General features: G+C 31.3%; 17 protein-coding genes and 1 pseudogene across 22 annotated transcripts in view; 7 read left to right on the plus strand and 11 right to left on the minus strand.

Annotated features, from left to right (window-relative positions):
• The first annotated feature begins 6,748 nt into the window (after positions 1-6,748).
• Positions 6,749-10,178, plus strand: LOC108321800 (serine/threonine-protein kinase AFC3). 2 transcript variants are annotated; one of them, XM_017553659.2, is made up of 12 exons: positions 6,749-6,979; positions 7,067-7,193; positions 7,401-7,427; positions 7,516-7,669; positions 7,776-7,824; positions 8,226-8,340; positions 8,511-8,602; positions 8,688-8,835; positions 9,312-9,376; positions 9,466-9,563; positions 9,668-9,773; positions 9,870-10,178. In XM_017553659.2, the coding sequence occupies exons 1-12, from the start codon at positions 6,911-6,913 to the stop codon at positions 10,005-10,007; spliced, it is 1,188 nt and encodes a 395-aa protein (XP_017409148.2). In that variant the 5' UTR covers positions 6,749-6,910; the 3' UTR covers positions 10,008-10,178. The 2 variants fall into 2 exon arrangements, with proteins under 2 accessions (XP_017409148.2, XP_052732813.1); XM_052876853.1 differs by lacking the exons at positions 6,749-6,979; positions 8,226-8,340 and having other exon boundaries at positions 7,072-7,193; positions 7,401-7,669.
• Positions 10,179-11,018: 840 nt separating this feature from the next.
• LOC108321773 (putative pentatricopeptide repeat-containing protein At3g15130) lies at positions 11,019-13,570 on the minus strand. Its single transcript, XM_017553624.2, has one exon. The coding sequence runs from the start codon at positions 13,415-13,417 to the stop codon at positions 11,360-11,362; it is 2,058 nt and encodes a 685-aa protein (XP_017409113.1). The 5' UTR covers positions 13,418-13,570; the 3' UTR covers positions 11,019-11,359.
• LOC108321801 (pentatricopeptide repeat-containing protein At2g20540) lies at positions 13,420-15,060 on the plus strand. Its single transcript, XM_017553660.1, has one exon. It carries the CDS (start codon positions 13,420-13,422, stop codon positions 15,058-15,060), a length of 1,641 nt encoding a protein of 546 aa, XP_017409149.1.
• A 496-nt stretch (positions 15,061-15,556) lies between these two features.
• LOC108321816 (tRNA (guanine-N(7)-)-methyltransferase) lies at positions 15,557-17,942 on the minus strand. The gene is made up of 2 exons (XM_017553683.2): positions 17,814-17,942; positions 15,557-16,717 (listed from the first exon to the last, which is right to left on the minus strand). The coding sequence occupies exon 2, from the start codon at positions 16,700-16,702 to the stop codon at positions 15,935-15,937; it is 768 nt and encodes a 255-aa protein (XP_017409172.2). The 5' UTR covers positions 16,703-16,717; positions 17,814-17,942; the 3' UTR covers positions 15,557-15,934.
• Positions 17,943-33,638: 15,696 nt separating this feature from the next.
• LOC108321802 (protein CUP-SHAPED COTYLEDON 2) lies at positions 33,639-35,978 on the plus strand. Of its 2 annotated transcripts, none has more exons than XM_052876687.1 (4): positions 33,639-33,857; positions 34,061-34,274; positions 34,725-34,996; positions 35,153-35,978. In XM_052876687.1, the coding sequence occupies exons 1-4, from the start codon at positions 33,852-33,854 to the stop codon at positions 35,714-35,716; spliced, it is 1,056 nt and encodes a 351-aa protein (XP_052732647.1). In that variant the 5' UTR covers positions 33,639-33,851; the 3' UTR covers positions 35,717-35,978. The 2 variants fall into 2 exon arrangements, with proteins under 2 accessions (XP_052732647.1, XP_052732646.1); XM_052876686.1 differs by having other exon boundaries at positions 33,642-33,857; positions 35,150-35,978.
• A 9,857-nt stretch (positions 35,979-45,835) lies between these two features.
• On the minus strand, positions 45,836-55,655 carry LOC108321842 (uncharacterized). Of its 3 annotated transcripts, none has more exons than XM_052877148.1 (15): positions 55,329-55,655; positions 54,734-54,861; positions 54,444-54,515; positions 54,252-54,365; positions 53,190-53,258; positions 53,032-53,088; positions 51,385-51,438; positions 51,239-51,301; positions 51,019-51,081; positions 50,572-50,736; positions 50,338-50,493; positions 48,573-48,653; positions 48,426-48,487; positions 48,177-48,312; positions 45,836-46,178 (listed from the first exon to the last, which is right to left on the minus strand). In XM_052877148.1, exons 1-14 carry the CDS (start codon positions 55,642-55,644, stop codon positions 48,222-48,224), a joined length of 1,491 nt encoding a protein of 496 aa, XP_052733108.1. In that variant the 5' UTR covers positions 55,645-55,655; the 3' UTR covers positions 45,836-46,178; positions 48,177-48,221. The 3 variants fall into 3 exon arrangements, with proteins under 3 accessions (XP_052733108.1, XP_052733107.1, XP_052733106.1); XM_052877147.1 differs by having other exon boundaries at positions 48,220-48,312; positions 55,329-55,654; XM_052877146.1 differs by having other exon boundaries at positions 48,216-48,312; positions 55,329-55,654.
• A 5,553-nt stretch (positions 55,656-61,208) lies between these two features.
• Positions 61,209-62,401, plus strand: LOC108321803 (uncharacterized protein At2g39790, mitochondrial-like; annotated as a pseudogene).
• A 2,238-nt stretch (positions 62,402-64,639) lies between these two features.
• LOC108321834 (calmodulin-like protein 2) lies at positions 64,640-65,437 on the plus strand. The gene has a single exon (XM_017553704.2). It carries the CDS (start codon positions 64,718-64,720, stop codon positions 65,234-65,236), a length of 519 nt encoding a protein of 172 aa, XP_017409193.1. The 5' UTR covers positions 64,640-64,717; the 3' UTR covers positions 65,237-65,437.
• Positions 65,438-68,094: 2,657 nt separating this feature from the next.
• LOC108321857 (basic leucine zipper 9) lies at positions 68,095-72,763 on the minus strand. 2 transcript variants are annotated; one of them, XM_017553744.2, is made up of 7 exons: positions 72,516-72,763; positions 71,207-71,353; positions 69,736-69,862; positions 69,278-69,419; positions 68,998-69,073; positions 68,793-68,918; positions 68,095-68,690 (listed from the first exon to the last, which is right to left on the minus strand). In XM_017553744.2, exons 3-7 carry the CDS (start codon positions 69,854-69,856, stop codon positions 68,391-68,393), a joined length of 765 nt encoding a protein of 254 aa, XP_017409233.1. In that variant the 5' UTR covers positions 69,857-69,862; positions 71,207-71,353; positions 72,516-72,763; the 3' UTR covers positions 68,095-68,390. The 2 variants fall into 2 exon arrangements, with proteins under 2 accessions (XP_017409233.1, XP_017409232.1); XM_017553743.2 differs by lacking the exon at positions 71,207-71,353 and having other exon boundaries at positions 68,205-68,690.
• A 7,067-nt stretch (positions 72,764-79,830) lies between these two features.
• Positions 79,831-82,923, minus strand: LOC108321845 (26S proteasome non-ATPase regulatory subunit 11 homolog). Its single transcript, XM_017553721.2, has 2 exons — positions 82,739-82,923; positions 79,831-81,327 (listed from the first exon to the last, which is right to left on the minus strand). The coding sequence occupies exon 2, from the start codon at positions 81,320-81,322 to the stop codon at positions 80,054-80,056; it is 1,269 nt and encodes a 422-aa protein (XP_017409210.1). The 5' UTR covers positions 81,323-81,327; positions 82,739-82,923; the 3' UTR covers positions 79,831-80,053.
• A 2,167-nt stretch (positions 82,924-85,090) lies between these two features.
• On the minus strand, positions 85,091-87,193 carry LOC108321827 (uncharacterized). Its single transcript, XM_017553696.2, has 2 exons — positions 86,915-87,193; positions 85,091-85,778 (listed from the first exon to the last, which is right to left on the minus strand). Exons 1-2 carry the CDS (start codon positions 87,080-87,082, stop codon positions 85,251-85,253), a joined length of 696 nt encoding a protein of 231 aa, XP_017409185.1. The 5' UTR covers positions 87,083-87,193; the 3' UTR covers positions 85,091-85,250.
• Positions 87,194-99,855: 12,662 nt separating this feature from the next.
• LOC108331267 (auxin-responsive protein SAUR72) lies at positions 99,856-100,780 on the plus strand. The gene has a single exon (XM_017565916.2). The coding sequence runs from the start codon at positions 99,984-99,986 to the stop codon at positions 100,500-100,502; it is 519 nt and encodes a 172-aa protein (XP_017421405.1). The 5' UTR covers positions 99,856-99,983; the 3' UTR covers positions 100,503-100,780.
• A 4,322-nt stretch (positions 100,781-105,102) lies between these two features.
• On the minus strand, positions 105,103-105,984 carry LOC108331237 (uncharacterized). Its single transcript, XM_017565884.2, has 3 exons — positions 105,789-105,984; positions 105,572-105,709; positions 105,103-105,468 (listed from the first exon to the last, which is right to left on the minus strand). Exons 1-3 carry the CDS (start codon positions 105,915-105,917, stop codon positions 105,391-105,393), a joined length of 345 nt encoding a protein of 114 aa, XP_017421373.1. The 5' UTR covers positions 105,918-105,984; the 3' UTR covers positions 105,103-105,390.
• Positions 105,985-112,688: 6,704 nt separating this feature from the next.
• Positions 112,689-113,609, plus strand: LOC108330911 (oleosin Ara h 15.0101). The gene has a single exon (XM_017565507.2). It carries the CDS (start codon positions 112,767-112,769, stop codon positions 113,271-113,273), a length of 507 nt encoding a protein of 168 aa, XP_017420996.1. The 5' UTR covers positions 112,689-112,766; the 3' UTR covers positions 113,274-113,609.
• A 561-nt stretch (positions 113,610-114,170) lies between these two features.
• On the minus strand, positions 114,171-116,888 carry LOC108318838 (AIG2-like protein D). Its single transcript, XM_052876254.1, has 5 exons — positions 116,664-116,888; positions 116,444-116,516; positions 115,763-115,855; positions 115,526-115,609; positions 114,171-114,473 (listed from the first exon to the last, which is right to left on the minus strand). Exons 1-5 carry the CDS (start codon positions 116,795-116,797, stop codon positions 114,330-114,332), a joined length of 528 nt encoding a protein of 175 aa, XP_052732214.1. The 5' UTR covers positions 116,798-116,888; the 3' UTR covers positions 114,171-114,329.
• Positions 116,889-118,317: 1,429 nt separating this feature from the next.
• Positions 118,318-122,077, minus strand: LOC108329972 (proteasome subunit beta type-6). The gene is made up of 8 exons (XM_017564397.2): positions 121,849-122,077; positions 121,594-121,670; positions 120,945-121,000; positions 120,744-120,816; positions 119,583-119,694; positions 119,092-119,165; positions 118,797-118,871; positions 118,318-118,628 (listed from the first exon to the last, which is right to left on the minus strand). The coding sequence occupies exons 1-8, from the start codon at positions 121,955-121,957 to the stop codon at positions 118,503-118,505; spliced, it is 702 nt and encodes a 233-aa protein (XP_017419886.1). The 5' UTR covers positions 121,958-122,077; the 3' UTR covers positions 118,318-118,502.
• A 10,303-nt stretch (positions 122,078-132,380) lies between these two features.
• LOC108330026 (gamma-glutamylcyclotransferase 2-1) lies at positions 132,381-134,944 on the minus strand. Its single transcript, XM_017564470.2, has 9 exons — positions 134,530-134,944; positions 134,178-134,291; positions 134,004-134,080; positions 133,866-133,922; positions 133,572-133,628; positions 133,433-133,473; positions 133,126-133,197; positions 132,932-133,011; positions 132,381-132,837 (listed from the first exon to the last, which is right to left on the minus strand). Exons 2-9 carry the CDS (start codon positions 134,284-134,286, stop codon positions 132,668-132,670), a joined length of 663 nt encoding a protein of 220 aa, XP_017419959.1. The 5' UTR covers positions 134,287-134,291; positions 134,530-134,944; the 3' UTR covers positions 132,381-132,667.
• An 8,094-nt stretch (positions 134,945-143,038) lies between these two features.
• The window catches only part of LOC108331325 (uncharacterized), a 1,851-nt gene continuing 1,135 nt past the window's right edge, over positions 143,039-143,754 (minus strand). Inside the window, exons 3-4 of the mRNA XM_017565980.2 lie at positions 143,442-143,700; positions 143,039-143,241 (exon numbers count right to left, since the gene is read on the minus strand). Coding sequence (XP_017421469.1) covers positions 143,111-143,241; positions 143,442-143,700 — 390 coding nt within the window. The 3' untranslated portion in view covers positions 143,039-143,110. The remainder of the gene's footprint in view (positions 143,242-143,441; positions 143,701-143,754) is intronic.

Raw genomic sequence — 143,754 nt, forward strand, 5'->3', positions numbered from 1 at the left:
ATTATTGACTTAGTGAATATTGTGTTAGTCTGTTACTGCTAATAGCAATGTGTGTGAGAATACAGAGTTATGGTAGAGGGAATGAGACGTATGAATTGTAAAATGAAGAAAATGTATTTCATTTAAAAAAACTAAAGTGAGAATGGTACAGTCTGGTATATATGTAAAAGGCAAAGTGGAATTGGTCAAATCTACATGACCGTTATTACAGTTGCAATTTAAACTACTCAACACACCCCTCCTAAAGTGAAACTGTTGAAAGATCTAATTCCAAGGTGTTCTCTCAATTTCTGAAATCTGTTTTGGCGAAGTGCTTTGGTAAAAATATCAGCAGCTTGATCCTCAGTTGGGCAATGTAGAAGATCAAGTTTCTTCTTATCAACTTGCTCTCTCAAGTAATGATACCGTGTTTCTATGTGTTTGCTGCGTCCATGTGCCACAGGATTTCTGGCAAGGCTGATTGAAGATTTGTTGTCTATCATGAGCTTCACTGGTTTGCAATAGTTGATCATCAGTTCATCAAGCATCGCTTCAATCCAAGCACACTGACATGCGGTTTCTGAAGCAGCTACATATTCGGCCTCGCATGAAGACAGTGCAACAATGTTTTGCTTCTTCGAGCACCAACTAAATGTAGCTTCCATGAACTTGAGTACATATCCGAAAGTGCTTTTTCTGTCAAGCTGATCTCCAGACCAATCAGAGTCACTCCATGCTTCCAGAACTTCATTCATTTCATTGTGTTTCTTTGGATAAAATAGACCATAATCTGTTGTTCCCTTTAGGTATCTTAATATGTGTTTGGCAGCACTGAGATGTGATTGTCTCGGATCTCCCATATACCTGCTAATCAATCCAACACCGTAAGAAATATCAGGTCTACTGTTGCATACATACCTGAGTGAGCCCACGATCTGCTTATACAAGGTTGCGTCAACTCTTTCATCCTCTGCTTGCAGTGTCAGTTTTGTGTTGGCCATTATGGGTGTACATGTGCTGTTGCAATTCTCCATGCCAAACCGCTTCAAAATATCACTTACATACTTCTTTTGATGCACTAGGATTCCACCATCTACACGTGAAAATTCCAGCCCAAGAAAATAACCTAGACTTCCGAGATCAGTCATCTCAAAGTCTTCTTTCATCCTAGCTTTGAACTCATTGATTTCTTCTTCATTATTACCTGTTATTAATAGATCATCTACATACAAACAGATTAATACAATGCCATTGTTACTAACCTGTTTTGAGTAGACTCCAAACTCAACCCTGCATTTCTTGAATCCATTTTTTATCAGCCAGGAGTTAATGTGTGTGTTCCAGGCTCGTGGTGCTTGTCTTAGCCCATATAACGCCTTGTTGAGTTTGAACACTTTAGCTTCTTCACCCTTTTTGACAAATCCAGGAGGCTGTGTCACATATACTTCCTCTTCCAACGGGCCATTTAAGAAGGCTGACGTCACGTCCATCTGACTGATTTCCCAGCCTTTTGCATTTGCTATAGCTACCACAAGCCTTACGGTCTCTAACCTTGCTACTGGTGCAAATACGTCTGTAAAATCCACTCCAGGCTTTTGGAGAAAGCCTTTCGCAACTAATCTCGCTTTTAGCTTGGATATGCTTCCATCTGGTTTTAGTTTAGTTTTGAATACCCATTTGACTTCTATCCGATGCTTGTGTCTAGGCAGTTATGTCATCGTCCATGTGTCGTTCTTCTCAATTGCCTTTAATTCTTCTACCATAGCTTCCTTCCATTTCTCTTCTCTGATAGCTTGTTCCCAAGAAAGTATCTCTGTATCAACAAGAAAGGCATCATGAAAAATCTCACCTGTTTCTGTAATCTCTCTATCAGTATAGACCTCATGATTCATTAATCTTGTGGAAGGAAATCTGGTACGTTGTGATTTCCTGATGTTGTCAACTTCTTCATTTGTAGCCATCTGATCACCAGCCTCAGGTCTCTTATCTTCTAACCAGTTGGGAACTATTCTGTTAGAACTTGAAGTTGAATCCAATTCCTGCCAATTATAGGTTGCTGATTCATCAACAATAACATCCCTACTGATTACAATCACCTTTTTTTTCGGGTTGTACATCCTGTAGGCACCTGTGTTGTGATATCCAACTAGTATTAAAGCTTCACTCTTGTCTTCTAATTTTCTTCTCTTCTCATCTGGAATGTGCTTATGACAGATTGATCCAAATATTCTCAGATGTTTTATTGATGGCTTGACTCCAGTCCATGCCTCTTCAGGAGTAGAGTCTATCAAAGCCGTGGTTGGGCACCTATTCAACAAGTAGGCTGCTGTAACAACAGCTTCTCCCCAGAGATTGTGTGGTAGATTCTTTCCTTTCAGCAAGCATCTTGTCATCTCAACTAGAGTTCTGTTTCTCCTTTCGGCTAAACCATTGTGCTGTGGGGTGTAGGGTGCTGTGACTTCATGATTAATTCCCTTTCCTTCACAAAACTTGTTCATCTCGCCTGAGTTGAATTCTCCACCTCCATCAGTCCGAAGTATCTTGACTTGTAGGGCAGATTGTCGCTCAACAAATGCACAGAATTTAACAAAATATGAGTAAACTTTCTTTTTTTCTTTTAGCAAATATACCCATAATTTTCTTGTCCATTCATCAACAGAAAGGAGAAAATATTTATTACCTTCATATGTAGTTGTCTCGAATAGACCACAAACATCTGCATGCACGATTTCAAGCGGCTGTTTGGCACGTTTTGGAGCAGATTTCCCGAACCTTGACCTGGTTTGTTTGCCCAGAATGCACTCTTCACACAGTTTCTCTGGAACAGTAATCAGAGGAATTCCTTTTACTAAATCTTTGCTGTTTAACAGGCTTAAACTTCTAAAGTTTAAGTGCCCTAGCCTGTAGTGCCATTTCCAACTTTCATCTTCAATACTCATAGATGATAAGCATTGTATGGTAGAAGCATTTAGATTGACCTTGAAGGTTCTGTTCTTAGCAATTGGAGCCTTGATTATTAGGCGATCTTTTTTATCAAACACTTCTATTGAATTGTCACGCATGATCATGGAGTAACCTTTCTCAAGAAGCTGTCCAAGGCTCAATAAGTTGCTCTTCATACTGGGAACAAATAGCACTTCATCCATATAGGCAGTCTCTCCATTCTTGCATGTGAGCAAGACTTTTCCCACTCCTTCTACCATCACCATGCTGTCATCTGCAAACCTTATCTTGCTTTTCTTACTTGAATCTAATTCAACCAGCCAATCTCTTCTTCCAGTCATATGGTTGGAGCATCCCGTGTCAAGATACCAACTTTGATCATTCTCCACATGTTCTTGATTGTAGTTTGTCAACATAACGCGTCTTTCTTTTATCTTTGCATCTGCATGTTGTCTCTCACCTGCATGTGACACAAATTTAATACATTCATTATGTGTACCTGATTGACAACAGCTGTCCTTTATTTCTCCACTGTCTGTCAAACGTGTCGTGTTGTCCATGGGTAACGTGTAATCCACATTCTTCCAGCACATGTCCTTTGACATCGAATCTTTGTCCATTTTTCTAATTTCACTTGCAACACCCATTAATACCACTAATTCTGATTCACAGTCATGGGCATCCTGTGCCAGATTTGCAGTATCATCACTTTTACCCTTCGTGGTTGATTCGTTGTGCCAGCAATCATAAGAATAGTGACCATACTTCTTGCAAACGTAACATTGTATGTTCCGTTTATCTGTGCCTTTCCTGCCTCTACCTCTCGGACATCTACCACCTCTGCTACCTCCATCTTCTCCGTTTTCTTCATCATTCTGTTCTGAGTATGTCGTATTTCTTCCTTCATTTCGTCCACCTCTACCTCTCGATCTTCCTCGGCCTCTACCTCGGTTCTTGTAGTTTTTCTTCGTTCTTGCTTGAAGAGCTTGCTCCGTTGCTTGTATCGCAGCTGCTTTCTCAGCATTCTTTCTTTCAAGCAGTCTCTGTTCATGTGCGACGAGTGAATTCTGTAATTCTTCTATTTTCAACGAGTCGAGGTCTTTACACTCTTCAATGGTGATTACAATGTGATCATACTGCGGGGTTAAAGTACGCAAAACTTTTTCAATTAATTTTCTATCCTTAACAATTTTTCCGCAGGCCCTCGTATCATTGATGAGATTCTGGATTCTGCCCATGTATTCTATCACGGTTTCTTCCGTCCCCATGCCCAGAAGTTCATATTGACGCTGTAACGCTTGTAGTCGCACCTTTTTTACTTTTCCCGTATTCCCATAACCTTCTTGGAGAATATCCCAGGCTTCCTTGGCAGTGGACGCTTTAGAGATCTTTTGAAAAATGGTTGGAGAAACGCATTGATGAAGAAGCATTCTGGCTTTGCAATCCAGGCGACGTTCTTCCTTTTGAAGTTTCTTCACTGCTGCTGTATCGTCTTCTTTCATTTCTTTAACTCCCTGTTTCATGACTTCATCAACCTCTTGATACCCTAGAATCGCCTCCATCTTAACGCACCAGTCATCATAGTCTTTTCCATCGAAAACTGGAAGATTGTTGTGAACCATGTTTGCCATCGCACCACTCTTTGATCGTCACCAAAGATTCTGCGAATGTCCCGAATCGAAACGAAAGCTTTGAATACCACTGTTAGTCTGTTACTGCTAATAGCAATGTGTGTGAGAATACAGAGTTATGGTAGAGGGAATGAGACGTATGAATTGTAAAATGAAGAAACTGTATTTCATTTAAAAAAACTAAAGTGAGAATGATACATTCTGGTATATATGTAAAAGGCAAAGTGGAATTGGTCAAATCTACATGACCGTTATTACAGTTGCAATTTAAACTACTCAACATATTGTAGTTAAAGGCCAACATAAAAACTCAGTTCCTATTCATAAAACCAACTATCCAACATCAATTCACACGACTCTATCCAAACATCTCATTCGAATCTCTCAAATGGCTTAAACAACAACATACATTTAAGCATTGCTTTCAGAAGACATATTGAATAAACTCATAAGACTTTACACCTATTATGCTTATTATCAATCCTCCTTATTAAACATTCTCTTTCTCAAATCATGACAAGGTTGTTAACTTCACTAGTTCCCTTGATATGGTTCTCTTTCGTATCAAATTGTCTTCCTTGTGGAGCTTCATTCAACTCTGACCACCTAATTATCTTCATTTATATGAGTAAGATACTAGTAGAGTTATGGGATAGTCTCACATAACAAATCTCCTTCAAGACACCTTGACTCACCTAAAATTAACATTTTTTCTTGAAAATAACTAATTTGATTACTAATATCATACAATGTTTCAGATACATTCATACATTAAAAAACATATTACAATCAAACCACAATTACAAAGAGTGCAAGGTTACAAAAGAGTTATATAGCAAATTTAAAATCAAATCAATTAAGAAAAACTTTTCACAAAATTGCTACCCAACGAAATGTTGTCATCGTCTAACATCACCAAGTTAGTATATAATCTTTGCGCCCAACCTAACTTAATTACTGTCCAACAGAAAAATCCTTAAAACTTATACCAACAATTTTCGTAGTAACACATGCTTAACTTGTGATTAGTGGTAATTGTAACAAAAACTTAAAATAGACATTTTAAAATGTTTCTTCTAATTCATAATTTGATATATAAATTTTACCATAAATTTAACGAAAAACTTAGATTATTTTAAAAAAATTTAAAGTTAGATTGAACTAAATAAAATTAAAAAATTTAATTATTTTTTATAAAATTTAGAGAAAAAAAAGGACTTTAACCTGGCTATATAATAACAAATGAACACACAGTTTTGCAATTAATAAATACTTAGAAGAGGGAAAAGTAAAACAGGGATGAAGTTTCTTCCTGTTTTTACTTTTAATTATATTCATTTATTAATTTTAATTATTTAATTTAATTTTTGTTAACACGTTACCACCAGAGTTAAATTAAACTATAAATAATAAAATTCATTATCAGCCATCTAACTTATAATATGTAAAAGATAATAAAATTTAACAATGAACTGATGTAGATTTTCATCACTCCGCGTAAAGGGTAGCACGAGGTGGTGACACCATTAGAACAAACGAGGTGGTGTCAAAAACAGCTCAAATTGAAGGAGGTAAACTTTAATAAAATTATATACAGTATATTAAAAATATTATAGTAAATTGTTTATATTAAAACCTGATAGTAAATTTTTCATATATTTTACATTTAAATAAACTCATGCAACATGCTATTACACCTATATTTAAATCAATGATTTAATTATAAATAACGTTGAAGTTTTAGGTAGTTAAGTTTTATTGTCTAATCAAATTAATTATAAAATATTAAAACTATAAGTCCTTGTTTTGATAAAGTAACATTTTGAACTGGATTACTTTTCATATTCCACCTAATGATTTTCATATAAATTATCTACAACGTGTCTTTATTTTTTAGTTTTTACAAAGCAACTTTATTTTGAAGTTTTTGTCATGAACATGTTAATAACTTTACATTAAAATCAAATTTTATTTTATTTTCAATAGTGCCAACAAAATAATTTTAAAATTTTAGAAAAAGTATATGAATTATTATAATAATACGATATTATTTTAAAATTTATCTACTTTAGAATTTTAATTATTTATATTATTACGGCAATTATATTATTAATTTGAAAACGAAGGTAAACGCTGTCGTTTAACTCTGGCGCAACTCAATTTATAAAGAAAAAAAAGAAAAAACTGAACCCTAAGGCCTATTAGTTTTGCAATCTAGCTGAACGGGGATTTCCTCTGTGCAACTGCATTTTCTTCCCCTTTCCACAGCAGCGATTTAGAGTTTAAATCATAGAGATTTAATCTTTTTTGTTCGCAGATATGTTCGATTATTAATTCGTTCCTTCGAAAATAATCACATGGAAAGGGAACGTACGCGGAAACGCCCTCGTCTCGCATGGGACGTAGCCCCTCCCACAGTGCCCGAGGTAGGGTTCTTTCAATTTCCCAATTCGGGTTGGATTAGGGTTTCGTATTCAAGTGTATATGCTCAGCTCTTACATTGTTCAATGTAGCCTCAACTGGCTCTGCCGGTACCTGGTGACGAAGGAATTGAAAGAAAGCACGCTTCACCTCCAAGAAGGGACGACGATCGCGAAGGACATTATGTCTTCAATCTTGGCGAAAATCTCACTCCTAGATGTAATTCTTTTAGTGCTAAGGATTTCTAGTAATTTAATTGTCCTATTTAGATGAATTTGAAAAATCAGATTAATTCAGGTTAAAATTTTAATTTTATTTATCTTGTAAAAAAAAGCAAATATTAATCTGTTGGATTTTGTCATAACTAATGCAATACTGGTGGGTTTTCTTTTTGTGCTAATATATTTTTTTTTCATTTTTAAACAGATAAAATCCTCGGCAAGATGGGTGAAGGTTAGCGGTCAAGTGTCCTCTCAATACAAAAGATTTTAATTTTTTTGTCACTGTGCTTGTGTCATTCAGCATGTTGCTAGTGCTGTAGGCACATTTGGTCGGGTATTGGAATGTTGGGACCGCCAAAGTAGAGAATATGTGGCTGTCAAGGTGGTTAGAAGCATACGGAAATATCGAGATGCAGCCATGCTCGAGGTTGACGTGCTTCAACATCTAGCAAAGAACGATAGAGGAAACTCACGGTATGAATCCTAAGGAGTAAACTGGATACTAGAATTTGTTTATTGCTCATTGCTTATCCTAACAGGGGATGATTAGTATTTATTTCATTCTGTATACTATTTGCAGATGTGTGCAGATCCGAAATTGGTTTGATTACAGAAATCACATATGCATTGTAAGTATGCTTATTGTATTTCTTTTAAAAATTTCATTTCCTTGATTTACTACATTCAAAAAGTTTATTTTGAGAAAATTGATGGAGTAGGAGATGCTTTATTACTTTTAAGAGGTGGGGATGAGGAGGGGTTAATTTTTTGAGAATGGATGGAATGCTTGAAATTTTAAATTAATCTGGATTTAGTTTTTTTTTCTCTAGTGCTATGTGCATGCCTCTTTGTTCTCTGGTCTTCTTGTTCTTTGGGAAGGATAAGTGATTGATCCTCATTCATCTTGCAAATGAATGAATGTTAAGTTCTTCACCTATAGTGTTTTCATTTATGTCCGTGTGGGCTTTATTCATGGATTTGATAACTGAGCAGAAACATTCCTTTCAATGCATTTTAATGGTGTTATCAGGTCTTTGAGAAGCTTGGACCAAGCTTATTTGATTTTCTAAAGAGAAATAAATACTGCCCATTCCCTGTGGATCTTGTTCGGGAATTTGGACGACAGCTTTTGGAATCTGTAGCATGTCTGTGGATTATTCTTGGCCTTCAGTTTATTTCTCTTGTTTCATTCCTAAGTCTCTTGCTTACTTATCAAACCATGGCTTCCCTTGGCCTGCTTTCTTTTTCCAGGGATACAGTGTATCTTAGTTGTGTCGGCTTACTTTAACTTTTTCTTATTCTTTATCATATTCAGATATGCATGAACTACGCCTAATCCACACTGATCTGAAGCCAGAAAATATTCTTCTGGTTTCTTCTGAATATGTAAAGCTACCTAGCTATAAGGTATTTGACATTTTTGGATGGAAACTTAATAATGTTTGTAGACTCAGTTATAATATATTTAAGGAAAATAATTGGATTGGTACAGAGAGTTTCCTCAGATGAAACGCAGTTCAGGTGCTTGCCCAAGTCTAGTGCTATTAAGCTGATTGATTTTGGTAGTACTGCATATGATAATCAGAATCATAGCTCCATTGTTTCTACAAGGCATTACAGAGCCCCTGAGATTATTCTAGGTAATGTTGAAATGTTGTCAATTTGTACGTTTTCAAACTTCCAGGGGAAACATTGTTTGTAACTTTATATTATCCTGAACTTTTTGTTCACCGTATTGGCTGGCAAATCCTCTGCACTGTAGTAAAATACTTTTACAGTGTTTCTCTCATTATTTTGCATGCTTTATGATGTATTGTCTTGCACTAACTTTTGGTACCCCTTGTTTCACGTGTACATTGGATAATTTTCTACCTTGTCCTTAAGTGGACTGCTTGTTTGGATCTTTTCTGAGGTAGATGGTGTGAGGTATGATAAAAAAATCTGGAGGGCCAAATCTAGTCGTGATCTGATGTAATGAGGTCATCAGAGACTGCTATATGGGTTATTCACATGATTGAGTATTGTCTGACCAAATAAAATTAGACTGCCGGAAACTGTAGCATATAATGTGTTCTTGTTAATGTATTCTCACTGGCATCTTTAATTATAATTGCAGGTCTAGGCTGGTCATATCCATGTGATCTGTGGAGTGTTGGATGTATTCTTATTGAACTATGCACGGTTTGTTTTCCATCTATCAATATATATTAGGTGTGACTTGTATCTGGAACAACTAGTCTCAGGGTCTAAATGTGTGGAACTTTTGTCAGGGTGAGGCGTTGTTTCAGACTCATGAAAACTTGGAGCATCTGGCAATGATGGAAAGAGTTTTGGGACCTATTCCAGAGCCCATGATTCGAAGGTCCAAGTAAGTTGCGAATTTATAGATTTTTTTTCTTAAATTTCCCTTTCCGTGAATGTCTGTGAAAACAAAAGGCGGAACCATTTACACATAACGACTTCAATACGTAGTAAGGGCGCAGAAAAGTATTTCAAGCGTGGATCAAGACTAAGATGGCCTGAAGGAGCTATTTCCAGAGAGAGCATCAATGCAGTAAAGAAGCTTGGTCATCTGAAGGTTTGTTATGTTTTCTACTGCCTGCCTTATCAGATTCCGGGTTGAATCTTCAATTAATTAGTTGGTTGTAATGACCTATAATTATTCTTAATGTAGGATATTGTATCTCGAAGTGTGGACTCTTCAAGGTCCTCTTTAACTGACTTGTTACATGGGTTATTGTCATATGACCCAACCAAACGGTTAACCGCTCTTCAAGCGCTCGATCATCCCTTCTTTAGGAATCCAACCTGAGAAAAGCATATTAGGAATCCAACTTGAGAAGCATGTTTGGGAATGACTTCCATGGTAGAGATTGTCAGTTGCACAGGCTATAACTTTGAATGTATCTTATTTATTTATTAGTTATAGCAATGGTTCAATCGTGGTTAAAATGTACTTTAATTTTATCCTTCTTTGTTTTCACCGTCATATTTTAAAATTAGGATTAAATCTTAATTGTTTTTTTTTTTTTAAATTTTCAAACCCACTTTATGTGCAGTGTGAAAACTCTACCAGCATAAGTATAAACCCACCTCAGCTTAAGTATAAACCTAATCAGGTGGGTAACGCAAATTTGTTGTGCGTTGAAGTATGCGAAAATGAGCAGGCCAAAGCCTTCCGGGAAGGGAATGAATTCAGTATCGAAATAACGAGTGTTTGTTTTGATTGGACGACAAATCTGTCACATTCAGATTTCGAGTGATGATTTGGTTTTAAAGATTTTAACCTTAAATTTTATAATTTGTATGATTTTTCTAAATGTAGATAATTTTTATTCATAACTATAAAAAGAAGATTTTGTTTTAGTATTATTATTATTATTATTATTTATTTAAACAAGTGTTTGTAATATGATTTCTATCCGTTTTCATCCCTCTATCATATTCAAAACTAGAAAATAAACAAAAGAAAGGCCAACCATACTTTTAGGAATCTCAATTACAGAATAAAGAAAATGAAATTTGATGGTAAAGTACGAAGCTAAATTACAAAATAAAAAAATTTCTTATGGTAAAAGAACATAAAATAAGAGATGACTCCCTTACAAAATTCCTTTATAATCTCGCCTTTCACACATTTCATGTTGAATTTACAAACGACACAATATGAACGAACCTCCCTTTCCTCTACTTAGTCGTTTATATATAACTCATTAACCTTATGTAACTACTCAATATAATAAGGGTAGTAAGTAACTCCCCTTCTTTCTAATAGTCACTTGTAATTGGACATAACAGTGACAATTGAAGGATGGTGGCATTATTGACTTATTCAACATAGAATTCAGACTAGATTGATCCAAATTACACTATCAATATTTTTCAATGATGTAACAATTCCAAATTAATTTTCAGAAGAAATTAAATTTTCATCCCTACTTATTTCATCGACATATTTTCTATCAGTGAAGATGACCGTAATTTTTGCGTCTACTATTATTTTATTATTTTTAAAAGTTCAAGAAATCATCTGATTGTATTTTTATTCTGTTTTATGTTTCCATTTTAGGGAATAGAAGTGCAAGAACTTCAGTTTGCTGCAATATATGCCAATAGGGCGAGAGCCAGAAGTTGATTCAATTTGGTTATAATTCTTGTATCATTTCACCAGTAATCTCCACATGAACAGAAGCCGTTCTCAAATCTGTGAAACCTATTTGCATCTCTCACCACAAAAACAATCTTCAAAACCTTTGACAAACCCTTGATGAATGCATGACAATCCCCACAAACCCTCAAGTTCTTGAAAATCCTAATCACCCTTTCTACTTTCAGTCCCCGTCTAACCAAAACCAACCCAATAGCCAATTTCTCGCTATGAACCCTCAAACTTTCTACTTTTGACTCCTCTTCAACATCATGCAAGGAAAAATTTACACCATGAACATACCCCATTTCATCCTTTACCCTCTTCTCCACTTCTTTCAATACTTCATGAATTTCCCCTATGAGTGGATGCATGCCATCTCCATTATAAAAAATATGAATTTCCTTGTCTATCTCCACCCAACTGCGTCCTGCTTCTTTCTTCAATCCCTTTCTCTTCGCGGTTTCTCTAAGTTTCTCACTCTCTTTCCAATACCCTCCAGCAGCATACATGTTTGAAAAAATGACATAGTTGGCTGGATGATTACCATCCAATCTCATAAGTATTTCTCCCACTTGTTTCCCCATTTCCACATCTGCATGCATTCTACAAGCACTAAGAAGTGTTTGCCATATGCCCACATTTGGCTTTAGGGGCATTTTCTCAATGAGATCCTTTGCATCCTTTAAGAGTCCACCTCGTCCAAGGAGATCAACCATGCAAGCATAATGCTCTACTTGAGGTTTGATTTGCTGGTTGTTACATAAACTAGAGAAGTATTTTTTACCTTCTTTGATGAGTCCAGAATGGCTGCAAGCTGTGAGAACAGCTAAGTAAGTCACACTATCAGGTTCTATTCCGTTCACTTGCATTTGGTTAAACAGTTCAATTGCCTTGTTCCCAATACCGTGTTTCCCATAACCAGTGATCATAACGGTCCATGAAACCACATTTCTTGCTAGCATCTCTCTGAAAAGTGCATCTGCCTCATCTATTAGTCCGCATTTCATGTACATATCCAGCACTGAATTAGCCACAGACATTTCCAATAAACCATACGGCACTTTTATGGCATAACCATGCATTTGCTTCCCTTGCTCTGCAAGAGCAAAATCAGCAAATACTCCTATGAGACTCGAGAGTACAAATCCATCCATTCTATGTCTGCTCTCTCTCAACTCCCTAAACAAGTCCATTGCTTCTGCCAAATTATCTTCTTGTGCATAACCAAGAATTAGTGTGCTCCAAGACATCACACTCTTCTCTTCACTTCGATGGAACACCCTCCTAGCTTCAGCCATGCGCCTGCATTTAACATACAGATCAACCAAAGCACCTGCAACAGCTGATTCAGCCAAGTAAGGAAATCCATGTCTGATTAACGCAGCATGGATTTGCATTCCTTCTCCCACTGCACCAGCACAATTACACGCCTTCAACGAGCTTGAATATGTATATCCATCTGGAACTTCCCCATTCACTTGCATTTCCCGAAATAGACTCAAAGCCTCTCCACCATTGCCATCGTTGCAGTACCCAGCAATCATTACATTCCAACTTATAACATTTCTCTCTGTCAGAGTGTTGAACACTTGCGCTGCCTCCCTAACCATCCCACACTTGGAATACATGTCCATCGTAGAATTGCCCACAACAGGTACCCAATCAAAATTAGATTTTGCACAAAAGCCATGTATCTGCATCCCATTCTGAGCGATTCCCAAAATCCCAGATGCTTTAAGACTCGTGGATAGTGTGAATTCATTTGGCCTAACATCTGAACGACCCATTTTAGAAAACAAAAGCAAAGAGGCTCTGGCATCACCATTTTGCAGATATCCACACATTAAAGCCGTCCAAGACACTACATTTCTCTGAGACATTCGAACAAACACCGAACAAGCCAAATCCATGGTACCACATTTTGAGTACATATCTATAAGATCATTGTTCAAAACCAGATCAAGTCTAAACCCTAGTTTCTCCACAACCCCATGTGCTTGCTTTCCCTGACCAAGCAAACGACGCTTCGAACACTTGTTCAGAATCTTACTCAATAGTCGACCCTCGCTCATCGATGGGAGTAAGAGAATTAGAAAACCGTTTTGTCGCAACCCTGAGAACCTGCTCGAAAATCGCGGAACTGAAGAAGCTTCACGCTCACATCGTGAAGTTATCACTGTCACAGAGCAACTTTTTGGCCACCAAAATGTTGGATCTGTGCGACAACTTGGGTCACGTGGATTACGCGACCTTGATATTCCAAAACCTAGAGGACCCAAACGTGTTCTCTTACAACGCAATAATCAGAACCTGCACTCATAATCACAAATATTCTCTAGCAATTTATGTTTTCAAAGAAATGCTGAGACATGCAACGAAATCAGCACTGCCAGACAAATTCACGATCCCTTTTGTGATAAAGTCGTGTGCAGGCATTCCGTGTCGTCGTCTCGGGCAGCAAGTTCACGCGCAAGTGTGCAAGTTTGGACCCAAGTCGCACGCAATAACAGATAACGCGCTGATTGATATGTACACGAAGTCTGGCGATTTGAAAGGTGCATACCAAGTGTTTGAGGAAATGACTGAGAGAGACGCAGTTTCGTGGAATAGTTTAATCTCGGGGCACGCGAGGCTGGGGCAGATGAAGAGTGCGAGGGAAGCGTTTAATGAAATGCCTTGTAGGACAATCGTGTCTTGGACGACTATGATTAATGGGTATACCAAAGCAGGGTGTTCTGTGGATGCGTTAGAGATTTTTCGCGGGATGCAAGTGGTGGGTATTGAGCCTGATGAGATAAGTGTTATATCTGTTCTGCCGGCGTGTGCACAGCTTGGGGCTCTTGAAGTTGGGAAGTGGATTCACAAATACTCGGAGAAAAGTGGGTTTTTGAAGAAGACTGCGGTGTGCAATGCACTGATTGAAATGTATGCTAAATGTGGCTGCATTGATGAAGCTTTGGAGTTGTTTTATCAGATGGTTGGGAAGGATGTGATTTGTTGGAGTACCATGATTGGGGGACTGGCGAATCATGGAAAAGGGTATGAAGCAATTCGAGTTTTTGAAGATATGCAGAATGCAGGAGTGGCTCCTAATGGGGTAACATTTGTTGGTGTTTTGTCAGCTTGTGTTCATGCAGGGCTGTGGAAGGAGGGGTTGAGATATTTTGATGTTATGAGGGTGGATCACCATTTAGAGCCAGAGATTGAGCACTATGGTTGCCTAGTTGATCTTCTAGGACGCTGGGGACGGCTTCATGAGGCTCTTGACACAATAATGAAGATGCCAATGCAACCAGACTCCAGGATATGGAACACTTTGTTGAGCTCTTGCAGGATTCATCGCAATCTTGAGATTGCTGTTGTTGCCATGGAACAGCTTTTGGAGCTTGAGCCTGAAGAGTCTGGAAACTATGTGTTGCTTGCTAACATATATGCAGAACTTGGGAAGTGGGAAGGTGTTTCAAATGTTAGGAAACTCATCAGAAGCAAGAGGATAAAGAAAACACCGGGGAGTAGCTTGATTGAGGTTAATAATATAGTTCAGGAATTTGTATCCGGTGACGATACAAAGCCCTTTTCACAAGATGTTTTCACGATCCTAGAAGGGCTGACTTTACACCAAACTACAGCCAGTGACTTCATGGAGTTTGTGGAAGAAGATGCAGGCCAAGGCCAACTTTACAGAAAATTACCACTTTTTAATCAATTTCTATAATAAATTATTTATTCAGTTCTCTTAAAATACTTGTCATTGATTTTCATTCCTCGAAAATATTATATTAGTGTTTCGAGTCCTAATATTTGTTTTATAATAATAGATTAGTTATATCTATTTTATAAAATTTTGAAACTTTTTTAGATTAAACATGTTTGTGTTAGATTTTTATCCAGATTGCAAAGAAAAATATTACATGAAATTTTAATAAAATTATTTCATGTGTTTGGCAAAGTAACCTTTTTAATAGTTTTCATCTTAGAGATACATATATTAGAGTTTTTAAAATAATATAGTTAAAAAAAATTATATTTTACCAAAGTAACAATAAAAAGCTTTTACAGATATATTTTTTGAAACTTTTTTGTTCAACACATAATTAATTAAGGTTATATAATACTACAGATATTCAATTTTGAAGAAAAAAAAGGATAAATGTTTTACCCAAATTAAAATTTCCCAATTTTAGAATAACTCAACATATTTAATCATAAAATAATTTAATTTGATATTTGTATTTTTGTTCCAATTTAGTAAGATAACACACCCAAATCGAATTTAATTTACCCGAGAATTTCAGAAGGCGTTCAATTTGCAGAAGGGATGACCCATATTGGTGGCAAATTTGAACGAACCAAAACTGTCACTGTGACAAAATCAAATGGTTCAGTCACGAACTACAACACTCCTGTTTAATATCGCATAAGTTCAGTTAAATAAAAATGAAAATACGCAGACACATTCGTATAAAAGATGGTAAAGGCCATGTGATCCTTGTGAAGCCCACTTTATACCACTAACGCAGCAATTTCAATCATGTTGCAAGCTTTTTTTTCACTTCCAATAGCAGCACACTAGGTTAGGCAGCAGAAGTTTAGGATGTTTGATCGGATGGCACAATACGTCTGAATACAGCCTGGAAAGTTTGTCCCCCATTTCTAGCTACCTTTTGGCCTTCTTCAGTTGCAGAGTTCAAGAGCTTAACAACTGGATCTGCCTCAAGTTCTTTCTTAGTCAGGGCTTCGAACATAGGATGATTCTCCAGACAAGACTTCATCCAGTCTCCGAGCTCTTCTACATCGGTTATTGTATATATAATTCCACCAACCTCAAGAACATAAGCATACTCATCTAGCAAGAACGGACTTATAACTCTGCGGCGATGATTCTTCTCTTTAAAATGAGGATCAGGAAACAAGAAAAACATCTTTGAGAGCTGTCCTTTCCCAAAGTAATTGGGAATGTATTTCATGGAGTTAGTTCGCACCACAGAAACGTTTTGGTATTGACCTGGATTTGCTACCCTTAAAGATGAAATTCGTTCCTTGACATACTCAGTAACTTTATCCCTAAGTTCCATTCCAATCATCAATGTTTCTGGGAACAGAGTTGAAAGGCTTATGAGCAGCCCTCCAAAACCACAACCAACATCAGCAAATTGAATCCTTTTGGAACTATCAGCTTGACCAGCCGAGGGAAAGAGCTGAGGGTAATGGAGGGAATAATCAACATGGCTGGGTGATATTGACACAGGGAAGTGAGAGTCACTCAGTGGATTGCTGTGTGCTCGTGCACGATAGAAGCGCTTTCGAGGCAATCCAGTTGACTTGCTGATAGTTGGATTTACTTCGTTCTTGGACATGTCTATTTATTCAAACTGCAGCATGCTAAAAGTCAGAATCTTCGGAATAAAGAAGATATGCTGATGAGTGGTAATCTACTTGTAAAGCTCTTAATATCAAGATTGAAGAGTAAAATCAAGAAACTAATTTCGCCCAACCTACTAAACTGAGAAACCTGTAAACCTTGAAGTGTGCCACATGTTTCATTATCTTCATTTATAATTTGTCCTTTTAAATATTATCAGATTCACAGCAAGGTTTGTTGGATAATTTCAGTGGCAAGAACGAAACTTGGTAACAAGTTGCCAACTAAACTTATTATCTCATTAGCAATCAAGAAGGCAACTACAGAAAAAAAGAAGAAAGAAACACGGATCCCCTCTCGGTGCAATTTCTATCAAAAGTTGAAATCATATTGGCCACGGAAGGAATATCCCCATTATTACAAGTTAATTTCCAATTGAAGTGTGGACTGAATAAGAATTGATAAGAGATGTCAGAATTCCGACTAGAACATGAACACAACATTGTTTTCCAGAAAGAATGCAGTAACATGTAAACTTGCTTTGAGGAGGCTTGAACAGTGATAATTAAGACAACAAATTTACCACGAACAGATAGATGTAGATGGTCAACATTCCTTAACTCCCGAACTTACAAAGAAACCATGGGTTGGTTCAAATGATATTCCCAAATCCCATGTTATTATTATTTGATTATCAGTAAAAAAAGAATTTGGATAACTGCATCAACAAACTTCGAATAATCTAAATGTATTTTTATATTTCCCACCCACAGGGTAGCAAATCATTCACACAACATGAATACAATGTTGTTGATTTTTTAAATATATAAAAACTAAACGACAGTGTTTGGGAAACCACAGAAATTTGTGGTTTAGGTATTATGGTGAACACCTAGCGTGCAAACCAATTTGAATGACATTCCAGAGACAAAACAATGCATACAAGATTCGCAAATCAAACACCAACTCCAACCTATGTTAAACTTGAAAGACGAAGAAAAAAAAACCGTAACTGATTGGCTACAGAGAACAATTCACAATCTCATAAACATAAAAATCATCAAAAGAAACAAAAAAAAAAACAAGTTCGGGATTAATAAGATTACCTAATAGATATTTCAGGAGAAAACTTTCAAATTCTTCGAAACTGAATCTGAACGCAGTGATTTTGCTGAGCCTCTGCAAGTAGCGGTTTTAGTAGCAACCAAACGAAAAAGAAATCGAAATGGAGGGAACTATGTTTACGCTCGTTACAATATGGACCGTTCTCATTGGGCTCAAGCCTGCTAAAAACAAGCCCAAAATAGAATAAAATAATGGCAGTTACTCCCTCCACCACCTCCGAATGCTCCTTACACCACCCCATACCAATTTTAACCTTCTCTAAAACGGATGTCAACATCCGTTTCACCTTCAACGGATGTTGACATCCGTCTATTCACATATTTTATATTTTAATTTTTTGTTTTTATATAAAAAAAAATAATAATCTTCAACGGATGTGGCGAGATCCGTTAACGGATTGCCACATCCGTTTTAATAAAAAATTTTAAAAGTATTTTGATTATTATTTAAATAATAATATATAAATTAAATTAATAATAATTATTTTATTAAATAAAATAAAATTAATTCATAAAAGATTAAGTAATAATTTTAAATTAATTAAATAATATTTATATATTAATTTAAAAACTTAAAAAAACTAAAAACTTAAAAAAAAAAAATCTTCAACGGATGTGGCGAGATCCGTTAACGGATTGCCACATCTGTTTCAATAAAAAATTTTAAAAGTATTTTGATTATTATTTAAATAATAATATATAAATTAAATTAATAATAATTATTTTATTAAATAAAATAAAATTAATATAAATAATTAAGTAATAATTTTAAATTAATTAAATAATATTTATATATTAATTTAAAATATAATAAATTAAAAACTAAAAATTTAAAAAGAAAAAACTTCATGAATTGCCCACATCTATTTTAATAAATTTTTAAAAACTATTTTATTATTTAAATAATAATACATAAATTAAATTAATAATAATTATTTTATTAAATAAAATAAAATTAATTTATAATTAATTAAATAATAATTTTAAAAAAATTAAATAATATTTATATATTAATTTAAAATATAATATAATAAAAAACTAAAAACTTTAAAAAGAAAAAAATTTTACAGATGTGGTAACATCGGTATCCATTTTAATAAAATTTTAAAAGTATTTTAATTATTATTTAAAATAATAATATATAAATTAAATTATAATAATTATTTTATTAAATAAAATAAAATTAATTTATAAATAGTTAAGTAATAATTTTTAAAAAAATTAAATAATATTTATATATTAATTTAAAAACTTAAAAAATCTAAAAATTTAAAAAAAAAAACTAAACGGATGTGCGGATGTCCCACATCCGTTGAAGAATTTTTTCTTCAACGGATGTCGACGTCCGTTCAAGGAAAAAGGAGGGGTGTAGGAGATTTTAAGATATAAAGGATAATTTTGGAATTTAAAAAAAGTGTGGTGGTACAAGAAACAATATGTGGTGGTGTAGGGAGTAACACCCTAAAATAATTATCCAAAAATATGAAACTTATTTTTATTCTAACACTTGAATGAATTTGATAAAGAGTGATTGAATGAATTTGAAGGTAATTTTTTTCTGTTTATTTGAATAAATTTGGAGCTAAGTAAGAGTGAATTTGGAAGTAAAATTTGTGAAAATTAGTGTAGGATTTGATTGATGTTACAGATTAAAAAAATTTATTGCTAAATTCACTCTCAATTACTTCCAAATCCACTCAAATAAAGAATAAAGAATTTACCTTCAAATTCTCTCAAATTCATTCAATCATTCTTTTCTGAATCCATTCGAATGCTAAACTTTTTCCAATGGATTATAGAAAGAGGGCATGCATCCGATTTACTTTTCTTACAATAATACTGCTTGCATGCATAAAAATAAAATATTGGAAAACTCGAAAATTGTAATATTTGTTTTTCTTTTCTATAATTCATTTATTTATATTAAAAAAGTTAAAATGAATGGATTGGTTGAGACATTTTAACCAATAAATGGATGATCATTCATCTATTTTTCAATCACTCAATTTTTAACTTTATAAAATATATTAGTTTATTCGAGTTTCTAAATGAATTTGCTTTATGAAGCAAGTATTATTTAAAAAGTAAAAGTATCTCACCGTATCATTACTTATTATCGATTTATTACACTATAATTATCTAAGTTTATTATCCTTCGAAAACGTGTGTACACACAAATGTGAAATATGATTTTCATCAGAGTTGAAAGCTTTATAGGTTGCTGATACCGAGAAACATATTTCTGCAAGTTCAGACTCACATAAATGTTGGATTTGTATTCTAGCTAGTTTAATGATCATAACTTCATAAGTAATATTTCTCAACCTCTTATAAATGATGAATAGCAGAAAATTCCAACAACATGTCTTCGTGTATGCAAGAGTCGTGCACCTTAAACATGCGTGTTATATGCGAAAAAACAAACAAGTGGTTTAGATACATCTGTCACTGTACTGCTTTATTTATGTTCTAGAGCCTCTTAATTTGACCTCTTTCGTCAACGGTAGCTCACTTATGATGTAAACTCAGAAAACCTACCATGGTTAGCATTGAATTATTTAGCACTAACAAAAATGTAAACCATATACCAACATTTTGTTATCTGCCAAACGTATTATATATAAGTTTTTCATCGGTATGTATATATCATTACTGTGTATAAATTGATTTTCTGCTGGAGTATTTAAAAGTTGGAAATTCAAACAAAAACAATTTCTTGTAAAGTGATCAATATAACTCTAAGTGATTATTGCCATGTGTTGAATAAAACAAAAATGGTGGAAAGCTTTGTCTGCCACCAACCAAAAGCACCACTCACTCATTGCTAATCTTCCGTAAAATGCTCCAAGCCACAACCTTCATTTTTGGACTCTTGCACTTTCACAACTTCTTAAATTAAGAAGCTAAGGCAGCAGCAGTTTGAAGAACCACCGAGAATGAATTCAGAGTGAAGAATGAACACAGAGAGAAGGAGTGAGAGAGAGAAGTGAAGCGTGTGAGAGAGAAAAATAGAGAGAGTCTATTTTGTGAGTGTGTGATACAGGGAGAGTCTTGTATACCATCCGAGAGGGTGAGATTTATTGAGAGATCCTCAGAGAGTGAGAGAAACACTGTAATCCTACTTTCATAGTGGAGATATTTTTCTGGACTAGGTCCCGTGGGTTTTTTTCCGAGAGGATTTTCCACGTTAAAATTTCAGGTGTTATTTTTCTCTACGCTTTCATTTTACGCTTCCGCACAGTGCCCATTTTGGGATTCACAGAGGAGGGAACAAGTACCGCTGTTTCCCAACAGTGGTATCAGAGCTACCGGTTCGAAAAGTCACGGTCCTGTGAAACTCAAGATGGAAGGAGACATGTTCAAGCTAACTGCGGATAATTATTCCTACTGGAAGCCGATGATGGAAGATCATCTATACTGCAAGGATTTGTATGAGCCGATCACAAATTCGGAAATTCCGGAAGGGAAGGCCGAAAAAGACTGGGAGATTCTGAATCGTAAAACAGTGGCTATGATTCGGAAATACATCGACAGAAGTCTCTTTGAGCATGTATCGACTTATACCAATGCGTATGAGTTATGGACAAAGCTTGAATCAATGATTCAAAAGAAGACTCCCAGGAACAAAGCTCACCTAGTCAGACGACTCGTAAAGTTGGAGTACACTGACGACCAGAATATGATCGAGCACCTCAACACCTTCAAAGGTATTGTGAATCAATTAATGAAGGCGGATATGAAGATTGATGACGAGCTACAAGCTTTTCTACTCCTTAGTTCTCTACCGGAGAGTTGGGACACGTTGGTGGTCACTCTCAGTAACTCAGCACCAGATGGAAAGCTCAGTCTGGATAACATCACAGATAGTTTACTGAATGAAGAATCCAGAAGGAAAGAAGGGGGATCGAGTAGTCACTCAGAAGCCAATGTTGTTGAGAATAGAGGAAGGAGTGAAAACAGAAGCAAAGGAAAACGTGAAAAGTCACGAGGAAGATTCAAGTCTCGTTCCAAAGGTCTGACATGCTTTTATTGTGGAAAAGATGGTCACAAGAAGCCAGAATGTAGATTCCTGAAGAGAGATCAGAAGAATGGAACTGTACACCCTGATGTGGTAGATCCCAAAAAGAAGTTGGAGGAAAAGACTACAACAGCGGTGGTATCAAATGATGAGAATGTGTTCCTTATCACTGAGGTAAACTATCTAAATATTGCTTTTGATGATTGCACTTGGATAGTAGATACCGGAGCATCTTTCCATGTTACTCCTCATGAGGGATTCTTCTCATCCTATCAAAAAGGAGATTTTGGAACAGTGAAGATGGAAAATCATGTCACAAGCAAAATTGTGGGCATAGGAGAAGTGACTTTGACAACTGAAAATGGAAACAAACTTGTGTTGAAGGAGGTAAGACATGTACCAGAAATGCGTCTAAACCTTATCTCAGTCGGTAAGCTAGATGATGCTGGAATGAACAACCAGTTTGGAGATGGAAAATGGAAACTTAGCCGAGGAAGCATGATTGTTGCTCGTGGCAAAAAGGAAGGCTCTTTGTACGTCATGCAAGGAAAGATATGCAAAGGAGAGACAAATGTTGCTCAAGAAGAAAGTAAGGAGTTGTGGCACAAAAGACTGGGCCACATGAGCGAGAAAGGACTAGAGATCCTTGCGAAAGATCATCTCCAGAGTATAAAAGGACAACCACTTGAAGTATGTGAAGACTGCCTAGCAGGTAAACAACGTAGAGTGTCCTTCCGTAGATCTGAAAATGGAAGAAGAAAAGAGCATATTTTGGATCTTGTACACTCAGATGTTTGTTCAACATCTGAAAAATCCCTTGGTGGTGCTCAATATTTTGTTACCTTCATTGATGACCACTCTAGAAGATTGTGGGTCTATCCATTGAAAAGAAAAGATGAAGTTCTACGAATCTTCAAGGAGTTTCACGCCTCTGTTGAACGTGAAACTGGTAGAAAGTTGAAATGCTTGAGAAGTGATAACGGTGGAGAGTACAGAGGTCCATTCGAGCACTATTGCAAGACTCATGGGATGAGACATGAGAAAGTACCTCCCAAAACACCTCAAATGAATGGTGTGGCTGAAAGATTCAACAGAACGATTGCCGAGAAGGTCAGAAGCATGTTGTCTCACGCAAAACTTCCCAAGACATTCTGGGGGGAGGCAGTGCTAACAGCAACTCAATTGATCAACTTATCACCATCAAGACCATTGAATGGTAAGATCCCAGAAGAAGTATGGTCCGGTAAAAAGGCCTCATATCGCAACTTGAAAGTCTTCGGATGTAAGGCATCAGTTCACATTCCGAAAGATGAAAGAGCAAAGCTCGATGCTAAGGCGAAAGAGTGCATATACCTTGGTTCTCCAAGAGATGAATTTGGTTTCAGATTATGGGATCCTGCAAACAGAAAGATTGTTCGAAGCAGAGATGTGGTGTTCTTTGAAGATCAGACAATCCAAGACATCAAGAAAGTGGAGAAACCAACACTTAAGCTGATAAGTGATCAAAGCCCTATTGTGATGAACAACTTAGGGGGAGAGACTCATCAAGCCGAACCAGAGTTACAACTTGATGAAATGGCTGAAGAAGCAGATCAACCTAATCTGACGGAAGAAGATCAACCAATTGAGGATGCTCCTCAAGAACCCCAATTGAGACGATCAACAAGGCAGAAGCAACCGTCAAGAAGGTATTTTTCAGATGAATATGTTAATTTTACTGATGAAGGTGAACCTCAAAGCTTTGTAGAAGCAATGGAGACGGAAGACAAAGGCAAATGGTTGCAAGCCATGGAAGAAGAGATGCAATCCTTAAAGGAAAATGAGACTTATGATTTGGTAGAACTACCAAAAGAAAGGAGAGCATTGCAGAACAAATGGGTGTTCAAGCTCAAGAATGAAGAGAACAACCCAAGCCCAAGGTACAAAGCACGAATTGTCGTGAAGGGATGCAACCAGAAAAAAGGAATAGACTTTGATGAAATATTCTCACCAGTAGTGAAGATGACATCCATTAGAGCAATTCTCGGTCTGGCAGCAACACTAGACCTAGAGATTGAACAACTGGACGTCAAGACAGCATTCTTACATGGAGACTTAGAGGAAGAAATTTACATGAAGCAACCAGAGGGTTTTGAAGAACCGGGCAAAGAACACTTGGTGTGTCGTCTGAAGAAAAGTCTCTATGGTCTGAAGCAAGCTCCAAGACAATGGTACAAGAAATTCGATTCCTTCATGATTCAACATAATTTCAAGAAGACCTCCGCAGACCATTGTGTGTTTGTGAAGCATTATGAAAATGGTGAGTCCATCATACTTCTCTTGTATGTTGATGATATGTTGATTGTAGGGAAGGACAAAATTAAAATAGCTGCTCTCAAGAAGGCATTGAGCAAGTCTTTTGCCATGAAAGACCTGGGTGCAGTAAAGAAGATACTTGGAATGAAAATCTCTAGAGATCGTTCTAGAAGAATGTTATGGATATCTCAAGAAGATTATATTGAGAAGATTCTCAAAAGATTCAACATGCACAATGCCAAATCTGCTCGTGTTCCAATTGCTGGACATTTCAAACTTAGCAAGTCGCAATGTCCAAAGAATGAAGAAGAAAAAGAAGAAATGAGCAAGGTACCCTACTCTTCTGCCGTGGGTAGCCTTATGTATGCAATGGTTTGTACAAGGCCAGATATTGGCTATGCTGTAGGAGTTGTGAGCAGATTCCTGTCAAATCCAGGAAAGGAGCATTGGGAAGCTGTTAAGTGGATACTAAGGTATCTAAGAGGATCTGCCAAAAGAAGCTTGTGTTTTGGCAATGGAAATCTAAAGCTAATCGGATATTCAGACTCAGACATGGCTGGAGATGTTGATTCAAGGAAGTCAACATCAGGTTATCTGATTACTTTTGCAGGGGGAGCTGTTTCTTGGCAGTCAAAACTACAAAAATGTGTGACATTGTCTACTGCTGAAGCAGAGTATGTAGCGGTGACTGAAGCCTCTAAAGAGATGCTATGGATGAAGAATTTCCTAAGTGAATTAGGACATGATCAAGATGATTATGTGGTGAATTGTGATAATCAAAGCACCATTCATCTAACCAAGAACCCCATGTTCCATTCACGCTCGAAGCATATCGACGTGCGGTATCATTGGATACGAGAAGCGCTGGATGAGAAGAAATTGAAGATAGAGAAAATCCATACAGACTTGAATTGGTCCGATATGATGACTAAGTCAATACCAATCAAGAAGGTTGAAGATTGTTGTCAAGGTGCTGGTGTCGTGGTACCTTCCAACTAAGTCAAGATACGAAGACGGGATGGAAGCCCCATTTTTGTTTTATGGGGGAGTTTTGTTGAATAAAACAAAAATGGTGGAAAGCTTTGTCTGCCACCAACCAAAAGCACCACTCACTCATTGCTAATCTTCCGTAAAATGCTCCAAGCCACAACCTTCATTTTTGGACTCTTGCACTTTCACAACTTCTTAAATTAAGAAGCTAAGGCAGCAACAGTTTGAAGAACCACCGAGAATGAATTCAGAGTGAAGAATGAACACAGAGAGAAGGAGTGAGAGAGAGAAGTGAAGCGTGTGAGAGAGAAAAATAGAGAGAGTCTATTTTGTGAGTGTGTGATACAGGGAGAGTCTTGTATACCATCCGAGAGGGTGAGATTTATTGAGAGATCCTCAGAGAGTGAGAGAAACACTGTAATCCTACTTTCATAGTGGAGATATTTTTCTGGACTAGGTCCCGTGGGTTTTTTTCCGAGAAGATTTTCCACGTTAAAATTTCAGGTGTTATTTTTCTCTACGCTTTCATTTTACGCTTCCGCACAGTGCCCATTTTGGGATTCACAGAGGAGGGAACAAGTACCGCTGTTTCCCAACACCATGAATGTCCTGCTTCAAATTATTATGTGTTGCTGATTTCTTCAACATTAATTGATTTAATGAAGAAGGTTGATTAATCATGATAGAAGCAGATGTCGTAGTTATGTCACTCATTCAAGATTCTAGAATATAGATAGACAAGAACCAGATAACGGATAGAAAAGGCAGCCTACTTGTGCTTCACTTAAGCTAACATATATAGATACATCACTATTTTGAAAACTATAGAATATGGATATTGCATGTGCTTCACCTAAATAACAGACAACCATGTCTTTAAGCTTCAAATATACTCTATTCTAATGAAAATGGAGGTTATTATATATGGTTTTATACCCTTTTTTTTTTCAGTTCATATATACTTATATATTTCGAGTTTTAAACATCAAAACGATACAACAGAAGTGTGTTCTTTGTATAAGGGAATCCAACAGTGTTCATCATCTGGTGTGTTGTGGTTCTTAGTTCAGCGCTTATGAACTAAGTTTCCTAAAATAAAAAGTATTGTTTGGAGTTGAAACTTTAGTAATAGGTTTTTGTTTCCAACATGTTGTTGGAAGGTTCACAAGGTTAATTTACACTACAAAATTAATTTAGAATATATAAGTGGATATAAATTTTAGATTATAAATTAGTTTTGTTTGATGAACATATTATTGTTCTACGTTATATAATACTATCGATTAATGTTTAGTTCTACATAGACTAATGTTAAAACTAATTTAAAACATATAAATGGGGGCATATCTATCAATATTTAATCTCTTGTAATGCCAATTTATATATATATATATATATATATATATATATATATATATATATATATATATAACTGGTAGAAGCTTTATATTATAAATTCTAAATTAAGTTTAAAATTCATTTATTAATATTGAGATTTTTTTCATATTTGTAAAAATTGGTGTTTGTGTAGTTTATGAAACTGACAACATTTTCATCATAAATCTTACTTCTTTATTGTTTGAATGATTAGTTATGCTGGTATGTGATTTTAGCATCAACCAATATCCATGGCTGAACAATTTGAAACAATGCAAGAGATGGTCAAAACCATACACATCATACTAATGGCATTTTGAGGGAATAGATAACTTGCAACTCAATCATGGTGAATGTTCATCGCCAATCCCCTTATCAACACCTTTTAAGAGTCACCTTGAAGAAGTTTTCTCCCATCAAAATCCAAGCTTCAACCAAACTTTTGCTATAGACTTCCACAACAACCACGTTAACTTCTAAAGGGACAATGAACAACATAACATTATTGAGCAAAACCATGAATGTCAAAGTAATGAAGAACCAGAAAACTAGCATAGAATCAAAACAAAGGTGAAAACTAATTTGTAGGACTGCTTCATTTTATTTTTAAGGAGACAAACACATAATTGTATAAGAACTTTTGACAACTGTGGTGGTTGACTGTCACACTAATAAGTCTCACTGTAAAGGATTCATGTATCTAGTCAATTGTATAAAAAAAATGTATTATATTTTTAGAAATATTTATGATATATTATTTTTATTTCAAGAAAATTATATCTTAAAAGATAAGTATATATACTAAATTTGATCTCCGAATACATGCCCACGTGCAAACAATGTTTTAATTAACAATCTGACTGTCTTGAGAAGAAACACAATAAAACTAATTAACAATGTCAATGAGTTTGTATACTCACATATTTATTTACTTTGGGTATTATTATTGATAATTATTTTTGAGAATTTTTATTTAAAAAATGAAATTGAATTTGGACCAAATTTATTATTGAAAAATACTGAAAACTCTTTTTCATGTAAAGTCTTAAAATTAATAAAATGTCTAAGTTTTTTTTTATCAGCAAAACTATTGATTAATATTATTTGTTAATTAATATTGAAACTCAGAATAAAAAATAAAAAATTCAGAACAAATTTTTTTTATCTGCAAAAAATAAAAAATTCAGAATAAAAAACAAAAAAAAATTATTTGTTTATTATATAGAAACTCAGAATGAAAAAAACTTATCTGCAAAACCATTTGATTAATAGAAACTAAGAATGAAAAATATATTCCTAACTTACTTGTTAACTTGACATTTTAATATGATGTAAATTGTTATATTTTCTAACAGAAGAAAAATCTTCATTTGTTTTGGTTATTTGTCAAGTATTGGAATATTGCAGAAAAAATCTGATATATAGGGTATTTTACTTCTGTAATCTAGGACCCTTTGCAAATGGAAGTGACAATTAATATATGACTCATGTAAACTGATACATATTGCACTTAATTATAACCATTGAGAAGTTGTGGACAGCCATACTCGGCTCTGTCATGAATTGGATTACACCAGAATCACATTGCTGTCTAAAATTAATGAACTACCTTTTTTTATCCATTTTTTCTGTAACTAAAAACTAAGGTAATAAGATCTTTCACATATCTGTTTTTAACACTTGATCAATTTCTCTCGTGGGTCAATCCATTGGTTCAAATACCAAATCTAATAGAAAAGAACTTGGTAAATACTTTTTTTTTCTGCCAGAAATCTTCATCAGAATGCATAGGCATTATTATTATCAGTATACATGTGTTTATTGTACAATGAAAGCTCCTGTTAACAAGATGAGTGATAATTGTTAGTATATCACTGGATTTGTTCAGTAATTGTTAGTATATCAGTGGATTCATAATGAAATTGATTTTTACTGTACTCAATCAAATACCAATTATATTGGATATAATAAGTACTTTTCATACCATTTTCCCATCAATTAATGAGCTTATGCATCTTGCAAGGACTTTGTCAAGGCTAATGGTTAAGTGTGGTTGACGTGCATCTGTCACGAAAGAGGAAGAAGTAAAGAAGAACCCTAACTCTAAATGTGTAACAGGCCTGTTACTTGTCAAGCACTTCAAAATAAAAATTAATCAACAAATGTAAAAACCACGACCAATAAGTCATTTCATACTTAAAATAATACTAATCAAGCTATCTTATTAGTTTAATACATCAATCAGATACATAATTGATGTGGTAGAAATAGTTACAGGTTGCAGGAAAAGTAAAATAAGGATGATGACTTACTTTGTGATTTTTGTTTCCAAAGAGGATACAATATAATATATATATATATATATATATATATATATATATATATATATATATATATATATATATATATATATATATATATATATATATATATATATATATATATATATATATTCAAAAGGTAGTTGTTTAATGTTTATGAATAAAACAAAGTAATGAATAAACAAAGGGTAGTTGTTTGGACAGAAAGGCTTAAATAATTTAACCTAGAGGAATATAATGCATAAAAGAAACTGTAAAACTGCTAGAAACTGCGTTACCAAGTCTTTGTCCTCTCCACGTTTCCTTTCTTATAGATGATCATAATAACACTTTGCATTCGTAGAACCCAATACCTTTAGAATTTTAGCTTAGATGCTGCTGCACTTTTCTTGTGTAAATTATGAACTGATATATGTTTGAGATTAATTTAACTCAATAACTCTTAAATTTTGCACAAGGAAGTTTAATTAATCTTGTTTGATCATAACTTACCTCACTAAGATCAAGAGTATGGGTTTGAGAAACTTATATGAGATTTTGAATCTAAGGTTTTTTTTGACGTATATAGACAAAAAAGAAAGGTTTTTTACTTATATGGACAAATATTTTGGAAATTACACATTTAGGCAAGTTGTGAGGGTCTAAACGACTTCACATGAAGAAGTCGTGTCCTTCCTATTGTTTATAAAATTTCTTTAAAGGTTTTAATTTCCTTTTACACTAAATTAATGATCATTTAAATTTGTTTTCTCTCTAAAACAATAATGTAATCAACATTGTCAAACATATATTCATAAAGTATGTCAATGTCAAAAAAACTCTAATTTAACACTAAAACCCTCTGACTACCAGAGAGTTTTTAGTCATTTACACAGCAGGTAATCGATTATAACCCTGCTCTAAACGATTATCGGAGAGTTTTTAACTATTTACATTGCTGGTAATCGATTACAACCCACTGTAATCGATTACTAGAGAATTTTTGGCTATATAAAATGAAGTTGTGCCCCTTGCACAACTTCAGTACATTGTAATCGATTACAAGGCGTGATAATTGATTATCAAATCCTAAAATCGTTTTTGGAGTGCACGACTTCACCTGTAACCCTAAAATTGTCTGGAACTCCTACGACTTGTCTAAATGTTTAATTTTCAAAAATTTTGTTTATATCTTTCATTTTTGCCTACGTAAAGAAAAACCTGAATCTGACCATGCTGTAAAAAACAAAATGTGAAGATACAGTCATGTGTATATATCTGTACAAGCCTTATCATAAGTTCTGTGATCAAACATTTTCTCCAAATAAAATTGAAAAATGGTTTCTTTCAATTATTATAATACTAATGAGACACGTAAATTAAGAATTGAACAGCACAGAAAAGAGGTGTGTGTGTGTTCATACTTACGGTGTAGGCAAATCCTTATCCTCGTGTCAATTCCATGCCTTTCTGATTGTCACACATCATAATTATATCAAATCACACCGATTGATATTCAAGTAAAAATTTTCTTCCACAATTCAGACTATGGCCAAATCATATGTTATATATTAATGTCACTGGAAAAGTTTGAGTACATAAGATAAATATACGTGGCATTATAAATTTCAATATAACTCATTAGTTAAATCCCACATCACTCTTCGCACACAGAAACCAACTACTGTCACCCACGAATTCCAATTATTTTCTGAATTTGAATCTTCGATGAAAAGATTAGTGTTGATCTTTTCAGAACAGGTAAACAAGATGGAGACAGTAAAACTAAATTATTTGAAGTGAATGATAAGTAATCAACTGGGTGTGATATTTGGATATAACATTGTATGAACTCTGAAACACAGTTATCGATTCATAATTCAATGCTAAAACCGTGAATCTTTCCAATATCATAACTACCTACCTTTGAAAAAACATCTACAATTAAAAGACGACAAATAATTCACAGCCCTTCCGACAAGTGAAACTACGTATGAAACAAGCAAGGCAACTTTCTCATTTGAAGACAAGATTAGTTATAATTACCCTACTGTAAGTGAAATCTCTCTCTTTGTATCAGACTTATAATAATAAAGTACAAATTGAACCCTAAACTGGGTGTCTGTTTCACATTCCTTATAGTTTTAGGGTTTATCCTTTCATCCATTTACGTACATATTCCGTATCTGCAACATATGTATATTTCTGCTACGCAATGACAAAAGTAGTTTCCCCCAACCAATACGAAATTAACTTGACAATAGGCTTTCCTTGTTTCTAAGAATTATCGTGAGTGCAATTAAATATAGATCACTTTATATACATTTAACATATTTGTAATTCAACTTCTGCATGTAAAACTCATTATATGATCAGTTATAAAACATTATTAATTAGGGTTTTGCTGTTGCCTCTTTATGGAATCTTAATCTAATTTTTATATTTAATTTAATTTTTATATAGAATTATATAAACAAGATTAAAATGTATAAGGTGAAATTAAAAAAGCTTTCCATATATATAGAGAGAGAGACTGAATTAAGAACATATACTAAAGATTAAATCGATAAAGTTTTACCAACATAAGAACATGATTTGATACAATTTTACATATAAAAGCTAAATTATAATTAAGAATATGTGATACGATCAACAACTAAATTATATAGACGGGGTTAATCTTAAATATTATAAAGTTTCTTAATATATTTTCTTTATCGGCAAGAAAAGTATATTCAAAACAGAAATATTGGGTTTTCCCAACCCTTTTACAGACAATATTTATTTTCTTAAGGTATTGATAAAGATAGAAAAAAGAGTTTAATAAGAAATTTAGGGAGTATTCCAATAGTTTCTTGATCGTTTATGATATGTTTTATGATTTCTTTATTTTAAAATTTTTAGAAAGTCATTGCTCATATCAAGAAGTTGAAGGTGGGGATGGAATATATATGTAAATGCTTTAAGAATAACACTTTTAAAAAGATGAAGAATTTTACTTGAATCTTCCCTCAGTATTTTCCACTGTAAATAACCTACCAAGACCCAGGTGGTCATTGACTCATCGTGTAACATGTATTTACGTACAAGTCTGTCCCAGATATACACTTCCATTTCCAATTGGTTGTAACTTCCTCAAATTTTTCAAACTAATTAATTAAATCTACCACAAGGACAAAAACTGGGAAAATAAAACCATAATCATTAAGAAACGGTCAAGCCACGGATCTTTATACCATCTAGCACTTCCCTTCAAGCTTTACCCTTCGTAATAATTAAGTGTAATGTTTTATACGATAAATTTTCTGATCATTTATCTGTCTAAAGACCTAATAACTCTTCTTTCTTCAATCAAGAAAAGCTAGATAGATTATAATTTGCTTCAAAAAACATGAAAAATCGCCCTTTTATTTCGGCATGATGATGCAGAAGGGGAAGACCTTAGTCAACTGCTACATATGCAGCAGAACATGACATGATATACGAGAAAGATCATCTTGCTTTATGTTGTAGCCTAGTGTTTGCTAATTAATAATAAATACCTAAAAGAGAAAAGTAAATTGATATTAATATTATATAATATAGCAGGAGTGTTTTACAATTTGAGGAGAGTCAGGGAACGTCAATATATAAAGCCAAAAGGGTTTCGTTTCCCAGGATCCTAGCGCGATATGCTTTTAGCACAAGCAAAATTAACACAAATTGATTAATTGAAATTTGATTAATAATTATAGTTTATGAGAAACACATTTTCTTCATGAGCTGGGTGATTATCATCTTAACTAACATTTATATTGGGATCATTAAGTGAGTTTGTGTTTCCGTCAAATGCATGTAATTAGTGTAGTTAATGAGAATGAGAAATGGCATGTGGAAAATGAAGGGATAAATGGAAGGAGAAAGGACAGGGATTTCTGGAAAATGGTGAGGGAGAAGAGAAACGGTGTTCCATGAAATACGTAATACGCAATTAATTTATATATAATATGCAGAGTTTGGTTCATGTTGTCTTTGTCTTTGGTATTCCTCGTGCATTTTGACTTTTTCATTGTTCTTATTTGTATACAACCTGCGATCTTCTAGAACGTGGCTCGACCCTGTTGGTCGCTGCAAATCATTCTCAGAAAGTAGGGACCACCACGTCACGTGTGCATGATTAATTACTCCCATGCATCGCCTCTCAAATCAATATGCCTTATCAAAGTGTCTACCAACAATATGAAATTCAAAATTCCTTTTTTATTATAAGTATTATTTTTAAAAATTTTAATTTATGATAAGTATGCCAAGCAAATAATTAGATAATTGAAAATATGCTAATCAACAATCAGCACTACTACTACTTTAAATTTATAATTAAATACAAACATTTTGCTCAAAATATATGCATTGAAATCTCATCAATTATTATCTCCTTTTCACATGTACATTATTTTTCAATTGCCAATATCTTAAAACAACTACTCCTTTAATAGATATTATGATATTTTAAAATATATCAATTAATAGATAATGTTAATTACTTCTTATATACTCAACTTAAAGTGTGATTATATAAATAAACCTTCATTAGTATTTTTTTTTCACATTATATATACTATTCTTTTACAGTGTAAATCATCACCAGTTTCACACATATTTATTATCTTTATTTATCTCCATTAGGTATTGCACCTTATAAAATTATCTTTGTAAAAGCAGTCAGCAAAGAAAAGTATTAGTGGTGAGGTCAAGATTGTCATTATTTTAATTGAAGTCGTAATATCCTTCTTGGTATTTACAGCTACTGCACTATCTGCAACTTGAAGGTGAAGACCAAAATTTGGTGAAAGCTTCAGAAACACACTCTCCACGTTTTTCTTCCTTACCTTTTTCTACTTAAATTCCCTACTCTTCATTCATGGTGATTAGTAGAAACCTCTCTCCCCTTATTCATCTCTTTTATCCTTTTTGCAGTATCCCTTAAGTTATTGTTTCGTTTCCAACTGAACCATATAACTTGTATAAAGCATCAAAACCTGATTCAAGGACTTTCTCTCCATGCAAGTAAGTAACTGCTTAACTTATTGATCTAACAGTTCCTAATTTTCAAAGTCTTTGTGATTTATTCTTATTCAAAGGGTATGCTATAACTCTTCTTGGGTAGTGGAATCGTATAACACACAGCTTTTCATTGAACTTTCTTCAAGTTTCTGCAAAGCTTTTTCCTGTCATGTGTATCATATCATGTCACTCTTTGTGTGGTACAGAAGGAAAAGGAAGCCATTATCAAGGAGGGAAAGGATATAGAAATGGAAGGAACTCATGCAAAAGAGGAAACCCTACCACCAGGATTTCGATTTCATCCTACAGATGAAGAACTTGTTACTTGCTATCTCCTAAATAAGATATCGGATTCTAATTTCACAGGCAGAGCAATAACTGATGTAGATCTCAACAAAAGTGAGCCATGGGAGCTTCCAGGTACATATGTTTTGTTATCTGATTAACTATCTTCTGTTTATTTCATATTAGTTTCTATGCATGCCTGCTTTATAGTTACAGAAATTAATTTTTTATTCGATTTTGGGTTTCTTCTTTCTTCATTCAAACTTGCTCATGTTCCAAGATATAGATATGAATGTTAATTTCATATCCTTTTTTCAATATTGCTTTCTATTTATCTTTTCAAAATAGTCAGCAGAACATTAAATCTAGGGTTTCTTTTCAATACACGCATCAGATTGATGCATCCATTATTAATCTAAGTATTCCATAGATTAAGGTAGACGTTTGTCTTTCTTGTGATATGGATAAGATTTATGTGCTATATATATTATGATGACTATATATAATTCTCCATTTTCTAAGAAAAGACAGGCAAAGCAATTGTTCTGTATGTGTGCTTATTCATGTTATCTTTTTATGAAATAGGGAAAGCTAAGATGGGTGAAAAAGAATGGTACTTCTTCAGTCTGAGAGACCGTAAATACCCGACGGGTGTGAGAACCAATCGAGCAACAAACACAGGGTATTGGAAGACAACAGGGAAAGACAAGGAGATCTTGAACAGTGGAACATCAGAATTGATTGGCATGAAGAAGACTTTAGTTTTCTACAAAGGAAGAGCTCCAAGAGGAGAGAAAAGCAACTGGGTCATGCATGAATACCGCATTCACTCAAAATCCAGTTTCAGAACTACTAGGGTAAATATATGATATATTAAACATATTTTGCTTCTTCCACTGATCTTAGAAAATTAAATTATATTATTGATCTACACTATTTAAGGTAGCAATAACTTGTGACAAAGAGAAAAAGAAGATGAACTAATGTAACATCTATTTCCATACATACAGCAGGATGAATGGGTGGTTTGCAGGGTATTCAAGAAGAGTGGTGGTGCAAAAAAGTTCCCTTCTTCCAACCATACAAGAGCAGTGAATCCTTACAGCTTAGAAATAGGGCCAAATATTATGCAGCCACCAGTGATGCAATTGGGAGATCCTGCTGCTCATTTCCTTTATGGAAGGAACTACATGAACAGTGTTGAGTTAGGTGAACTTTCTAGGGTTTTAAGAGGGGGAGGATCAACAAGTAGTGTCAATCAACCAATGCAATCCCAATTGGGGTACCCTACATCAGCAGGATTCACCATTTCAGGACTGAATTTGAATCTGGGAGGAGGAGGAGGAGGAGCAACAACCACAACACAACCCATTTTTCGACCAATGCAAGCTTCTTCTGCTCCTGTTCATACAATGGCTCAAGTTCTTGATGTCAATTCCAGCATGATGACAACCGGATCTCTTGGTGCAGATGTAGGTTATGGATCAGAAATGAGTAATAACATGAATTCTCAAGGGAATAGGTTCATGGGTATGGACCATTGCATGGATCTAGACAACTACTGGCCTTCCTACTAAATTCCGATGAAGAGACCTTCTTTTAGTCTATTAGGCTCATTCTGATACTATGTATGACTTTAGTTCCATCAGCTTTTCTGCTTTTTCTGGTCTTTCCAAGTTTCCTGCGGTTAAATGACAACCGCTGTCATAGTGATCGTGTATCATTTCAATCAAGTAACTTTTTTAATGTTTGTCTATCGATTACTCGTATTTTCTCTAATATCAGAAACACTATATGTTGTTACATTACTGCATAACTTGTCCCTGATTATTTGCTTAACTTCTTCATTTCATTGTTTTTTTTTTTAATTTAAACTTGCTAATAAATATATATATATATATATATATTATTTTTTAAAAAGCTCATAAACTTGTAAATTTATTACATAAATTAGTTTATATTATGATTGTAAATATAAGGAATAAATATTATATGATCACTATACTTTTCGCTTTTTGAATAAATAGATTGGATTCATTTTAATTGACAGTTTAAAATTAATATGTATATACATGTTATGTTTCGTTTCCTATATTTTTTCAATTTAGTTTCGAGTCTTATTTATGTCCATATATGAGCTTCATAGCAAACAATAATTTACGTGTATGGCGGTCATGTAGGTAGCTTATATTTTGTATTTTTTTTTAAATATCAAGTAACACCAAATTGGAGCATTTAAAAATAATACGAACTAAAATTAAATTATTTTATTAACAATATAGTTTTACGTAAATCTGTTCTAAACTACTATTGCTGTGGTGTCCATTTTTTCAAATATAATTTGCATCAATGCAAATGAATTTTGTATAAAGTTTGGAACATCTCACACGATAATACAGAATTCGCTGTATTGTTATTGCTGAAGAATATGTTGATCAGTTTGACAAACGGATATGAAATTCAAGACTCGATATTTTTAATTGGAGAAGTTTTATACTTCAAAAATTGTTATATTAACATATATGAATATCGATAATGATAACCAGGCTTCTATTGTTCAAAACTAATATACTTTCATTTTAAAAATTTTATAGATTTGATTAAATTTTTCTACTCATTGTAACATAATTCAGATTTAGGTAAATAATTCTTAGAGCGAATAACTCTTTGCCTTTTACTAGGACTAAAAAATGTTAAGCAGATTAGAACTTTTAATTCTTAAAAGTTAGAAGGAATAAAATAATATTAAAATTATTTTAGTAAATTTTAAAAAAGTCTCGTATATTAAAGTTTGTTATAGGCTTACATAAACGTTGGTCGGCTGGCATGATAATGTTATGTTTAAATGTACTTTTCAATTTACATACTTTAGTCTATATCATGTTAATGGCCTTTTTTCAATTTCTCACATGTAGTTCTCGCAATTATTGAATTGTTTGAATTGTATCTTTCACAGAAGAAATGAAAACAAGATATGCAATGGATTCACAAGAGAAAATTACTTTCCATCAATCAAAGTATGTGTTTGTGAGTCGTTTTTCTTCTTTTTTTTTTTTTGTTCTTTTAAGTTTATTTGCAAACCACTACAAAAAAAAAATTATTTAGAGGAGGTCATGAAAAACCCCCTCAAATTAACATATTTTATAATGTTTAATTTAAATTATGAAAGTGTCAATGATAGTGGGAGTTTTAATGGTTTTCAAGGGAAGTTAACCCTTTCAAATAAAACAATTTTATAATTCCTTCAAATAAAACTTTTAAACTAATTATTTTTTTAAATTATAAAATTTCATTCATCTAAATATCGAAACCCATCTCCCTCTGAAATATTTCGTCTAAAAATCCCGAAACTCATCTCCCTCTAAAAATTTCATTGATCTAAAATCGAAACCCTAAAATCCCTTTCTTCATTTTTGCGTTTTCATTCCTTCGTCTCTTCCTCGCACACTGGTTCGTATCTCCCTCGCACTGATTAGCCTTCAGAATCGTAGTCGCGGAACCGTTGGTAGACGGAGCTGTAGCGGTGGTTGCGTGGACGGGTCGACGGTGAAGCTTCCAGTCGTGCTACAACCTGAGGTAAATCGTTCTAACACCCTTCTTACTTCTCTTTGGTGTATAATTGTTTTTTTACCATACAACAGTAGCTATGCCACTGTATCTCGGTCTTGTTCTGTCAGTCTCAGGTGAAAGCCCTTATTCCATGGTCTTCCTCTTGTTATTGTTGGCTTGTTGTAGTGATTGTTTTTTTTGTTCTATTGTTGGTTGTGGACGTGACTCTGACTCTGGTTGAGGATCTTGCGGTTTTGGTGTTGTTCTCTTAGTCACATGTTTTTGACTTATTGGTGTTGCTTGAGTGAGTGAGTGTTTGAGTGAGGAGGTTCACATTGTTCTGTTTCTGTGTGAAAGTTAAGAGCTTGTGTTGATTCGCTGAATTTCTCATTGAAATGGGTTTTATTTGGTTTATATGGAAAATGAAGGGTGTACTGCTTATGGTTTCCTCAATTCTGGTTTTGTGAAAAGGTTCTTTTTATACTAATTTTCTCCTATTCAAAAGTTTTCATTTTTATTCAGTCATCTTTGTAGGGACTACAAGGGATTAAAAAAACAGAAGATATAAGATTTAATGACATAATACGCATTACATGTTTGTTTTAAGCAAAGTGATATAAGATTGGAGGAATTTGACTGGTTAGAGTTGAAAGGAAGAAAAAGGGAGAAAAGGGAAGAATTACATGCTTTCTTTGTTTGGTTTGATAAATTTGAGAATGTTAAGCATGCATTTAACAGCTTGAGTTTTTCATTAAAATGATTGTCACCTTTGTGAAATTGGTTGATGACTTAAAATCTTGTTATTCCTGTTCTCATAAAGTAAATTAAACTTCTCACCAAATTATTCGTGCTACCTTGCGTAGATGCTTTCCTTAATAATTTGCTCATTTATCCTTTTCTTTCATTATAACTGTTTATAAATCCTTAATACCCAATATATGTGCAGAGTTTTCTAGAAATGTTTGATTTTATTTTCTTTTCTTGAACAGGTGACTCTGTGTTTGTGTAAAAGAGTATTGTTTTCTTTTAGCATTGATAATTTCAATGTTTTTCAACTTAAGTTTCCCGATATTTGTTTTCAGGTCAGTTGTGAGCCAAGTTATAACAGGATACCTTCCAAGTTTGATTCTTCAGCTGTTTCTGTCATTTGTTCCACCTATTATGATTATGCTTTCATCCATGCAAGGATACATTTCATGGAGTCAAATACAAAAGAGTGCATGCACTAAAGTATTATGGTTTACGATCTGGAACATTTTCTTTGCAAATGTACTATCAGGGTCAGCTCTCTATCGAGTGAACGTCTTTCTTGAGCCAAAAGAGATTCCTAGAATACTAGCGGAAGCTGTACCATCCCAGGTGAGAATAGCTATTGTATCCCCATGAGACAAGCGCATGAACTTCCCAAAGCTATCCAATATTATATTAATTGAGATTGAATTATCAGCAGTTTTGTTTCTTATTTTTATTGAATTTTATGTTTTTATATTTGTCTATACCCAAAAGTGTAGCTTTAGGAATGATGTTTCATGTAATTTCTGTATGCATCGTGTACGATATAGATCCCATGAAAAGGTGTTGCAGATAAATCATTTTTATCATAATTTTCAAGTTTGATGGTTAAGACCTGCCATTATTCTAAAGAAATGCAAATATGTGGTTTATATGCACCATGTAGTTTGTTGTCTCTGGCTGCTTAGTCTGGTTGTCTTGGAATTTTGATACTTTTTTAAAGCAGGTTTTCATAAGGTGTTTAAAAATGGAGGAATCCACTGGTGTTGAAGTTTTGGGGTTGATATGCTATTATTGAGATGGTTTCTCTTTTCTACGTGACTATGTACTTGTAATAGTTCATTAACATTGTATTAGCAGTGATAAAGCTGATAAAACAGTGAGACGAGCTTCCTTGTTGTTAGAGAAACTTATGAAAGAGAGAATATATTGTTCTATCGAAATCAATGATCAATTATAATCAATGCTCACTATCTAATATATAACTTTTGATTTCAAAAATACTTTTACGGGAAAGCACATATATTATGATATTTATTAGATATTATTCCACAAATTTAACAGATGTTGATAAGTTGTGCTTTTCCAATATTTTATTCATTATTCAAGTTCTGAGTATGATGGTTGCAGTAAGATTTATATGCATAGTGTGAGAATTAGGTAGTTGTTATCTATGTCTGTGTTGTAGTTAGCTTTATTGATTGTTGCAGTAAGATTTTTATGCAGTATATGTGTTGTAATTAGCTTTATTCATTGTTGCAGTAAGATTTATTATCTGTGTTGCAGTAAGATTTATATATGCATAGTTAACTTTATGTATTATAGGGTACTATAATATATATATATATATATATATATATATATATATATATATATATATATATATATATATATATATATATATATATATATATATATGTATTATAGGGTACTATAACACAAGTTTTTAAATTTTTCTTCCGACTATGATTATTGTTGTAGAGTTGTTGTTTCCGCTGTAGGAGTGTTGAGGTTCATTTCAGGTGGAAGTTTCTTTTTTGAGTGGTGGTCAGAGGCACGCATTAATTTATTTACCCTTTGATAGAAGATGTTTATTCTATTTGATTGATTTTTTATATATTATTTTCAAAATGTGAGCACATGTAATTGAGTTTATTTTATTAATATTTTTAATATTATTTCAGCAAGTTCGTATGATACAAATGAGCCAGAGTCTCCTTTGGGAACAAGACAATCATCTGATGGAAGTAACATTTAGGAAATTTATGATATTGTTTTGGGATAAAACTATATTTAGTTTATTATGAATTGGATAACATTTCTTTCTTTGTAACTATTTCTGCAATAGGATTACATTGATTTCTAGTCTATCCTACTGTAACATACAATTGTTTATCAATTTATTTTTTTTTAAATTCCTTCTTACACAAGGGTTTTTGTTCTATGGTATCAATTTTTTATTCAGAGGAATTATATTTGTTTGGTATTTAATAATTTTAAAAAGAAATTAAATTTACTTAATTTTGAAATTAAAAAAAAGAAAAGAAAGAAATTGGTGAAAATAGTTAGTTATTATATATTTTAATAATCATTAAAAAAACGATATTATATATTTTAATAATCATCAAACGAAAAAATTGACAAAAATATAGGAAACTTTTGTGATCAAATAGTTGAAAATAAAGGAGGTTAAAAACCCCCACAAAATAACTGTCAGTAATAGAGGAGGTTTTTACCCTCCGGAGAAAAACCTCCGCAAATTGAACGTGATACCGGGGGTCGTAAAAAACCCCCGCAGAGAGTTTGTGGCGACTCAAACTGCGGCGGTTTGAAAAACCCCCGGAATTTATTTTGCGGAGGGCGAAAACCCCCGCAAATCGAAAAAAAAAACCCCTCTAAATAACCTTTTTTTTGTAACCAAGACTAATATTGTAGTATGACGGTTGTAGATAAACTATATATGAGTGAAAAAAATACAAATTTATTATATACGTACCTTTTATAATTATCCAAATCTATATTATTTTCAATTCATTTAAATAGATTTATCTCAAATCTAAATTTATATTTTTTATTATTAAAACTAATCAATTTAATTAGATTGGATATAGATTAAATATATTTTAAATTTTGAAAATCCAAAATTTAATGTGTGCTTACGTCATTTCAAGTTATGCAATACTAGATGAAGTTAAATCCAAATTAAGTAGAATTAGATCGGACTCATATAAGATTGAATTAAGTTTATATGGATAAAAGTTAATTCAACTCAAATTGGGTTTACCCGAATCAAGTTGGTCTGACTCAAGTTAAACTTAGTCAATCCAAGCTTACGTAAAGTCAAGTTGACCTGAGTTTAGGTTGAGTTGAATCGATCCTGACTTAAGTTGAGTCGAGTTGATCCTTACTCAAGTCAATCCAAATTAACATGGTTCTAAGTCGAGTCAACTTAGGGTGAGTCCACATTAAGTTGAGCAGAGGTGGGTCCAAGTTCATCTGATTTAAGGTCGATCCATATTTAGTCGAGTTGAGCTAAAGTCAACTCGGGCCTCGCTCCCATCAAGATTAGGTTAGTCTCGCATCATTAAGATGAAGCCTGAACCCACACATTCAAGACAATGTCGGGCTTAGCCTGATCAAGATCGAATTGAATTGGGCTCAAGTCAAACTGAGTAAACCTAGACTTAAGTCGAGTCGAGTTACCCTGAATCCAAGTTAAGTATAGCCTCCCAAGTCCAAGTTGAGAAGTCAATCCATCACTAGGTCAAAAAACAAGTCGACCTTGACCCGTGTTGAAACGAATTGGATTGGGCTCAAGTCAAGAAGATGAATTCATCTAGGCCTTGGTTGAGGCGAGTGAATATCATTAGTTGCGTTGGGATGGGTCTATGTTCATTCTAGTTAGGATTGACCCGTGTTCAGCCAAGTTCAGCTATACCTAGAGTGTTTTTAGTCCAATCAAGATCGAGTACAAACTAGTCCAATTAAGACCACGTTGGGTCCAACCCAATCAGGACCAAGTCTAGTCAAGTCCATGTTGAGCACAATCAACAAAGCCCTAGATAGAACTAAGTAGGCCTAGGTCGAGGTCTAACTCAATTAGTTTGTGTTCGATTTACCTAAATCCATATTAAACTAAGTTTAGTTGGTCCATGTTGAGTCAGCCGCATGTGGAATCAAGACACTTACTGAGTCATATCTATCCATGTCAAATTGTTGGGTTTGTGTTTGGTAAATACACTGAGCCTACATTCGTTTAAGATTATGTTAAGCTGAATTAGGTTGATTATCGATTAGGTCGATCTCATGTTGAAATTTATTATAATTTACAAAGTGAATATAATAGTGATTCAATTTAAATTAAAATTGAAAAAATCCAAGAGTTAACATTGATTTAGATTTTAAATTCAATCTATTTTATTGGATTTGAATTTAATCTAGACAATTTTGCAACATAAAGGGAAATAAGAGTAAAATGGAAATTTTAAATTTTATGGGGAAGACGGAAGAAAAAATGGAGGTGCAAGATGAAGGAACCCTAACCCACTACATTAGTGATTGTTATTTGGTGGTACACTTAACCCCATTAAATTGTCATTGAGATTAAAGAAATAATCAGGTTATTTATTATAGATCGGTAGATTAAAGAGATTGGTTGAATTATTTCAAAAATAAATTTATTGTTTTATTTTTTTTTCTTTTTTTTTTAATATAAAAAATAGGAACCAAATTTTAAATGACTCAGATAACCATGAAAAAAAAATTAATAAGCATATAATAATTATAGCACATGTTTATATATATATATATATATATATATATATATATATATATATATATATATATATATATATATATATATATATATATATATATATCTAAAAACTAAAAGTAATTTACTTTCCAGGAAACATATTCAGACTAATTTTTAATATTTTATATCAATCAAGTTGACAGAATCATAAAAATATTCAGATTGAGTTAATATATTTATATTTAAACATATTCATAAACGTTGGTTGACATGATAGAAACTGCTTTTTTTAATCAGCAAGAACTTCTTATGTCTCTCTTTAAACCAACTAGCTCATAATTCCCGATACCTAAAAAAATACTTAAAACAAGTTATCCGAATCGCTCTGTAAAAAATAAAGTTAACATAAACAATAGTTAAGCCTACATTTTTAATGGCCCGAAGTCTTTTTTCCATCAAAACCTCAAGTATTTCTTCTTGCACCTCCAAAGTTTCTCCCTGTCCTTTCAAATTTTCTAAAATATTCTTTTGAGAAGACTAAATTTTTTTTCTCTCTTATAATTACTCCACTCACCTACCACCCTTTTTTTTAACATGATGTATCTCCTTTCACTTGAAGAAATTTTAAACTCTAGTAACTCAATAAATTTCAAAATCCAATTAAAAAATTCACTAAAATTATAAATCCAATAAATTTCAAAACTAATCAAATTTCGATCCGATTAAAACACTCGATAAATTTCATATCTAATTAAAGAACCTAACGAATTTTAAAATTAGTTGACACGTCTAACATATTTTCAAACTCATTTAACATATTCCAATTATTTTAACTTTTTTATTTTTGTTTTTCTCATATTTTGTTTTATTTTTTTAAATATCTTTTAATTGTTTTTTTTAATAAAATATATTTTAATATATTAAAATATCAATATATTAAGTTACATACAAATATTAAATAAAACTAAATATTTATTAAATTTTAAATTAAAAAAAATTGAAAATATGTTAAATAAATTTGGAAATCCGTTAACATACGTTAATATGTTAATTTTATATAGAAGTGTTAACGGATTTTTAAATATGTTTAATATATTTTTTAATTTAAAATTTAATAAATATTTACTTTAATTTAATATTTTAATATAATTTAATATATTAATAATTTAATAATTTAAAATATATTTTATTAAATTAAAACAAGTAAAAGATATCTAAAGAAATTAAAAACATGAAATGCAAAAAAGAAAAAAAGTATGAAAATGATGGTCGAACTTAGAAATGTAAACAGATTTCAAAATCGTTGAAAATTTTAATAAATTTCAAAATCCATTTTAAATTCTGTTGATGAAAACTTTGTTTTAACGGATTTCAAAATTTATTTAAACACTTAAGCAAAAATCCGATTAAAGTTCAACCAACCTTTCAACTTTCATGAACGGAGTAGAGAAAAAAATGGAGAAGAAAAAATGTGTCATGGTAGAGTGAAAATGTAGAAGAACTTTTGAAGGTACAGGAATCTAGGTTTACAAACAGAGTTGTGTCATGGTAGGTGAGTGTGTGAGTTTATTAAATCACTGAAAAAGTTAAAATGAATTACCTAAATTGAAAACATTTTTAACCAAGGCTAGTTTTGATATTTTATTGAAAAGTTGGAGGTGCAAGAAGAACTTTGGAGGTGTAGGGAGAAACACCCAAACCTCAAAGTGCTGATTTTTCAGGCTAACCATTAAGTTTAACCTGCTTGTCACAGATATGGGGCATTAATTTTCCAAGTTTCTTAATTAAACAGTATAAACTAACAAATTAAGTTGTAGTATGTACTATTACGTGTTGTAAGCTTCAATGACCAAATAAGCATTTGTCTAGCCAGTGATAGAAGGTCAATTAAGTTAGCACATAAATTAGTATACAGAATGACAAGATAATGCGAACAAGAAATAAGAGCTTACCCATTTTCTAAAGAAACAGAGACTTCCAGACCAAGAATGAAAATAAGACTACGCTAACAAATTTCAAGCTTTTTCAATCAAGCCACTCATGGCATGATCAGTGTTGTTAGAAAACGAAACAACACCTTCCGATCTTCCAAAACTGATAAACCAAAGCAGTCTATGTTCAATTCATTTACAGTTACGTTCATCTGTTTCTCCAGTTCCACCTGAGTCCGCCAACATTCATCCATTAAAGCAACCTCGACCCTTTATATAATACAACAGATTCCATCACGCTGGTTATATTATATACAATTGTGTTTGATGAGATTCAGGCAGGGCACCATCTGTTACATGCATCTTAGCGAGTTGTATATTATTTTTCCAATTTTTTATTTGGAACAGAACATTTATGTACATGGTTTAACTAGTAATCTGACACGACTCATTTCATCTCCTACTACTCTTTTCATAAAACTTAACCTTCAAAATAAACATTGTAATGCAATAGATTTCGAACTAGGGTAAATGATCCCGTTGATACTGAAATACCTATGTAAAATGCAAAGCATGATTTACAATCTAATTAACTACTGGGTATTTCTACCATTGGTAAAAAAAATAAAGAAATTCAGGTACATATTACCCGGGTCCATTTGATCCATAATTCGTGAACTGAACCATGATATTTTTCTCCTAAACCAAATCAAATTAAATCACACGCTTTTAAGATCCCTTGAGAGATTCTCCACGAGAATAAACATTAAAGTTTCAATAGGGAAACTCTCGAGCACTTTTAACTTAAACAGAAATTCCTCATTTAACAAGTCAATTAGTTCTCGGTACGGGAGTACATAATATGATATTTAAACTACTCTTCAATAATTTTCAAACGATAGTTCAAGAAACGTACACAGAAAAGGAGGGGGGAAGTCAGTAAGTTCCAATGAAGAATAACTCATGAATTAGTTTCTAAATTTAACGTTCCGCAGAAAACCGCGATAGAAAGAAAATTTCTGATTCTAATGAACATACATAAAGTGGAAACACTTCTACTGTCAAGAATTTAAGAAAACAAAACCGACAGGAAATGGGAGTGCCAAGTATAATAACAAATATAACACAGTGACAAGGCAATACATAAACACCTAAACATAGTGTGTGCCCAACTCTACAGTGAAACATCCTAAAGTTACCTCACCCAGAAAAAGAGAAGCAAATATTCAAAACCCCTCATGACATGAAAGATATAGCCCTCCACCATAAGCCCATGCGAACAGGAAAAATTATCTGCAATAAACAGAAAGAGTATTTTTTTTCAGCATCAAATTTCAATATGATTAATGAAAAGCAAAATGATGTAAAAAACTCGACTGCACAATAAACAGTGAAAACATTTTAGGAAAAGATGGATTTTTAAAGTTTTAACAGTCGAGATGAAAAAAAAATATTTTAATTTCAGTTTATATTTGAGTAATAACTAAAATCTGCAAAAGGCTTTTTTTGAAAATATTTAAGTTGTTATTTTTCAACAACTGTTCTCCCTTTTAATTTTCCATCTCTCTTTCATATTCTCCCTTTTAACTTTCCACAAATACTCTCTTTCATATATTAAAGCATTTTTTGTCTCATCCAAACAATTATTTTCAATTCACTTTACAACTTTACTCAACAAAAAGTCATTATGTAAACCTCTTCTGGAAATAAGAAACGCTGAAATGTATCATAGTTTCACGCTTCCATTTATGACACTCAATATGATAAATATATACTAATCAACACCACCATCCAGATGTTAAATCATCTAACAGAAGGAATTTGAGAAGACTTGCGAACATCCTTAAGCAGTAGAGGACCAATTTTAATAAACTATGTGGTTTTCTACCAATACGATGCTCACACAATGTCATCAAGTGAATTCCACTTTTCTTTTCTTTCTTTTTTTTGACCTCATGATCTCTTCATATCAATTACCAAATTCAAATAGCTTTGAGCACACGATGGATCTTCTAAAGTCTAAGACTCTTGATGCTCTTCACTTGCTTCACTTAAATTAAGAAAAAAGAAGTTTACCAAAAGAGCCTTAACTAAAGTGACCAAGTACCTTCAGGGATTTATTTGATCCTTGGATGAAATCCCTACTTTTCCCCCATTTTGACCTACCCTATCCCGCTTCCACTACTAGGTCACAGATCTCCTTTATAACACTTCGTCCAAAGAAGTATTTTCAATACTAGTTCCACAGATTAGGAACTCAATCTACAGTGATGTATCTCCAAATGAGAAAAAAAATTATGGCGGTCATTCAGATCGGTTTGGCCCTTCAAAATGAAGTCGCATAAATTAACATGACCTAGGCACATTAACTTAATTACTACATCCAATTACACAATCTATGACACTAATGTTTTACCCTGATCTTCAAAAAACAACTGTATTATATCCCAGTAAGTTGTTGAACACCACAACATGTATAGGAGCAGACTCTGAGGCGGAAAATAGGACACTCGTTTTTCTCATGTTAAAACCATTTGATACGGAAGGAAGATAAACCTTCAAACAGTAAGGCTTCAATAAGACGGAATTATCAAATACAATTAAGATAGCAGGGGGCATCAGGTTTTCAGCTTAGAGAAGCTTCTTTCTAATCTCATAATTTAGTAAATGAGTGACCATGTTTGCTTTCCTCTGAGAAATATATCAATTCCCAACAAGTTCGTTTTGTATAAGAGACTAAACAAAGCTTTTCATGGATGTTCAGTTAGACACCCAAAATTATTTCCCCTTTAGCTCTAAAATCTTTCAAGTAAATCAAAATAGGCAGTCATTTGAAAATAAGATCACAGAGGAAAGAAGACCCTCATAAAAAGTGAGAAATGCCAACTTATTTTGTTGAACAACACCCAACAGCAAGAAACTGATATCTTTTTTGGTATAAAGATCACCTAAGCAAGTTTTACCTTCACCAACAAAAGCATTTCCATATACACAGCTACGAATCAAACATTATTTTCCAAAGAACATCTCTATTATTGGATAAAAATAATGTGGGACCTGTTAATAAGGAGTAGAATTCACATCGTTTGGTAGAACCCACATGAATCCTACTCAGTAACAACTAATGTTCCTCACGAAAATTTAAAAGCAAATTGAGCCACACAAGCATTATATATAGCAGTTTATGGTAAAGATATCAAAGCACACTTTTACATCATGAATCCTGCATAAAATAATATTAGTTATTGAAGATATCCCGAATCAAATCAATAATGGAATAGAATAGCATACCTAAATTTCTTTCCAGAAAAAAAAAAAATAAGGCAGGACCTAACTTCATGATGTGTGCTTGTCTGGATGGCTTCGTTTAGCTTTGCGTCGTGCATGGTTATTTCCACTTCGAGAAGGTTTATTCACTTTTTTATCGCTGCAGACAATAAAAGTCATTACTATTAAGTTCCAAATATATGTGTAAAGAGAACATACAGATCAATATAAAGCAAATCAGTGCACAAATTTTGAAAAAGATTAAAGATCGACCAGAACACAGCTGAAAACACTCTAGCCACAAAAATAATGGGTAGAGCCAAAAGAGCCGAGGCCTGCAAAATTGTCAAAATATTAGTCATTTCACCTAATCACTGACAATTTCAGTAATACTTATCAGGACAGAAAATCATTCATTACCGCAAACCATTCTAACTCTTTAGTAGCAAGAGGTCTGGTGAGCTCATGCTTTTTCAGTGTCTCTTGGACAGTGGCTTGGACCTTCATTAAAAAAAAAATCAATACCAAAATGAAAATGCAATTAATCCTAATTTCAATACTAGGCAAAATTTTCAGCATTTATTAATTAAACAATAATTAGAAAAGTCAATAGAACTCTTTAATAATGTAGTAAAATCAGATGAAAAAGTCATTTCAGATCATGGAACTAAAATGAATTTCAGTGAGTATGTCATCAAGATATTAAAATCCTAGCTTTAGGTCAGAATCACATTATGGTAAATGAAAGGAACTTTAGAAACACTTCTACCCAAATCTGTCTTCAGCAACATCACTTCTATGTCTAAATCACAGTACAACCGAGCAAAAGTAAAATGTTTTAGCATGTAACAGTAAAAAGACTATGAAATGAGCAGACCAGTATGAATAAAATTGGCTCAGACCAGTCAATCTGACCAGTTAGACAAGAAACTGGTAGAGTCCAAGGAAGTTTTGGATTGGAAATGCTATTTGAACCAGATCAAAGAAGTATGTACCAGACAGTTTTCTATGGATGACAGTGTGATTAAATTATTTGAACTAATCATGTTGAATTTTAAAACAACACAAAACACTCTATTTTTTAATGATTTTTTATTATAAAATATGAAGCTTCTGTTAGCATGCAAAGTGAATTCTCTTGACTACAGCTCACCCGTCAATATTGTACAATCTCCCAGGTCTGAATTCTTGAATTTTCACGTTGTGTCTAGCACTGTGCACACAGTTACTAATTCAATTTAAATGTTTACTTGATGGGTAGTGTATTATCCTGCTAAGTGAGGAAATTTTGACAGAAGTTTATTTCAAAGTTTCAGTAATAGGACTTCAATCCAAGACACAAGCACTTTAAAATAAATATTACTAATAGAGTAAGATTTTTATTTAACACAAAAACATAATACTTTTAATACAAACTTAAAAAAATTTATATGCACCACTTCATGTGGTTCAAATAGTGATTCAATAGTTTGACCAATGACCCATTAACCTAAAAGCCTTTACTGAGTCAATGATCAGTTTGGTTGATAACATTCGGGCATACCACTCACATTGCCCCCTTAAATGAATAAATATATGTAAAGGAATAATTTCTCCTTTATTTTCTTTAGTTCTATCATACGGAGTCCTGATAATATATATAGGGCTTTAATCTGACTCAAACACCTTCAGTAAATTTCATAAAACCAATACAAATTCTTTCTTTTATTTCTTCACAATTCTGATATGCAAATATATGAAGTTTCCTTTCACTATATTTCTTCCTTTAAAAAAAAACAATTAAGACTGATTACGGGAATGACCAACTATAAATTTCAAAATACATACTGCCAACCAAAGTTTATATTGCCAATTTTCTCATAAGTAGATACAGTGCAAGAGGAATACAATTAAAAAACAATAATAGTGCCGATATCAACAATAAATAATGGCAAGCAATAAGTTATTGCATATACTTCCTTTCTTTAACAACTAAAAATGATTGAAGGAAAGGACAACTACATGTTTCAAAAGACAGACTGTCCAACCAAAGTTTACATTTTTCAATTTTTTTTTTTTAAATACAGTGCAAAAGGAAAACATGTAAAAAAACAATAAAGGTATTTATATCAGCAATAAATAATGATAAATACAATAAGGATAGCACAACTTTTCCAATATTCTAAAAAAAGATGAAGACTGAAACCTGGCGATGATATGTAGTAGCTGATTCCAAAAATTTCCCATAACTATGAACAACTTTATTTGTGTAGGGCTTCAAAACCACTTGTACTTTATCAACATGAGGTTTAGCTGCAACAGCAATCTGATCAATGTATGGCTTGCTGAACTTTCTAGCTTCCTGTCAACCAGTAGTCTTAAGAAACACATCTGCAAACAAAACCAACAAAACAAAAGGATGAATTGAAGAGGTTTGTACCTGATAATAAGGATGAACAAATTCTTTTGCCTTGCTTAAATGGGGAGAAATTGTCTTCCTGGTAGCCTCATAACCTTCAACAGTTTTTGTGGTCAATAATTGCAAATGCGGTTCAGCACTTGTTTTCACCACAGACCACTGTTCTTTTACAGCAGGGACCCATTTCTTCAATTGAAAAAGGAGGAAGTGAAAATGAAAACAATTTAGTTTGGCTGGGTATTTAAGAAAATCAAAAGATATTTACAAACGAGGAAGATCGCAAATGGATACCAATTACCATATTATCAGGACGAGGGTTAAAAAGAGACAATTCTGAAAAAAGTCCATATGAACTAAAATTGCAGTATACCACTGGTTAGAAGTGCATGCTTTTTGGTTATTCGTTACACGTAAATAGAAACATGCCCAACAAAGCATAGCAAAAAACTAAGTAAATGGAGGTCTTACAGTTTTAATGGTTTCCACATGAGGTTCAGCCCACTTTCCAGCTTGTGCCTTTTTATCTAGGGCCTAGAGTAAATAGGAAAGACATTTAAATAAAGAAGCCAATATGACTCGCTTGCAGTGATAAAGAAACAAAATAAAGTGTATTTGTAATAGATTAACATATCAAAAGAAATAACAGAAACAGAAGAATAATAGCCAAAATGAAAACCAATAACATTACCTTTTGAGCAACCTTTTCCCAAACAGGTTTCCCATGTTTGTTCCATTGAGTCTCAACACAAGACTGGTAGAAAAATAAAACTCTCAGAACTGGTGAGGAAGGATGTTCTAACAAAAAACATCAGAGGAGATACAACATAGACTCACCTTACTATGAAGATAGTGTACAGCAAGCCAAGGTGGAAGCCAAGCACCACGTGTCTGATTATAACACCAGTATGAATCAATTCAATGTACGTAATTATAATTATTAATATGATAAAAAATTTCGAGAAAATGAAATGGTTTTCTAATCTATCATTATTTGTAGCAATAGGCAACTGCTGCACACAAAAACAAAAAATGGAAAAATCTAAAATGCTACAATTTAACAATGAAATAGAAAATATTAGATATGAGAAGAAAAATATGGTGAAATCATTACATTACACAATCCATTTCAAAATATTAAGATTATGGACATTCGTTTTGAACTCAAGATTTTAAGTTTTTCATCTTTGAAGTGAATATGGTGAAATCATTACACAAAGCCTTTCAAAATAATAAGATAACGGAAACTTGTTTTGGACTAAAGATTTTATATTTTTCATATTTTGAAGGGTATTTAGACTAGGAGTTCCAGGTCGTGGATATTAAACTGGATCTAAGCAAGGCTAATGGTAGTTTGGCAATTGCTTGGAGCTACATCAAAACCCCACAACATATGTTCAGTCTCACCCTGGTTATCCATGAGTCCGACTTAAACATACTAAGGCTGAGATATCTATGATTGAATCACATGCTAGTTTGAGTTACAGTGTCCAACAATGGTTAGAGCTTTCTATTGTCCCTTGTTGGTGTTTGGTGTGTTTGTCAAAAAAAAAAAAGGAATGTCTAAGTGCAGCTTGTAAACGTAGCTCTCCATGGTAACCGCACTCAAAGGATCAAATCAAGGATGAATGATGAGATTTTACCTTTTCTATTTTATGAAGTTTAAGTTATTACGAGCTTATGGATTCTGTTCATTAAGCACTGAATTTAATTGAAAAACAATCCATCAGAAACCAGTATTTACATGTACAAGTATTTTCAAATAATATTTTATTTAGTATTTAACATGAACAATTCACTTTTATTTGACCTCCAGTGTTTTTTAGTAAAATATCAATTTAAGAACTCCAGTCCAAGGTAAGAGCCACCATGTTTATCACAAAGCAGTGTACTTAAATGGCTGCTATGGCAGCACAAAAGCACCATTACATAGTCGAATTTTGTGGATCCACAATCGCAACTCCTTCTGCCATTGCCATGATTGCATGATGCAGCCTACATCGTCCTGCCATCTCCAACAAGCCTCCACTCAATTGAACTTTAAGTTAATTTTTAATTTTTGTGCATTTATTTTTATTAGCATACACCTTAACTTTTTTATACATACACAATTCATCTTTTCAACTGCTATGCAACTTCAGCTATTTTCTCACGATTTTATCCAATCCAATCAGTAAGCAATAGCAGTGTCACACAAAGACTGAGCCTAAAAGCTAAGCAATGACATCCAATTAATTCATTTATTTTCCTGCAATATTGTTAATAACATGTTGACATTTTCAATAACAACCCTAAAACCTTAACCAACAAAATAAACTATTCGCAATTTTGCAAGGCTATAAATAAAATGACAAAGAATTTAAAGATATTCTTCAGTTTCAGATAGAAGGCACAACATCGATAGCTAAAACGGCTATCAAAATTTACAGACGTGTAAGAATGATATAATGATGTAGGTATTAAACTGAATTGGTGAATTATTACCGAACTCAACTCTGCTTCTATGACAGCTGCCTCAAACTTAGCCTTCACCATCTCTTCCTAAACAAGAATATTAGGTGAAAATCAAAAGACTTCAATCAAAAATATCATCAAGCATCCTCCTGCACAACATAGACAAGAAAATCTATGCACTGACATACCTCGGTAACTTTAAGAGCACGCTCCGTTTTCTGAATCTGTGTCCTCTGCTCCTGGTTTATCTTTTGAAGCTGTGAAAAATGTACTTACTCAGGTCACCGCGTCATCCTTAGACAGAATATATTTGAATAACTTGAAAATCGATTACAGTACTGCAGGTAACTAGTGAAAAATAATGACATAATGGTTTTTAATTTGCTTTTTGGATGTAATAGAGGTCAATAGTAATTCTCTTAGATCTAAAATGAGAGTCGGATCAACCTAAAGCCAACAGCAGTAGATATTATTATCATACCAACTAACAAGATGCTGCAGTAATACACAATACATCAGAGGATGGATGCACGTCAAGCCAAGCATAATCCAAAAGCATGCACCAAAAAAATGAATAGTAAATTCGACATGAAAATAAACAAACAGCAAGGTGCGGCTGCCTGCTGAGTTCTGACAACGTCAGTTTCTAAGGCCTACTGAAGCCTCCAACCAAGAGAATATCCTAATTCACACTTGCTTGTCAATAATAGCATAAAAACTTCTACACCATTAACATCTCAAAGCAAACTCTACGAAAATTTCCAAATTTGAGGAATCAGAACATGCAGCATGTATTAAGTCATAGTGGAAAGCGAAAAGTAGAGATAGGCAGGACTATACATGCAAAAAAAAAATGGCAGAGAAGTATAGCATGTTGTTCAAAGCTAGAAGAATACAGTTACAATTACAATACAAACGAAGGAGGAAAAAGGAGAATGGCATGTGAAAACCAAAAGGTAGATATGTAGAAAATGGAGATTAACGTATGCCCTTCCCAAGTGAGAATTGAACATGTCAAGGTGCATAAGTTACTCCTAGAACAGATCAATTTTATTACAAGACACATTGATAAGAAGAAGTGAAATGAAAAGGGAATATAACTCAGCGTATGTGTAATTAAAATACTAAAGTATTTACACAAAAATCAACTGTAAATAGTGATTAAGAATTAGTTTCAAGGACAAAACAATAATGAGGTGCACTTAAGGCACATTAGTTAAAACAGAACTGTTGGTAAACGTAAAACTTACATCTTCTAATTTTGAGTTCAAGTCATTAACTTTTTTCTCTAACCCAAGCACTCGAGTTTCCCAGTTCCCTTTCTCCCTGTTTTGTGTTTCTAGTTCCCCTTTAAGCTTGTCCACCTGCATAAAGAATTTCTGAGTCTGCACTATAGAATAATGATCATACAAGACACGTCTACTGGCTGATTTATAAGTAACCTGATTCTGTAGTTCAACAGCCCGTGCATGAGCCTTTCCGACTTGCTCTTCAGCATCCAATGACCCTTTTTTCTGAGAGGAAAAATATTTTTTAAAGTTTTCTAATGTACAATTTATTAACAAAAAAAAATACTACCAACAATACAATAAAGCATGAGAATGGGATGCTTACACTAACCACCGATACTCAAATTATCATTATTACATGAAGTAACAATACCACATCAATATAAAAAAAAGAAAACATCTGTGTAATGAAGAAAAATTGTAATCCAGGTCTAGTCCCACACCTGGAGAGAAGCAATATCATTCTGCAGGGACTGTATGGTGACCAATTTATCTTGAATAATTTTTTCTTTTCCGGCCACAATTTCGTCCTTCCTCTTCACTTCTTCTGACTTTTCTCTGATTTCAGATTCTTCAAAATAAAATTAAACACGACACATGTTAGTCATAAAAAGAAACCGTAAGAAATCAGCATGTATCCAGATGAAAAAGGGGAGGGAATTATAACTCCTTGAATTCAAATGACATGAAACGAAACCATAAAAAGAAGTCATTACAATCGTAAATCGTTAGCAAGTACGCAAAAAAGGTACTTGTATAAAGATCAATCAACAGCACTCTCATTGACAGCATAAACAAAAACCAGAAATTGCTATTTAAACACAGCGACTGCACCTAATTTAAAACCGTGAGCACGACAACACTACGACTCACAATCATAGCACGGTCCTAATTTCAATTGCAGAGAAACAAAAATCGTAAACGCGGACTTCCTGGTGACCGAAGAGTGCAACTACTAAAATTAAAATCTGGAAATGAAAAAAATCGAGATTAAAAACAGAGTTAGGTTTTCATTTTGCATAGAAGACGAAAACAGACCGAGAATTCGGATCTTAGAATTGAGTTGATCTAATTGGATCTTGAAGGCAGAGGAATCAGGCTCTGCTACGCTTCCTTCGACGGAAACATCAGCCTCGGCCCCGACGATGGCGAAAATTAGGGCTACTGAAAACGCAAAGAAGAAGAGCTTCGTGGGCGCCATCGCAATACAGATTTGCTTTGCCGCCAACAAAGCTTCGGAGAAAAACACACCCTCGTCGGTGTTCTGATACTTATAACACCTTCGTCGTTTACAAGAAGCTTTTCTATTTTGCTTTTCTTTTTCTCTAGAAATAAATAGTAATTGAATATTCATGTTTTTCTTTATTATATAGTATATACTGAATGTTGATGATACATACCCATACACTCTTCACGCTATTATTGAATCGGCAATTGTCAATTATAGAATTTTTATTTAATTTTACAAAAGTAGCCTAAAATTAAACCTTTTCTTTTTTTACTCAGTGGTTTAATAAATTTCAGAAAATAAGGAAAAAGGGAAGCACGAGGTGGGCGTGGCGTTGGAGAACCTGATCTGATCTTTTATTTTAAAAGACGATGCGATGTGAACAAGTGGCAACTCAGGCCCACCAAAATCTAATGATTCATCCATAATAATATTGATGCAAGACATGTTTGTTCACAATCGATTAACTTTTTCAATTTTTCCAAAATATAATTAACTTTTTCTATGCTGAATAAATCTTTTAGGACAGTAGTAAAATCAAGTATTTCTCATTAGTGATTTTCATAATTAATTTCACTGTTCCAAACTTTAAATTTATATGGAAAAATAATTTTCTAGAAGATCATAAAAGAGAAATGTGGTTGAGTAGTTGTGTGCTTCGGGTAGGTGAAGACATCGTGGGAGGTTTGAAATGGATTACATCACAGGACCAACAAAAGTAGTTGACTATTAAGGGATTTTGAAAACATGCGAAATAGTGGTAGGGGAGTTTTATAAAAAATATAAATGTTGATTTATCGAGAAGGATTTAATTGGTGAAATCAGAGTCCAATCAGATAAAACTATACTTTGATTCCCAATAATATATATATTATTTAAATAATAATTTGGAAATACTACATTTTACTATTTTCGTTGCATTATTTATTATACTATCAGATACTTTATTTTATTTTTTTCGTGTTCAGGATTTTCTTGATAAATTTATTTTACCAAAATACTTTTTTTTCTCAAGAAAAAATAGCAAGATTGTTGTCAAGATGTTGTTTTTTTTTATTATGGAAGTCAATTAACGTTATTGATGGATATTATTTATTAAACTAATGATATTGATATTTTACGAAAGACTGACTGTGACCACATGTGTTGTGTTGTGGGAGTGAAAAGGAGAAAAATTCAATTCTATGGATGGAAACTTGTTTTTGTTTATTCCATAAATGATGAATAGCATGTTCACGTAACAAAGACTATGACTACTCAAGCAACAATATCCAACAGCCAAAAAATATATAAAATTGATTGAAAATGTCATTCAAATGAAAATATAATAAAATAAGTGGCACATGAAAACATTGCCCAAACAAATGTTTACAGAAATATATGCTGCGAACATGTTGAATTTTTTATTTTTTCTACTGAGACGTGTATAAGGAAAAATTGGAGATTAATCAAAATAAAATTATTTAAAATATAAAAAATGTGTATGATTAATTGCAAAGTCATCGAAATTTTACGTCAGATGAAAAATGTCCAAGTTTATATAAAAATTCGCATGTTTAATTATTATTATTATTATTATTATATATATATATATATAGTCCTATGTGTCTTTGTGACATTTCAACAGGGACGATGGTAGTGCGAACACAATGGTTTCACGACATTAAAGTTGAGAAACAAAAATACAGGACATAGTCGATGAACTCACGGCATTTTGTCTTATGATTCTACGTTGTATTTAACTTAAGTCAAAATATACTGTCCTTTGTAATTAACTGAAAAAATCTTATGTTAAAAGTGATAAATATAAAAATTATTTTTACATAAATGAAAAAAATAATACAAGATTTTAATTACTAAAAGGATAAATATATTTTGACATAAATTAAATAGAACTATAAGATAAAATCTTATATGGCTGTTAAAACTAATAAATATAAAATTTATTTTTATATCAATGAAAATTTCAATCAAACCACCTTATGTAAATATATCGAAATATATATATATATATATATATATATATATATATATATATATATATATATATATATACATATATATATATATATATATATATATATATATATATATATATATATTTCCTAAAATAAGTGTTCATCAAATAATAACATGCGAATTTTAAATTTAATTTAATTTTAAAAAATGGTTTGTAATATTATTATAAAAAATATTTATTGTTCTGGATTTAACTTAAACTCGACTTTTTATAAGAAAACATTGGATTTTACATGGACGTTGACATCGTATTTCACGTGGATCACATCAATTGATGTCGGTTTGATATTATTTGACCTTGAATTTGTTTTTATTTTTAAAAAAATTTATTTTTAATATCACACCTGAAATACAGAAAATGATCCAACACATCACAAAATTATATATATCATGCGTTTCAAGTAATTAAAATACTAAACAATAACCAACCAAAATATTAACCTTTTTGAAGGGTTGAAAATGAAAAACACTGAAAGAGAATGAGCACAAGCAATGGAGAGGGAAAACGTCGCTGCCGAGATCCGAGAACTCGCGCACAAGAATTGCTCCAAAAGCCAATGAAAACAATTTTTAATCGATGCAAATGAAAGATAATGGTTCCAAAAATAATGTAATTTGTGCAAAATAATTTTAAAAAGTGTAAAGTGGAAGAAAACTCACTTGAACGATAATGACAAACTAGAAAGCAAGACGAAAAGACAAAGACAACGAGAGAAAAAACGCAAAATGATGCTCACGTTATGGAAGGGATTTGGCGTCGACCCCCTTCCCAGCTGACGTCAAATTGCTTTAAGACATAAGCTCCCCATTCGAGTCGATATTTAAGTTGTAAGAAAAATTAATATTGACATCCAAAATGAGGTATTTTTGCACATTTTTTACGTTCGTGGGTGAAAGGACCGAAGTCTGATTCAAATTAGATGTCAAAGGACCTGTAGTCGACATGTAAAATGAATATAATAGTGACTTTTCAGTTTTGTTTGCAGACTTTTAACATCTGTGAGGTGAGGAACTGACGTCTATAATGTATTTGATGTCGGGGACTCCTGCAGTCGACATCTATAATGGCATTTTCTTTATAAAACTAACTGTCACTGGTCATTTTTTATGTTGGATTTTTGTTTGTTAAATGTTAAATGTGTGACGTTAAATATTATTTTTACACTAATGTAATATATATATATATATATATATATATATATATATATATATATATATATATATATATATATATTTGAAGTTTACCTTACGTAAAACTTTTAATATTTAATATATTTCGTATATTCATATCCTTCCTCGTTTGTTCTATTTTGGTTATTTTCCTTCTTTCTTGTACTCGTAATATTGAGTATCTCAAAGTTAGAAGGACAAAAGTTCTAAATTTTACCAGTTTTAAATCACAAGAGTATTAATAGAAATGCATGGTGGTTTTAGGTTTCAACTTTTGTAACTAATGAAGTTTTTACGTTCACAATTGAATGTTCAAGTCTATTGATGTTTCAATGAGAGGTCTTTGTTTTACACCAATTATTTATTAATAATTGTGAACTTTTCTAACATATCATCGTCATTCAAGTAAACATATTTCTTAGGATAATAATACCTTGACAACATTTTAATATAATTTATGTATCATTCTATGATTAGTCCAAAATTACTCCACAATCAATAATAATAATAATAATAATAATAATCATAAACATCAACATGGATCAATCACAGAATGACACGTGATGTTAAAATGTTGTCAAAAAAATATTATCAAATTATTATTGTCATATTGTAAAATCTCATATTTAATATTATTCTTATATCTGTACTAGTATAACAAGGTGTTTCTTTTACTTTCTACTTGTTTTCCTTCATTTTGTTCACCGTGTTTCTAATTATTTGTCATTGGCATTGCCATTGATTGTAAGTTGGATGTAACATCAAGTGTGTGGAGGGTTGATTTGGCTAGTGATTTATCGTTAAAAGCGTAAGTTATTTTTCTTTTGTTATGGCCGAATAGGTTAGCATAAGGGATAAGGGCTAAGGATTGTATACTTTGTGAAGACTTAGTGTTTTTCTTAATAAATAATTATATTGATTAATTTATAACGGTTATTTAAACTTAAAAAAACTGACAAGGGTCTGAGAAAAAATTAAATATTATATATATTTAATAAGTTAACCAAATGAACGAGCAATGAACTATTTTATTATGTGTGAATTTTCTTTATCAACAAAAAATATTATAAAAAATATATATATAGTAGAGTAGCATGTGAATCACTAGTTGATATAAATATTTTTATTAATTATACCTTAATAGGAGCAATGGTGGTGATAATAACTGATGGAAATATTGTTTGTGGTTGGCGAAATGATGGAAGTAGCTGAGTTACTTAAATGCCAACGCTAACCTCAATTTTTATTTCTTATTTGGTTGGTTCACAAATTCATTACGGAGAGGCCAATACATTTATGCCTCTTATTGCTTCTATACTTTTATTTTTTATTTTTTTTATTTTTTAGTATTATGAAGAATTACTCGAAAACACTTTTGATATGTTTCTGTTATTTTAAACTTTATTAGAAACTATCATTTTTTGTATTTTACACAGTACACGCAACAGATGAAATATTAATTAGTATTCCCGTACAACAACTTTAACCTTTAACCTATGGTTCATATAAATGACAACTTTAATATTTTATTAATGATAATTTTATACTGGGTATACCTTTTTTTGTTAGTCCAGTAATTAAATTATACAATTTAACATTCATGTATCCTTTAAATTTAAAATAATGGTGTAAAAGTGAATTTTTGTAAATTTAAATTTGAGTTTTAGGATACATACAGTTTCAGCCTGTAGAGCACGGGCCCCATATTTTAGTAATTAAAAAAATATTATGGAGAAGTTAATTTCACCAAACATAGCTGATAAAAACATTGAATTCTCGGTTGAACAAGTCATTAACCGAAACATAATTAAATATTTAAAGTTTCATTAAATATTTGTTTTAAAGAATATTTAAATATTACAGAATTTTTCAAGGAATTCATATAACTTATCAATTATTTTTTAGAACTAAATCAATTGGGAAAAATTAATTAAATATCCTAAAACATATGAATAATATGTCTTAAATTTGATTTTTAAATACTTTTTTACTATAATGTGTTATAACATAGCATTAATGATAAAAAAAATAAAAAATAATTACAAACGAAAAATATTAAGTCTAAAATACTTAATATCTTTTTTTTTTCAAATTATAAAATAGTGAATTAGGGGCAGAACACGATTTAACCTACTAGGTTGATAGCTTGGGTAAGTGGATTAAGTCTCCAAAATTTGTCTAAATAATTATTATATTTAGTCATTTCACCTATACAGTCCAACTCATAATAATGATAATCTCAAGATAGTCCCATGATTAACTAAATATTATTTTCTTCAATCATTTCAATATATCATCTTTATTATTTTTTTAATCTTTACACTTGATTTTCTTAATAGTCTATGCTTTTCTATTTACGAGTAACTTTGTTAGAAACACGATTTAGTTATTAAAAGATTTTATTATAAATCTAAAATAAATATTTATAAAGTATAGAGTATAAACCAAAACCATTAGTCATGTTACGAAAACAAGTTGTTATCTTAATGTATAGGTTTTGAATAAAAACGGTTAAACTTAACTCGTTCAGTTAAATTTAAAGGGTCTTACTCCCTTCGCCACCATGTATTGTTTCCTATATCTCCTTATTCCTTTCTTATCCTTCAGTAACTCCCTCCGCCCTACCCATGTCGTCGCCTCTGCCGACTCACCGTCGTCTATTCCTCCTTCTGCTGCCGCAGCCGCAGACGCCACAACAAGGTCTTCCTCCCCGCCACCACCTCCACCTCTTCCTCATCCGAACATAAGTTCGAAGCTGTCATCGACCTCACTCCTCTGACCGCTTTCCAATCTAACATTCGCTGATTCATACTTTCCGGAAGAGACGCTTACCTCGATTTGCAAACCCTCCTTACTCTCGACCACAACCGCAGACTCGTCGTTTCCTGCCGCCGTTCCACCTTGCATTTCCTTCAAACTTCGGCGGCTTTGACCTTGCTCACGTTTTCCGTTTTCAGCGTTTTGGCTCGATTGATTTCTATAGGTTTTCGTCGTGGCGTCATAACGCGTCTAACAATAGGCCTCTTTCGTGTTTGGCTATGGCGTTCAACTCAATTCTTTGCAAGTCAAGTTCTTTTGTGAGGGCCCTTGCGGTGGCGGGTCAATTGACGAAGAATAACCACCTGGGTTACCGCACCTTAATTTTCTCTGCCATCAACCACCACAAGGATTCGTTTGTTCCAAAGTTTCACTTTTCTTCTGCAGCTGCCCGGAAGAAACCAACCTCCGATGAGAACCTTCTCCGAGTCATCGAATCTGAAATCGAATGCGCCCAGGAAACTGACGATCACAACGCAAAGGAAGGGGTTCCGAGTAATTTTCCCTTTAAAATAATTGATAGTCCCGGACATCAAACTATAGCGCTCGAGAGAACGTACCAAGATGAGGAAATTAAGGTATAGGTTCACGTGCCTGATTTGGTTACTGGGGAAGGAAATAACGACGATGACGATAATGAGGGTGAAAGAGCTCCGCAGTCTAGCATTCCACTTTCGGTCAGTGTTTACAAGAAGGGTGGACGTTCAAGTGGTTGTCAAGAGCCTGGGTGGGGGTGCAGGATTTTCAAATTAATTAAAAAAAATCTAAAGATAAAATTGGAATTAAAAAAATTTGGAGAGATGGAGGAAACAACATAGTATATGTTCACATTGGCCCATTCTACTTTGGATATGCTGCCAAAAATACTATATACACCATCTGTTTAATTTTTGGACCTCATCTTATTCTTTTAATTCTGTTTTTACAAAAATTACATTGAAAGAAACTAGTTCTGGTAACCTGAATGTTTTTCTTATCAGGAAAGCTTTCATAAGATTGGTCAAAATTAATCTAATTATATTAAACCATAGTTAACTATATTATATAATATTATAAAAAATTTAACTATTATAATAAAAATTGAACTGTATTATCTTATAGTATAATTTTTAAAAAACGGAACTTTTATAAGTTAATTACAACCATAACTTTTATGTTTTTTCTTTCTCTTCAATAGCATCATATCCTAAATAAGTTAACTCATGGATCTAGTTTCTTTGTAGCTTTTAGATTGATTGGTAGATGTGATTTTATGAAAGCTTTTAGCACTAATAGTATTTTCATTAAAGAATTTATTATACCTATTTGCATTTTTTGTATTTTACTATTCATTTCACATTTTCGTTCCTTTTGTTATAAAACTTTTTGTATTAATTTTAGGTAGTACTCCTTATAGCAATTTTAGCTATACAACACCCAATGATAGAAAATTAAGCTTCTTATAAAATAATTGAAAAAAAAATTGATAAAACAAAAAATAGTTGAGTTTAATTTAATGTAGTTTTATCAAATAAAAAATAGTTTTTGTCTGAATTAATTTTTAATTCAGTTTACTTTAGTCTAACTATTTTTTATTAGTTTTTAACATTGTAATTCAGTTAATTTTGTTTACCATTAATAAGAAGCATACAAAGGATAGTAAAAAAAAATAAAAATGACTTGAGATGATTTAAGGTTATATTTTGCAGTATATTATTTATTTATTTTTTTAACAGTTAAAAACCTTGTTCGAACTTATAAATAATACCTAAAGAAGTTATAACGTTTATTTGAGACATTATTTGAAATGTTAGTTTGTAATTTGTTTTTATCTTCATTCCTCTTTTGTTTTTATAATACTAATTAAATTATAATTTTACGACTTTTAAATAAGTTAAGTTTCGTTATAATTTTCGTTATAATTTATCTTTGGCACAACAGTAGTTAATTATGCCTAATGCATTCCGGAACTGAACATCACATTATTAAGCTAACAAGCATTTTTTTAAGTACCAAATATTGAAACAAGAATGGTGAACAAAATAAAAATAGTCCACGTGATAGGGTTACACAATTCATGCAGGAAGAGGGCAACATACATATATTGAAAAATAAATTTAAAATTAATCTGTACAGCAACAAAACGCGGTTTCGGCACATAATTACATTAAGTATACCAAAGTATCTTTTTCAAAAGTTTGGTTCGATCTTGACTTAATATTATAAATTATATTACGGAGAATTGCAAAACATTAATTAATCCGAGTGTTTCTTCAAGGAAGGTACTGTCTAACGGGACGGAAGCTTAACCAATCAAGTGGATTTTGTATTAAGATTTCTTTTTTCTACTACTGTTTCACATGACAACAAGAACTACTCATTTTTCGAGAAAAAAAATATATTATTTAATTAGCTACTGTAAAAAATAATTAATTTGATTGTAGCAATAAATATATTTTAAATTTACACTTTTTTTTTCTTCTAAATTATCGTTGTGGTTAACATTTTTCCACCTCTTTTAATTGTTTATCATTATTACATCTCTCTTTTTAATCATGCATATTAGTCTAAAACTAGTTATAACTCCATGCATAAAAAAAGTAGGTCAATTAATTAATAAACTCAAGTGAACGTGAAGCAAATGGTATAGATTAAAGGAAAGTGCGTTATCTTTATCAATTAGGTAGAAGAAAATCACACCAGTTAACTTATAGCTTTGTGGAAAGTGTGTCTCCAAGAAGCTTACCTATATATAAGTGGAGTAAGAAATATAACAACACTATAAAACTAAGTTAACTTAAAACGCATACAAAATATATCTTAGTTTCAACTACTGTTTTCATATATTCTAAATTTTGGTTCACTGTATCGAAGCCATGACAAGTTTACTGATGATATATATAATATATATATATATATATATATATATATATATATATATATATATATATATATATATTATCCCCTTGGTGCAATCAATTTGCATGCCAGCTGCATCGGAACTCTATAATGGCATTGAATGATTAGTGTTATAATATAATAGATGATTTGCAGCATACAATGGCATTTGAGTGATTTGGTATTGAAAGAAGGGTGTAATGTGATGGGTGTAACTATAAAAGAGGGTGATAAGAAAAGGTTAAGGTATGAGGCAAACTTGATAAATCATAACGTAGTGTAAAATACTGCGTTGGTGGTAAGTGTATTGAGTGAAATGGGGATAGCAGAAGTGTGCTCCAGGTTCATTGGGGACTTTTTACAAACATTTAAAAGCTCCCCAGAGAGGTCGGTGAGTGAGCATGCATGCAAAGGTGAGAGGATGGTGAAGCTTGATGAGAAGATGGTGGGTGCCCTTGTAACAGTTTTTGGCATGGAAAGCAATGGAAGGATAAAGAAGGAGAGTGCAAGGGAAGTTGTGGAGAAGCTTGGTTTGGGTTCGACGACAGGGTTTGAGCTGGGTGAGTTGATGGATGATGAAGTGCCTGTGGAAGAGGTTCTTGGTGAGTTGGAAGACATGTCAAAGCGCAGTGAGTTGCTGCATGAAGCTTTCAAAATCTTTGATGAAGACGGAGATGGGTACATAGATGCAATGGAGTTGAAGAGGGTGCTTCATTGCTTGGGTTTGGATAAGGGTTGGGATATGAATGCCATTAAAAACATGGTCAAGGTTGCAGATTTGAACTTCGATGGCAAGGTTGATTTTGCTGAGTTTGAATTCATGATGATGGGGTAGCAGTTAATCACAAAAAAAAAAAAAAAATCATTAATTTTTGGAATAATTATTCAGCACCCAATTGTATATTAATTAATTGATTTATTTCAGCTTTTGTTTAATCTATCTTTCAATTCTATAATACATTCACTTCTGTTTCTTCTATTTTACTATATATGCATACAACATTAACATTTTCGTTTGCTTAATCCCATGATGCCAGGTGTTTTGCACATGAATCACTGCTACATCGGATTGGATCTAACACAATAATAAAAATGAGAAAAAGAATAGTATATACTTCATTGAATATTGTTGTATATGTTCCATTTTGTTTCGATTACTATTAGTGATCTAAATGTTATAATATTATGCCGATTCAAAACTGCCAAGAAACAAATTTTAAATATAATTTAGACTTATTGGTGCTTTCATAGCTATTTTATTTAGAATTAATTTTTCCCGATTTGTCTAATACAAATTTTAATATACATGTTAGGAAGTTGAAACTCTGATGTTCTAACATCAAGTATGGTATTTTTGTATGGTACAATTTATTTGGCTTGGTATCGTCAATGACCTATTCACCAGTCGTAACGCGTTGATAACACCATTTCCTACACGCTTAGTTATGAGTAATAGCTTTCTAATTGTTAATATAAAGTGCTCATATATACATCACATAGTTATTTTTATCTCGTTTTTTTTTAACTTTAAAATATTTTGCGGCTTTCAATCGAGGCTTTTATATGTATATATATATATATATATATATATATATATATATATATATATATATATATATATATATATATATATATATATATATATATATATATAAAAGTAATATTTTTCTTACAAATGAGGTATGAGATAAAAAATCTTCATTACTTCTTCATGATATAAGGGATGAGGTGCGTTAAAACGGGTCAATCTAATTTTGTTTAAGTCTTATTTGACATTGGTTGCCAACAACGGATTGAATAGACTGGTTTGTCAATTAGAAACAAGTTGAATTTTATAACCCGATCTAGTATGCTGTTGTCCACCTATTTTTTTCTATCATCGAAAGTCTAATATCATATGAAAACAAGTTAAATTTTTTGATAGTTTACATGATGGACTGATGACAAATTGTCATTCGGGCTATTTCAGATCTTAGTCGAGTTGTATCAAGCCTAGGTTGAATTATTAAACTGTGTTAATATGAAGTTTTATGACATGAATTTTAATTTTTTTTTAATGAAACCGGGCTAACAAGCTTACCAACTAACCCCTAGAACTAGCCTGTCAAACTATCGGGTTTGCTGGGCCAGATTGATTTGAGCTCTTATGTTGAAAATGTTGTCCCCGTTCACTTTTTTGACCGAGTTAAGAGGTTGGTCCACCGAACATGACCCTATTTGTCATCCCAAATCTAAACACTAATATAATATAGAGGTATTTTATATAAGATATTTAAAACTATTTATCTTTAGTAAAAGTAGAAATTAAGACACAAATTTACCTCAAATTTGATAAAATATGCTACACAAACTTTTGGTGTTTTTTTTTTAAATTTAATAAATTTTAAAATAGCCAAAAATATATATTAAGATGATGTTGTTTTTCCATGTAGATGATAACATTATACAAAATGAGAATCATAAAGTGAAATTTTTTTATCTAGAAAATATGAAATATCTAGTATATAAAGGTTTTAATAAATTATATAAAAAATATTACAAAATATTTTAAAATTTTGTAAAAAGTATAGCTATGTAAACCAAATGCATAAAATTACAAATACAGAAAAAAAAATTATACTAATTATAAAAGACTTTTTATAACAATTATAATTAGAATAATATAAAAAGTTTTTTTATTTATTATAAAATTTTCAGTGTCTCCACTTTTTATATCAATTATAATTAAAACTGATATAAATAATTTTCTTACCTATTACAAAAATATTATCGCATTAACTTTTAAAAAAATGTTATTTTATTTACAGTTACGTTGTTGTATTACTTTTTATACATCATGAAATATAACCCGTATAAATAACTGTTATAAAAAATATTTTCTTACTAGTGAATATAAAATATGCCTACAAAATACAAAAACAAATAAAAAAACCTTCTAAATAGACGAATTTTTGATATTTTGGTTCTCTAATCCTCTTCACCTATTGGCCAAATTATTCCTCTCCTCATTCCAATCAACTTCATTTCTACTGTATTTAGATCTAAGCTCTTCAATCAACTTTCATTATAGAAGTTACGAGTGTTCAAATTTTTTCTTTATCATGAATTGTTATATCAAAATCTATCACTATTTTTGTCAAATATAATGTCTCTACAATCAAATAAACACTAAAAAAAGTTACCAAGAAAAAAATTGGATAAAAAATCAACTTCTAACAATTTTTAATATTTTTTACAGAATTGGATGAATAGTAAAATATAAAAACATTAAAATAGATACAAGAAAATCAAGATATGTAGAGTGAATATGAAAAGCAAAATGTAACCACGTTTTCAATTTCAATAATACAGCGGATATATAAAACACTCATTCAATGATATATATAGACTCACTTGGACGTACTAAAACTTTAATCTAGTTGAGGAAAAACATCACGCATCACGAAACAATCAGCCCCCAACTTAGACTACAAAAACGGCCTCCAAAATGTCCAAAAACACCACCCAGTTGCAGAAAAATAAAGAAAATAAGAAAGAAAAATCATGATCAAGAAAAAAGGTAAAATTATAATTTAAACAGTTTTACAGAAAATTCCAAAACCATTCGAATAGAATGACCAAGCCCATTGAAAAGATCATTGCGGTTGTCTTTTACATTTACAGGTTAGAGATAGAAAGGAATTTTCCATCATGTGGTGTTGCCAAGGAACATATTCCTTCCTTATCAGATGGGATTAATATGTGGTCTATTGGATGACAGCAAAGTGAGATATTTGTTTTTATACAATTACAACAAGAGAAAATGGATAAAGCAACCAAATCCTTTTATACAAAACTAGATACAACAACAGGAAAAAGAAAGAAAGACACCATTTTAAACAGGCATCATTGGACAGAAACAAAGCAAAGACACAATAACATACCCTACTAATCTAACAAGACAAGACGCAAATCATAGAGGTGAATCTACTCGGAGGATACTAAAGAGTCTAAAAAGGTGGCCAAATACTCCCACAACTCATGCCATCGCTCATAACTCCGTTCACATTGTTCATGTCGTTGAAATTCATGTCCAAGTTTCCAAGGTCTGAATTCTGTACACAAACTGTGGCATCGTTGTATGAGCCATCATTTCCATGCACAGTGATGGTTGGCGAAACATGCGCCATGCGGCGGAGATTGGTCGTATTCAGTGGCGGGGGTGTGTTCACTTGACACTGTGTGGGAAGAAGCTGATTGTTTAACGTAGTGAAAGAGCCTCTAGTCACCATGTCCTCTGCTAACTTCACCTACAAGTGTACAAAGATGTCAGATTCTATTAGCATATTTTCCTTCAACCTTGAATGAAAAAACTATAGGTTATTATTAAGCTTTCGTCAACCTAATAATACCTTAGCTCTCAAAGCTTCTACGTCTGATTTCAGCACCCGGTTATTCGTGTCAGCCTCACGAAAATGTTGACTAGCATCATTGAACTGCTTGTATAGGGTTGCGTTTTCCACTTTCAGTTTTTCAACCTGTCAAAACAAAATTAATATTGATATGGGAATTTTCACATCATTACTACTTTTCCCTTGTTAAAGACTTATCAAATACCTGCAACTCTAGGTCAGCCAACTGCGCCTGTTTTCTTCTTCTTGACCTTCTGGCAGAATTGCGATTAGAAACCTTCCTAAAATTACAACGAAATTTAGAATCTCAGTGAGGCTTAAAATCATCCAAGATACTATTTAAGATGATTTTTTTCATTGACACTTAGAATGGAGGGGAAAAAGTATGATCGGTTATACTTTTTAAATAAAATTCCATTTATTTATTTTCTTCTCTGGTGAGGACTTTCATCTAAATAAAGTGTAGTTTTCATAATTTGACTTACCTTCTAAGACGTTTCAATTCAACTGAATTCGTGCTCTGTTCACAAGGACCATCTTCATCAGATGGCTCAGAAGAACCACTTGTGGCTCCTTTCGTATGATTCTTCCAGCCCTCTGGTTTATTAGCTGACACTGGACTACCAACTGCCCAGTTTTTAATTCAATCCAAAATGTTAAATTCCATAATTAAACGATAATTTGGTGAGGAATAAGAGACATAGAATAATGAATGCAATAATTTATACAAATTTTTTTTGTGTGCAGTTCTGCCTATAATTATGATATCTGATGAATGATATACAATAGAGATAAACAAGAAAATGTTGTAAACATAATATTACTATAATATTGAGTTAAGGATTAACAATATATATATATATATATATATATATATATATATATATATATATATATATATATATATATATATATATATATATATATATTATAGTGCTCATACCATTAGCAGTGCCACAAATGGAAGACCGAGAATCGATTGTAGCAGTGATGGTGGAATGCTTGGGAGTGAGGTTTTGGGAAGAAAAAGGATCTGTCAGTCCACAAGTTGAAAATGAAGTCATGGCATCCTGCAATATTACAGACGAGTATGGTTAAGCTAGCTGAATTTTCGTACATCATTTTAGCCACTAAAACTATCTTTTTCCCTTTTTTATCACAATGTCCTTGCAGACTCTTTTTTTTATTCTTTTTCTTCTTTACATGCAAAACAGCAATGGAGCACATGCACCAAAAATAAGCCACAGGGAAATAACAAAGCAATATTCCAATAATTCACAAGCTTCAAACCGGGTCCACTGAGATAGAGGCAATAATATCAAAGCTTTATAAAAAAAATCATTGTACTCGTGCTTTTGAAGAAAATAGTGACGCCATTCTATTAATAAAAAGGAGAAAGTGTTTCATTTAATTATTAGTGATTTTTTTAGTTTAATGCTTTTGGAATTTGTAAACAGGTTTAATTTATTAAATTTAAATTAATTTTCTTTCCTCAGGATAAATTTCATCAGAATTGAAAAAAATAATTCAAACATAATTTTTTCAATGCATTTATTTAAAATTGACAATTTCCACTATATAAGAACATCAATTAAATATTCAACCTTGAAATTCTGTTCCTAACCTTTAGATCTAATATAGACTCTAAAATATAGGGTTAGTTTTTCAAATTAGGTCGACACAACACTTTAACTTTTGTACTTGCTACTCAACTTAGTTGGGTTTTAATCGAACAAAACTTGACGAATTCCTCCAATTGCTACATGAACCAAGGATCATTATAGACTTAATTGAGTTTTACTCCGACAAATCTGAAAATTTTGTTAAAACTTAAAATAATTAAATTTAGCTGATTAGGTTAATGGGTCGTTGACTAAACCCAACTTCCTAAACATTTTTGAATTAATTTTTTATGCAAAGTTACGGTAACTGTTTATTTTTATGTATAACATATTTTTGTATATATTAATTTCTTGTTTAATGGTTCTATTTATGTTATCAATTTAAAATCATTACATAATAAAATAATGTATTCATACCAGGGTCAAACATTTTACTTAACATATTTCTTTAAGTACATATATTGAAATGTACAATTTTTTTTTTGTTGCAAGTATATATCCATCAAAATAGAAACATACGAAGGCTTATACACCAACCAAACACAGAGTAATTGATCGTGTTATTCCTATTTGCTACTTTCACAAAAAATTACTATTTACCACTGACTCGTAACCCAAGGAATTCAATTCTTTAGAATTTAGTGATTGTGAAATACTTCATGGCGCGATGCGCAAATTTAGGCCAATGGTAAAACATTATTTATCAACCGAACAATTTTCCTGACAGTCAATAGACAACAAATATTTAAAAAACTAGGCATATATTAATTTTAAACCATGAAAACTACCTACCGCATTTGGATTAAAAACAGTTTCGTGTTATTGCTGTTGTTTGCTTTCTCACTTTTATGGTACATTTGTTTTTGGTAATTGCCTCGTCACTTTATAGAAAGCTTTTCCACAGTGTTTTTTGTTAATCTGCTGGCGGAGGTAAAACTACTAGAAAAAACAACAGAACTACATTATCTTATAATAAATAATACTTTCAATAATTTTCATACAGTAATTGTTTATTCTTAGTTACACTCTCTTAAGTAAAAACTATTATACAAATACAATCACGCACGAAACAATATTACCCAATAATAATAGAATTTTTTTATTGATACATTGAGGAAAGTCGTGGCCGCTATTGTAACACTAATCATTGAAGTGAGCTACAACTCTATATAATAGGTTACAACATACAACTTTTCAATCATTTCTGCTATTTTTTTTAAATGTTCATGAAAATATAATTGACAAGCAAAAGAAGATACATAATTATTTTTCAAAATTCTAATTACTCAATTAAAATTTGCCTCATATGATACACGATTAGACAGGTGAAATTATTGTACAAAATAAATTTATAATGACCAGTGGCAAAGAGACACGATTGGCTTTGCGAAACTGTGGACGCACACAGCGCAGTTGCAAATAGAAAGAACACCATGGGATGGGACCCATTCCATAGGAAGAAAGACAAAAAACAATATTAAAAAAGAAAGCGCACTATCGTAGATTTCTCAAAGTCCTGCGTTCACACAAGTTCTCAACAAAACCCAAGAACGAAGCAGTCCACATCACCATGTCTTCTCCACGAACAACTTCACTCCTCCACCTTCACTCACGCACTCATACCTCTCACGGTTTTTTTTTCTTTTCTTTTTTGGAGAAAGTAACTTTCCTTTCACCTTCAAAAATCACTTCACAATAATTAGTGCCAGCCACAACACTATTTCTCTAAACATCTTTAGAAATATTTCTCTTATTATATATCTTCTTTCTATAAGTATAGCATTTTGTTCATACTAAATCACTCTTCTCCTAAAGATTTCTACGCTGACAAACTATAATGATTTGAACTACAAGACAAATTTAATTAAACAAATCTCGATCACAATACAAGTCTTGCCTAAAACAGAAACGCATAATTATTATTATTTTGTTTTTATGGAATCGTTTACTCTTTCTGTTATTACTGTTAAGGAAGCGTTAGGCGCACGCGGATTACTTTCTAGGGAGAACCGTAATAGGTTTTCAGTTTGCCACGGCAAAAGATGGCTCGAAGGCGTTTTCAGTTTCAGAATTGAGTGTGAAAGAGAAAGAGAAGACTGACCGGTAATAGATTTTGGAAAGCGGCGAAGACATCGGTTCCGGCGAGGTTCAGATACCGGAGCTCGTCGAGATTAGGAAAGTCGTTATCGAGATCGGACTCCGTGGTCGTCATCCGCTTGAAGCAGCCGTGGCCGGAGAAAACCGACGACGGCGTGAGAGATTGTTGAGACGCAGCCAGAACGTGGCCGGAGGGAGAGCGTTAACAGTAGGAGAGAGAATTGGGAGGGAAAAGGGAATGAGAGTAGCAGCTTCAGGGGTATAAATAGAAAACCAATGCGCATAAACAAATAAACTTTTATTAAAAAAATAAGAAAGAAAGAAAAATTGGGCGGCACTTGACATTGAAACAAACCAGAAAGTTTTTTTGGTCATTGAAATCACGAAAGTGACCTGATCCGTCACGTATAATTACGTGTTCCGACCGTGACTGGGATTTTTCTAGAATCAAATCTGAACCGTCTATCTTGAATCAGGAAGCCCTCATATTGACACGTGGCAAAGTGAAAATTACACGTGGGACTAACTTCTATTTCTCCTTTGTACAATGCCTTTAGAATTGGGTCCCCCTCAGGATTATAATATTATGTTATAAAACAATTAAAATATGAATGATAAATTCATTAATTTTGTCGTCGTATACTTTTCTCTTGCAATATCTATAAAACTATTATATATTCCATTTTTATAAAATTAATTAAAATACATGCTGAAAATAGTTTTGAACAGAGGTGGAATAAAGGGCATAGGGTAGAGTAGGGTAGGGGAGGAATAGTTTTGTAAAGAATAATAATGGCACGCTTTTGATGTTGTTCTGTTTCACATTATATATAAGTAAGAAATTCTTAAATAAATTAATGGTTACGTCATATCTTTTGATAAAGTATTTTCATAATAATATATAGAAATAAGTGTAGTTTTTTTTATTTTATTTTAAAAATAAATAATATAAAATAAGAATAATTTATTTTGGATGTTTGATCGAGTAATAATGAAAAGTTTGTAGTTTTGTAGAATTATGGATGGCTTGTTGAGGGCGGTTTGACTTTGATGAGCAACAAGTGGCGAGGGAATTTCATTCTGTGAAAATGGCGAAAGGAGAAATGTTATGTTATTTGCACCTACTCTTGTCCAAAACAGAGAGTAGAAAGGGAAATGCACACACACCCAATATTCTTTTATATATATATATATATATATATATATATATATGAAGTATGAAAAGTTAAATATGTGGTAAACCAACTTTTCTAAAGTTAATATGCATATTGTAAAACCTTATTTTCAATTGTTATGAAATAATAATTTTGTTTACATTACGATGAAATAGTAAAGTCAATACGAAAACTTTCATATATATATATATATATATATATATATATATAAATAATAAAGATGAAATCGCAATCTGCAAAAGCACGCGCATCATAAGTTTTGTTTTTTTTTTCTAGAATGTGAAAATAATTTATAAAACGGGTCTATTCATAAAGCACATAATAATGAAGGAGTTGGTGTGATCTATTACGGAATAAGAACATCTAAACAATATTTACCACAGTTGGCAGTCACAATCTTAACCAAAAAAAGTTCACCTTCTCGAGTGCAAAAGTACAAATCAAACCAAAGCGGAAACCCAAAATATCCTTTCAAAATTCTAACATTTTTGTATGTTAATTTCTATATATACAATTGGATTTAGAGAAGAGAAGGTTAATTCGAAAGATACAAATATTAATAGAATATAAATTCAGACATATAAGAAATTAACACCATTTTTATTCAAAATAAATTAGTGGATCTTCAAATTTATTTGTTGTTCAACTTTCTTATTTTGAGACTTGAATTAATATTTAAATTTTTAGCAAATTAGACATAAATTTATATACATGTAAAATATTATTCTTATTAAGAGATATTTTGAGATAGTATTAATAATAAATTCGTAAACCTTAATCTAGAATAAATAATATCTTATGTGTAAGCAAATTGATGTGTTTTGAACTTTAAGACATAGATAAAATGTGAGTGGGAGTAAAACAATTGAAGGAGGCAATGGAATTGCGGTGGAAAACGAAGAAAAAGCAGTGCGACTTTACTTTTGGAAAAGCATTAAAGACAGTTGTGTTGTGTGGGTTGACGTGACTTAGGCAATAAGTAGAAAGGAAAATGGCATTGGCAAATAGAAAGTAAAAAAAGTGAAAAAGGAGGAAGGAAGGGGGTGCGTTAAGTAATTTAAAAAGTGGGTTTCTTAAGTGTGAAGGTGTTGTTAAAGTAATGGAGTTTGATTGGGACAAGCACCGACCCAAAGCAAAAAGTTAGGAAGATAGTAACATAGATGCTTTATGGATGGTGTTAGAAAAGTAGGTCAAGTTAACCCTCACTTCAAAGGAAACCTTACAGCTACCTATTTATTTTTTTATTTCTTACTTACTTTTTTTATGCATTATTATTTAATTCAAAAAATGGATCACCCACTCACCTTGTTCACACGTTAAAACCAAATCATCTCCGAATACTTTGTTTGTGCAATGTTGTTGTTGTATGTGATGGAGACAAATGAGAGAGTAATGAGATTGCATTTTGCACTTGTTGCTTTTTCCTTGTCATGTTCATATTTTTACGTTTATAACAATTATTCTTAGCATCTTCGACCATGCTTCTTTGTTCTGTCTCTTCTTCAGATATGCCACCTCATACCTCTGCTGTGTAACTTCTGCTTTCCATTGGCCCAGCTTTAATCACACCACCATTGCATTCCTTTTCTTTTTTGTTCCAGATCATGGATACTTTTCTAACAATATATTTATCGACTTTATTAATTACTAATATTTGTTAAATTATTCTAAAACATATTATTTTTTATAGATATTAAAGTTAATATATTTTAAAAACTAAAAACATAAAAATTTCAATAGAGAAGTGTAAGTTATATATATATTTTTTTAATCTTAAATTTTTATATAAAATCAAAATTTATATATGTCTTAAATTTTAACATGATTTCAAACTTTAATGAATAAATATAGTTTTTATAATTTAATTGAATTAATTTTTTTATGTATTTATAATTTAATCGAGTTAAATTATTTTTTACATATCAGGTGTTTTAAATTTACGTTTGAATTGTGTATATCTATTATTAAATTTTAACTTAAATATCATGGTGTAACACATTTAACAAATAAAATTAATTAACAGTTAAATTAAAATATTATATTTATTTATTTTAAATGTTTGAAAACTAAAATATATTAAAGTTTAAAATATAAACAAATTTTAATTTTTGAATTAACTACTATTAATAAAAAAGAATATTAAGTCAGTACTTTTTCATATCTATTTGTCGAAAAAGTTTATATGTTTTACGGATTTTTGGTGCCAAGAAAGAAACTCATCTTTCTTATGCGCTTATTGGTATTGTTAATCTATTATTTATCTCTCAACAACAGTTATTTCAATGGATAGAGCAATGTGCAAAAGAAATTATAATGCAAAAATTTATTTATGTAAATATTAATTAAATATTTATTACCACATTCATCTTTCAAGGAATGTTTAAAATTATATTTAATAAATACCATTAAGTTAATCCAGCTACTTAGTCTAACTTGTACTAATAATTGGAACACATAACCTTACCTAATGACAATAAAAAAATATAATTAAAAATAATTAAATATTATAATATTTGTTAAAATAAAAATATTAGTAAAATCTACATTAAATAAAAAAAACTAAGTGATTAAAAACGTGCATGTGGAAAAAGTCGTCAATTTTTTTTATTGTTAATAGCTATATTTTTTTTTATAAATAATAAAGTAAATAAAATGAATCATATTGATAAGAATAAAACGGTATATATATATATATATATATATATATATATATATATATATATATATATTAAAAAAGCAGCTGCACGAAGAAAGGTCTGCAAAATCATTATTTAACAGTTGTTGAATCAGTAATAGGAAAAAGTATAAAACAATGAATTTGATGAGAAATTTGTGTGAAATGTTTAAAAAAGATTAATTACTTTTAGTTATTATTTTTTTATGTAAGTTGGTGAGAGAAAATGACTGATAAAGCTGAAATATCTTAGAAGCTTATGGGCCTTCGTATGTGCACGTTATGGGTTTGGTGGAACACATACTTGTTCCACTCACAAAGATTTAAAAGCCCGATTATTTTATTCTCTTTTTTTTTTCATAAAAATATCGCCTTTTGTAAAATTGTTTTAAAACTTTATGGGCTTTTTCAACTTTTAAGAAAAAAAATAAATATTTCAAATAATTTTTTAAATTTTCTTCAAAATAAATTTTAAGGGTACCAGAACAATCGTGTGTATCTTTTAAAATGCAATCTATATTTTTATAATTATAATAATTGTGTTTTCTTAAGAGCTTAAGATAACTGTTTTTTAATGGTGCTGGTTCACTGTGTTTTGGACTTTATAGTTCATGAAATAATGATTCAAGTCAATGGAAGTTGTTGAAACCAAATCTTTTTACTTCTAAAATTAATGATATTTAGTTCAACACTTAATTTACTATTAAATTTTTAACAGCTTTGAAGAGACATGAGTTTTATTGATGTATCAATTATAAATTTCTCTATCCACCAAATTGTTATTATTAATTTTGTATGTTAGCTGGTTCAATAAATTAGATTCAAATATGAGATTTGGATGATACTTTAACCACCTTAAAATAAGAAAATATAAGATTTGAACCAATATATAATTTATAAATAGAAACATAATCTATTAACGTTTATACGTTGATATGTACTTGATATTTATAAGCTTGAAAGGGTTATAAATATATATCTACATAATAGGAAGTATAATATATCCTATTATTACTTTTATTCACAATTTACTAGAACGTGGGAGACTCTTTACATATGGACTTTATTTTTATATGATTTGAAGTTTCTTCTTTCAAATCAAACCTACAGACTCACAATAGATAAACTCTTAAATCATTTGAAAGTTGTATAATAAGTTTATTTATAGAGACACAAGCTAACAAAATCTTAATATTGTAATTATAAGATAATCTAAAGATAAAATATTATAAATTGTATACCTATTAAAAAATATAATGTATAGTGCATTTTTATCTTTGATTTTTCAGAGGCTATAACATTATCGCTCAGCCATAACATTATCTTTCGCATGAAAAAAAGACCTTGTCCTCAATTGTTGTCTTAGTATAAAGGTTAAATAAAAGATTTCTTAATTCTTAATTAACCTCTACGTGTGGGTTGTCAGTCAACTCAATCAAATTTTTATATGAATTTTTATATAGAGTTTAAGTATTATGGTCAAACATGATGGCTTATGATGTAAGTAATTATTTTGTTGACAGTTCATCCTTCACAATGGAACCATAAGAAAAAGAAACTATGTTGTGAGTACGAAACATTGTTTTATGTATCTCATTTTTCTCCATACAAATTTGATGATACTTTGAATGTAAATCCACTTAAAAAAATAACACCATGCAATTCATCCAAAATTTCCTCTAACGAAAGCATGAAAAAAAATCTCTAATGATAATGGCATTAAGGACATGATAGTTTATGCAAAAACGTCAATTGTTCTTTCTTTTTTACCAAAAGTACACGGAAAGAGAATAGGCTCATAATATCATGAATGATCCCTGATTGATAAATTTTAAGATAATGATACTTTAACAACATTTTTTTGACAACATTTTAATATTATTTACGTGTTATCGTGTGATTGGTCCAAAATTACTCTACAATCAATAATAATAATCATAAACACCAATATGGACCAATCACAAAATGACATGTAGATGATGTTAAAATGTTGTCAAAAGAATATTGTCAAAGTATCATTATCCTAAATTTTAGTCACCAAAATTAATTTCCTGTTTTTTTTGAAAGCGTGGGTCTAACTTGTACTGGTTTGAAATTTTCCTCCAAAGTAATTGGATGTGATTTATACCAAGAAGGTGGCAAACCCTTAAGCTCTTAAAAAACCATAATATACTCTGTCAACAAGTCTTGGACCACTGGTGTGCTTGTTGTCTGGTTTGCAGCAAGAAGCTGTGGGATTACCATGGAGGACTCACTGCGGCTCTTATTGAAAGAAGAAGTGCGAAATGTACAGGATGCAAAATGATGTAAGAGAGACATGACTCATTTGGATTTTCACGGGCTTTGAAAACTGGAGTTTTGTGCTTCAATATGAGACAATGCACTCTTAATTTTGTTAAGTCTTGTTTTGTCATGGAATGAAACAATAAAAGCATTATTTTGAGTCAAACCTACAAATTTAACAAGAGATTATAGCATAAATCAATTTCTACTTTATATTTTGAAATTACATAATAAGTTTATTTATAAGGACACAAACTAAAAAAATTCTTAATCATATAACTCTAAAATAATATAAAAATAAAATATTTAAAAGATTGATTTTAAGTTAATGTAAAGATAAAATATTTAAATAGTTGATTCTAAAATAATCTAAAGACAAAATATCATAACTAAATAAACTGCATATCTATTATATAATATAGTTATTTTTCTGATTTGTAGATTTTTGTTACCACTACCCCACTTTTATTGGATGTATTATATTCTGAGTTATGTTAGATTGAAAATTTGAGTTGATATGCACTCATTTTGTGATTTGAAAATTTTATTGGTAAATTATTTATTATTACTACTCATTATAGGACGATAATGCAATGGAAAATATTAAAGAAAACATACGAAATGTTTTGAAATTGTTCTGTAAAATTTAATCGGTAGTTTAAAATTGTTCTGTAAAATTTAATCGGTAGTTTAGAAAAAGTTTGATTGGGAAATTGGGGGCTAGAAACATAATTGGATAATTTTCAAAATTTTGGAAGGTAAAAGACAAATAATTTGACAAAGAGCTGAATTATACATTTTACTTACAAAAAACTTGACTATTTCTTGTAATTTCACCTTAGAAATAAAATATAATAGAGAAGAAGATAAAGAAAGCATAAGGAGATAAAGGTGGTCCGAGTCCTAAAAAATATTGAAACCCACTTTATAGAATAGCTTTAGAAGTTAAAAAAATGTAACAAATGGTAATTCATAAAAAATTAGATAATAGAAATTTTATAGCAATCTATAATTTTATAATGGTATAGAAGCATATAGACAACAATCGATAATTTCCTCTTTTCTTTCATGCTGTCGAACCCACCATGGAAATTGCTCGTATTGTATATGCATGAAACTAACACAAGTAATGTAAGCATAGCATACCAATACCTAATGATTCTAACAATCATCCCAGTTCATGCTGGTTAAAGACTCAATAATCTAGCAGCACACATGTATTTTTATGATGACAAAGGTTAGGCAAGTGGCAATGACCACCAAAGCCCTTTAAACGTTCGGAGCCACCGGGAGGGGTTTCCCACAATTGAGTTTAATAACAAAATAAAACGAAACAAATGATAAGTTAGTCACCACTAATAAGAAGAAAACGGCAACAAAATGTGACAAGGGAATAAAATACCAGATAGCTCATGCCATTATCTTGGCAGACCTAACATAAAGACTGTCGACAACTTTCCCAATATTGGAAATGGTCTCTAGAGTTGCAGGGTATATAGCATCAGTCTTGGGATCGTCAAATATGACAAGGCATCCCGCACCTTGATCCAATGTTCCAGCAAACTTCTTGTCCAAAATCATCTGAGACAACTTTCGCTCCACATGATCAACGGGAAGTTCAATAAGTTCAGCAATATGTGCAATCTCAACCCTTGAGAAAGGTTCAATCAATCTGCAAAGATTCTGCTCCAGTAGGGTATCGTACAAGGATGAAAGGTGCCTGTGGACAATTGGGTCTTCCTCCAACTGTGCCTTGTAGTCCCGCAGAGCAATTTCAAACAACCTAAGGGACCGCTTAGAGTGTGCATCAGCAACAGCTTTCATAGCATCCAAGTCAGGCCCAAGATATTGCAGTCCTGCTTTAGAGGAAATAATTCCTCCCACGTCATCAGCTTGATTCACCATGATCTTACACAGCAACATATATTTCAGGCTAAATACAGCCTTGGGGTCATCAAGAGCATTGAATGATTCGAAAGCTTCAAAGAAATAGCTATAAGCAGTTTTATAATCCTTCTCCTCAGCATGAAGAATTCCACTCTGCAGATCTATGGCCCCTTGTTGAGCTGGAGGCACATAAATAGCATTTGCAGCTGTTCTTGCAGCCGTGAGAGCAGCTTTTGCCTTAGGAAGGTTTCTTAAGGAGAAATGCAGCTTGCTCTCCAGCAAGTCTATGTCAACCAGAAGAAGTTTGTCATCTAATCTCCTAACCTCTTTGACCAAGCCAGAGAGAAGAGTCAAAGCTTCAGAATACTCCTTATTTTCCATCAGAAGTGCTGCAAGTCTTGCCTCAACGCGTTGTCTCAGAAAGGTACGCTTCTCAGCACGAGTCCATTGCACCATTTCTTTACAGAGTGCAATTTGGAGATCAGACGTCCCAGGTATTTTAGCAACTGAGTCAATAATTCCCCTAACAATCTTTGCAGTTTTTGCCTTGGGTATCAAGGAGAAGAATGGCCTCAACTGAGTGAGAAGGCTGCGCAGATCCTCTCCCCTATTCTCTTCCGTGAGATGCTTAGTGAGGAGTGTGATTGCTTGCTCTTTCATACGCAGAGCATCTGGTGAAGAAGAAGGATCATCAAGTACCCGATAAAGAATGGAGATGGCCTCAGTTGGGCTTGCAGCCTCGTTTGCCAGAACAAGTGACTCAGTAGTGGCAGGAAGATAAGAGGAAGACATTGCTCCTGTTTTGAGAAACCCTTGCAAGAAAACATTAGTAAATGCAGAGGACCATTTAAAACTAGAAACGTTGCATTACTATCAATTAATTGGAGAGTGGAAATTATTATCTCAATATGTCGCCAGTCACTAAAAATTGGACAACAGTAAATAAATAAGAGACTACTTTCCTAAAGAAAAAAACTGATCACGTGAAGGGCAAGAGATGGCAAACTGATCAGGTTTTAATAATTTTACATTATTATATACTACTGAGTTTGGATCGATTGAATGTTTAGGTCCCATACACCTACGAGTTGGGTAAAAAAATTACCACCCTTCACTGTTGTTAAAATTGTTCACAGTAATTAAATAGATGTTTATTAGTGTTTGTTTTTTAGCACCTTAAGAAGAGAATACGGGAAAGGAATGAAAAGCTTAATGCTGGATGAAGAACCTTGGATAACTGGATTACCTAAAAGACGCCATGGCATCAATATCAACATAAACCTTAATACTTCCAGATTGAAGCTCTAACCAATTCTTCCATAAAGAAAGACACTATTAACAACCATAATCAATAAAAGCTTAACTGAGGCTAAAAGCGCACTCTGTTAAGCGACGTATCTGACAAAGACGATTCACCATTTATTTGTAACAAAAAGTATGAACAAAATAATCTACTCAATCACAAGATCATCTCCCCTTACTACCGCTAAGATTGATTCTCGGATCCCGCCGGTGTCTGCAACCAACTCTCCTAACTCACCACAAAAAGACTACGAAGATATTGATTATCAAAAGGGGGCCTTCGTAGCCCGCATGCAATAACTGATGCACAGAGTTCATGGCTACAATGACAACACTATCAATTCCATCCTACATCCTCTCTTTTCTATTATGTTTTATTCTCTTACTAAAGTGAAGGCAGAAGTAGTCAAATATCCTAAGGACGACACATCCTAACGCCATGCATCCTAACATCATGCCCCGAAAACTTCACCCTACAAAGTTTTCTGGGCCATCTCCCTCCTCACGAGTGTATACAATTTAAGAAAAAACAGTCACACGAAAGATCCAAAACCTATCAACTGGAAAATACAAGAAGTTTGAACAAATATTAACAGTGGCCAAACACAGACAATGAGTCCATGGTAGACAACAAAATTAATTGCAAAACCTCCAAGTAAAATTTACTAAACAGAATGTTAACCTACGGAGTGAAAAGGTAATTGAACAGTGTTGTTTGTCGCAACCACAAACGAATGGGGGAGCTAACTCGTACACAGAAGCAGAAAATCAAATTTTTAGGCTTACATAAAATCGTTTTAAAAAATCGGCAAACAGAAGACGAATAAGCTATAATTGAAAGCAGTCAGATTTGGAAATCAAATCTCCAAAGGAAAAAGAGGGCATCAAGGAACAGAACACGGTTACCTTATCGGGCAGCACTGTAGAATTCCTTCGCTGCAGAGGCGCAGTATGACAGAATTAGGGGGTTGCGAGGTTTGGTTAGGGGGAAAATTGAAGCGTGCAAACCCTAAGAGAGGGTAGAGGAGGAAAACACGAAGACGCAGGGAGGAAGCAATGTCGTTCACTGTACAAACTTTAAAACTTTAAATTCACCGTTGCGTAAGTGAGCAATTGGGCTTTACTAATACTAAGCCCGGAATATTGAAAGAAAAAAACAATAAACGACTCAGGTTAGATTTTTTTGCCGTTTTCATTTATTTAAAGTTTCAATTTGATTTTTGTTTCTAAAATTTACAATTAATAAAAAAGTATATAAATTCATCTAATCGTGAATTATTATTTTTCTTACCAGGATCTTGAAGATCTAAATTTTATACGTGAGAGTGAATCTTTATTATGAAGTCAATATTTTTTGAAAAATATTGATTCTATTAACGTGGATCATGAATTTATATTTTTATTAGAATAATATTATTTAGAATATAATAAATAGTAATAAAATAATAAATAATATCATATTAAATTATGAAGATTTATTTATAACATGAGAATATGATTGAAATAGATATAAGTTAGATTATTTTATAATAAATAGATTTAAAGAGTCTTGTTAGACTGTATTATTTTATTGGGCCACATAAAAAAAATTATATATGATAAAACCATTAATTTTTATTTTTTTTATAAAAAATTAGATAGGGATTGATGTTAGTTCTTATGAAATATCAAATTGTATGGGCTCTATTAACCTTGTTTGTTAAATATTAATACTTTCTCTTTCTGCACCCCTATAATTATTTTCAGTACTCCCCAGTCCATTGTTTTACTCTGCGGTGGTGATGATTTTGGCTTCCGGTCGTTCAAGGTTTTCAAGTTACTTGTGTGGTAAGTCTTACGTAATATTTTTCAAATTATTTTAATGACTTTTTTTATTTATCATTACACAACTTAGAATTAATTTGAATTGGAAAATATAAAATATTAATTTGAGAATGTATGATATTTTAAATTGAAAGTCCACCTAGATTATACAATTTAGATTAATTTTTTTTTAAATTTGGGATTGGATGATTCAGAAAATTTCAGATCATTTAATTTGAAAATAAATAAATGAATTCTAGATTTCACATTCCATAATATATTTTGACCGATCAAATCGAAAATCTATAGTTTATCTTATGAAATTTTCAATTTAACAGATTATCTTTACGCTTTCAAATTATTGTTTCGATTTTAAAAAAAAAATGTATATTTAACTATTTTTTTAAAATTTAAATTAAAAATAATTACTAGTGAAACAAATATTAACTATTAAAAAGGTTATTTATAATTTCATTTTATAGAATTTAATTTATATTTATAATTACGTAATTAAAAAGAATTTTAGAGAGATTATTCTTTTACGACTTGCTACAACTTATTTGAATTTTTTTTAGAAAAACTACATTAATTTATACTAATATTATATTATGTAATTTTATTTGCATTATTCGTAAAGATATCAATGTGCCTATTATTACTATTATGCAAGTCAAAATTGAAAAAGATTGGAATCATATTATTTATCATGTCAAACCAGTCAATCACTATATTTATAGACTTATAAAGTTAATTACTATATATTAAACCTAATGAAAATATAATAAATATACTGTATCAAAATATTTTTAAAAAATCTATATTAACCTATCATTGTGTATTATTTCATGAATACAAAACTATTAAAGTATCTCCATGCATAATATTCTGTTAGTATTTATAATACTCTAGCGTAGTTCACATATTATAATAGCTTTTACACTTCGTAATTTGCTAATTTAGAATATCTTTTGAGTTATAAATGTGTTTTAGTGACGAACGACATTGGTTATGCTCAAGTCATTATTTTATAAATTGACTAGAAAGTGGCCCTATACGAATTATGGAATAAGAATCATAAGTTAATGTAAGTCTGAGATAGTCATGAAAATAAACTAATATTATAAAAAAAAAATACACGATGACAATTATTACTATAATTATTCGAACTGTAGTATCTACGTTAATTAGATTTTAAATCATCATTAAAAATTATATAATAATGATTGTAACTCTTGCTTTAAGGATGATCTCAAGATTTTTAGTTTCTTGAATTAATATTACAACATGGATAGGCTTAAATATACGTCTCTTAACAGACTTTAAATTTAATTTAATCTCTAATAAGTTTTATTATCATTTATAGTTTTTAAATTGGTGTAATCTTATATGGAACTTCCAACAAAAATGCATTACTGCGTGATTTTGCATAAAGCTGAAAGTAAATGAAAATCCACGTTATTGAACACAGCAATTATAGATGATTTTCATTCTAAACCCAGGTTATTGAACACAGTAAGATCCTTTCTGATACCATCTGGAACTCTTACATTATAATATAAAGAGAAAGTTGAAATCTTACTTAAGTGATGAGTGATGATTTTTACATTAGATTAGGTCATACAAAATGTGTATTTTGATTTACGTGCAACTTATCCTTGGCAGTAACGACAAAGTCAAGATTGTAAAGCACAGGAACCATAGTGAGAGAGCACAAGAAGACCAAGACAGGACCAAAGATCCAAAGCAGAAGAGGAAGTGCAGCGTAGAAGAGTCTGTTTCCAACAGTGTTAAGAAGGAAGCCTTTCTCCAAGATGTGATGAACATATTCAGGGCTGACCAAGGACAAGGGGTCCTGTGGGGTGTTGATAAGGATGTTGACTTGGTTGATGAACCTTATGGACAAGGAGTGGCAGAAGAATGAGAAGAGGAAAATGGAGAGCAAAGTGACATATTTGAGTGATACCATGAACTCTCCATGACCCCCATAAACTGTGTCCTCAAGTGGCTTTTTCACACTGTAGGTGCTGCTTATGATTGCTGCTAAGCCCGAGCATAGCAGAATAGAGGTTGTGGCCATTAGGGTCGCACCCATGATTGTGTTCCTCAGTGATTGAACAGCTAGGATGTTTTTTTTGTCGTTGTCCTGCAAAAAGTTCATCATTCTTGAATTATTGTCATGCGTCTGCTCATTCTTTTTCCAATCTATTGCCTCACCATTGAATTCAGTGTACCATAAAACTAGTGGAACAAAACATTGAGTAATGAAAAGTGCAACGCTAGACATGCACTTCTTCATGCAGTACAATGAGTTGTCCACATTCGATTAATCGTAGGATACTTGACAAAACTTTCATAGAGATAATCTTCTTTATTTGCTGCACTTGTAATATTATTAGGGGATAATGATTAGTTAACACATATATTTTTATAATATTTTAATACAATGTGTTATTTTCTTATTTAGAATTCATAATAACAAATAAATAATAAATCTATAAAAAAATATGTCAAAATATTATAAAAAAAGTTTATATTAAAATACTTTTTTATATTAAGGGACATAATCCTATTGGTGATAACCATTAAAGTTGCCACAACACGTTAAAACTGGAATATACTGAAGAAACTAGAACTCAAGTGAATATACACATAGGATTCCTACAAAGTTACACAAGAAACCATTTTTAAATAGATACCTCTGAAATTTTTTTAGTAGATTGATACAAACAAACACAAGATGAAATAGTTTATAAAACTCCAAATAAGGGTAAATTTGAATACAAAAGCTGAAATTAAGAAGTGTGACAGATTTGAACTGTCATAAGTCTCGTTTTCTTTTTCAATATATTATTAACATGTAGATTTGCATGCACATTATCTACGTCTCGTTCCAACCATTTTGCATTGCGTGAATAAGAACAATCCTTTTGTTTTCTAGTATAAAAAACTATAAAGTTAAGAAAAATCTAAGGGTGAGGAAGGAAAATGGTGTTTAGGAAAACAAAATACTTTCAGTTTTTCATCACTCCATTGGAAGGGATGATGCTAATATATATATATATATATATACCAGTTTGGTAACCTGCTAAAAAGAACGTTCATCAAGTGCTATAAGAAGTACATATGATTTTAGATAATGTTTCACATATTTAGTTTTACATTGAAGAAGATGATGCTAGATCCATATTGGTTCTGGTTTAAAACAAGTTGAGATGATTTTATATCTTTATCCAAAATTTGGAGGTTAAATTTTGGAGAGGTGGAAGTAAATTAAGATACCTTCATTATGGTAGCAACCCAATTGCGTCTGCCAGTAGCATTGATGCCAATGATAGTTGTGTGTGGCTGAGTTCGAACAGTGTGCCAGAGCCAGAAATGGTAACCAATGCTCATAAGAAATCCTAAGGGCACCAATATCACATCCAAATAACACTTCTTCCATTCCATGTCACTTGGCTTCTAAAAACTTAGCTATCTTGAAGAGAAATCGCTCTCAACTCAACTTTCATATATTAATTTCCTTCTTCTCTGACAGTGGCAAACATGGTTTATATACAGATAAAGCAAGGATGAATGTGGACTTATTTGAAACTCAATTCAATCTGTACCTGAGTTAAAAAAGAAGAACCCTACTTTTCTCATTAATTTACAACCATTAGCCTAATATATATATATTACATGTGGGGTTCTTTTGAACAGCTTTTAGCACCCATTACATGTGTTTTTCTTTGCCTTTTCTATCTTCCAATTAGCTACACCCATTTTCTACTTGCCTACTTATTATATATATATATATATATATATATATATATATATAGGGAAATGTCTAAAAAACTTCTTTTAACATTGTGTTTGATTTTGATGTCATGAACTTTCAATTTGCACATACAATTATAGCTTTTAGGATTAGTGATATATAAGCTTGATTGATAACAATGTATTTAAGAAATTCTAAACAGTCATAATTTACTTTTTTTTTATGAAAGACTAGATTGATTTTTTTTTTTCAATCAAGTGATGTGGTTTGAAAATAAAAAAATCGAGACAAACTAAAATTTATTTTATTGAAATATAATATTATATATTTAAAGTTAATCATATATATAGAACAGATTTTGAAAGTTTTTTATGATTTAATAATATATATATATATATATATATATATATATATATATATATATATATATATATATATATATAAACACACACATATAAAGAGAATTTTTTTTCGGTTTCCAAATTTATTTTTTAATTTTATTCTTTAAATAAAAGTTGTTTTAAATTAAAGAAATTATTTTACTTATTATATCTTTTAATTAAGTAACCGTATCCTTAAATTTAATATTATTTTATTTGATTGTTTTTAATATTTTTAATTAAAACATTATTTAAAAAATAAATAAAAATTATTTACAATAAATTATACAAATTATTTATATTTAATTTTATAATGTAATAATTACTATTATTTTATTATTTTTATTATCATAAAATAATAACACACTTGCGCGGATGCGTTTCGCTAATATTTATAATTTATTTATATCCACCATCATAACAATTTATATTATAGTTTTATTTGTATGTGATTTATTTATGAATATACGAAAAGAATAATTATTATACCAATAATCATGTAATAAAAATTATAACAAATATTTTAAAACAAATTTATATGATAAATTTAAAAGAAAATAATAATTACCATAAAAAAATTTCTAGATAAAAAAATTTACAAAATCACTTCAAAGAAAATTGTAAAACATTATATTAAATAAGAAATCGAACCAAATCAAAACTGTATTTGATTTTACGTTAGCTTTAAGCCACTTTTTTAATATATTTAACTAAATTGAGATGCAAATACCTATGAAAAATTGAAAAGAAAAATACACCACAAAATATTAAATAATGATGTAAATCTAAATTTAAGGGTGCTTTTTGCTGACATTTGCTAAAATTACAAAAAAAAAAAATCTTATTGGCACATAATTTTCGAGATATTTTCAACCTTAAAGCTGACAAATTAAACCAAGGTATTTTTATGCATGCATTACCAATGAAAAATTGCAATGACTGTATAAGTAATTTTTAAATACCAATATTTAAAAATATAATAATTGGATGTATATTTGTGTGAGAAGTAATTTTAATACGGTTAGTTGTATTTATTATTTGCATTTAAGTAAACAAAAATAATAATAACGAAAAACGTTGATTATATACATAACTGTAACATGAATTAAAATGTTCATTATCAAACTTTTTCAACCTTGTGTCATGTTGCTTATCAAATGTTATTCCACCATTTATATTAGTGTCAAACTTTCACAACTTATATCTTGATTCTTTTAAAATAATATTTTATTATATATGATAATCATAAATTTTTGAAAAGTATGAAACTTTCACAACCTTATATGTCTTGTTTGCCTATCAAATAATATTTTAGTATCGCACGCATATTTTGAAGTGTCAAATTCTCAACGTTGTATATGTTTAAATAAATAATAGTTTATTATCACACTGTTCTGAAAAAGTGTAAGACAATCACATATTAAATAACAATTTTCACCACTAAGAAAAATGAAATTTATAATAGATTTTATATTCTCAAGAAAGAAAAAATTGTGTTATATTCCAATATAATTGTATTTTTCTTTACCTTAGTTAATATCAGAACATAAGTTTTAAGTCTAATTTAATATTGAATCTATTAGTAAAATTTACACTTATATATTTATATATTGTAAGTCTTACCTTTGGTTAATGTATAATCTCTAATAACTATTTTTTTATATAGCAATATTTATTCATGTGTTACATTTATATAAAAATGTTACAATAATTTATGTGAAATTTTTATTGAAGCTAATGTTGTTATCTACAATTGTGGTATATGAACTACAATTTGTTAGAAATTTTTTGTGAAAGGTTTGTTGGTGATGCAAATATGTATATTCATTGTTAGAAAGTGACAAGTAAGTTGTTTTTTTAGTAAAATATGATCAACTAAGTTCATAAAGCTTTTTTGCCATTTTTTTATTATTTAAAATGGTTATTTAGTTATACTTATGAGGTTTCCTTTACTCAGCAAAAACATATATGCTACCAATAAGATATTAAAGGAGCTCATATGAAGTTGCATATTAATTTAATACGATTACAGTTGATACGAAAATAAATATTGACTATTTTATTATATATAAAGATAGCAAAATATAGTTTACTTTATTATTAAGCAATGTTTTTGTCACTAATTACTTTGTACCAATTTTGGTTTAATAGTTATTTAAATAAAAATATAACTTTTTATTTTTTATATTTAATGTATAATGTCTAATTTGAATGAAAAATAATTCTAGATGAGGAATATAGAGTACGGATTTACATTAAAAAAAAAAAGAGTTGGAAAAAAGGAATGAGAAATTTGTTAAAATATAAGAGAAGTGATAAGGTTTGATAGAAAGAAGGAAAGTGAAATTGTGACAAAGCGCATTTGATTATTGAGGAGAGAAATAGGAGATAAGGAAAGGGCCACTGTCAAGTGAAGTGGGCCCAAATTGGGCCCAATGTCCAACACCATTATTCACTCATCTCATGCGAGACTGGCTAATCATAAGTGCGTTCTCTATAATCTACGCAATCCACTCAAACAAACGCTCTTTCGCGGTTAAGTTCAACACAACCGTTTCCTTCACTAATTCCTTTCTTTCTATCACTAATCTAATTTTAAAACAAACTACTTTTTCTATTTAGATTAAATTAAATGTTATTATATTACGATACATGACATGCTCAATAATTTATAGCTTTCCGTAGCTAGTTAGCTAGTAAATCATTTCAGACTTTGAAAAAGGTAGTCAAAGAGAAACAAAAGCAAGTTAAAGGGTAAGGACATATGAAAAAAAAGAGTACGTATATGTTGTTACACAATGAAGGCTCAGTTTCCAAACATTCAATGACTAAATCAAATTATAGTTTTGCTGTTATTCATAAATCAAACTAATTAATCATTTCCAACATATTTTTTAAATTTGTCACACTACTTAGTTAAGAAACAATGACAAGTTTGTTTGGTTTTTCTTGAATTAAGTATTGAGTTAAAATGTATTGTGAACAGAGAGAAACTATATTTGAAGAGAGTTTTACTTCTTTTATGTTAGTTTATAAGAAGAATCCTTCTTTTTTCTTTTTTGATAAGCAAAAAATGAAAGTTTGCATATGGAGAATCTAAACAGAAAAAAGTAAAATTTGACAAGAGGACAGTGTGATGTGAATGATTTTTAAAGACATTGTTGTCTATGGGAAGCTATGTTAGAGGGAAATGAAACCCTTATAAGAGAAAAAAGAAGTTGGGTAGTATTATTTTGTCACCCAACAAATTTATATCTATTATTTTACCTTTCAATAATTCTGTGTCTTTATAATTACAAAAGTTAATTTTTTTTAATAATCAAAATAGATTTTCAAGTGGTATAATATAATGTAAAAAAATGTTTTTCAAAGATTTAATTTATGAAAAGTTTTAAGTTTTTTTTTGTATATTATTCACCAATTTGAAAAAAAAGAAAAGATAACACTACATACCTAATGGGTGCTATGGGCATGGGAAGTGGGTGGACAACAAACCTTTGCAATTAGTGGAGACTTGATGTCCACTTTTGACACCACTGTTCCAAAACCAAGAGACAAAACAAAGCTACCCTAAAATCCTTTTCTTACTTACCTCAATCGCAAATTCTAGTATGGAACATTTAAGAAACAACTCATTTTGATTTGAAACATAATGTAATATCCTTGATATCTTTTTATCAATCTCTTTATATATTTAATAATAACGAAATTCAAGATTTTCCAGTACTAAAATAGTATGTATTTAATAATTATAAATTATTAAAATATGTTATACTATTTTAAAACAATTTGGGCATTAATTTGATTAAGGTTGTCCAACATGGTAACAGTTGGAGGCAATTGGATTGAATAGAATAAGCCCATTAATAAGAATATGCTTTGGAAGATGCCTGGGCACAATTATAGTTTGTGTGAACTGAACAATTAACTAGGGTGACGTATGAATTCATGGAAAACATGTGTTCATTAATGGTCCAATGTTTTCGAAACCCAAGATTTCATTGTTAATGTCAGCGAACAGATGCTAAAGTTTTAGGACAAACAGTTATCAAGATATATTCACCTTATCAGTTTCACGATCATCACACACGAATTATAAATTTTTTTAATATGTTTTTAATTTTTAAAGCGCAAAATTTATTTATTTTTTCTAATTTTTTTTATACTTTTTTGATAGTCAAACTTTTAATATTAATGGATATAACTTTCTTAATATAATAGGGTATTGTTAATTTTTACTATTATCTTAATAATATTTTATTAACAAAATCAAATATTTTCTAACTTTTAATTTTTTAATTCTCAATTATTTTATTTTTTAAATAATTATATTTTGGGTTATATTAATTCAATTATACATTAATTTTTATTTTTATTTTCAATTTAGTGACAATAAGTTTTTACTTCAAATCAAAGAATTTAACAATCCAAAGAAGAAAAAAGAACAACAAAAATAGAGATTATGAAGTTTATATGACATTGAGCGTCACTTTCTTACCGTTGAGTGCTAGCATTACACAAGTAAGACCTATCAATCTTGAATCCACCACTGAGTGTTAAGAAAACTGTGTTGAATATCATTCTATTTGTAAAAGTCAACATTGAGTGTTAGGTACCCAATATTGAGTGTCATTCATTTTGAAACATGTAACGCTAAGTGGTACGAAGGTTGTGTTGAGCGGTACTTATGTTGATATGAATAGTTGTGTCCTATTGCTTCCAGATGCTTAAGGGAAGCTCATATTTAGTTATTTGAGACACAATTTTTCACTCTTTGAAGAGTTTGGTGGTCTGTTAGGGCTTGTAAGAACCATCCCTTATATATTTCTTCTTATATCTCTATCTTCTTCCATCTATTGTAATCTTGGGCTCTCCATGACAATGGAAAGCTAAACCCATTTTGTTAAGGGTATATGTAATAACTAAACTCTCTTGTATTTTGCAAATGCTTTGAATATATATATATATATATATATATATATATATATATATATATATATATATATATATATATATATATATATATATATATATATATATATATATATATATATATATATGACTATTTCATTAAATGTTAATATTGTTGTTTATGTATTTAATACTCGCTTTGATGTGACCATTCATATTTTGATGTTTGGCTCATTAGGTATTGGAAGACATCTTTTGAAACCTAGACTTGAAACATATACAATAAAGCTTGTATCTAAGATAGTGTTTGACCCTTTAGCTGTCTTAAACCCAAGTTCATAAAGCAAGTTTGTTTATTATTAGAGGTTTAAGAGATTGACTCTTAATAAGAAAATGTAGGCTCATTCTAAAAAGATATTAAGGTTTTAGTAGACTTGTGGGTTGACATTAGTATATTAACGGAAATGGTGTAAGTTTTTATATGCATTAAAGTGAGATCAGTGAAATCTAACTCCAACAATATCAATCCATATTATTTCTAACATTTTCCATTTTCTAAGTTCATCTTTATTATTTATGCATCAATTTACTTTATTGCACATGATATCAAAGTATGGAACTATTATTTAGTTTATATTATTTATTAAATGTACGATTATTTAGTATTACAATATTCGGTCTTACCGGATACTATTTGTACAATTTGATACGTTTGCCAAAGAATTAACATAATTTAATGGTGTTAATTTATTTTAACTCACTAGGTTCCTCCATGAAGCTTTGCACACTGTGTTGGAAGGCTCCTTGGCACCGTAGGACAAAACCCTCAGTGCAAGTCTCCTTTCCACCTATGATTGGTACTTTATATTTATTCAATATATTTTTTATTTATAATTTATCTTTACGACTTTACAAGCTGTTGGAAGTCCCACATCAACTAGAGATAAGGCTAAATTATAATATATAAGTGGGATGCAAACCTCACCTTACAAGCCGGTTTTGTGAGGTTGAGTCAGGCTTAAAACCCACTTTCTAATATGATATTAGCACGAGATGTCTATACCTCGGTGTTAAGGGGTGTGTTGGAAGTCCTACATCGACTAGAGATAAGACTAAATTATAATATATAAATTATAATATATAAGTAGGGTGCAAATCTCACAAGCCGGTTTTGTGGGATTGAGTTAGGCTTATAAACCCACTTTAACAAATGATTAACCCATAGGGTATGTATCTTTATTAATATCGTCATGATATGTAAAACATTATTTTTTTTAATAAATTTTAGCATCACTTAAAGAACAGCCATCCTTGTTTGATATTTTTTATAACTATTATTTTAATCATTGTCATTTTTGTCATATTTTTAACGACGTCGACATGTACAACGAAAACAATAGTTGAAGAGCAAATTGTTGAAATCAAAAAATGAAAAAAAGTGATGAAAAAATGTTGAAACCTTTAAAATATATGTCGGACAAAAAGTTATTTACTTGTTAATTTTCTGATTAAGTTTGAAAGCACTGAAAATATATTGAAAGTGGCTTAATTGGGCCTAACACTTCTTGAAGTTTTGAGTCAATAAATATGGCAGAATGGACAATTGATAAGTATTAGTCAAAGTTGACAACCGATGAAGATGACAACTTTGAAAGAGGGACTTTGGAGAGTGATGAATGGGCCTTTGAAAGTATTATGGGATTCGATTGTTGTAGAGAAAAATAAAATAAAGGGAAAAGTAAATAAATTTTCTAAAGCAAAGAATGAAGGGTAATTGTAGAATATGCATGATTACATTGATGTTATAAAAGAGTCTCTTTCTTCATTTCTTCAGTCAAAGTGATTTAAAAGATAACTTTTGTTAAGTAATAGTGAATGGAAGTCCTTCTAGTGAAACTTAATCGTCAAATAAACCCCTCACGTGATGTTACAGAGCTTAATTAACTCGTTAATGATTTTGGTTTATGTATTGCGTATTATGAAAGAATTTTCATGACTATCTATTTGAACGAACCTACAATTTTGATTATTCACTCATAATTGTATGAATATCTCTTACATATATGTGGAATGCACCTATACATGCATGCATTTCCCTAATCAATGTACACTATATGCAAATTATATAATATACTGACGCTGATCAATAATGAAATTATTTTTGCAAGAATCTAAAAATAATATAATTCTAAACCATTGAAAATTTTCTTTTATGAATTGAGTCATGATTTATTAAAATTGAATCATTTCAATGAATTTCATTACAAAATCCAACATTTAAGTCATACCAAGGATGTAGATAAAACAAGTATCTTTTGCTTGTTCTAATTAGTCATTCATAAATGCTTTAGAAAAAAAAAATTAAATATGTTTCAAAAATATTTTTAAAAATTATGTTTTATTCTTAAATAAAAATATATTTATTTTGTATCATTTCAAAAAAACAAAACATCATTTCAAAAAAACAAAACATAAAGTGTTTTTTTATATGACAAGTAGAATTTTATAATAGATTATAAATTATTCTTAATGAAAATTTGGCAAAGTAGCCTACGAGTGGATGAAAGATCTCCCACGTCTGAATTTTGGAAGCAGAATAATGGTAATATGGTCAGGAAAGGATTTAGAAGAGTAAGAAGAAATAAAAAAAACAGGAAAAAAGAGTTAGCTTCTCCCACACTCTCGCTTAAGCGAGAGTAACTTGCTTTAGAATTGTCGTTACTTTCACCTAAGCAACAAAGACCTCGTCTAAGCGAGATTCATCTAATGAGTTATCAAATTTTTATGTCATTCTCACTTAAGCGAGAATAATTTAGCTCAAGAAAAAAGAATTTCTTCACTCTAAAGTACCTTCTCGCTTAGGTGTAATCAATTAGTTTAAGCGATATGATACGATCCTATCTAGGAGTACAATCTTTTCTGAATTTGAATCTTCTAGGAGCACAATAAAAATAAATCAGAGAAAAATGCATAATAAGACAAAGATGGAAACGCCACAATCTAGCAAATTGATAAGTCAAGGAAGATTCGTCACAAAGATGTTAATCTTTGATAAGAATCAGAGTTCTAAAACAAGAACCAAGAGAATCCTCTCTCAAAAATGCAAATGCATATATTATGACTCAAAAATGTCTACATATATATTTGGTGCCCCTATATATATATGTACAAATGTTTAAGGCACTTAACAAACCCTAAAAGAAAGCCGAATGACATTGGGTTCAAAAATAATTTGAAAAATAGAAACAAATTGTTTGTAATTAAAATAAAAATACAATTTATTTAATTTTCTAAATTATTCTTCAATTGTGTTGATGATTTCATGTTCTTTAAATTTCATTATTTATGGAAGATTATAAGAATCAAGATTCAAGGAGACATGTTTTGATCTTTAACCTTGTCATAGATCCTTTGAATTGCAAATGTTCTTCTTTAAGTTCTTCTCATATATGTTTCAGGAGATAGTCATCTATCATACCTTCCTTCTTGAAGAGGATTTGTCCTTAAATTCGTACCTCTTGGAGATTCTTTATCACGATAACTCGTGTAGTTTTATATATCATGAAAATAAAAATGGATGGAGGAACTCTGGAAGAGAAGAATAAAGGAATAAAAAGATAGATAAATCAAAGTTTCTTCAATTTTTCTTCTTCAACTTAGGATTTCAGTGGCTATTATGAGTGATTAATCTTTTATCTAAGGATTGAATGTAATTGATTCAAACTTGGATGTAATATGATGATATTTATATATAACTATGATATTTTTACTCAATATTTGTATTCTTGTTCTGTTCTTAATGTTTGATTCCATCTAATCAATAGATTCTTCATTGTGATTTTTGGATTTGACAAGGAAATATTTCTGAAATTTGATTTGAATAAAAGTACTTGATATATAAGATTGTAGGAATAGATTTCAGTATATCAGTTCCTTATAACACTTTAATATAAAGCTGAATAATTTTGTTGGATATGTGAAGAATCAATATTCACCAAAAAATCAATATAAATGATTATTATGTGTTGCATCAATATTGGTATTTCTAAATAATATATGTCAATATTCATTCAAATCACAAGTGAGATGAATGAAATTCAATTTCAAATTCTTTTATTAAAACTTTCTTTAAGTGTTGTGCTGATATTAATTTTATGCAAACTTAACATAATTTTATAGAAATTAATTATGAACGAACTTTTACTTTTGAATATGTTGATTGAAATAAACTTATTTTAATTGAATTTATTTATCGTGAAACGACACTCTCACTTAAAATTCATTATACTGCATTAAGTATTGATGAGCTTGTGAAGAATAAACATGGATAAAAAGTTAACCTCTAAAGTAATATTGATTAGATGAAATATAAGAGTGTTTTTATAAACCTTTTAAGTCTATGAATAGAGAAGATAACTAATAAAAAGTTACAATATAATATTTTTATAATATTTCAGGATATATAGGCCGGATATATAGTTTGTTAAAAAATTGTTTTACCTTACTTTAATAAAACGTCCAAGATGAAATATATAGAAACAAAATAAAACTTTGAAAATCAGATTTAATCCAAAGAATAATAAGAGGTTGTTCAGTGATACGTATTTGCTCTTCTCTTCAATATCAGCATGCAAATGCAACGCATTGTTAAGCTATCTCAAATGGCGCATGAGAACGCGGATCAAGGTCGGAGATAACTATCCAATTACACTTAAAAGTCAATCAGCCTTTGCATTTTTCTAACAAATCATAATATTTTATAAATTTTCTTCAGAAAAACAAATTGTTCACCTCCATTTACGTAACTGTTCGAGTACGTCACGTAATCAACCTTCTTTTCTTTTGCAAATCATTTTCGCCTCTTTTAAATTAGGTTCCTATTATAGGCCAAAGTTTTCCATTAGGGTTAGTGATATTTTTTTTTTGCTAATTAATTTTTTAAGTCAGTTTCAAAGGTGTTAATTTTAATTTTAGTTTTGTTATTTATTTTAAATAAACTTGTTCCAAATTCTGTCACCCCTTAACTTTTTCTCCTTTGAAGTTTATTATAATCTATCTTCTAGCCATTATTGAGATACTTCTTGAAGTTGAACATAGTTAAATGGTAATTTCGTTGTTAGCCACGTAAGATGAAACAAATAAATTCAGCAATAAACCTATATATAACTTTCAGTCTTTGTGGTTCTGGATAGAGATGTTTTTTATTTATTTATTATTCTACTCTTTCTTATAAAAAAACCCAAAGAATATAGTAGTTACCTTTCCTTTTCTTCTGCTTCACCAACAGCTATTTAGTGCATTGAACCTGTAATATGATGAATTTAACCGACAGCTATTTTTAATAATGCCGTATATCATGGGTACTTCATTTTTTACAACATTATATTGTCTTGTTATAATCTTCAATTCAAAAGAAAAATTATTTGCGAAAATTCCTTGACATTTAAAGATATATTCAATTTCTCCTTTAAATTTAAATTTGTGGAAAATGTACTTAAAATATAAAGACATTTCCGTAATTTTTTCTGGAGACTTTTCTGTGGAAGAAGTTGCAACAAATTTCTGCCGAAGTAATCATGAGAAAACTCAATTTTCTATTATATGCTCTGACTAATATTTAGTGATGAAGAAAATTAATGATAAAATATATTTATATATATATATATATATATATATATATATATATATATATATATATATATATATATATATATATATATATATATAAGCATTGTAAACACTTTAGCTACTGTTCATCAGATAATTTAGCAAGTACTAATAGAGATTGTAAGTAAATAGCATAATTTTAATTTTTTAAAATCAAATAAAATAAGTAATATATTAACTTTTTCCTTGACTTCCAGTTTGGTCTTGTTCAATCAATTGATGTTAGCCCATCACAAAATCATTATAAATAAAACAAAAGGAAATAAAACGTGATTGGAGAAGTGAACTTGTTTCAGGTTTTGGTTGTTCAAACTGAGCATGCGCAGCAGATAGACATAAACAACGAAAAAAACAAAATGCAACATAGAACTGCATGCATTTTCAAAATTGACAACACAGGAAATAAAAAAATATTATGAATTAAGCTTTTAATTGTTTGGATACAATCAACATTCTAGCTGAGTGATTAAAATATATATATATTAAAAAATATATTTTAAAATTTTATTTCTTCATATTAATAAATGATCCAATAAAATAAGTTGTATCTCTCGTTATCTAATTTTTTGAGATAAATTTTAAACTTAATTCAGTTTTAAAAATAATTTATATAACGAGATTGTATCTATTTATTGGTTGATGGGATCAATGTTAATTCTTCTCTTATAAAGGCTTTTTTAAATTCTAAACTTAGGTTAAAGTTTTATTTTTAGTTTTCTCTCCGGTCAATTTACATGCAGAAAATACTTTAACGCTAGAGTTTGAATACTCTAACTATAAATATGTAATAAAAAAATAATCATCTACTTGAATATTAAATTTATATTTATTAATTTTGAAATGAATTTTTAATTTGTACTGACCTAACTGCAGTCGAAACAATAATGATTAAGATTTTCAATTATAACAAGTAACTTATAGTTAGAATAGAAAATATTTCAGCAGAGAAACAAATACAGGAGAGAATGAAAAACACTATAACGAGATTACTGAAATCCTTATAAACTAAAACTATTATGAGTTTAATGTTGAATAGTAGGTACACATGTACCATTGCATTGTACGAGGCGACCTTTGACTGTTTACATATCGGTTTGCCTTGGAAATGAAATCAGAAAATAACTACCTTTCAAGCTTCCATTAAGTGTAATGGCAGAACATAAACTAATAATTTTATAGTGAATCTCTAAGACCTAGTCATCGGTGATTTAAAATAATGAAAACCAGGTGGATTTAGCTTCCAAAACAAAGAATGGTGAGGTAGAAGGAAAGCTCTGACTTGCACTAATCACTCACATGCCAAGCATGGGAAACGCAACTTGACGTTTAACTCATCCTAACCTGGACAAAAGTTTTTGTTCGTTTTCTCATGCATGCATGTGACATAGAAAACCAAACACTCATTACAAATATAATATTCCTTCTTGTCACAATTTAATAACCTTTTAATATTAAGACTTACCAAAGCAGAAGTTCTATAAATTGGAGCCATATCATTAGCCAAACTCAACCTATTTCAACCATAGAGAAAACCAGGTTCAGTTCTGTTGTCCCATAATAACCCTAACCCAACCCTTCTCATGATATAGCCAAACTGAAATAACCCAAAACCCTTAACAAGGGTTCAAACAACATGTCCATGGATCCTACCAAGAAGCCTAACAAGATCAGAGACATAGTGAGGCTTCAACAGATTCTTAAGAAATGGAGAAGGGTTGCAAACTCTTCAAAAACAAGTAGAAGTAACAGTAACAACAGCAACAACACCGGCAGAAGCATCAAATTTCTCAAAAGAACACTTTCTCTGTCTGAACGTGAGGGAGGAGGATCGAGCAGTGTTGTTCCCAAGGGCTACGTTGCTGTTTGTGTTGGCTTGGACCTTAGCAGGTTCGTTATACCAACCGAGTATTTGGGTCACCAAGCCTTTCACATGTTACTCAGAGAAGCTGAGGAAGAGTTTGGGTTTGAACAAACTGGGGTTCTCAGAATCCCTTGTGAAGTGTCTGTGTTCGAGAGTATCTTGAAGATTGTGGAGAGAAAGGACAAGTTTTTCACTCAGAAATGCAGGTTTAGCATTGAGAAAATGATGGGATATTGTTCCTCCAACAACCTTGCTTATTCTCATCACCCTCCAAGTCCAATGTGCAGATAGTTTAGGATTTTGACAATTTTATACATTTTTTCTTTTCTTTTCTTCTTTGTGGAAGCTCATCCATGTAAGAGAGGGTTAGAGTGAATTCCAACAAATTCATCAGTTACAACTGAGATAACCCTCTAAGCAAAGAATACAACTTTCATTGTCCAAATCATGTATCTCAAGAAATTTTGGACTCGTGATGATAAGACAAAAAGCTTTCACAGATGACAAATCTGAGTACTACTTACTAATTTTTTATTATGGAATAGAAAGTTTTGTTATTTTACATTTCAGTTGATGAATTTATTTTACCCTTTTGTGTTCTTTCTTTTATAAATAATATAACATGATAAATTTTAGGCCTTGTATATTGCACCTGTTAGGAATTGGGAAACTTGTGATCACGCACGCACAGAAGTTTCTTATCAGCAACACCTTAGAAGTTATTGACTTTATAAATTTAGTGAATGAAGAAGTATTATTTAATTGGAAAGAATCAATTCAAATCTTTCAGCCAAGCCAAAGGTATAGTCTAATCACACAGAAGAGAAATGGTTATTTTCTTTTTTACTTTTATTTTTTATTTTATTTTACTTCTTTAATCTTATGTATTTGATTCTGTTGACTATTTATATGCATGATAATAATTTTTATTAATTTATATTATTTGAAAAGTAAATTGCTCTCACCGAATCTGAGGTTCACCACTGCTAAAAGGTTAAGAAAGGAACTGTGCTATTCATTCTGAAAACACCTCAGTTTACAGACAAACTTTAACTATGAAAAAAAGACATATATGACACAAAATCGAGAGGATGTGTTCAAACAACTTTGAATTTAACCCAATTAGTCTAGTTAAGACTGAAGTTTTTGGATAGTTTTACACGAGGTTCAATCTTTGCTGTCATGTTAAAAAAGTATCAGCTATCAATTTGTTAACAGAAAATACTAGGAATACCTACTATGATTAGTGTGTTTAGTTTGATAAGTTGTTTAGATAATGGAAAGTCAAATATGAAAGTTTTCAATAAATCTTTCCCACAACATAAAATGTATAATTAATACCAATTCATTCCTTTAAACATGGTTTTCATAGTGTGTGTAAACATGGATATGTTTATAAGTATTATGCTTTTGAAGTTAAATCTTTGATATCTGGTATGTTAGATCTTCACGAGATAACCGAAATGGAAATTAATATACGGATAATCTACGGAAATTTCCCATCTTAGAAGCCATGTTACTGTTTCTCTTTATTTGAATTCCCTTCCCATGTGCCTTTAGTAAAATCATTGAGATTACAAGTTGTAATGCCACTGTATCGTATGCATCAACACATGTTTCAATGGTGCATTACGTACGCTCAGAAATATTAAATCCTACTCACTTGCCTTCAAGTATTGCTCGTTGAGAATTTATAGATGGCATGATGTGTTTAACTTTGATGTTATTTATGTAGTGTATTTCTTTTTGTATGTTATTATCATTTAATGATATTTTGTTAACAATTCTTAAGTAATAGATTTGACTAATTCAATTTTAATAGATTATAACATAAGATTTTGATCCAGTTATATATGACAAATTCACCTTATATCTAATCAATGCAAAATTTTGAACAACTACTGTCTGAATGAATTTAGCAACACGTCTGCAGAAGAAGTCTACTGACAGAAATCAAATCTTCAAACTTCTACTGCATAATTCACATGTCTGCATTCATAATTCAGAAGGGAAAACATGTGTAACGGTGAAAGTTGAGAAATTCACCCTCGTTATCTGTGGTATGTGACAGAACTAGACTTAAATTACAAGCTTCTGCAGCATATGGAATCTTCCACTAAGTTCATGAGGACTTGTGTTAAATACTATATAATGTAGCACATGGCCAAATAATTTAGTGGCCTACATTGATATATGTGCTGCCTTCATCAATTTAACAGAAAAACATATATTGTTTTAAAATCTACGTGTAACATTCTCTTAATAATAATCCTTGTAGCACTAAAGAAAAAGATCAGGATAACTATTTAGATCTTAAGTCAAGAATGCGATATCTTTACTGGTGTCATGTGTGATCAGCTTAAAAAAATGCAGAAGCAACTCTAGTCAGATTTCCCAGGATACCACGTGTTGACTCCTTAACTAAATCTCATGATCATTAGAATATGTCTGCGTAATTGCAACTTGAGAGGAGATTCTGATTCATATACGAGCCTTCACTCACCTTGTTATGATAAGATGGTTCAAAGAAATGTAACTTGTTTCGTTGTCCAATTAACGGAGGAGAGAACATGCACTCAAAATATTTGATAGTACTATCTCTGACACTTTATTTCGGTTTCTTCATTTAGTGATTGAAATTCACATGAATTTCACTACGTAGAAAGATAAAATGATAAATTATATGGTTCTGGACTGCATAATCTCAGCCAAATCTAGCCTAAGTATTATTTTCTGTTAATTGAAAATGTCTGTTATGTAGATATTGACTGAGACCATGAACAGATAGATGACTGAGCATGATCACAGAAGACTGAGACTATGTTCTAGCATTTCTCACTCTTCTAATAAGAGAAATTATTTAAGTGATTTTGATTCATATAGGTATATTAATTTTCACAAGAAACCTTAAGAGTAACCCATCAAACAGACATCCATTGTTTTTATAAGGTTGCCCTGATAACTTTTCCTAGGATAACTCTTGTTTTTAACAGTCCCTATTCCTTTTCAAACTATCAATCTTTCAATTTTCATGTGATCAATTAGTATGCTACAGCCTGCAACTTTGACGCCAAAACATTGTTAACCACCTGAGCTAAGAATTTCTCAAATGGAATTACAATAGCTTAGTTTTTTCCTAAATATGCAATTTATTCGGTTTCTTTTGAAGATGATTCTATTTGAACTGTGTTGGTCAATTAAAATAATTATTATTAGTTTTTCCTGCTTACAGATTTTCCCATACTTCAAAGGATTATCAGATTTTGAACGGTTCCATGCAGACAAACAGTTAGCGTCAACCCCAGTTTTCAAATTGGATACATCTTTTTGCCTCACCATAATGTAAAGATTAATGATCTTGACAACCCAGTAAATTTACACAAGTGATTGTTGGTTGTTCAAATATCCTTTTCCTGATGTAAAATATAGACAACGAAAAGTAAAAAAAAAAAAAGGTTAGAAAGAATAAACAAACTTATACAATTAGAGCTTTGGGCAGTTAAACGTATTTTGCAACTAAACGTAACTTAAAGCAGTGAAATTACATGAATTTCACTGCCAAAAGTGTAATTTATATAAACCTGAAAAATATGTTCAGATGCTGAAGAACAAGGAGGGAAAATGGAAAAGTTCAAAGACTTGTGCAGTAGGATAAAGCTCGGATGACAATTAGAAGTTAGATCAATTAGAAAATAAAAAAGGACTGAACTTAAAAGGACAAATCAATTGCAAAAGGTAAAAGCAATCAGCAGAAGTTGTTCATGCAACATTAACTTTGATACAAAGAATATTTATCACCTTCCATCATTAGCTCTGCATTTGGTTTCAAATTTGGTTTCCATTTGTTATTGAATAATGGTATAAAAAACGAGTCAATTGAACAAGAACAAGAACAAGTATACAACCCTTGCTAAGAGTTCCCTCAACTTTCCAACTATGATCAATATATTGTTTCTAAATTTGTGAAACTGTGGAAAAAATATTAGCCACATACTAGAAGTTTGACTGTTACGAAAACTGCAAAACTGTTCAGAATTATTCATCAAACACCACAAGTAGAAGGAGTAACATTGTTTTCTTGAAAACGTTGAATTAAATATTGAAAACATAATTTACTACCTTTCTTTTATATTAATCATTAATCAAATCACTGACTTAGCTGTATTGAAACGAATGAAAGACTTGGATGAAGTAGAAAAGACTGTTTTCTTGTTGTTTCTTATTGATAGTCTCGTCGTAGCAGAGGCTGAGATTAGTCTGTAATAGTGCAGAATCTTATGTATAATTTATCAGTTTTCGGGTGACTTCATAACAATTACTACTGGTCACCACTTGCAATATAAAACTTAAATTAAGAAAAGATGAAACAAAAATGAAAACTGAAGTTAAAATTGAACACTACAGTATGCATCGAGATGCATGAAAAGCTGTTAGTGTACAACCTTTTTTAATAGCATCATGCATCAGTTGCAGTCTATCCAAAAGAAATACAAAAAAAAAAAGATGACAGTGAAACATTGAATCATACAAAAAATATGACAGGGAAACAGTTTTCCAACACTTAATCTCTTAAACCTTTTGACAAGTATAATGGATTTGATTCCTTTCAAAGTAGAAAAATTGTACACTAATTTATTTCAAATGCAATTGTGTTGGTCACTCATAGTCTTTAGACAAAAACAGGACACAACAACAACATGAATGAGAGCAAATATGATCAAAAGAAAAACTCTAATCACTCCCATTTTTTTTCAAATCATCAGCCTCTAACAATGCAGAATCTTTTCCTTAATTGATTATATCATGCTTAAAAATGAATAGGGTGATTCTGTAACACAATACTCTGGCCCCCACTTCCAATATAAAAATCTAAATCGAGAAAAAAAAAATGTAATGAGCATCAAGAACGCATAACATTATCAAGCTTCAAGATTTACAATTCTTTGAATCACACCACTTACAGTAATCCATGAGATACAAAACAGAGATGACAGTGAAACACTGTATCATCTCTTTCTTTAACTTTTTGACCAGTAAATAAAATTGATTCATCTGAAAGAAGTAAAATTGTATAGGAGATCGACAAGAGCAGGTGTGAAGAATGATAATAAACAAGAGAATCGATCCTTGTTGCTGACTAGCGTAATCACTATGGCAAAAACGAAAGCTGTTGGTCAATTCAGTTCTGAGAATCTTCGAAATTAGGAAAAGTGACGCATTTGAAGACCTTGCAGTTAGAACACAAGACATACCCAACCTGAAGTTTTTTTTTTCAAAAAATACAAAAGCAAAGCACAGAGCTTTAATATCTATAATGACATTGACAGGTGAATAACACTGCAAAATAGTGTATGACTCACGGCTTTGCAAGAGGGACATCTTCGATAGATACGTTTGTTTTCGGCTTTGATGTTGGTCTTTTGGCCTTTACAAAAGTCACAGACTAACCAACCTTTTCCATTGCAGGGCTCACACATGATAGCTGCATCTGCATCAACCTTGATCAAGAACAAACATATGAGGTGGATAGCTTTTGAGCTTAATGAATTCAATAATGGCGAAGAAAAGAAGAAGTACGTGTTGTTGGTGAATGGGAGTGCAGTGGAGGGGCTTGATGTGAAGAACACGGTTATGGAGTTTGGTGAGAGAGGGAGTTGAAGGAAAGGAAAGAGAAGGTGCTGCAACTGTAAGGGACATGGTTGCCATTTCCCTGTCCTGTGTGAGAAGTGGATATTGTTCCACATCGTCTATTCTTGATATCTAATTTTTCAACTTTCCATTTCTAACCTTGTTTCTTTCTTAAAATAACATCTCTGTCATTCAGATTGTTATAAAGCTCTCTTCTTCTTCCTTTAGCCACTTGCATCCAAGTTAAAGAATTTATTTGATAAGGTAAATTCACTACTAATTTATTTCACTTATAAGTCATCTAATGAAAAGTAGTCAATAAATACTCTTAAAATATCTTATTTTTAAAAATTTTAACCCTCAATACTTCATCTAACTTATTTAATTTTTTTTATCATCTATATTATTTCTCATTTCAAATTTATAAAAAATAATAATTATTAATACTATTTTTAATATGTGCTTGTTTTATATAATTTAAATTAAAAATTTAACATTACAAATTATATTAAGTAATATATCAATACAAAATATTGTATAAACATTACATGAAGAAAAAATTGAAAAAGAAATTAACGTAGTGCTAATTTCAATTGAAAAAAAAAAACCTTTTCAAAAGTAAATAAAAACTAAATTTGATAAATAATTATTAGATCCACTTATTTAAATAAAATTTTATCTTCAAATACAAAACATATGCAACTTTTAAAAAAATAAGAATGTAAAAAATTATTATTAGAATTTAACTAATAAATAATTAGATAATAGTATATTTTAATCTATAAAACAAATTTCATTCATATAAAAAAAATTGTGTAGAATGATGAGTTAAAAAAAATTGTAACAATATTAATGAAAAAACTTTAATTTAAACCAATTAAAAATAGTTTACTCATTATTTTGAAATCTGACTTACATAGATAAAAAATAACTGTCAACTTAAAAAATAAAACAAAAAACTGAGTACCATTAATTAAAAATTAATCCTAAATTACATTGATAACAAATGATTATCATCCATGATAAAAAGTAATTTTAATTAAAAAAAAACTATAATGGATATTAACTTAAAAAAGAAGATTTTTTTTCTAACAAAGAAGGGTCTGTGAAGGATAAGAGATCTTCCAAAATTAAGGTTGATGACATAACATCTTTTGGTTATGTTTAATGACTAGATTCATGAATATATGATCAATCACCTTCAGATTATTGTCCCTTCTAGCCAAACTCTCAAAGATTTATTTTGGTATAACTTCAAAGGATCTTTTATCAATGAAGGCATCTTATGTTTAGTACATAAACTCATATTCATGTCTTGTTTCTATTTGATGTGAGATTTTATTTATATCCTAACAATTTTCCTCTCAAACAAAGGACTATGGTTTTCCACCTTCCCTATCGTCGAAGTATTTTTTTTATTCTTTAGTACACCATGAGACTCATGGTCACACCACTGAGCATCTCCTGCTCTACACCTTCCATGATTCATCTGACTGTTTGTCACTGTTTGCCTGCTAGGGTTTCACCTTACCTTGGAGGGACGTACTCGTTTGAGCTTGGTTACCAAACTCGAACCATTGACTTTGATACCAATTCTAAAAGAAGAACAATACAAATATATATCTCAATATCCACTTCAAACATTCCCAATGCTCCTTTCTGGGATTTGATAGAAACCTACTCACAACTCTCAGTGCATGTGCTATGTCAGGTCTGGTGCAAGTCATAACATACATCAAGCTCCCTGCTGTAAAGGCATATGACACTTTAGACATGTAAGATTCTTCTTCATCTGTCTGAGGATATTGTCCTTTTGAAAACTTTAAGTGAGTTCCCAAAGGTATATTCTTGGTTTTGGTATTTTCAACATTTAATCTATTAAGCAATTTTTCTATATATATTTTTTCTAAATATACTCATACCAAGATTCACTCTTTTATTAATACTTTATTCGACTTATGTTCGGGTTTCTATAAAACATAGGTCATGTTGTCACTTTGAACTCTCTTATATTTACTCTTGTTTAATTATTTATGCATATTTGATTATTATTTTGAATATATATGACTAATTTGACTTTTGTTATCTAGTTTACTAAAGATAATAAGGATATTATGTTGTCAAAGGGATAAAAATAAAAAGGTTAGAAGATTACACATATGTTAAACAAGAATGTTATTTATAATTATTTTTGAAACAAATAAGAAAGTTCTTAAAGTTTATTAATATAGTAAGGGGAGAGAACAATTTATAATTCAAATTATTTTTTCTATTATTTCTCTCCTTAAGGTCATTGTCTTCATAACAAAAAAGAGAAAAAACGTAAATATCTAAGAAGGTTTTGATGACACCGACAAAAGACAGAACATAAAAAAATTGAGAAAAGATTGATCAAGCTTAAATAATGACCAAGAAATTCAATCACTATTGAAAAGATTCATTATATAAGTAAAAAATTCATTTAGTATATCTACCAAAAGAATTTATATTTTTGTTTAAGTATTCGATTTAAAAATAAAATTACATGAAATTATTTTTCTAAAAATAATCAATTTTTGAATTCGTAATAAGTTATCAAGAGAATGTAATCAATAAGTTACGTGAGAAATGATGTTCAAAATTTTAGTAATCCATTGCTGTTAAGTTGTAATATATTACTATAATTATTTACAAGAAGTTTCTAACACTTAAAATTAAAATTTTGAACCAATATGATGAACCGTATAAATGTAATATATTACTATTAATGTGTAATCAATTATCAATGTTCAAATATTTATGAAATCTTACAACTCTTTTGAGAAACTTATGACTCTTCCAAAGAGACATAAAGATTCAAAATTTCATTATAAATGAGTTTTCACTTAAAAAAAATATAAGGTTTTCATATTGTGAAAGTCACAACGGCCAAACACTTACAAAATTATTGAGTATTTTTACCTGTTTTCTTCAACTTGTAATCTACTCTTGAACTTGTGTAATTTATGTGAAAGTTATTTGATTATAATTAAAAGAGATTCTTTCTGTGATAAAAGAAACTCAAACACAAGGAAATGATTCCCAGATATAATTGGGTGTTCATTATTTGTAAATGATTTACAAAAGATAGTCAAAATATCAAGTGACTTAGGATTGGGTGTTGAGGACCAAACCGATATAAATTGAATTGACACTTTTTCCCTAACTTTTTATATGTTTATTTTTTAAATTACTTGTTAATAATTATATTTCATAATTTATCTTAATACGAAGTTTAACTAAGTTATTTTTTATATATAGAAATTAAATAATAAAATTAGAAAGGTAGAAAATTTTGCTAACTTAATTTATCCCCTCTTAGTTTAACGGAGGCCATTTGTTCATCAGATAAAAATCAATTTTAACTAAAACAACTCTAGTTGATATTAACTTCAAAAAAAGAAAAACAATTTTAACTTCAGTCAATTTGTTTTTCTCTTCTCATCAAATGTGTATAGAAGCATGATAATATTAAATGTGCAGGACAAACAAACCAGCTCTGTTACAAAATAGTTTTTTATAAACAAAATCAGAATTCTAAATAATGGATAAAATTGTATATATAGCATAAAAGTAATTACTGTAATATCTTGTAATACCAGTGATTTACAATTTTAGAATATCTTTTATTGTTAATGTTAGAATTATTGTATTTGTATTTAGATCTGAGTGTGTATGTGCTCTATGTGAGTGTGTATTCCATTCACTTAATCCTATATGTATGTGCTCTATGTGAGTGTGTATTCCATTCACTTAATCCTATAAATATAGGATTAAGGAGAAGGGATGTAACATGTAAGAGAACCATTTCATTCAATAGAATTCCATTTTCACATGGTATCAGAGCAGGTTCTCTGATCTACCTCTGGGGTCTCTGCTGTCTGTCGACGGCCGGCCGCCATGGCCGCCGGCAGCCCCTACAGTTTCCGGTGACAGCCCCTCAAATTTCATTTTCTCTTCTTCTCTGTACACCAGTCCAGACCAAGTGTGCCACTGCTGTCGCCGCCACTTTCCGCTGCCATCGCTGCTGACTCTGTCACCGCCGCTGTCGCTGCCGCCGCTGCCGCCGGTCACCGTCACAGTTTCGACGGGTGACCAGCGGATCTGGACCGTCTCCTTGAGCGACGGCCAACCCTGCCGGAGACAGGACCAGAATCCTCCGAACGCGCCGCCACGCAGCACTTCTTTCCGGCCAGTCCGCCGCCGGCCGCCGTCACCGTTTCGACCGGTGACCAGCAGATCTGGAGCGTCTCCTCGAGCGACGGCCAACCCCGCCGGAGACAACACCAGATTCCTCTCAACGCGCCTCCACGCGGCTCCTCTTTCCGGTAGATCTCAGACGCGTGTTGCACGCGCCGCCTTGTCGCCGGCCACCGTCACCGTTCCGACCGGCGACCACTGGATCTGGTTCGCCTCTTCACGCGACGACCAACCCCACCGGTGCCGGCGTCCAAAGCCTGCGCACCAGCTGTCACGCGCCGCTTCTTCTCGGCCAGTCTCGGCCGCGTGTTCTGCACGCGCCGCCTTCCCGGTGCCGGAGTTTCACCACGACACCTCCATAGCCGTCGCCGGAGCTCCCTCTCTCTGTTCCGACCATCAGAGCAGCCATTGCTGCAATCTTCGTCCCGCGCGTTTGCCGGTGTCTCGCGCTTGCCGCTGTCCAAGCGCCGTTTGCCGCTGTCTGCGCCGTCTGCCGCTGTCCAGGCGCCGTTTTGTCGCTGTCCCGCGCCGTTTGCCACTGTCTAGGCGCCATTTGCCGCTGTCCGGCGCCGTTTCTCCGTTGTCCAGGCGTAGTTTGCATCTTTTCGGCACTATTTGCAGTTGTTCGGTGCTAGAGTTAGCCCGATCTTCTTGCACAGTTTGCCTTTTCGGTGCTAGAGTTAGCTCGATGTTTGGCACTATTTGCCGTTGTTCAGTGCTAGAGTTAGCACTGTTTGCTGCTGTTTTGTGCTAGAGTTAGCACAGTTTGTCGCTGTTCGGTGCTAGAGTTAGCCCGATCTTCTTGTGATACACTGCTACGTATCACCACTTGGGAGTTGTCCAGCAAAGAATTTTGGACCTCCAATTTGGATCTTTGATGCCTTTGTTTCAGCATTGTAGCTTAATCTTGTGTTTTGTTTTAGTGGTCCAGCAACTGTGATATTCCACATTTCCGCCGTTCACACTAAGGGGGAGTAGGTTTCCAAGACACTGCAAGTCACATATATATGGGTGTAGTCCCTGCAGTTTTGTAGATTTCAGCTACTACTGTTGATCCCGTCACCCAGCCATCATTGATGAAGATTTAGTGTAGTCCCTGCAGTTTTGTAGCTCTTAGCTTTTAGCTACCACTGTTGATCCCGTCACTCATCCATCATTGATTGGAGAATCAGTCCTTGCAGTTTGTCATTGGCCACCACTGTTTTTTCTTCATCCACTTTTGAAGTTGAAGTTTCACAAGCTGCTGTTAGTTCAACACCGAGTTCATCTATTTCAAGCTTAGTACATACAATTTGTATGCTCCAGCTTGAGGAAGAGTGTTAGAATTATTGTATTTGTATTTAGATCTGAGTGTGTATGTGCTGTATGTGAGTGTGTATTCCATTCACTTAATCCTATAAATATAGGATTAAGGAGAAGGGATGTAACATGTAAGAGAACCATTTCATTCAATAGAATTCCATTTTCACAGTTAATATAAATGGTTCTGTCTATGAAAAAATAGGCGCAAGAAGGACATAATTTACTACAATCCAACAGAATAAAACACACAAACACGAAAAAATTAGAATAAAGATGCTTTGGTGTGTCTTATCTAAAGAAAAATTGATATAGACAAACATTATTGATTCAGTACAGGTTACTCCTACACTAATGTATATAATGAACAAGAAACTCAAAAAAATAACATGAATAGTTTTCTTTATTTAGTAAAAAAAAGTCAGGTTAATTAAAACAATTAATAATTAAATTAAAATTTGTAATTGTTTTATCAGTGTAACTTTTTCACTTCTCTTATTATTTATTTTTCTTATATTTACTAACTAAATTTTTAGTTTTTCTTATCTAAAGAAATATTCATATAAATTCATAATAGTTTTATTATATAACTGCCATTATGATTTTTTAAATAAAAATTAAAATATTTTATAATTATTTTGATATACTTTATTATAGTTTTTCTTTTAATGAAAATTTACTAATGTTTCTATTATATACTTATACCATTATAAAAATTAATAAAAAAAATTAAAAATAATGTCTGTATATAATTTTTATAACTTTAATAATATTTTTATTTTAAGAAAAGTGCACAGAAGTATAAGACGTAATATTTTAAGAATTTGAATTTTAATATTCTGATAGGATAAAAATATTGCTTTTATATTTTTAAAAGAAACCTAGGAGTTATAGAAAGAACAATCCTGCAATCTCATAGATTTTATATAAAATGTCATTAACTTGCTCTATGCAGTAAAATTTCACATGAGTATGAATGGCAGCATGCCTCTGGATTATATTATTTCCTTTTTACATATTTTAGTATATTTTCCTTTTGAACAAAACAAATAGCAAATTATTAATAACTTTTTTTCTGAATATTAGTAAAAACAATATTATAAAGAGAATGTCAGAGAGTATCTCTGGTATGATTAAGTATTAAAAGGAGGTGCAGAAGTTCCAAGTTTTCCATGATTTCATAATAACTTGTTAGGGTTGTTTAAGAGGGGTCAGTGCAGGAGAGGACAGGTGTTACCTCATTTTCATGCAAAGCCGCCACGACATGCAATGCACCCTCCTAACTTGCCGCGTAACCCCTCACCACCTCCTCCTACACTGTTATATACCACTTTCCTTCTCTCAGACTCTACTCTCATCAGCACACTACTATTCTATCTGAATTCAGTTTAATCTTGAAAACACAAAATCATGGCTGACCAACCAAGAACTGCAGGTCCCTACTATGGTTCCTCCCATGGAACCTCCTATGGACCACCCTATGGAAGTACCAATGAGTCCAACACCAGCAGCTACAACAACTCTATTTCACGTCAAACAGTCAAGTTCATAACTGCTGTTACTATTGGCATCTCACTCTTGCTCTTGGCTGGGTTGATCTTCACAGGTACTGTCATAGGGTTGATAGTTGCAACTCCTCTTCTTGTGATCTTCAGCCCCATCCTTGTCCCAGCAGCTTTTGTGTTGTTTCTAGTTACTTCCGGATTTTTGTTCTCTGGCAGCTGTGGTGTGGCTGCCATTGCTGTTTTGTCTTGGATTTACAACTACGTGTCTGGGAACCAGCCTGCAGGTTCTGACACCCTTGACTATGCAAAAGGGTATCTTGCTGATAAGGCTAGGGATGTGAAGGAGAGGGCAAAAGATTATGGAAGCTATGCTCAGGGTAAAATTCAGGAGGCTACACAGGGAGCTTATTAATCATGCATGCCTATGCAAGTTTGTATGAGGCTGAACTGAATGGAGGGAAGGGGTGCCCTTGTGGATGTGCAATGCTTATGTATTATAAGGCTTAATTGAAGGGAGTTATCGTCCCCTTGTGAATGTGCATGTTCAAGTTCTACTATTAATTTGAATTTTGTTTGCAGCGTTCAATGTTGTTTTGCTTTTGTTGTTTTGCTGTTTTGCTTTTGTTGTTTTGCTGTTGTATGTCGTATCTTTCCCCTTATTCTAGTTATATTTCCCTTATTTTAGTTATATTCGTGTAATCATCATCTTAATAAATCTCTTCTGCAACTATATAAGTAGTTCCTCCTCTTAAAATGTCGGGGTTGCTTCCTCGTTTAATGTTGTAATTCTTTTTCCTATATTTTGGTTCTTTTTTTAATTTATTGCGAGGCAGACTGTGTTGTAGAAGATATGTAAGATCCAAGTTAGTTTATTCTCAGTTTGAGAAGATGAGAGGGAATAAGGAGATCCAAGTTAGTTTATTCTCAGTTTGAGAAGATGAGATCGAGGCAAAGCTTCTCTTGAATCCATTATTGTTTCCACCACAATGGACTAAATTTAATGGCTCTGAAGACCGATCTTAATGACATATGCAAACTATTAAAAGAGAACAGTTCAGTTAAACTTCTGTAACTTCTATATTTTAAAAGCACTTCAAAATTTAGATTCTTACCGAAATTTATCCTAATTCACCCAACAATACAGTTTATTAGAAAGAAAGGCCTCCCAGCTAACACTCTACTACGAAAATACTAGGGATTAAAAAATCACTTTAACTTAAAAAAGTTGAAATATATGTTCTATGTATGTATATATGGACATCTATTTTGGAGAAAGGGTGATAAAATATTTCTATTGAATCCTAGAAGATAATAATGATACAATATAGCATAAACTTGTCATTGTTTGGTTATCAAAATATGATTCGGAAAGGAACTTACAATTATTAACAGTGAACAGTATGATTCTTAATTGAACCATACAGCTCAGCTCAGTGCACAAAATGCATAATTTTACAAACTGTAAACATCAAGGTTGAAGTGGCTTATCCTTTTCTTCCTTGTAGAAGGCTTCATAAGTCTGCACCCTTGGCTTGGATTCTGGCGATTCCAATTCTTCCATAAAGCTATTGGTCATCTTAACGAAATCATTCATGTGAATTTGTTTCCATTCCTTCCAAATACAAAAATCAGAATTATGAGAGAGGAAAATGGAAAAAATAAAACGAATTTCAGCATAGGGGATGCATGAAAAGGTACTTAATTTGAAATAGAACTGGAAACCAAGAAATTTAAGGTTACGACATGTAAAATCTAACGACATTGACACGAACTATGTATATCAGACAAAATGACCATATACTCATTATTCAATGTATATTAAGTTATCATAAAGTGAGTGAGGCCTTTAAGATTTTAAACCTTAAAAGGAATGTTTTTAACTAATATCAAGAAAGCTCTCCCAACAAGTTAATTCCCTCCTTAATCACAAGTCTACAAGATCAAACTTATGCTGCAAACTACAGATGAACCAAAATGCTTGAAGAACTGGACGAACTCCTTTTGTCAATCCTTTAAAACCAATCATAAACATGAGGGAAACAAGAAGGAAAGCATAAAGAGAGGTGTGGTCAACTATCTCGCAGTCACCTAACTCTAACTACTATAATGCCATCTGCCTTTAATTTGTATGCACAAAAACAAGTAGCCATAGCTTGATCATCAAGGAAATTGAATTATATGTTGCCAATTACTCATGTTACACAAGGTTTAAGGCATAACATTCTCATATGATCTGGAAATCCTGTCTTCCCCAAGCTACACGGCGGCAAAATTTCTTTTATTTAGTCTTAGAGCGTAATCAAGGTTTTTTAAAAATAAAGTCGCAACTGCAATTGTGGCCACATTGTCAAGATACTTAGGGCCTTCGTGACCATGAAATTGAGGCTACATTGGCTGCATGTGTTTGTACACTCATCAGAGATTGAAACAAAATTGCAACCATGAATATAACTGCAATTTAAAACATTGAATGCAACCACAAGCAGTCAAGGCTCCTCGGTCACAAATAAGCCTCATTAACTAATTTTTCCATAATATAAAGAAAACAGAAGAATAAATTTGTTTGAAATTTAAAGATCATTTCATGCTTTTCTTTTGTCCCCAAAACTTTCTTATATTGATTCTGGGTGGAGGAAATGAGAATAAGAAAGACGGCATGCTCACCTCAAAGTCCCACTCTGAATATAAGTTGGGGTCATTTCTATTGCCCCAAACATATGCGTAAACTTGCATCTTTTCAGACTTGTCCTGTTACAATATATACCATCAATTCTTCTGAGACTAGAAAGCAATCAGTGAGATCATAAGTATATTTTTGAGAAACGTAACGTTTGCATCATTTGTTATAATAATTAGCAATAGGTTAAAGGATGAATAGAAAGTGAAATAAACCAGACTTACCTCCAAGAAAACCTCAACATCAGTTCTAGTATATTCATCATCCTCGAACTCATCTAAAATATGCAGTTCAACTCCCGATAAACCAAGAAGCACCTGATCAAATAAAACAAGAGTAAATTACACCGATACCGAAGTTCCATAAATTAGACGCGATACTTCTTACTTTCTAATTTTTACAATAATTCCTCTTAATTGTATGAAGAAAAAGAAACCATAATGAAATTCTTTAATTATTTGAGAAGCATAACACCGTATACCTGATAAGAGAGACAGCTGTAATCATTTAAAGAAAATGCAGAGGTTATGTACAACCTCAAAAAGACGAAAGATGAAGAAGTAAAAGCAATATAAAAGCAAAGCCAGAATTAAAAAAGTAGTAAATTAGAAACCATCAAACATAAGTATATACAAAAAAGAAAGAAAGAAGACAAATCCATCTCTTAAATATTCTAATTTGCATTCAGTGTTTGCACACATCATTAACCTACAAATAGAACTTGTTTATTTTCCGAGGCATAAAAACATTAAACCAAAAAAGTAAAATAAAAAATTGCAGAGACATAAAACAAAAATTACAGCAAGAGTTAGGAAAAATGCGAATGGAAATTATTTTGCTTTAGAGAGAGAGAAATAAATAGATGGATGAATAATTAGGAGGGATGTGGAGAAAGAGAGACATACCCTGCCATTAACTTTGTCATTGTGGACGGGGAGAACAGCGGGATAAACGCGACCTTTGATCTTAAATCTGTGACTGCAAATCAAATACCAATTGAAAGAAAGGGGAAAATCGTTGGTTATGAAAATGAAAGGTATAAAATGTGATTTGAAGGAGTTGCAGAGAGAGAGAGAGAGAGAGAGAGAGAGAGAGAGAGAGAGAGAGAGAGAGAGAGAGAGTAACTGGTCGTGAAGGATGGCAGGTGTGGTCGGAGGAAGGCGCTTCAAGAGGGTATGGACAACCTCATCGGCCAGAAGGCTACCATAGACGAAGACGTTGTGCGTAACGCCACCCACGCAATTCACATTTACGCTCATTTTTTTCTCTTCTTCCTCTTCACTCTCTTCTCTACTACTACTCCCTCTTTTATTTCCAAAACTATCTTCTCATCTGTATGATTGTTGATAACGGTTTTTTAATATACATACATATATATATATATATATATATATATATATATATATATATATATATACATTTCACAGCTAATTTTATTTTTATTGATATAATTTATTTATTTTTTAATTTTACAGCTGTTTTTATAATTATTTTTAAAATTATACTTTTATAAATTTAATAATATTTTTATTTTTTATTATAATAAAAGTTGGATACGCTAAACCCACGTGTTTCATAATAATACAATAGTCTACTGAGGAAAAATTCTCGCGGTGAAATTTTCACACCATAAGAAGAAATTCCATTTATAATTTAAAATAATAATATTTTAATCATATTTAAAACATTATTATATTATTAAAACGGATTGTGAAATAAGTGTATTTTGTTTGAAAGAGCAAAAGGATTATTTTCTTTAAATAAAATTGAAACTAAATTAATACTATTAGTACCATTAAATTGATCCATATTGACCAGGGGCAACAAAATTAGGCAGGGCTAACTGGTTTACTGTAAAAAAGTGGGCTGAATATTGTGATTCATCAGCTTACCAAAATTTTTTACGATTTTGTCTTTTATAATATATATTAATTGGTTAATTAACATCTTGAATAAAATAAATTAAAATAATTATTATACTATTTTATTATAATCAATCATTAAAATTAAGTTATTATAATTAATAGATAAAATTAGTTTTCAAATAATATAATGAAAGAAGCTAATCATTTTATGTTAATTTGAAGAAAATGAACCAATTAATAGGCTAGGAAATCCGTTTCACTTTATTCTCCCTATTTAAAAAAAAATCGACTAAATGGAAAGTTGAAAACCCTTGTCAGAAGAAGCCATTCAATAGCTTATTAAGAGTTTGAACAGTTATTCAATCCTGTTCTTCATCAAATAAATTTATATAATTCATCTAAACTTCAAAATAAATCTAATAGATATGAAAAAAATCAATACTTTAATAATTAAGGAATAACAACTCAATTATATATTTTAAAAATATATGAACAAAATTCATCAGAAGCTTTCAAACCAGTAAAATTTTCGTTAAATTACACAAAAATTAAGAACAATTTATCCTTTTTTACAACTTACATAATCCAAGTTTTTTACCTAATTTAATTATACATACACAAATTAACCAGTAAAAACTTTCAGAATAATGAAATCAACCTTTCACATGCTTTACACGACAACAACACTAGATTTTAAGCTGTTACAATAAAAAAAATGCCGTTTCACGAACTTCACAGAAAATAAAAAACCAGTCTCAAGGTTAGCCTAATATTCAAGAGTCCATTTTTAATTTGATGATAGAGCCTTGCATCTTGAGATCTCTCCCATTTTATACTACTAACTAGCAGGACCAACAAAAGTTTAAAACATGAGTTGATAGTTGTTTTGTTTGCAATATCAATTTAAGAAAGTATGCATGTAACTTGTGAGCTATATAACGAAACAAAGGTTAATCATAGTACATAACTCAAGGATAAAACCCGACTAAAAACAATATCCAACCAAAGTAAGCAACTACACAAATCGTTAAGCAGTTCATAAAAGAGAGATGGCAAGATATAATCTATCCGGGATCCATTCAGAAACACAGCAACTTCTTCACATGCTCATCGGCTCTGGGGCACCAAGAATGTCAAGCAAAGAGTTATGGGGCTCCAGTTCCTCATGCCATAATGGAAGTTGGTCGCCAGGGTAGAAATTCCTGGTCACTCCCTCTGAGTTTATCTACAAGGATTGCAAAAGCTAAAATCAGGTGGCTTCAAATCACTGTGCATGTATATAGTATGAACCTTATTTCTAAAATACAAATTATGCCTCTTGCTCATTCCCCTACCCCTCCTTATAAAGCCTACTATAATTCAAGAAACACAAAACACTGGTCAGATGTCTTACTATGACGGTTCGGACCACCCCACCACTGGCACCATCACGAGCAATAGCCAGTGAAACTGCCTTTTTAACTAAATCCTGCCACACAACATCATGTAGACAGTCAGCATACATCAACAGGGATAACAATTTCATCCTAATAATTTCTAGTTATTTTCCATTGTTCATATCTGAAGCATGTTGTTGCAATGACAGGAAAATCAGATTAGGTCTCCAAAAACTAACATCTACAATAGTTCTTGGTCCTGAGTTTACTGTTTAACTTAGAAATAGCAACAGGAGGAATCAAAACACATACCTCAGCTTCCTCCTTGCTCATTCCCTCTTTCCAGGCTTGGTCAAAGAAACCATACAAGTAACTAGAGCCAGATCCTGCAGAAAGACACATCGAGTAAACCATAAGCTTAACAAACAAAAGTCAGCAACCCAAGGAAAAATCTAACTGGCTAGCAGTGAAAAATTTAGAAATAAAAATAAGCTCAACACAAAAACTCATAAACCCATTTGCAGCAAACAATGGTCCAGGCTTATTCCAAATTGACATCTAAAATCATGTATACACCACAGACAGATACAAGACAAAAAAATAGGAATGCGAAAAAAAATTATAATTATATGACATGATAGGGTGGGCAATTGATAATAAGACAGATACCTGATATCCAATTAATATTATGGGCAATTGATACAAGCAATATATATATATAGGGATATTCACATTAAAGGCAGGACATGAATACAGAAATCATAACAAGAAGATTGTCATAAACACATTTTAAAATTAAATACCTCCAATAGCAAAAGGTTGCTGTACTATTGTTCCACCCAGAGGGACGCCAAAAATTTGTCCACCTTCATATTTATCCCAACCTCCAACAATTAACCCAGTCTCTAAGAAATTCTGCCAGCGAAAGTTAATTTGCAATAAAGTTAAATATCAGTTATACCCCACTCTCCAATATTAAATAAATGGAGAGAGAGAGTACTAGGAGAATCCATCAGGTTAACACAATAATGGAACATTTGATAATCTTTGGAATAAGAATACTAAATTTCCTTTATCGTTTGAATGTGAAAATTCTTATCTAGAATTGAAAATGGTTAGCATAAATGACAGCTATGTCAGAAAATTGCAGTACATTGTTCCCAGTTGATTCTCCTTCTCCCACTCAACCAATATAAAAGGTCTTTGCAACTTAAAAAATGTCCCCTAAAACCCCTTCCAAAGTTATACTAATACTAACGGAAAGTTTTCCACAATCACGATTACCTAAACTTAAAATATTTCACTATTCTGATCTTAACAGTCCAAAGTGATGTTGAGTTGCTCAGTGAGATCTATGATTAAATATTAGAGATGATTCGTTAAATTCGCATTGTGTGATATTCCTTTAATGAGAAAATTCTAACAATCGAATTTGACTCATCCACTTCACTGATCAATTAATCCAGTTCAAAAGTGATGACCAAAATTTCAAGTACAGGAGTAAAGGTGTTGAGTTGGGCAAGTTTTGAAAACTCTTCTTCCAAAGTAATCGCTATGATTTTGGTCTATACATTTCTCACAACTCTCATTTTGTAGTATATATTGGTCTCTTCCTCGTTGAAATTGGATATAAATGCTATGATTACAGCTCAACTGCTCTAGAATAAAAATAATACAATGAAACAGCTAGTTTTAATAAACAATGTGAAATTAATTTAACATTTATTTAGCCCAAAGTCTCAACTTTATCAATTTACAGGTGTAACGTAAGGTCTAAATGAACCTGATAATGTATCACCAAGGTGAACAAGAAAACATTAGATAATTCAAGCTTAAGCAGAACAAGCCTTAAAGCCAAATCTTGTGGAAAGAGAGTAATGCATAGAGCTCAGAATTCATACTATCACTAATGGTGAAACTCAACCATGCAAGTGAATTACAAAGAGCAGGGCTTAAGGTCAAACCTTGTTGTTGTATGAGAGAAGCCGGACAAGGTTTGCAGCAACTTTAACTGTTGCAGGTTGTCCAAGTTGTATCCTATAGAAAAAGAAAAGTCTCAATAAGGTATATATCACTGTAAACACACACTAAATCATAGTCCAAACCTTCAGCCTCCAGCGGAGCATATCCAATTAGTATAAAATGAGGGAAATAAAGTCACTTACGTGTGTTGATGGAGGAAGTAACGCACATAGTCAGATACAATCTGAGAATCTGCAGCCTGAAAAATAATGCAGATTATAATTTGTTCATAAAACTATAACAGTGGATGAGAGATTCCGTAATCATCTTTCTTCCAGATTAGAATCCAAACATGTTCAGTATCACACGAGGCTAGCACGAAGCAAAATAATTAATTACGTTATTAATTTCAAAAGTCCAAACAGAACTTCCAACTAAACTCCATCCACTCACATTGACAAGATTTTAGCGACAGACAAACAATTGAAAGTGAGCAACATATATAATGTAAGAAATCCAGGGGAACTTTGATAATAACATACCAAACAACTAAAAGCCCCATTCTCCGCCAATACATTCAACTAATAAACTGTGTATGAAATCGCATAATTTTAAACCTTAACAAAAATGTTCAACACAATACATTATGAGGAGTGAAAAGGCATATATATATATATATATATATATATATATATATATATATATATATATATATATATAGACACAGCAAGCAAGTAAATATCCATATTAACAGAAGCACGAAGCAAATCCAGGGTAATTACAGGCACCGATCACCATGAATAACAACAGTTTGGCATCTAAAAAAGAGTCATAGGATGGAAAGATAAATACCGATCCAGAACGACAGACATAGACATTATCAGTGAGCTGTGTAATTTTGTCTGATGCCCGGTTGGCAACATACACTCCTGCAAGTTGAAAAAGGACCCATTATTACTCCCCAAATTAACAGCAATAATCCAATCTCGATTCTCAAAAATGAAGCAAGGAATTAATCACCCAGAGGAAGAAGCTGTTTAAAACACTGAAAACGAAAAACCCTAAATTAATTTGGGTTTGGATTTGAGCTGGAGAAAGAGAGTGTACCGGTGCTGGTTCGAGAATCGGCTCCTAAAACGACACCGTCTTTGTAAGTAACGCCGATGATAGTGGTTCCCATGGAATGGGGAGCGCTGAAATCGACTTTCTGATCCATGATTCAACAGCGATGCAGCAAGGACAAGAAGAACGGAAGAGTGAAAATGTTGAGAGTGCCCTAATAAAGCATAAGAAGAAATTGAGAAAACAGGTCCTGCTTTACATAGTCTTCTTTAGACTTGTTGCATAAGTTTTTTATTTATCTTATTTTTAAAGAAGACGAAAAACATTTATTAATTTATTATGTTATTATATAATATAAACAGATATTATATACAGGAGAAAAAAATACATGACAATATAGTATACCCGTATATTATCATCTATACTGTATACACATATAAAAAATTACCTTCTATAATTCTTTTATATTAATTTGATAAAAGTAAGGCTTAATTGGTTTTTTTCTTGTATTTGTTGGTATCTTTCAATTTTGGTCACAAATTCTTTTGGTTTAATGTTATGTTGTATTTTTAAAAGTAATTTTTAGGTCATTTTTATTAGATTCTGTGTTTATGCTATGCGTAAATTTGGAATATTTTTATTTTTAAATTTTTTTTATTTAAAAAAAATTGTCATTATTACAATGTTAATGTCAAGTGACAAACTTATATGTCATTGACATATGTTACTCTTAGTAACAATACAATTTAGTTTTCATATTTAAAAATTTAATTCAATATTGTCTTCATTTTTTTAAAATGATAAAATATCATTTCTCTTTAAAATAAGACTAAACTAATAATTAATTATAACTAAAACTTATATATACATGTTAAAATATTCTTTTGAAAAACAAATATTTATTTTAAACTTATAATTTTTTTAAATATTAAAATGTGAATGTAAAATGATATTCCTATTTTTAAATTTTAATATTTAAAATAATTTAAAAATGTATTTTCCTTTTTTAATTTATAAATTTAATGTCACAAATATAAAATTTAAATATTTCAAGTATCACTTAACTTTTCATTTTAAATATTTATTTTTAAAAAGTTATAAGTTTAAAATATTGATTTTTTATTAAAATTAAAATTTCTAAAAAAGAAAATTAATTTGAATATTTTGGTTGATTGAAAAATATTTTAACATGTATATATAAATAGTAACTAAGTTTAATTATTAGTTTAGTTTCACTTTTTATTGGGGAAGGACAATCTTGCTCCATTAAAAAGAATGAGAATTAAATTGAATCAAAACTTTAAATATAAGGACTAAATTGAATGCAAGACATTATCATGTATTAAGTAGTCAAAAGCATCACTAGTTTAAGCTTTAACCCGAGTAGGATAAGTACTTGGAATCCCGAATGAATGAGCAAAGATCACCTTGCAAAGCTAAATACTCTCAAGTGACCGACAGTGAAGTAATATCGTGAGAGAAGGGTGAAAAGAACCCCTTCAAAAAGTGAAATAGAACATGAAATCGTAAGCTCCCAAACAATAAGAGAAAGTTAGGCTCAGCCCGAGACTCTGACCATGTGCGTCTTAAAGAATAAGTCACCAACTCATAGGTAGTAGCATTTGACACATTAAAAAAATTTAATGTAACTGGGTTAAAAGAACTATATTCATTAATTTTAAAAGTTTGTAAACCAAAATGTATTAAAGTTTCAAATAAAGGCGAATTTTAATTTTGCGTTAAAGTTCAAAGACTAAAACACATACTTACATAATGATGATAAGGTTGTGATAATTGTTTAAGATAATGAACTTTGTTTGTATAGTAATTGTTTATGTTGTGATTGAACTGTTTTGGAAGAAATGGGACTTGGTAAAAGACTTAATATGAGTATGGTGTATCAAATTGAATTAGATTGGATATATGTGTTTTGTGTGGATGTTGTTAATGTAGTGACTCCTAAGGAGGGAGTACTGCATTGAGATGATGATAGGTGGTATATCGAAAAGGATTTCATATAAAAATTGTCCTAACTCTACTAGTATCAAACTCGAGTAAAGAAAGATACTAGTTGTGAAAATTGAAGAATATAATTTGGAGTTTTTATATTAAAAAAAATCAAACGTCATAGACATAAGGAATTTACCTAGTCCTACTCGAGATGGATTATGGTTCCTAATATATAAATCTATAGTTATAGTTTCTAAAAGGTGAAAGTGAATTATGAGAAAAGTGGAGTCTCTGTCGTTCAATATTTAAAAGTAAAATCAAATGCTTATGTTATTATTGAGCCATGAAGGTTGTGTTATTTGATAGACATTTGATTTTTTATGAATGTTGTTGTTTTGAGTTGACGATCAATTGTTATATGTAGTATTGTTTAATTTTTCACTAGCTTGCCCTTTTTCACTACCTTATATATGTAGGTAAAATTAACTAAATTACACTGAACTGTTAAAACCTGTAATAAATCAAAAAATAGTTCATGTGAACCGAACTGAACAAAAATTAGTTTAGACGAATTGAAGTAAATTATTTTTTATTCTATCAATTTGCACTCCTTTAACTATACTAAATTGCAATATGAACTAAAATACTATGTTCCGTAACATATTTTCGAACTACACTAATTTTGAACTGAATTACATTAATTTTGAACTGAATTGTACAAATTTTGAACCGAACAACAATAATGTTAAACCAAACTGCACAAATTTTAAACCGAACTATAATATTTTTGAATTAAAAAACTAAGGAAATAGTATTTACCCACTTCATACATAGTATAGGTTCTTTATAAAAAAATACACAAAACTAAGTAGATAGGAAAGATTTGCCTTTACTCATGTATAAGTCGCATTATAAAATACAACTTATCAACACATCTTCAATCATCCAAATTACTAGCACTTGAAGGTCTTACATCATCTTGAGAGGTTATCTCTACAAAAATAAAATAAAATATTTCATCATTTTTTTAATACTTAAAATATAAACTAATATATATATATATATATATATATATATATATATATATATATATATATATATTTAAATTGTAAGAATTATGCAGCGAAATAATTGCATTTGGAGTGAATTGGTTTCTTTAATAAAATTGTAATTTTTTAAGAAAAATCCCTTTTTATAAATTGACTTTACAATTAAAATTGATTTCTTTTAAATAATAATAGGAAAAATAAAGAGTACAGAGAAAGAGAGGTTTGCACAAGTAATTTTATACTTGCTCAGATCAAAAGACCTTACATCTAGTTGTTAATGTTCCTAAAGAGGGATTAACCAATCGTTAACATATTCTAAAACTAAAGAAATAGTATTTACCCACTTCATACATAGTATAGGTTCTTTATAAAAAAATACACAATCTATGGAGTTTGTTATGTCCTTATAAATGATTTTATTTTTCAACAACATGAAACAATTTCTCATCCTCTAAGATCAAATACAACTTGAATAAATGTATATTTGTTCCTTTCCAAATGTGGCAATCTATGGAGCAACTCTTTTGCCAACACACCTTCGCCTTCATATGTGAGAACAAATAACTCCATGTGTTGTGTTTCATTATCTTTAAGACTTTGTTTTTCGTCAACGAACTGGATGCATAATAAAGCACTACAAACAAGCTTCCTTTTCAAACATGGCAGTTGGTGTATTTCATTCATATGTCCATCCTTTTGTTTCTGTAAAATGACATCACAAACAATACAAGAAAAATCATTAACAAATAAATTTTGCATGCTCTATTTCTCTAGTTCTTTCTTCTTCTTTTTTCATTTTCTCGTTCTTTTTCTTTCATTCTTTCTTTACTCTCTATTGCTTGTTTTTCTATTCTTTCTTTTTCTATTTTCTTCTTCAGCATAAGTTGATCCTTCATGACTTGTCTTGCTGTCATAAACTTCAACTTCATTTCATGTCCCTCATGCCTTAAATAAAGCAATCATTCATCAAGATTGAATGTTTTAAAATGAAGTCATGACAGTCCTAAAATAATATGACAAAAATCCATGGGAGCAATATCACATAATACATTTTGCACACATTGCCCCATAGTGAATATGATCCATGCTTGATTCGGATAAGAGCTTGTTGGTAAGTAGAGTTTCCCCACCAATCTCTGGCTCACAACATTGTTGGCGCTTCCATAATCATATACAACTCTAAACAAGAGTGGCCTTCAATTAAACACCTAGTATAGAAAATTTCCATCACCCACTCAAGTTTGCATCTAAGTATCATTCCTTTATGCCATGATTAACAAACAAATCAAAGTAACAAGAACAATATATATATATATATATATATATATATATATATATATATATATATATATATATATATATATGTTGTGTTTGAAAATTTTCTCATCCACACAAGTGTTTGCGTCTTCACGTTTTTAACACCCTCCACCACGACACCCTCCAATGCGTAACCACTCTAAAAAACCCTTTACACTCCACTATGCAGCCACTTTGAAACAACTAATATGATAATGATGAAAACACAATTAAGACAATGTGAATTGAACATAAGAATAACTAATTAATACAGAGATTAAAAAAATAAAAAATCCCCAATTATGATAAGATGCTAAAATTGACCCAGAACTAGAAATCTATGAGTTTAATATGTAGAAGCATGAACTAAACCTAAAAGATAAATGTAAAGTTGCCAACAAATCCAATTGATGCTTGAGCAAAGTGAATGCAAGAATAAAATTTGTATGCAGAACTAAAATTCATTACCTAAAGCTTCAATCAATGCAACTAAACTAACACATGTCAGAAAATGATCTACCAATTAGAGGACTGACTTATAACATGCAGTAAAGAAAAGTTGTAAAGATCAAAATCATAACAACAAAGGGAAAATAAAGAACTAGAAACATGGGTCCTTGGATTTAATTTCAACTCTGCTCGAAAAGACTTTTGGTTAACTTTTGGATCCTTGGATTGTAAAACAGAACCATAATTATGCAAAGTTCACCAGTTCAATCCAACCAATCAAATTCGAAAAAATCAATTATGAAATAACAATTCAAAATTGAAAAAATTAACACAAACAGAGTAAATTGCTAAACACTAAAATAGTAAATAAAAATAATTAAATCATGTACAGTAATAGTAAAGTATAACACAATAATTGAAAAGGCAATAGCAAAAGTGAATTGTAACTAGGTAAAAACATTACAATCAACAAAGAGTAGTAAAAAGGTACATATTGGGAAAAATGGGAAAAACAGAGGAAGCAAAAGTGAATTGTAATGGTTAAAATTCAAAAACCAAATTGGGATAGGATAGATAAAGAGATTGTCTCACGTCCACCGAAGGCCTTCGATGTTGAGAAGATTTTTGACAAAAATTTTCGATATTTGTAAAAGTGGTGATTGAAAAAGAAATGGAATGGATAAAACATAATTAAACAAAAAGGTAAAACTAATGACACAATTCAAGCAATAAATTGAAGGACAAATATAAAAGCTTCAATTTTTTTAACTGAATTCCAAAATGGTACAATTTAATTTTTAGTAAAAATAGTTTAATTTTTCTAATATAATATAATATAGTTTATCTATAGTTTAATACAATCACGTTAATTATGGCCAACCCCTATGGGCAGAGTTAACTTAAAATACTTAAACTATAGTTAATCTATACTTTTCTAAACTTAAAAAACTAATAATACAGTTAACTAAAAACTAATTAAACTAATTAATAGTACAGTTTAAAAATACTGAACTATTTTATATTAAGTACAGTTAACTGCAGTTTAGGTTTATACATGCTTTCCCAATCACGGCTTCATTTTGCTTTTTGCCTTACATCCCGTTCATCCTACTCGATGCTGCTGTTGAAGGTTGCCGCTGTTGAAGGTTGTTGTCGAGGTTACCGCTGTTGAAGGTTCGATGCCGTCGAAGGTTCGCCGCCGTGGAAGGTTCGCCGCCGTGGAAGGTTCGCCGCTGTCGAAGGCTCGCCGCTATCGAAGGTTTTGCCGCACTCTGCCGTCGCCGAACTGTCGAAGGTTCTACCACCATCGTCGAACACTTCTGAGAACACTTCTCCTAAGGTACGAATGTTTTTCCTGTGTTGTTCAAACATTTTTGAAATGTATTCTTAGTTGTTCAAACATTTTGTTAGACATCTGGTAACGATTACTTGTACGTGGAGAGAGCATATGGGGTTCTTCCATCATCAGTGGCCAAGGTACTTTATTATTCCAACAAGGGTTTTAAATTAGCATATGGGGTTCTTGCATCATCGTTAAACACTACACCATGCTTTGCCAGTAGTTGTCCTATTTATTGATTATGAAGATTATTGTGTAGCTAGAAAAGTTAAACCAAAACGAAGCCTCACATGCCTCTTGTTACATTTTGCTGTAGAAAGTATGAAATGATTTCCCAAAATAGTTATTTGGATAAATCTGAGATAAAATTGTTTGCCAATCAAAGTTTCCTTAGTGGTATATTTCATCTCAGTAATTAAAATTGGTGTACTATGTGTGGCCAATTTTTGTTGAAGAGCAATTCCATAGTATTATGGTACTGTATTTGCATTTTATCCCGATTGTATTGTCAATGTCAACAACACTATTAAGCTCAAAGTTCTCGCTAAAGTTTGATACCCTATGAATATAAAGAACAAAAAGAACAATCTTAGTTGATTTGCAATGCTTGTTATTTTTATGTTTGTTGTTCACTGAAATATTGGTTTTATTGATATTGGAAATGAGAACTTTTTAAAACTTGGTTGGTTCAGTATGGGAACAAACAATGGGAAAGGTAAACCTTAGAACATGCCTCTTGAAAGCTTAGAACAGAAGTTAGTCTAAACCTTAGAACATGCCTCTTGAAAGCTTAAAACATAATTTAGTTTCTGAATTTGTATTCTGAATCTGGATTTCTTTTTATCTGTCTTTGCTTTGTTTACAGGGAGAGAAACTTTTGGAAAACATTGGTGGCATATTCTCTAGAATTTGAAAACCGATAATAATGGTGCAATAACTTTAATTTCTTGCCCTGTTGTTTCTGGAGGTTAGTATATTCTCTCCATTCTCACCATTTTAATTTTGATTAATTTGGGTTGTATGACACAATTGTTCTCATTAGAGATAATCTGGAAAGGGCAACCAGTTAGAGCAAAGAGAGAAGTTGGATTTGACTACTTGATGGAAATTCTATCCATCTTTTTTTACTCTTATAAAATAAATCTGATTTTATGAGTTAAATGTTGCCCTTTTACTTTATCATGGAAAAGAGATATGCTGTTTTATTAGGTAAAATCAGAGAAATTTACTTCTCTCTCACTCTCAAATTATGCATTTCCTTCACTTTGTTGTGCATTTGCAGTGATATTAATAATCATTCAATTGTTTATGCACCAGTTGAAAATCAAGCAATTTGTGTAATCAGTAACACACAGAAAAATGAAATAAAATAAATGTACACTTGGTAGAACACTAGGTATAATTGATTCAGAAACCTAGCAAGTATGAGTAACTTGAAGTGATTATATAATATTATATACTGTTAGAAAAATACTTCAGAAAACATGTACACCTTTTAATTTTGTTTTATTTTATTTAATTGTCATTGTTTCTCTAGTTTTAAGGAATCAAATAGGTTTATTATCTTTGATTTATGTATTTTATTTAATGATTTATTTTTAGGAATACATTATTAGTGAGTGATTATTTTTTTTCTTAAGTTTTTATTGTTTTTCTTCAATATATTTTGTCAATTTTTGTTCATTTGTGTTCTCTATTAAGGGAACTCTGCTTTCTTATAAATTACCAGCATATACTAACAATATTTGGAACTCTGCTTGCACTAAAAATCTATTCTGCATGCCTTTGAAGAATAACTGCTTGCACTAAAGATTTATAAACTAAAAATATGGACCTATTAGAAGGTTCAGTGAACTAACAATTAATCATTAAGCTTAATTAATACATGTTCTTCATCGGCTAAAGAGAAAGAAAAGGGCTTATTGAGAAAGATGTGGTAAGCTAGTGGAATAGATTTTAAATTTGAATGACTATAAATGAACAAATAAAAGATGCTAATGCAGTTTTAATTATCTTGTGCTTTTGAAGGTGATAACTGATAGATCGATCCCTTTCTATGAAGGGGATGATAATCCAAATGTAAATATTCTACGAGATATACTGTTGACCTATTCATTTTACAACTTTGATCTTGGTTATTGCCAGGTAACTATGTCATGCATTTTGGACTTAATTTTAATTGCTGTGAATATTATATATCTTGATTACCAAAATTTTGATCTTATTCTTTTTGGAAGTTGAGTCCTCATTTTTCCTTAAACAGAATATGTATGTAGTCACTACAGCAGGGATGGGTATCTTAATGGCTATTATCTTCTTGAACCATGTGTATTTTGAAATTATGAATCATTATGCATCTTATAGTTTTCATATGTTGTCTTACTCCCTTCCTCCTCTTGTTAGATTAAGCAAATAATATGTTATGTACTCACTACAACAAGCACCATCAGAGTTGATTTTGTGAGTACAATATAACACCTTTTTAACTTGTCATTTCAAACTGTTGCTCAATTGATAATTACATTTTACTTTGTGTAGAAAATTCACACTGTTGAGTATTATGTCTCGTAACTGCTAGCTGCACAACTTATATGTGTACATGTCCACAAGCTTTTCAAGACAAACAAACTTAAAATTGCTTTTTTAGATTTTTGTTAGCACAATAATAACATAAGCAAATGTGAGATGGTGCCAATATATTGTAAACAAAAACTATATTTGTTTGAGCTCTGTTATGGTTTGTAAGTGTGATTAGAGGTTTGATATTTCTCATTTGTGTGTTCTTGGAACAATCACCATTTTAGTCCCTTTCTTTTCTGAATAGAGTTACATTTAATAGTTTTATTATTTCATATTAAGAAATTATGTGCTTGCTTATTTTACAGTAGAAGAGACATATTGATCTTTGTATGTATAATCTAAAGGAGCAGTGATCTGATTCTCTAAAACTTTGTTATTTCAGGGAAGCAGTACATGTATGAAGCAATCAAATCTGATGACTTTGCTACTCTTATATACATAAGTGGAACTACTGGAAATCCAAAAGGTGTTATGCTAACACATCAGAATCTTTTGCATCAGATTTGAAGTGCTTTGGAAGGCTGTTTTAGGAATTTTGCGTTTACAAGCTATTTAGGATATTAGTTTCCCGATTCCTACACAAAATGTTGCTCTTCTCATGTTTAATTTACGGGATGAAGTGCAGTTTTATTAATGCAATTTTACTAGTTAGTGCTGTAGTTATTAGTGTTGTATAGTTAGTGCAGTTATTGGTTAAAATTAGTATAATTCAGTTCAAAATTAGTATAGTTCAGTTCAAAATTAGTATAGTTCAGTTCAAAATTAGTATAGTTAGTAGTTCAGTTCAGTTTATTTTGTAGTTTAGTACAATTTAATATAGCTCAGTTCAGTACATTTTAATAAAACAAAAAATAGTTCAGTTCAGTTTTTCTGAACTATTTTTTAGTGCAGTTCAGTTTTTCTGAACTAGTTTTTAGTTCAATACAGTTTTTAGTAGTGCAGTGCAGTTTAGTTTGATTTGTCCACCCCTAACTATATGTGTGGGTGTAAAAAAATTTCAATTATTTTTTCCCTTACTTTTAAATTTCTTATGATTAAGTAAAAAGACACATATAATTAAAAAAAATGAAATTTTAATATAAAATATTTATGTCAAACTTTATTATACGTTGAAATTTTAAAAATGAATTAATATAATTTTAAAAATAAATAAATATTGATAATATTTATGTCCAAACTTTATTATACGTTAAATTTTAAAAATAAATTAATATAACTTTATAAATAAATAAATATAATTAATGTTTATGTCCAATTATTATACATTCAAATTTAAGAATAAATTAATATAATTTTAATAATAAATATAGGTTAAGAAAATTTACATATTAAACAAAGTTTCATTTTTAACCTTTAAACTTATAATTAAATTATGTAGTTTGTAGCATTAATTGAAAAAGTTTTGTTATTACAAGCAGAAATGATTAAGGACTTGGAATGAAGACTATGAAGGGTTGGAGTTCATGAAGAATCGGAGAAAAATCATCTAGCAAATGTATTTCACTTATGCAACATGAAGTTTGATCAGGAAATTTTTAATCTAATATTTGAATATACGTTAAATGTATTTAATCCACTAAGTAAATTTACTGAAAAGTGACTTCATGATGGAAGAGGTTGGAGAAGAGCTAAAAGAAAAAGGTAAACCCCGTAAAAAAGTTCGACCCACCCGCCCTAAAGATTAAGGCGAGTGCCTTCAAAATCCTGTTCTGCAAGGTTCGGTTGCGTCATTATGGATATAATTGTAACTCAATTGTAGATTGTTATGGTTTAATTAACTACTAGCCAACATACATGATCAAATCTTCAATGTTTTACACAGGCAAGATTATACTGCACATGAATCCACAGCCATTCGTTCGATCAAGAAATAGACGAAACACAAAAAGGTAAAAACTTGCTCAATACATAAGTATCCTTAATTTCGGAATAGCTATTAACTTGGTAATTTTTGGATTGGTGTGAACGAAATAAATATAAAGATTAACCATTCTCAAAATTATAACAGTGTAAATGTCAAAAGTCTCGGAACATTCCAATTCAAAATATTGCCCTCCTGAATTTAAAATGGCCGTAAAAGAGGGGATTAACTATATGATGTTACTTGAAAATTGAATGAGGGTTAGCAGGGTCCGCTAAATCAGTGTAGTTGTCGAACTCATCGTCAGTTTTCTCCGGTCATCTCCAGCCCCCTCAAAACTCACCCATCCAAAACAATAGGTTCTGGCAGTGGCTGCAGTTGACGTGTAGGTATGGATACATGAGGAGGGTGTGGAAGTTGAGCTGTTGCAACATTTGTTAGCATGTTTCCCACTCCAAGTACTTTCCTCACTTCATTCGCAAGCTCTATCACTAAGTTGTCCTCATGGCCTGAACACCGGAACGAGTATAAATAAGAGTGCTGGGTCACACAGACAGAATAGTTTTTACTAACTGCATCTGTATGTGTCAGGAAATAACTCACCAATATCATGCATAGCCTTTTCTAGAAGGAAAAGATAGTCCCTGTTGTTTCCGCAAGGACCATACGCAGTTGCTATTTGCCTGAATGGATTGCCAAAATAATTAGTGAAACCAAAGAACAGGTTACCACTTCACCAAATAAAAATCAGGAGAAAAATGTATGCAATATATATATACACACACACACACACATACCTAGCCATGTCTTCCAGTGGGGCAGGTCCCAGGTAGTATTTGTTGTTCACTTTGTCTGGAGTTGATGTAAATCTATATAGATTGACATTATATCTATTAGCAAACTTGACCTAGTCCTCGTGAGCATGAACAAAGCAATTGAAACTCTGCATTTTTTATTACTTATTTTGAAAAAAATTATTGCTTATTATATATATGTCCTTTCCGATTGACCTTTTGGAAAAACAAATATTTCCCCAGAAGACAGTTACATATACTGATATCTAAAAGCTAAAGAAAATCATATGGAATGTCAAAAATGACATACACTATTACGTCAGTCAAAGCAGGGTGCTGTGATTCTCCTTCCTGAAGAAAAAGATATTAAATTAGTGTTGATGGCAACCAAATACTACAATTGACGACGATCATTTGGGTGGAAAATATTCCAAGATTGCGTCACTCACCTTGAAGAAGGTTACAATAGTTTTTCTGTCATATTCACATTCCCGTCGCTCCAAATACTACACAACAAAGAAACGAACAATTGAAGACCGAAAGTACATAAATTCACTAAAAAGGTTTAAAAAATTTAGGATGGTTATTGCCACATTTAATCTGAAATCACTAATGAAATACTACAACCCAGAAGTCCATTTACTTTTAAAGGGACTCTCTATTACGACCCTTGAAATTATTCCAAGTTACATTAAGGTTAAAAAGCTAGTTTGGTAACGGCCAAAGGTGAAATTTTCTTTTACCTGCATGGCCATTTTTTCCCTTTCAGGGCCTCCCCGAACACAATAGGCAGTTCCCCACTGCAGAAAGACGGAAGAATTATACGAAAATAAATCAAAAGATAACAATTAAGTACAGAAACGACATAACAAGGAACTTACGCAAATAGCTCCTTCTTTCTCCTCCAACGTGCAAGTTCTTGCTGGGCTTTCTGGGGTTCCCCTGTGATCAATGCACGCTGCAAATACAGAATGACATGTCTAAGCAACTGCGGAAGCTGTTTAAATTAAAAAAGACAGGCACAAAAACTAACGGAGCGTGATAAAGGGCCTTACCTAAATCGAACACGCGTCTGTAATCCTTAATGAAACCAACAATCTTATCATCGTAATCAAACCCCGGGTTCCACACCAGTGAACCGTAGCCAAACACCCAGAAAACCATGATTTCTGAGGAAAAAAAATCAAACATCAGTGTTTAACATAAATATTTCAAATCTGTTGCCGTGGACTATAGCAACAGATATCTGAGATTGGAGCGTTTTGTTGTGGAATTAAAACATTGCACACACAAATTATACGGTTGATAAACAGTGAACGATAATGTTAATAAAGTAGGGCATTGAAGAGGTGATATGAAAGAGAAAACGAAAATGAAGAAAAATAAAAAGCAGAAAAAGGTACCCACATTTGGATCTGGAAGGTTTGGCGAGGAGAATGAGAGAGGATTAACGAGGGGGAAGAAGAGAGGGAAAAAGAGAGGAAAAGCTAAACGATTAGGGTTTAGTCGTTTAGCTAAGATGTTAGGGTTGCAATGGCTCCTCTCTTTCTCTCTGCTCCTGCTTCTTCCCCTTCTCTTCTTTCTTGGATGGAGAAGGCGTGAGACATGCCACACACGATAGATTGGTATTTATGGTGTGGGGGTCGCACGCCACGCAACGCGGATTCAACGCCTTCGCTGGCCCCGGAACAACCTCTCTGTCACGTGCGTCTTCTCCAACGCCTTAAAAATTTCTTTACTTTACGTAAAAAAAAAATCAACACACTGTTCTCAAAAAATATAACCTTTTTTCTTTTCTTTTCTTTTACCTAGATGTTAATAGTACCTGGAAGTATTAAGAAATCGTGTTTCCGATTTATAGAGGAAGAAGACACATACATTGAACCTAGACGGATATGGAAAAGTGAAAAATTGAATTTTTGGAGTGATTGAATCTGGACGGTTTTTTGATAGAAGGAGGGAATTTAATGGTTGAGAAGTTGTGGTTGGTGATTAGGTTAAAGTTAGGTAACATTAGAATTTAGAAGAATTTTCTAGCACATTTGGAAAATTGAGACGATCTGCGCGAATTATATAGCTGGCTTTTCCCGTCATTGTAATAACATCACTGCGACTGCAGCAGCGCTCAGTAGATATAGATTCTAATCAGCAATAAATGTACAACTATATCATTAATGTTTATTACTGCTATTTTTGTAGAGAAATTAATTATTAACCGACACTTTTTCCCTTAAAAATTAATTGACTGATTGTTAATGTTTTTATGGAAAAAAATAATTATTTTTCTTTTGAATGGACAGGTAACAAGCATAACGAATCAATGAAGTGTTTATTTTTGGATTAAATATAGTTTTAGGTAATAAAATTAAATGTAAAAGTAGAAATTAATTTTATTTCAAATTTAATGAATTTCATGATGAATCAATTTGTACTTTTTGAGTTGAATATGGTTAAATTTTTTATATAGAAAGAGAGAAAAATGGGACGGTGGATTGAGAGCCACTATTCCAGACAGCCAATGGTGATAAAGGAATGACAGAAAGATGAGAAACAGACAAGAAAATCAAAAGGAGGACAAATGAAGAAAGCACGAGGAGCATCACAATCTTAGCCACTTGCTTCGATTTTTTTTTTAATTTAATTTTTATTCAGACAAATTATACTCAATTTACTTCGGTGGTGTATGATTTATTTATTTATATCTATCAATCTAAGGTTGGATAATTTTAAAATAATAATATTCATTATTAAAATAAGTATTTTATATGTTTTTTATTAATCATAACAATAATAAGTTAGCAATCGAGTAAACTAATATATGGAGTTGGTTTTGTTTTTTCTCGTGCTATTGAGTCAAAAACATGTTTAACAAAAACAAACGATTTTACTCCATAAAACCCATTAAAACAACATGGTCTGCAATCAACTTGGATGGATAAAATAGATAAGATTCATAAACGAATCACATTTCAAGTTGATAAAACGCATTTTTTTAGTTTTTAAAGATTTTGTACAAAATAATATTTATCCCTTGATGAAAGATAAAATTAATTTATAATTTATAAATAAGAACAATTTTTACTTTTTTTATTTCCATACACTTAGAGTTATTCTTATATTAATATTTAACACTCGAGATTTGAAACTATTTTATATTTTTTATTAAAAAAGTGGAATAGAAAATAAGACCTTGTTTTACTGGAGTCGTGCTGTAACCCCACCAAGTCAAGTAAGAGGAAGCGAATCAGTTGGAATCCACATGTAGAAATTATATTTTTTTCATACACAAATTTTTTATATTTATTTAATATTATCTTTTATTTTTTAAATACAAAGATTTACCTTTTTATAATTATTTTATTTTTATAATATGTATTAAATAAACATAAATGTGTGTGACTTACCATTATTTTTCATTTAAACTTTCGTCATATAGTCAAAGAAAGAAATGTGTGTCACTTATCGTAATTTTTTATTTTAACTTTCGTCGGTATAGTCAAAGAAAGAAAAGTAGTCAATAAGTTTATAGTGGTGACGTGATTCTGGAAATGGGTATGCAACGTTTTCTTAAATTATAATTTTATAATATATTTTTTCAAGGTCTCGATTCCATGGTCTTGCTATACTGTATTTTGGCTGATCTCCAAATAACAAACATTTTTCAATAAGCAGAAAGTCAAGGATGGAACGTAATTAGGTCAAAAGTGTCAGGTACAGCCAAAAACTGTGTTTTTCTCCCGGTCGTGGTGTGCAGCTAAGTGTCTACTCTTCGAAAAGTAAAATTTCAATTTTGTGTTATTTACAGTAACTTTGAGGAATCTTATTGACTAATTGAATGATGTGGTACAGAAAACGATCGCCGCCGGCGAGTCTGGTGGATGACGAGTCTGATCGAATGGAGAAGGGGTCATGGTCGATGATGGTTTGGTTTGAAGGTGGATATGAGTTAGGGTTAGTTGTTTTGAAGAAAGGAAAAACAGAGTGACCGTTGAAGAGGACGCCGAAGATGACCGCCGCCGGCACCGGTGATTGAAGCTTTAGCCGTCGTGGTTTGGGCGAGGCAGCGCCATGGTGTGATTGTGGATGTTGCTGATGCGGTGTACGTTATGCAGCAAGGAGGAGAAGCTTATCTGTTAGTAATTAAAAAAGAAAAAATATAATAATTAAAAACATAATAATAATTAAAAAACCTGAGTATGGCCTCTACCCAGTTTATTCTTCTTTTTTAGACTCCTCTGTTTGCTGTTTTTATCCTTTTGTCTTATTTTTAGGTCGGATTTGGTGTTTATATCCTTTATAACATGGTTTATGTATTTTCAAAAATTACATTTTTAACTTTTTAACATTTCATTCTTCACTTTTAATTTATTTAAAACTTCTATTTTAACTTTAATAAATATTTTTTTATTTTACTCTCTCTTATTAAAAACACTCTTCACCATCTTAATAATAATTTAATTTAATTTAAAATTTAAATATTATTAATATCATTTTATATTTTAATAGTTATTAAAATATAATTTATATTATAATAATAGTTATATTAAAAACATAAAAATAAAATAATAAAAACAATAATAATAATAATAATAAATAATAATATTAATAAATTTGATTTAATATATTCAAAATATATTAAATTATATTAAAATAAATTAAATAATTATTAAATTTTAAATAAAAACCAAATTTTAAAAACTTGTTTAAAATCTGTAAAATATATTAACCGTAACATCCCAGATTATATATAAATATATAATATAGCAGTTCACATTTTTAATATAAGAGAACAGTTAGAATAAAACTGTAAATAAAGTATTAAGGTTACAGTCATCCCAAAACAGAAGTCATAGTTTAAAACTTAAACACATTAGAGTATTTCAAAATGATAGTACTTAATCTAGAAACTCCTAAACAAACTAAGCTGCAGCATCACCACCATCCAGGGCCTGCTCCAGGGGTACCTCATCCACCTTTGCTCATATCCAAGTGGATGATCATTGCAACAGAAACACAACACAAACAATAGACAAACACAAGCAGAAGGGTGAGCTAGATATACAAAAATCATGTTATAACAATCACACACAACCTGCAAGTTTAATTCAAAGTTAATGAACCATACAACACCACTTGTTACACTTTACACTTGACTCGTCCGGACTTAGAATGATTGCCGAGCTATGGCGGGTCATGCACTCGTGGTGGCCTCTACTGCTTTGCAAAGCCATTGCCAATGGGTATCACCCTCCACACTCACGAGGTTAGTCCGTTATCACTCACCTTGGGTCATACTGGAAGCACCCAAGACTAAGACCTCCTACTACTACTCACGACATGATTTAATCCTCTCTACTTGAGAATGATTGACCATTGTAGTTTCAGGATAACCCTCAAGACTGAGCTACCATGCAAATCATTCTAAAACATACCAAGGGCACCACCATGAATCATCTCCTTGAGGAGCATGAAATTACGTCCAATAACCACACTTTGTTACATTCAACCACCAAACATGTCTCATACATTCACATACTTTCAGTATAATAATATTACCACCAGCATACTATGCATTCCAATCATTCCACACACTTAATTCAATCAAAGCAAGAGCAAAAGAGAAATCTGGACTCAAAGGATTCGTAGAGCGCATCCTACTCGCAAGGCGGGACAAGAGAGTCTCGCACAACGCACCCCTTAATTCGTTATGCGAATTGACTCGCAGCATACACCAGAATTCAAACCTCTCGCATAGCGCACCTAGGTTGTTATGCGAGAGCCTAGACAGAGACTACCCCTCCCAAAGACTCGCTATGCGCCCAAACTCGCCCTTCGAATTAAAATCTTAGTAGTTCCAGACCATCACTAGTCGCATAGCAACAAGATTCGCTATGCAAATCACCAGATAGAGAGCAACACCCTCCAGTCATTCGCACAGCGCACCAGCTCGCACAACGAATGACTCAAACAGAGAGCACCCTCTGCAGGGACTCGCTATGCGAGATCATTCGCATAACGAGTCTACATAATTTGCAGAACGCAAATGTTGCAGAATTGTGCAACCTCCACACCCTTTACCATTTATAGTCTTTTCCCCCAACTTCTAACACCCCTACTTCATGTTTTGTGCTTAGTTAAACTTGTCTAGATAATCATAAACGTTCCTACTGCAATTCTAAAGTAGTTTAGGCTCAAATTCTACTATAGAACACCAAACTCAACAACCTGAGGACCCAAATCCAATTCTACTACTTGTAACTCGTTTTAGACCAGTTTAAGGTTCCTAACAAGTCAAAATTAACCTATCTGAGCTGTCCAAACAACACAAGAACAAACAAGACCTCCAGTGCCCAAAATCACTACCTCACTTCCTCTCAAGATGACCTAAAACCCTATTAGTTCACTCAACACCGTGTATAATTCCCTTACCTTCCATCTGAACACTCATTTAACCGAACCCATACCTTAAAAATCTCAAATTTCAAATATCACCTCAGCCTAACCAAATCCATAGTCACAAATTTCCAGCATACAGTTCAGTTCATATAGAAAATCTCAAAAACATAATTTCAACCCAAAAACATGGTCACACAAAGATCAGCACATTTACACATTTCATAAAAATAAATTTTAAGAAAACCTAGCTCCCCTTACCTTGGAGTTGAACATCACAGCTCACTGAATGCCCTAACAATATCTCGAGATGTGAGAACTCAACAAAATCCTACAGAACACCACATTGTTGATAGGAACAACTCTTAGAACTAGAATCGAGTGGAAAAATGAAAAAGATGAAAGCACAAGACACATGCAACCAACAAAGATTTCATGTGCTAGGTTCAAGAACAAATAAGAGGCTGCATGTAGGGACTTACCAGCCTAAGACCCGAAATGAATCGGTCTGTTTCGAAGCCCTCTACGTTGCGGACGTTTTGGCGCCACCTGATCGGAAATCCACTGGCTCAGTGAAGAAGAATGGAAGAGATAAGGCAGAGATGTGGTAGAGAGAAGGCAGAGAAAAATCTGAAAAATGAGTTTTTAGAGAAAGAAGTGGAAGTAGACTAATGAACCAGGCTATTCAGAAATTCATCTTTATATAAAATAATAACTCTGGTTCTATTAGCCTAATGCACTAATCCACTCTTTTAATCTAGATTTTAGGTTCTCACATTAACACTTTTGAGTTTTATTTAAAATTTAATAAATATTAAATTTAAATAAAAATTATAATATTATTTATTATATTTATATTTTAATAATTATTAAAATATGATTTATACTTTTATAATAGTTTTATTAAAAAAATTAAAATAATATTAATAAAAATATGAATAATAATAATGAAAATAAAAATAATATTTAAAATCACATTAAATATATTTAAATATATTAAATTAAATTAAAATATTAAATTAAAATTAATAATTATTAAAGTTTAAACAAAAACCAAATTAAAATTTGTTAATCGGATATAAACATCCGATAAGTTATCTTACGGATATTCATATCCGATGAATAATTGTTTTTAAAATTTTATTTTTTTATTTAAATTTTAATAATTATTTAGTTTAATTCAATATTTTAATATAATTTAAATGTATTTAAATATTTTATTTAATATAATTTTATTTGATATTTGATTGTTTTTAAAATTTTGTTTTTATTTAAATTTAATAATTATTTAATTTAATTTAATATTTTAATATAATTTAATTTATTTAAATATATTATTTAATATAATTTTATTTTTATTTTTATTCTATTTTTAATATAACTATTATTATAATATAAATTATGTTTTAATAATTATTAAAATATAAAATTATATTAAATAATATTTAAATTTTAAATTTAATTATTATTAAGATGGTGCATAATGTTTTTAATAAGAAAAGGAAAAAAAATGAAGAGATATTTATTAAAGTTAAAAGTTAAATTTTTAAAAAAGTTGGAGGTGCATAAAGATAAGAATGAAATGTTAGAAGGTTAAAAATGGAATTTTTGAAAGTAAAGGATGAGATGTTGGAAGTGTAGTATAAAACAATCACCCTTGTATTGCTGCATGTACCCAATCTTGTTTGTTTTTGTTTTAAATTTGTTTTGGGCTGGGCTTCTTTCATTTTAATTCTTATTTCAATTTTTAAAAGTTTTGCTATTTGTCATTCTATATTTCACTTATAGACCTCTTTTTATTTTAAATTAAAATTGCAAAATACAAATTTTTATAATATTGAAAATTACTAATTATCATGTTAGGTACTATTTTTACTTGATAATTAAAATTTTCATATAATTTTTAAAATTACTAGTTATTATCTCAAGTATTAGACTTTCTTTGATAATTAAAATTTTCATTTATCTAAAATTTTTAAATAAAAAATTGGTTGTGATGTTGAATTTTGGACTTACTTAATAGTTAAAATTTTCACATATTTAATTTTTTATTCATTAATTATCATATCAAATCTTATATTTGTTTAATAATTAAATTTTTATCATGTTAAATTTTGGATCTACTTGATAATTTAAAAATATATTAAAATTTCAAATTTAAAAGAACAATTTTTTTTAAATACAAAATTTATTTGCAAATAAGACAAGGGTTAGAGATTGGTATCTCGATCACAAAATGAGAATTGAAGGCCAAAATCTTCATAAACATGACAAATCTCAACATCTTACATCAGTGAAAACTTTATGCACAACATATAACATGTTAAAGTATGAGGGCTAATGTATTATACATGTCTAAATATATCTCGACCATAACGACACATGACCTGGCTGAGTACATGTTGGCCTAAGTCGACATGTACATGACTTACACATGTTTACGATGAAATTATGTGAGTCAAACTGACTAGTTGTGATAATTTAATTAAACTAAGGATGGAAAGATTAATCTAACATTAACAGGTAAGGTAATGACTTATGAACAATAGTATAAATTGCACATTCTACAAGGTATATTAATTACATCATTTAATTACCACATTTATCACCGTATAATATATTTTGTTGAGTAGAGTGTCTTTTATATATTCAACCTCCATTCATAATGGAAAGGACAAATATCATTTTAAAAAAATGTGAAAAAGTTCAAAGTGCTTAGAGTTAGAAGTCTTTACAATTATATTTAATTATGTAAAAACATCAAATTATTAAATAAGTTTTCTACAGAAATGTAATATTATCTCTTATGTAATAATTATATTATAAATTTTTATCTTACTTTATATAAATTATTATATTATAATAGTGAACTTTTTTTTGTCACTTTTACTTTAAAGCAAGAATCTTACAAAATTCGTATTTCAATGACTTTTTTTTATCAGTGTTTACTTTTTAGAGTTTAATTTTTTAATCTTTTATATAAATTGTCTAAAGAAATTCAATCCTTAATCTTAATATTACGAACATAATAAAACAATAAATTAACGTTTTTAAATATAGGACAATATAATGCTAAGTATTCCAATCTCTCTCTCTCTCTCTCTCTCTCTCTATATATATATATATATATATATATATATATATATATATATATATATATATATATATATATTATTTTCTAATAAAAATGAGATTATATCCCGTATGTACACAATCTAGATTAAAGTTAGATAAAGATGTAAAAGGTTTAATTTACACATAACTAGACATCTTTTTAATATTTTTCACGATTATTCTAACCAAAGGAAAATATTATTTAAATTTAGATAAATTAAAAAAATAAAGAGGAAATTTTTTAAAACTATGAAGTTATCACAATCAATTTTATATAAAAACTAAACATTAAAAATTATAAAAAAATACATTATTTATGTAAATTAATAAAAAAAATATAATGGAGAGTGCACTAAAAATTTGATCTAGTTCCAAAAATAATAAACTCTACAAGTTGAATATAGTAGTGAAAAGAACACAAGCTATATAGAGTTATACACATTCTTGTAAAGGAAGGCATTTTCTGCTCTTTATTCTAACACTAAACAACCACCATACTCAGAATCCAAAGCACCATAGATAGCTCGAATCCAAACAGAGTATGAAGCAATCCTCGATCAAGTACAAACCCAAACAGTGTTATCCCTCCACAGTTGTGGTGCAAATATGTTACTGCATCAATTGCAGATAAAATTTTAGAAAATAAATTTTAATTCTAACTTAATTATTTTAACGACATTGTTTGATAAATATGTAATTTTCACCTTTCACATAATTCAGTTTTTGCACAGAAATTAATCTGGTTTTCTAGCCAACACACAAAAAACATTTTCAAAGAAAATATCTGTAAGACAAACTATAATAATGCTCACCTAAAGCTTGTCTGGTATGGAAAGAACAAGGTTGTGGGGTTACTGATATATGTATTTCCGATGATTCAGAATCAGTAGCAGAAGGACTAGGTGACACCTCTGACGTTTCGCCTTTGCACTGGTCTGATTCAGCAGATGCATTGGTCATCACCATGTGCCACTTTGCTGCAATTGACACTATCCCTTGAGCCCTATGTGTGATTCTCGCAGCACCAGTCAAGCACAAGACAAATCCACACAACTGCACAGCAGAACAAATCTGCACCAAAAACCAGTAAATTCTCCTGAGACTTTAAAGTTCAAGCAATGTCAT

This window comes from Vigna angularis, chromosome 4, assembly GCF_016808095.1.
Source record: "Vigna angularis cultivar LongXiaoDou No.4 chromosome 4, ASM1680809v1, whole genome shotgun sequence".
Classification (NCBI taxonomy): Eukaryota; Viridiplantae; Streptophyta; class Magnoliopsida; order Fabales; family Fabaceae; genus Vigna; species Vigna angularis.

What these genes read in the sequence shown, in the direction of transcription:
- LOC108321800 (XM_017553659.2), top strand. Translation starts at nt 6,911, where the DNA reads ATGGAAAGGGAACGTACGCGGAAACGCCCTCGTCTCGCATGGGACGTA. An exon ending in CCCCTCCCACAGTGCCCGAG is followed by an intron (nt 6,980 to 7,066) that starts GTAGGGTTCTTT and finishes TGTTCAATGTAG; the next exon opens with CCTCAACTGGCTCTGCCGGT. An exon ending in CGAAAATCTCACTCCTAGAT is followed by an intron (nt 7,194 to 7,400) that starts GTAATTCTTTTA and finishes ATTTTTAAACAG; the next exon opens with ATAAAATCCTCGGCAAGATG.
- LOC108321827 (XM_017553696.2), bottom strand. Translation starts at nt 87,082, where the DNA reads ATGGAATGGAAGAAGTGTTATTTGGATGTGATATTGGTGCCCTTAGGA. An exon ending in GGGTTGCTACCATAATGAAG is followed by an intron (nt 85,779 to 86,914) that starts GTATCTTAATTT and finishes AACTTTTTGCAG; the next exon opens with GACAACGACAAAAAAAACAT.
- LOC108331237 (XM_017565884.2), bottom strand. Translation starts at nt 105,917, where the DNA reads ATGGCAACCATGTCCCTTACAGTTGCAGCACCTTCTCTTTCCTTTCCT. An exon ending in CTCCCATTCACCAACAACAC is followed by an intron (nt 105,710 to 105,788) that starts GTACTTCTTCTT and finishes TTCTTGATCAAG; the next exon opens with GTTGATGCAGATGCAGCTAT. An exon ending in GATGTCCCTCTTGCAAAGCC is followed by an intron (nt 105,469 to 105,571) that starts GTGAGTCATACA and finishes AAAAAACTTCAG; the next exon opens with GTTGGGTATGTCTTGTGTTC.
- LOC108329972 (XM_017564397.2), bottom strand. Translation starts at nt 121,957, where the DNA reads ATGGATCAGAAAGTCGATTTCAGCGCTCCCCATTCCATGGGAACCACT. An exon ending in ATGTCTGTCGTTCTGGATCG is followed by an intron (nt 121,001 to 121,593) that starts GTATTTATCTTT and finishes ATTATTTTTCAG; the next exon opens with GCTGCAGATTCTCAGATTGT. An exon ending in TTCTCTCATACAACAACAAG is followed by an intron (nt 119,695 to 120,743) that starts GTTTGACCTTAA and finishes TTTCGCTGGCAG; the next exon opens with AATTTCTTAGAGACTGGGTT.
- LOC108331267 (XM_017565916.2), top strand. Translation starts at nt 99,984, where the DNA reads ATGTCCATGGATCCTACCAAGAAGCCTAACAAGATCAGAGACATAGTG.
- LOC108321802 (XM_052876686.1), top strand. An exon ending in TGAGCCATGGGAGCTTCCAG is followed by an intron (nt 34,275 to 34,724) that starts GTACATATGTTT and finishes TTTATGAAATAG; the next exon opens with GGAAAGCTAAGATGGGTGAA. An exon ending in CCAGTTTCAGAACTACTAGG is followed by an intron (nt 34,997 to 35,149) that starts GTAAATATATGA and finishes CCATACATACAG; the next exon opens with CAGGATGAATGGGTGGTTTG.
- LOC108321857 (XM_017553743.2), bottom strand. Translation starts at nt 72,626, where the DNA reads ATGACGACCACGGAGTCCGATCTCGATAACGACTTTCCTAATCTCGAC. An exon ending in CTTTCCAAAATCTATTACCG is followed by an intron (nt 69,863 to 72,515) that starts GTCAGTCTTCTC and finishes GTAATATTGCAG; the next exon opens with GATGCCATGACTTCATTTTC. An exon ending in CATTTGTGGCACTGCTAATG is followed by an intron (nt 69,420 to 69,735) that starts GTATGAGCACTA and finishes AAAACTGGGCAG; the next exon opens with TTGGTAGTCCAGTGTCAGCT.
- LOC108321845 (XM_017553721.2), bottom strand. Translation starts at nt 81,322, where the DNA reads ATGTCTTCCTCTTATCTTCCTGCCACTACTGAGTCACTTGTTCTGGCA.
- LOC108330911 (XM_017565507.2), top strand. Translation starts at nt 112,767, where the DNA reads ATGGCTGACCAACCAAGAACTGCAGGTCCCTACTATGGTTCCTCCCAT.
- LOC108330026 (XM_017564470.2), bottom strand. Translation starts at nt 134,286, where the DNA reads ATGGTTTTCTGGGTGTTTGGCTACGGTTCACTGGTGTGGAACCCGGGG. An exon ending in GCTTTGACTGACGTAATAGT is followed by an intron (nt 133,198 to 133,432) that starts GTATGTCATTTT and finishes CAATCTATATAG; the next exon opens with ATTTACATCAACTCCAGACA. An exon ending in CCACTGGAAGACATGGCTAG is followed by an intron (nt 133,012 to 133,125) that starts GTATGTGTGTGT and finishes CAATCCATTCAG; the next exon opens with GCAAATAGCAACTGCGTATG.
- LOC108321801 (XM_017553660.1), top strand. Translation starts at nt 13,420, where the DNA reads ATGGGAGTAAGAGAATTAGAAAACCGTTTTGTCGCAACCCTGAGAACC.
- LOC108321842 (XM_052877148.1), bottom strand. Translation starts at nt 55,644, where the DNA reads ATGAATATTCAATTACTATTTATTTCTAGAGAAAAAGAAAAGCAAAAT. An exon ending in CTGTTGAACTACAGAATCAG is followed by an intron (nt 54,366 to 54,443) that starts GTTACTTATAAA and finishes TTCTTTATGCAG; the next exon opens with GTGGACAAGCTTAAAGGGGA. An exon ending in AAGAGTTAGAATGGTTTGCG is followed by an intron (nt 48,488 to 48,572) that starts GTAATGAATGAT and finishes ACAATTTTGCAG; the next exon opens with GCCTCGGCTCTTTTGGCTCT.
- LOC108321773 (XM_017553624.2), bottom strand. Translation starts at nt 13,417, where the DNA reads ATGAGCGAGGGTCGACTATTGAGTAAGATTCTGAACAAGTGTTCGAAG.
- LOC108318838 (XM_052876254.1), bottom strand. Translation starts at nt 116,797, where the DNA reads ATGAGCGTAAATGTGAATTGCGTGGGTGGCGTTACGCACAACGTCTTC. An exon ending in ATGTTGAGGTTTTCTTGGAG is followed by an intron (nt 115,610 to 115,762) that starts GTAAGTCTGGTT and finishes ATATTGTAACAG; the next exon opens with GACAAGTCTGAAAAGATGCA. An exon ending in ATTCAGAGTGGGACTTTGAG is followed by an intron (nt 114,474 to 115,525) that starts GTGAGCATGCCG and finishes TGTATTTGGAAG; the next exon opens with GAATGGAAACAAATTCACAT.
- LOC108321834 (XM_017553704.2), top strand. Translation starts at nt 64,718, where the DNA reads ATGGGGATAGCAGAAGTGTGCTCCAGGTTCATTGGGGACTTTTTACAA.
- LOC108321816 (XM_017553683.2), bottom strand. Translation starts at nt 16,702, where the DNA reads ATGTCCAAGAACGAAGTAAATCCAACTATCAGCAAGTCAACTGGATTG.